Genomic DNA, 131,853 nt, shown 5'->3' on the forward strand with positions numbered 1-131,853 from the left:
CATGTAAAGCTTTTACTGGGCAGAAAGCCATCCTGGTTAAAAAATGAAATGAGGAAATGAGAAAATATAAAATCAGTTTGTAAAGACTCAGGTGAGAAAAAAAATAATAATGACAGGGATTAAAAGTAACAAGATAGAAAAAAAATAAGTTATTTGCTGGAATAGTAGTGGGCAACTGGATTAAATGCAGTAAAAGGACTATTTTAATTAGTATTAGGTGGAAAAGGAAAGAAATATCCTACATTAAGTATTCATGAAGTATGGTGAGTAAAGAGTATGAAAAATGAAAAGAAAAAAGTTCCATAGATTTCTGTTTGGTATTTGGAACAAAGAAATTATGTATCCACATGAGAAAGTGACAAATAGAACAAAAATCACCTGCAAGATAGCAAGCAGGGCAGGATCTGTTCAAACTAAATTTCAGCCTTTAATAGAGCTAGATGAGTACCTGTCTTCAGCCACTACCAATGTATTTCTTCAGGTCATGGGAAATTCCAAAGGAGTATTACGAAAACTTCCTCAGTTTCTGCAAGCTTGAAAGGACCTATTGAATAAATAACAGATGTCATTCATAGCCATAGCAAATAGATTGCTAATTTGTGATCTTATCCAAAAAAATTAGAGGCTAAAATATAATTAAGTCACCATGGCATCACAGAAGGTACGTCTTACTGAAGTTGTGTTGCTGGGGGCTGTCTGTGCTCCTTAGCTTGCTTTGAGAAGTTTATAATTCTGTGTGCTGAGGACAACTGTGTTCACATAATAGCATTGATTTCTTCAAAGCATTTCAGTCAATACCACAGTAACACTTTGATTTAAGAGAACATCCATTATATGCAATTAACATTGCATGGATTAAAAACTGACTCACTGGTAGATCTCCAGATGTCACTGCTAATGAAAAGACATAAACAAAGACAGTTATTGTGCTGAGTTTTTTTTACCCAGAGATTGATTTTTTCCCAATACTTTTATCAACGGTCTAGACGACATAAAATATTGTGATAAAGTTTGCAGATAACGGCAAATATTGAAGAGCATGTATTACTTTTGCCAATGGGGCTGAATCATCTGATTGAGAGTTACAGTCCAACAAAAGGCAAATTAAAGGGGACAAATACAATTTATTACACATAGGCTGTGACGATACTAGCCATATCTGTAGGGTAGGAGACTTGGAAAGGAATTTTACAATGCAAGGCTTGAGAAATGTGGTGCATGCAGCTTATCAGAGACTGAAGAGAATTAAACTGACTGGTAGGTATAGCAAAAAGGAAGTGGGAAATCTCAGTCCTGGCTGGCTTCCCGACATGGATGTCAGATGTATCACATTGTTTGGTGGCTGGAAGTTTGAAGAATAAAAGCAAGCTTAAAACGAGAGACATCCTGCTGCCAACAAGTGTAACTGTTGGAATAGGTTACTGGGGAAGGCAGAGGACCCATGCTTATTAGGTATGTGAAAACCTCATTGGAATTCTTCTCAACACACTCAACTTAGCCTTGTTTCAGAGTGGATGGTCATAGCACTGCCTGTTCCTTTTGGTTGAGGAGTTCATGAAGTTACGTGTATACAAGTAAACTGCACAGGGCAGTGGTTTGGGCTGAGCATTGACTGTTGGTGTTGGACCCCACTGTTCAATGATTACCTAGTACATGGTATAGTTACACAGCAACTAATGCTCTTTCAGACAACACTGAGCAAGTGAACAGGCAACACCATCCCCTAAGCTCAGGGAATAATGGCACACACAAGGCAGTACAGATGTGGCCAGATTTACTGGGCACAGAAGGTTTGGCAGTGTGCATGCAGTGCACACTGTGTCACTTGTCCATAGGATGCAAGTCAAGGCCTGTTGTATTTAGCAGTGTAAGGATGTCCCTTTGCAGAAGAATACCAGCACTGTGTTGTCCTGAACATGTTCATTACATTTGTAGCTCTTCATTAAGACAATGAATGTATTAAAATCTTGTATGTCTGGACTTCAGCTGGTTGGCTGCCATGGTAAAGGGAAGGCTCCTCTCTGTTGCACAATAGCCCAGTTGTATTTTGGAAGTTATCTCCTTTGCATTTTCTGTTAGGATCATCTGGAGATATGGCACCACTGCAGATTAAAGAAGAAGCCAGCCTCTGCCAGGCTCTTGGTCAACCCTAGTTTCTCCTTTTTTTTTTCAAGTGTAGCATGCAAAGCTCAATCTGCTGCAGGATAAGACAGTTTCTGCTGAGACTGTTGAAAATGAGTAACAAAGTCATTGGCCTGGCTCTCTGTGGTTGTGTCTAGATAAAATTTAACAGCACATGGCATATGGTGTCCATAATCTATTTGTGCTCTATGGGCTTAAGAGCTGAAATATTGAAGGTCTGCGAAACTTCCTAATAAATATATTGCCAGAGTATTTGAAGTATTATTTCCAAAAGCAATCCAAACAGATGGGGCAGATGGTCCAATTGTCATACGAACAAATTTAACGTCACATGCATGAGAAAAGGCACCACAAAACTTGTAAAGAAGAAATTTGCAGACATTCTTTCCTTGGATGATTGCTGTACACAAACTTTGGGTAAATTTTTTATGGAACTCTGATGCTCCAACATTAAGTAATAAGAAACTTAAGCTGTTAACTTGAATAAATTCATAGGTAATTTTCATGTGTTTTCTCATGAAGGAAAAAGAGCAAAGGAGAAAAGGGGAGAGAAAAGAAAGAAAGAGAAAGAGAAAGAGAGAGAGAGAGAGAGAGAGAGAAAGAGAGAGAGAGAGAGAGAGAGAGAGAGAGAGAGAGAGAGAGAGAGAGAGAAAGAAAGAAAGAAAGAAAGAAAGAAAGAAAGAAAGAAAGAAAGAAAGAAAGAAAGAAAGAAAGAAAGAAAGAAAGAGAGAGAAAGAAGTATAGCTATGCTTCTGTAAGTATGCTTCTGTATGTATATATAGGTGTCCACATACAGTAAAACTTCATACTGGGGTAATTTTTTTGTGTTCTTTACAAAAAAAGTGTGACAGAGCTGAACTCACTAGACTGCCTTTAAAGTATCCGTTTAATTTCAATTTGTATAGAGAGGAATAATTTCAGTGAAAGCATGCCAACTTTCCCTAGCTGCAGCATGTGAATATATAGATACTAAGAAGTTGTAATGTTTATTTAAACTGGTGGTCTTGGAAATCAATGAACAAGAGTTCATGCCTGAACTTACAAGTTTGCCAGAACAGGCTGTTGGATATTTATGGTTACCTACTGTATTTCAGCTAAAAGCATGGCTTATGTTAGTATAGGCTCAAGTTATTTCACTTCATACATCCTCCCTTGCATGAAATGCTTGAACTGTTTGGGGGCTCCAGAGAAAGGGGTTGCACAGCGTACAGACTGTGCACACCAGATTTCTAGTGTCACATAACATTTGAGCAAATTACTGGAATCCCAATGTTTGAAATTCATCCGTGAAGACACATGGGGGCACCACTGGCTGCTGGTGGAAAATTAATGTCTTCTGGCACCTTCTGGGGGCCGGCTGTTTTGCCCTCCTGGGCTCTGGGTGTGAGGCATCGTTGTCACTACAAGCACCAGATATGCCAGTGGTGCAGCAGGGCAGCATACGTAGGAGACCAAAAGAACTGCTCTGTTAAAAGAATTGAGAGATCTGTTTAAAGTGTACTCAAAATGTCTTGTTATGATTTTAGCATTCTGTAAAATATTAATGGCCCTACTCACATGCCTTGTTTGGTATGAGAGTCTTTGTGGTATGCCGTTAATAAAAAGCAATAAGGCAAATGAGATAAAAAAGCTGAAATAGTAAAGAGTTAATGGTATTTAAATTTGCCTTATTTTCTCATAAATTTTCTAGACCGAGTCTCTCAAAGTAAGATAATATTGACTAAGCCTCATTAAACTGATTCAGAGTTTTTTTTTAAGAAACATGCAAAATTAATGAACCATGTTCCAATATCAATAAGCCACTTAGAATGTACGTTGTTAAACTATTGCTACTAAAAGATACTCTCAATTGGTGGCAGGGATGATTCAAAATTAGCAAGATAAGGGCAAGCGCTAGGCAAGATGCTTAGAATGGCATGAAATTTATACAGGGAGTAGCTGGTCTGAGAAAGGCTGCTATTGATGCTCACCCTGTGCAGAAAGAGTCAACGTGAAGTTGTCATCACACAACGAAATGTCATTGAGGATTATTAGCAAATACACTGTTCGTAACACACAGGTAATTGTTCTACTTTTTTCATCACTGATGAGGCTCAGATGATCTACAACGTCTATTGTGGACATCATATCCAAGTGTCTTGAGGAGACCAAAAAGAATGATAAATATTTGCAAAACATGAACGTTTATTTTATCATACCTTTAGATGCTATATGCAAAACAGTGTTGTAAACAGATAATATCAGTTGTCCTCCACAAGATGAAGACAAAATTTAATTGGGTTAATTTGCAGAAAGAGAGGCTTAGGCAAAACAGTTAATGGCACAACAGGTTGCCTGAGATAATATGCTCTCAGTTGAGGTTTTTAAAAGCATGGCAAAATAAAACATGTTAGACCTGACCTGAAATATGTCTAATACTGCTTCACTCTGAGTAGATGCTTAATAGAAGGCCTCTTGAGATCCTGCATTTTATGATGTCAGCTGTGTACTAAAATGTTATTGATGGAACATCCTGTTGAGGCTTTTTGCATATTTAACAATGTCTTTCTCAGTTCTCTCTTCTCTCATGTAATGAAGATTAAGAAGAAGAAAAAAAAAAAAAAGTGCCATGAAAATGTTTTATAGCCTTGGTTATTTTCCTCTGCAGAAGTGCCATTCACCAAGGCCAAAATTGTTCAAATGGAGGTAAAAAATGGGTAGAAATGTTGCTGGTGCTGCTCCTGGGCACCTGGGGATGACAATCCTCAGTAGTGGGATGAGCTGGAGCAGCAGATTTTTTAAAAAATTATTTATTTTATTTTATTTATTTTATTTATTTTATTTTATTTTATTTTATTTTATTTTATTTTATTTATTATTTCTCCCCTTTACAAAGCCGTCTCTCCCTCCTACCAACTAGGGCAGGGTGCATGTTGTACTGGGTTCTTCCCGGTGGCATCCCCAGCTCTGGCTGACCTTTGTATTTATTCTATGCATTGTATTCCCTTTCAAAGCAGAATGATATTAACATACTTTTCCTAATTGGTTTTACTCAAACACCTTATTCACGGGGTCACCTTGAACAAACTGGTTAGAGCTGATCTCCAATTAGCCTTAAAATATTAATTCATCACTCTGCTCATTACTTTAAAAATAAATACAATCTTTTTATTCCTTTTTTCAGCCTCTGGAAAAAAAGGAGGTGATGAATCTAAAGGTTTACTGACTTTCTCAAATGTAACACATTGTGTAATGAACAGAAGCTCTGAAAGTTCAATAACCGATCCTTGCAAAAGAGCCCGGGGGTAGATTAAAGGAATTTAGTTGAAATGGAGTGCAGATGCTTCTGATTTTTATTTTTTTTTTCGTTGTGATGCTACAACAGTTTAAATTCATCTAGAGAGGGGCTCCTGGCGGTGTATGACTATCCCCTTCTTGTCTGACTTTCCTGAGAGCCTCCTCAGCGACTGTGTAGGAAGAGATCATGGGTCTCTTATGAAAGGCTCCCATCTGGAGCAGGGGGCAGTTGAGACAGCGGGGTAGTGCGTGGATCCTAAACACCATGCTGCCATGGGAGGCTGTGGGGTCTCCTCCTTGGGATCTGCAGACACCACCTAGAAACGGGCCTAGGCAGCCCTGCCGGAGCAGGGGTTAAGGGGTTGACCAGGCGGCCGCGGAGCCCACACAGCCCCGGTCACCCTGCCCGGGGCGGCCCGTCCGGAGCAACGGGTTGACCAGGCGGCCGGGGAGCCCGTTCCTTCCCCGCACCGCCCCGCACCGCCCCGCTCGGGCCCGGGGGGGAAGCGCTGGGGGCCGGGGGGCGGCGCGGGGCGGGCCGGGGCGGGCCGGGGCCGCCCCTCCGCCAGCAGCCGCCGCCGCCGCCGCGGCGGGAGAGGCGAGGAGAGGAGAGGAGAGGAGCGGAGCCGCTGCAAGGAGGCGCCGCCGCCCGGCTGGGAGAAGCGGCCGCTCCCCGGCCCCGCTCCGAGGTAAGGGCGGCCCCGCACCCCCGCGGGTTTTTCTCCCCTCTCCCCGGAGCCCCCTGCACCGGGGACGTCGCCGGTGTCCCCGGGAGCGCTCGGCTCGGCCGCTGTCCGGCCTCTCTCCTCCTTTTCCCTCCTCCTCCTCTTCCTCTCCTTCCCCTCCCACGCCCGCAGTTTCCCCCCCCTCGTGTTCCTCGTGGGACCTGGCGCTCGGCAGCAAGTTTGGGGGACTTTGCAAAGGAGGGGGCTCGGAGCAAACCTTCCCAGAGCGGCACCCACCGCACGCACACTCTCCCTTCCCTCTAGGGTGCTGGGGTACGCACCCCAAACCTCCCACGCACCCACTCGTGTCGGTGAAGGAGACAGGGCGAGAGGCCAGTGTGCCCCCCAAGGAGCTTGGCATGCATGCTGGATGTCCTCCCTGCAGCCAGCGACATGCAGAGAGCTCGCACACGCAAGGAACGGGCACGTATAGGCACACACGGGGCACCTATACGCGCACACGTATGTTTTCCGAGCAGTGACAACGTCGCCTACGGGCTTCTGTTTCCAGATGCTTTCCTTTCTGTTTCCCTCAGGCTGGTTTGCATTTCTGCTCAGAGGTGAGCCCGGCAGCAGAAATGCGGGCTTGAAACAGGAGCAAGGAGCAACTCGGTCGCCTTTAATGCCCCCACGGAGGACGGCCACGTGGGATTTGCGCGCTGTGAAGCGAGTGTGTCGTGCCGGTGTACCTTGTTCAGGCTTGTAGGTTTTTAAAGCAGTGTGGACTTGCAGGCAGGAGCGGAATTGCGATTAATTTTAAGCATGTGACTTGGCCCAGTGCTTATCATTTTAACGTGGCGTTCGTACCTTGGTAAATATGCATAGATTTAGCCATCTGTCCTGCCTTTTCCCTCCTTGCGTGCACATACCAGTGTGTGTGTGCACACAAGTGAAAAATGTGCCTGTAGTAGGCTTTAGGGCCAAATTCGTGCTTCCACTCTTCTGGGAAACACTCTGAAGTTACTGTGGAGGACTGATGGGAAGCTTCTTTGATACAGTCTTTCGACTGTGTGTTTGTTTTTATTTTAAAATTGCTTCAGCAATGCCAGTTTGTAACTTGCAATGCACTGGGTGTTAAGGCTGTTTGCATACACACCCTACAGCTGGTACTGCTGCTGGAAAGCATGCCGTTCTTCCCACTGTGGACAAGGCCCTTTTGTGTAGTGTCAGCTTAGTGGGCTCTTATAGGGTACGTGAAGCCAGGGAAGAGCCCTGTAGCCTCTCCCTTCTGTGATGAGGAGGTATGGGGGTGCCAACCATTGCTGCTCATCAGATGCTGGCTGGAGCCCCAAGTTGGGATGTGCCAGTCTTTGGATCTTGCCAGTGTTGCAGGCCTATGCTATGGCTCATGTATGTGCAGGTGAAATTCGGAATATGTTTCCCTATGTCACCAGAGGAGTGGTCCCTCTGCAGATACATAGGTGGGCCACATGGCTTGTGTCACCCCAACATGCTTTCCCTCTGAAACTTATCTCCGTTATCATTTATGGCCCTCTCTGAAGGAACGGCCTATTTTTAGACCTTGGTAGACCTGCCAAAATCTCAAATCTTTGGCATTGGTCTGTTTGGGATTGTGATGCTGAAATCTTCATTTGAGCATCATTTTCTTAAATTTGGCTTTTGCAGAATAACAGTTGTCATAAGAAGATTAAAAATAAAGTCTACTTGCTGTTAACACTTGGTGGGTGAAATTTTCATCTTGTCTACTACATCTGGTCTGTAGCTTCTCTGCTAGTTGCATAGTCTCTAGAATTGTAGTATGCAGTACCAAATAGGCTGCCTGTTCTTCTAGCCCAGGGATTCTCAAACCGTAGTACATGTACCGTAGCAAAAGTGGTGTGTGAGGTGGACCAGTGATGTGTGACTGCTCTGGGTTTGGGAGCCTTCCTGGTCTTGCTTTTTCTTAGCTTGAAAGCTCAATTACAAGGCAGTGGAAAAAATTCTGTTAACAATTTATGGCAGGAAGAAGGAAAAGCATACAAAATTGGTATTCCTTTTGCTGCGTGATGGTGTTGGATGTTTTTGCATCCTCTGGGTAGCTCTTGGAATCTCAGCAATGCTTTATGATTATTTTTACTCCTTACACTGATGAGTAAAATTATAGAGCCTAATTTATTTAGGCTGGGCATGTTCTTTCTGAAACTGATGCTATGCTAGGTGAATGAACAGTCTGCTTGTTTATACTACCTTCTATTTTTTTTTCCATTTTTAATAGGCCCCCATAGGTCTTACTGTGGTATTAGTAGAAGGTTTCAGAATTTGATTTAACCTGCCAACGAAAACAGAAACAAAGATCCACGAACCATATTAAACTTGTTATTGAATAAAGTATTTTAATACTGTCTGTTATCAGGGTAGAAACCTCACTTCAAATTGCTCCATCCAGTGCTACAATCACAGTTACTGCTCTTTTACATATTTTTGTTTTGTTTTGTTTTGGCCATTTATTCTTAGCTCTGTGGTGTTGGATTGAGTGCTCAAGACAGATGTGAACACACTACCTTCATCTTTGAAGAGTTGTAAAGTAACCTAACTGGATTCCAGATCTCAGTGTATTTTTCCTCATGCCCCTCTATCATATTTCAAACTCTTTCTGTCTAGTCATGACTCCTTTCCAGATGTCTTTTACTTATCAAATCTTTGCTGGGTCAGTTTTCTTCACATGAGTTACTATTCATTTTTTATAGGCATCCGATAAATTGAAATGCCTGATGAAATTTTCTTTCTTTTTTCTTTTTCTTTTATTTTTCTCTATTACCTTTCATCAGTACTCTCCCACGTTCATTTGTAACTTTATGTAAGTAGAGGTAGCTAGAAAGTGTTCATTAAAATGTCACTGAAGTGAAAGTCAGGAAAAGTGTTGATCAAAATACTTTTCATTTTCTAGTCACTCATTTCTTGTGAATAATCCTTTAAAAACAAAAATAATCTCCCTTTTAGACTATTGATATTTCCCCTGTGCTTTTTGCACAGTCTTGATCATTATGGATGGATTATTTGTGATAACTGGGTTTGACACCTTCAAAGCTTCAGAGAAACGTGATACTGAAACACAACTAAATTTGGAATAGAAACACGGTTGAGTATGGCTCAAACAAATACAGATACGAGGGAAGAGCAGGCATCTTCAAAGAGCTGCAAGTGGTGGATAATGCAACAGTTTATCCCTGCCTTGCAGTTGCAGATCAACATTTTTGGCTCATGCTCAGTGACTGAAGGAAATTATTGTCAGGGATTATTTTTCTGTGGAGCCCAAGGTAGCCCTTTTGCTGTCCGGGGCCTAGGCCACAGAGTGCTTGAAGACTACAAGGCTGTTTTTGATGCAGTTTGGAAGGTGGGAGGATGTGGTGGTCTGCAGCTGTATTCCTGAGGAAAGACACAGCATGTTCTGGAGTAATAAAATTTCCTAGAGTGGAAGGCTTCATGGCCTGCTACAGTGTATTGCAGGCACAGGTCACTCTTTGCCTAGATAGAGCTGAGACAGCAATGCTGTCGTTGAGTAATGTTTCAGTATGAAAGTATAATGTCAGTGTAAAGTCCAGAAATACTTCTGACCTATGACCAGTTGGGATCATGTATCTTAAAGCAACAAAACCAGAGCCTGTAGGTGGCTGCAGCCTCTCAAGTGTTTTCCTTTGCTCGCTGGTGAATTCCAGGTTTAGATTTAACTTCAATTCAATTTAACTTCAACCGCTCCTCAGCAGCAGGTCGTTTTGACAGTGCCGCAGCTGTTTGTGCTGAGGGATAAATAGGTCTTGTTGTCTCCATATTGGAAGAATTAGAGACTGTTTCTGACCTGTTCACTTGCTGGTTTGATGCTGATGATGGAAAGCAGCATGGAGAGAATTGAGCTTTGTAGGTCTCCACTGAGGAAGGCCGAAGGCTGGTGGAGCAGCTTCCCACTGCTACCGAATTATATTGCTGCTTGTTTTCAATTGCTCCTAGCTTACTTAGGAAGGACCCAAACTTTATCATATTTTGTGGGCTCTCATGAGGTGTCTCCCCTCCCTCTGGTGACAAATATTTCATGCCTGATGGAATCCAAAGGAGGTCTGGAAGGCTGAGTATATATGAACCTGTATCTCCTGTGATAGGAACTCATTAGATGTGCAGGAAGGTCCGTGCCCTCTCTTTAGTTTGGTGTCCCTGGTCCATAGCTTTAGGCTCAATTAGGTGAGCTGGTAGTTGGCTTTGTTACTGACCTTTCTCGGGAAAGGGAGATTTGGCACTAGCTAAGGAGAGTGGCAAGTTTTTTACATTTTCGAGGAGGAAGGGAACTTCTGAGTATTTTGTTAATGGTTTAAGTCTGGAAAGAGTGTGGGTTGAATTCACAGGTCTTGGAAGAAAACATGTTTTGAAGAAGAGGGATGTCAAAATGTACTCAGCTTGGTTTGTGAGTGAGCTGTTAGTGGGTATGGGTGAAGTGTGTTCTTGTTAGCTGAAAGGGATTTCAAAGCATGCACAAGGTTTTTATGAAGTAGGACATTTCCCTGCAGTGCTCTAAGTTTATATGGACATTATAGGCTCTGAGCATCAATGGCCTTAGCATAAACTTTGATGAATTGGTTACTTGGCCATTGTTTGCTGTCCTAAAATCTGGAACTTCCGTCCTATGTATGTAATTGATGAATAGCCTAAAAATATCAAGGCGGTTTTTGATTTCTGGGTGTGTTACTGCAGCAGTGGTTACTGAGTTTTGACTGTATTTATGATCAGTGCTAGTGGCACCAGTTAGCAGGTCCCTGAGCTCTCAGGCCCTTGCCATGCTTGCCTTCTGTGAACTGTACAAGATTTTGGAGTTTCCCAGCCTTTGCTCTACTATGGCTTTCTGTAGTTCCTGATTAACTGGGAATTCTTCCACTTGCTTGAACGTGGTGCTTTTTCCAAAATGGCAATAATGTTGTGACATCCTTAATCTTCAACTTCTCTGTCAGGTCTGCAATACAGCCAGCTCTGCAGGTTGGACCAGAGGTGACCTGTGAAGGTGCCAAGGGAACTATGAGGAAACTGGCTTTTCATACAAAACATGAAAAGATGAATATTGGAGTCTTAACATATTTAGCCTTGACAATATATTTGCTGAAATTCCCTAGATTTATTCTGGTACATTTTGCTACCTTCTATTACAAGGTATTAGCGTTAGCCTTCCTAAATCTGTTCTATTCCTTTAAGTGAATAAATGTTAACTTTAGCTTTCCAGGTTAGCGAAATATAATAAAAATGCCTTACTAGAAACACCTTAGATTTCATATTTGCAGAACAGGTGAGTAAAGTGCTTCCTGCCATCTGCTTGTGCCTGAGTCTTTGACTTAGTATCATGAGGGAGGAAGAAAAAGATGTAGGATTTAGATCTCCTGTAGACAGCTTTGGGTGATGCAATTCCGATCAGGTATTTCACTCCTGAGAATCTGTATTGCCTGTTGGCAGTTAGAGAGAGGTCTCATGTTACTCAATTCATTCACTTAATTTCATAATGTTTTATGCTCTTTGCTTCCTGTTTGTGGTGGACTGTATTTCTCATGCTACTTACAGCTTTTAGAAGATATCTGATTTCTCTGGCTCTTTTCCAAATTTCTTGAACTGTCTATTCCAGTTTATGCTTTGGTAGTCCATGGTAGTGGACTCTGTCACATGGATTGCTAGATGCCTCAGGAGAAGTATGGTTATCCCTGGTATTCCTTCTGGAGCTACAAGCTGTTGAATCTTGAACATGGTTAGACCTGGCAATGCATCCTGTGCAAGCAGTGGTGAGCATGGACGTGAAGGGTGAGGGCTTAATATCTGTGGTGGTATGATTTGGACACAATCCAGCAGAGCCGAGGTATTGTGAGTGGTTTCAGTCCGACATTTTCTTGACATAACCTGTCCTTACTGCCATGAATTAGAGGAAGAAAAATCAATATGCTTTCTGAGCTGTAAAGCAGCCTCTTGACTAATAGCGTGGCAATAACTGGAGGCCTGAGCTGGGTGGAGCTCAGTACTCCTCCCTTGTGAGGCAGCAGGGTGGTTTGGTAGTCTGAATTGTGGTGATGGCCCGAGGGCTGACAGGAGGATTAGCATGGCATTGTCCTCGCTTTCTAGAGAGCTTACCTCATGCTTCTTTAAAAATTTCAGAGATGATTGAAGCCCTTTTTCTTGCAGCGGTACCAGCGGTGCCAATCCTGCTAGGGCTGGTCCCTGCTGCTGCTGAGTCCCCAGTGGAGGAAGTCTGGAAACAAACTGGAAATGGGGATGATGTCAGTCTGTGGGATGCTGTGCACAAGGCTTTGGGGATTGAGACAACGAGCTTTCTGAACTGGAGGAATGATTAAAACTGCTGTAGTTTTGCTTTGTTTACATCAGCAGAATTTTGTCAAGGGGATGTAATTATTTGTTACTTTCCGCATAAAAGACTGAAAAAAGGAGTAGACTGAAAAAATGGGATATTCTAAAAGGATTTTTTTAGAGCTGTCAATACACTTCAGGTTGTGTTGCCTCAGAAAGAAATGTTTGGACATGGCCATTACTGGCAATGTCTGCGTCAAATCTTGGTTTCTGAAGGATGAATAAAGGATTCATCTAGAAAGTAAGCACTAATAACTTAATTTCTTTGTTGTTCAGTTGTCTTTCAATAGCTGGAAGGGTTTTGATGAGATAGTGTGGCTTCGTGATAGATATCTTTGTAAAATGGAAGTGCGCTCAATACTTAAAATATCTGAGAGGACAGAAATAGCAGGGCCCAAAATCCTGTGGACCTTTCTGTGCAGGATCTAGGGCTTTTAACCCATCCTTCTGCCAGCAGTTCAAAGAAGAATCAAAAGAAGCAAATGCAAAAAACATTTGAGTGGTATTCCCTTGTATATGCTGCCAAGAGTAAAGGGCCAGATGATCTTGAAGGTCTTTTCCAACCTTAATGATCCTATGAAAGAGATAAAGCTAACGTTTCTCTAGTTCACCCACTGGGAACTGAGCATACCTTCACTGCTTTTATCCAAGGTGCTATGTGCAGCTCAGATGAAGAGCTGTTGCCATGTCTAGATCCAGTATGTAGCTACCACTGTGAACAGGAGCCTGGGCTGAGGGAGCTGTGGGTTTGAGTCGGAGGACAAAGCTAAAGCACAACTCAGTAGTTGCTTACACCTACTCATGGATATGATTATAAAGATATTAAAGCCAAACTCTCCTAAGCAGTGCCTGATGGCAGCGATGGGCAATGGCAACACGTTTTAGCTTTGGAGATTCAGGCTGGACATGGGGAGGGTAGTGCAGCACTGTGGCAGGTCCTCCAGAGAGGCCAATACCTGTCCCCAGAGCTTCTCCAGACTCATTGAGACAGTGCAACAGCTGAACTGGTCTGCTGTTGGTGATGGTTTTGTTTCCAGTTGGAGGCTGGAGTAGGGAACCCCTGTCAACAGGCTTCTTTTTGTCTCACCCAGCCCAGATAGGAGGGTAGAAATCCTTGTGTGGTTAATACAGCCCTAACAGTCAAACCCCAAGTCATGGGCCTGCTAAAGCTGGCTTCACAGGATGAGGTGCCATCGTGATCACCGAGAGGGCAGGTGGACTGTGCTGAAACTGGCCTTAAGATCTTAAGTTCATAAGACTGTATACCGACTGCAGCAAAGGATCTACATAATCTTCATCCTGCACTTTTCCTCTGCAGTCCCCTTTGCTTAGTACTCCCTCTAAGCCAAAGGTAGCAGACAGGATACCTTCTAATCTTATTTTGCTTCTACTAATATGCATTAGTGCTAATATTTAATCGTTATTCGAGTTGGTACTAGGGGGAATAGCCAAATGAATGGCTCTGTCAATTTTTTTTTTATTTTATTTTATATGAGAGTGGAAGAAGAGAAGAGAGTCAGAGTAAAATACTGAAGCAGTAAAATACACAGTGTTAGAAAGCTGGATGCTATCCACTTACAGAGTTTTCCCTACAAATAAACTCTCCTTTCTGTTTGTGGACCTCTAGTGAATGACACAGTGTGTGCATTTTGATTTTGAGGCATTCTTTCTGCAATTTACTTCATTTTTGAGGTGGTGGGATTAAATCTGCAAGTATGCTGCTGGAGCCATACTGTCATCAGAGATTAGGCTTTTGGATGCCATTTTATCCCACACCTAGTGCTTCTGCTAGAGGACCTTGTTTCTCACCCTTCATTACTCCTTGTTTGCTTATTTTTCCTGAGTGAAAGCAATTCTTGTTTCTTCCTCTGTATACAGCTATTTATTTCCTTGGTTTCTGTTAGCCTAATGTGACATCAGAAAAAATGAAGGTCCATGATCATGTATATTTATATAGTGTTATGTGGCAGAATAACCAGGCAAAGAACCACATATGATGTTTTAAAACATTACACAAATGAAAGCGTTCTTGGTGCTTCACAGTAACCATACAGCAAGCTGAAACAAATCAACCTTTTTTTTGAGGTGAAAATTGAAATTTGGTGTAAAACTCATGACTGTTTGAACGCATGTAATTCTGATGTTTAAAGAAAAGCTTGCCTATGTGAACACAAACTCATAGCCTTCACAAAACAGAGCTGCCTGCTAACCAAAAGACTAGTTGCTTGCCAGCAGTTCGCTTGGCATAGCTTTCTCCTACCTGTCATCCGTACTTCACAGAAAGAAATAAAACCCTGTACTCCAGGCCTATCTTCCTTGCCAAAGTAATGCTTTGTTAATTACATGGAGTCCTCTACTCTTACGTGTGCGGGTCATTAATTGCTGTAAAAGGGTGAGGGATTCAATCCTGCTCTTACTGATTTTATAAAACAAAAATTATTCAATTGCTGCTCATTTTCTCTGAAGTCTCCCGGAGCTTATTTTCTCTGCTTACAGTGGAGATTGCTTGCTGATTTTGCTGCATGCCCCTGAGCATCTACCCTACGGGCTCATGCTGTTAAGTGGCAGCTTGTAGGGAAATGGCAGCTAGCGTCACCTGCTAAATAGCAATGGGATATTTTGCACCTACGTCTCAGCAGGGTGCAAAAACAATAGAATCATTTTAACCAATTAGAGTGAGTTGAATTATTTTTGTGCTAATTGAAGATGGGGATAATCAAAATGCAGCTTAGTTTCGGTGGCATCTTTTTCCCCTTGGGTTTATAATGGAGTAATAAAATAGAGCTCTTGGATTTAAGGGATAATTAAAGAGTCCTCATTACATCACCGGTCAGAAAATTTATCATTTGCAGCCACTGCTTGAATTATATGCAGGATCTGGGTTATGTTAGAGCCTGATAACTGAAGCTTCATAGGAGATTAAAAAATATTTGGTTTACCTGCAGAAAATGTAATCATAATATTTTTTTTTTTCAGGCAATTATATGAAATATTATTTGTGTTAATTAGGAACTTTTTAGAGGACAAGTCTTGTTCCTGTTTTAACAGCCTGGTAGGTTGGCTGTTACAGGAAGCCAGCAAATTCTAGCTTCTCAGGGTAAGAGGCAGAAGTTTAGTACGTGTGTCCTCCACCTATGCTCCCTGAAGCACAAGGGGTTTTTCCTATGCCCATGTGACTTTGGGATGAGGTTAGTAGGTTCTCTGACAAGGTGATTTATCAACTGGTTTCCTCCTGTTGTAGGGTTGAACGGGAGCTACTCCAAATCTGAGGCCAGAACAATAGCTGTGGAGGAAATTAGTCATGGAAGGATCTGAGGAGGAAGAGGCATGTTTTTATCAGCAATGGAAGAACTTCCCAATACCCAGTGGTCCCAGTAAAGATAATTTAGGTAGTACTGAACAGCGGCGGTTTACACCTTTGCATTGGTTCCAGCTGGATACTGAAGACTTACAGGAACAATGTTTTCCTTCTTCTTAACTAGATAATTTGCTAAGAGTTGGAAGGTTGTGTTCTGATGTGTATTGAGGATACTGCATACGTTTTTGGATGGGTTTAGATAGCTAAATATATGGCATCTAAAATGAGACAGGACCATTTTATATCTGAGATACCTGCATAGGGGTGGCAGGTACAACCCAGGCCACACCAATGGCTCAATCTTTCAGCAGTTGCCACTGCAACGGAAACTCCCTAGGAAGTCTAAGAAGGCACTAGATATCAGAGTTTGGGTGGCTACAATGTTGATGTTGCTGTTTTAATGCTTCTGTGATTTGGTGTTTTGGATAACTGCAAACAGCTTTTTTAGCTGTCATGAATGTTTCTGATGAAACTTTTGCATAATTCTGCATTCTAAGAGGTAGTTAATGAAGGTCATTAGACAGTTTATTTTACCTGATTTATTATTTTGCCAGTGTGTATTTCCTAGCTTATACAGACAAAGCCAGTAAGAAATCAGCTGTTTTACCAATCTTCCCTCTCCTGGAATCCTCCCCTGAAAACCAAAGAGAAAATCAGAAAGAAGAACCTAGTCCGACACCTCTTAGGTTAATTTGGTGTCAGTCCGTTGTTCAAAGGAAGAAAGCATGAGGGTGTTCAAGGACTGATATTCCGTCAGGGAAAAAAAAAAAAAAACATCCTGGAACATATTCAGCATAGCTTAGAGAACAAGCTTATGTAGCTTATATAGCAACATAACTGGAACATGCTTATAGCAAGCTGAGGATTTACACCAAAGCTGTAACTGTGCATTGTGAAAATATACATATACGTCGTCTTAAGCTATATGCTTATGTCTTTAGTTACTTTAAGTTAAAATGAAAAGTACTATCCAGCGATGTAACTAAAGAGACTAAATTTGTAAGTTCCTAATAAAGATTCTTCTATAATAAGATCTCATCTTTTATGTGTTTAACAACGGACTTAATAGAAGGGTGGCCATCTCAGGTAATCAATAGAAAGACATTTTTTTACGATATGGAAGAATCTCTTAGAATATCTACTTTGGGATAAGATGAATCACAGCCTACAAATGCCTATTTCTCTCCAGTGACTATAAGGAGAGAGGGGGAGTAGGGTGACTCATGGAGATGTGGTTGTTTATATTTGGCCACATATATTTCAAGCTAAGCACATAAGGCTACATCCAGAGGCAGCTCGGCTTTGCGGTGCACCCAGGATACATGTCTCAAATGTTCAGCTACAAAACCTGGTTGGAGTGTGCTGCAGCTTCTTCTGGCTGGCGTGTTTGTTACCCGTCCCAACTGCAACCACCGTGAGAAGGAAGGGTGCATGCATACTCAGTTTGCTTCCTGATGGGGGTGTGTTGTCATCCCAAAATAAAGTCAGGATGCAGGCAGGGTGCGAGCCTGAACCCATGCATTTGGATCTCATGATTTAAACATGGCTTAAATTCCCTGTGCAACCAGCGGGTGGAGAGAGGAGATTTAGAAGGCCTCCAGAAGCCACCTCAGGTTTGGTAAGGTGAATCCTAACTTCTGGCTTTGAATAAGTGCTTGCTTCTGTCTTTTTGTTTCATATTTCTCTCAGCATAGATGGTGAAACTAGAACAGGCTGTTTTCTTGTCTGTGTATGAATTTCAAGGTTTTCTAGGTTAGGAGGAAGTTGGGATGTCTAGGTACTAGAAAGTTAAAGCATTTGAAATCCTGGACTTACAGTTCTTATAAGCATATTTAAAAAGAAACAAATTGGATCTAGCAACAACCATTCAGAACATCATGCCTAATTCTGGTCAGTAACTTGAATTTTGGCAGTGCTGGAGATCTTATTTTTGTAACTTAAGACGATTTCTACCATCGCTTCAGCCCCATTATCTCAGAACTAGTGCGATATTTTGCAAAGGCTGGCATCAGTAGCACTGTGCATGAATAGGTCTAGGAGTCTAGATTTAAACTCTTGGCAGCTGCCTTGAATGTTCTTTCTGCTGTCATTCAGACCATAGCTACTGAGGTTGCATTTTGCCGGTAGTAGCAGCTGTGGGAAGTTACTAGGGGAAGAGTCTATCACTGACACGAGGAATAGTTCTGAAGTTCTTTTCCCCATTGCTGAACTTACCGAAATGTCACTGTTGCCATAGGTCATTTATGCAGGGCTGAAAATCATCTTTCTGCTGTACTCAATATCAAGTAAGTTGCTTGGCACTTTAAATGCTGTTGATATCTATAGTCCATACTTGTATAGCTCTGTTTAAATCAAGTTTTGTTGTTTCAGGGATTAGATCTAATAGCTATCATTCAAGAGTAAAGAAGGCAAAAAGAAAAATGTACATTTTGCTCATTCCAGTTTACTGCTACTTTATTACTTCCCAAATCATCCAATTTTCTCCAAAAGTTATATCTACAACCTTCAGAAAATTGTGTGTAAGAATCACCTTCAGCAGTGTTTTTACCTTGAATCATTAATTACAGGAAGCTCTCAAACAGAGCAGATGGCATTTCTGTGTTCAGAATGTACCTTTATTTGTTTTTCTTCTCTCAGTTTGACATCTGAGTTTCTCTGCGTCTGTAAGATTTTGTCATACTGCAATTAAATATATAATAGAATGCATAAGTAGGCCTGAAAAATGAAATCCTGTCCTTTTTTTTTTTTTTTTTTTAACTAATGTAAGAGATGCATGATTGGATGGGCACATCTCAACTTCAGATCAGTCACTCTGGAACTCCTTGCTCAATGTACAGAACAGGTATTTTTAAATATATTTTTTCCTTCAGTCTGTGAACTCATGCCTTACTTGCTGCATGCTACTCAAACACCTTTTTTTTTTTTTTTTTTTTTTTTTTCAGAAAGATTATATATTTTCTCTTGAGCTTTCTGATGGGGCTTAGCTGAGGGGCTGACACATCTGACCATTTATTTTCAGCACACCTTAGTGATTTGAGAGGATTCTGATAATTTGACAAGGGAGGAACTAAAATGTAATCATACATACGAGGAACTGGGTGAGAACATAGCTGCTAGTTTTGCTTACATAATTTAAGAGGATCGTCATAGATTGGTTTGGGTTGGAAAGGATCTTAAAGACCATCTAGTCCCAACCTCCCTGCCACGGGCAGGGACATCTCCCACCAGCCCAGGCTGCCCAAAGCCCCATCCAGCCTGGCCTTGAGCACCTCCAGGGGTGGGGCACCCACGGCTTCTCTGGGCAGCCTATACCAGGGCGTCACCACCCACACGGTGAAGAATTTCTTCTGAAATCTAATCTAAATCTACCCTCTTTCAGTTTAAAGCCGTTGCCCCTTGACCCATCACCAGACTTCCTGACGAAGAGTCCCTCCCCAGCTTTCCTGCAGGCCCCCTTTAGGTACCCAAGGCCACTATGAGGTCTCCCCAGAGCCTTCTCTTCTCCAGGCTGAACAACCCCAGCTCCCTCAGCCTGTCTCTTGCTCAGAGCTGTTGCTCAGTGTGGGCCTGGTTTGTTCCTACAATGCACCTGGAAGCTGTGGCACAGTCAACGTGTGCTGTGGAGCACTGCCACCAAAATAAAGCTGTGGAGGCAGTGGTGAATCCCAGTGCTTCTGGGCTTTGTGTGCATAACTTGTCTGGATTTAGTTATTTTTTTTAAATTTTTTTGAAGTAACTTGGAAATTTCCTTCTCAGAAGCAAACTAACGAACACTCTTGATGTGTGTTGCCATGTTGGTTCACTGACAAAGGGGGACCGTGGCTGTGTCCTGCTGCACAGGAGAGGTCAGGGGACAGGGTGCTGGCACCAAGCTGAGGGACACGGCTGGCCTGCCTTTCCACAGCACAGGGCTAGCCCCTCTATGGGCAGAATGCTGATGTCTGCGCTGCACATCCTCATCCTTGGACCCTGTGCAGTGCTGTGGGGCCATCGAGTTTCATCAGTCCTTTGTCCTTCCCTTGGTAACATCTCTCAGCTCCTGGCCATGCTGGACCCGGTGGATCCCTGTGCTGGCTGCTCTCTCCGGCTCCTCATCCAGTTGAAACACTCTCTGCTTCCTTGCTTTAACCTTTTGCTCAACCAGACCCAGGATTCCCAGATTCTGGCTCTTGCTTCTCTTCCTCCCCTTCCTCTAATTGCGACCTCTCCTCTCCTGCCCAGCTTCGTGCCATGTTTTGGTCCCCTTGACCTTTTCTTACACCCTGCTGTGATGCTGTATGAAGAGTCTGTCTCCTGCACATCCGTGGGGCATCAGCCGAAGGGTCACGAAAGCAACAGGCGAGGTTGTCTTCCTGCTGTCACTTCCAATGTCTGGTCTTTGGCAGATGGGAGCAGCAGTTACAGGGGAAATCCTGCTAATCTCCTGTAACTTGAGCCCATTACATGCTCAGTCGCACTGTGGGGTTGGTGCCTTTCCAGCCACATTCGGAGGAGGTGGTGGATGCTTGCTGCAGAACATTTTCCGTGATTTACGTTGCAGGGCTCAAAAAGAAAAATAGGGAGGTGTATCAGCTGGATTCTAGTAGGTGCTAGAGCTTTGTCTGACACACAGATGTTTTCATAAGCATAGCAAAAGGCATAGCCTTTAAAAATTAAAGTAAATAAATAATAAACTAAGGGATCAGCGCTGTGCCAAATTTCAAGCCTGCCCTGTCAAGGGCGAGCGGGGGGAGCAGAGTTCCCCAGTTGAGTCGGTTGTGAGAACGGCAGAGCAACGTGTTTTTGTCTAGCCTGTCTCAGAAATGGGCAAACTGCATTTTGGCAGACAAATAAATAAATCCTGCAGCAGATGTCCAGCATGGAAAATTTTAACACGGGCAGTTTGAGTTTGACAGAATCAGAGGAATGTGGAAAATACCAACGAGATGCGCCGGGCCACCTCGATAATAGATGGAGCAGGCCAGCCGTGTGACCCGTCTCTGGGGTTCTCCTGAGACTCTTCAGTACCAGTTATTTAGTTTTTTGTTGTTGTTGTTAAAAGCAGAGAATGGAGGGGGTGATTCAGCAGAGAGGGAGGGCTGCCTTGTAGGAGCCAGCAGAAACTTGAACTTGAAGGAGGGGGAGCTGCAAAGGGACGGAGGAGAGGAGTGCGTCATGGTCAGATGGTGGGGACACCGGTGGCAGTGGGCCAGAGGGCTGGTGGTGCCAAGGAGGGGGGGGAGACCTTAATAAATCAGATGGGAGATGATGAAGCCCGAAGGAGAGTGTTTGCTTGCAGGATGGCAGGGTGATGGGTTTTGGAAAGCGTCATTTCTAATATGCAAAACAGGCGATAGGAAACAATGGGGCCTTGGGACGGAACTGCCGGTTGAATGAGGGCTTTGTTTTCCTCTTGTCTATTCACATTTTTTAAGTTTCAGTGGAATTTAAATAGATTTTACACATTTTTATGTAATGGATTGAATTGCATAAACTGCTGTCTAAAGTAGTATTGCACTGCAATCTTTATCCCCTTCTGGATAAAGATTGACTTTCTGGTTAAGCTCATTTTTGTATTTTTTCTTAATTGCAACTCTTGTTCAATAATCCTTTGCTGCCTTGCTCTCTTATTTAAAACTCCAGCAAAAATTGTGAGCAAATTGACCGACACCAGACCTTGTGTAACGAATGTATCGATCTGCCCACGGTTTGGCTTGAAAATGGCAACTGGTTTCGTTGTCCTTACGCCTGAACCTCGATGCTAATGAAGATCAGTTGTGAGCATGTACCACAGTTTGGGGGCCGCTTACGTGTTTTTTTTCTGCCAAGGGTATTAAAACGTCATCAGATGGATCATGTCTTTGTCGAGGAGCATCCCGTACCTGTGGTGCATGACAATTGGTCTCAAATGTTATGAAAGTGATGGTGTATGTGTGGCTGTTAAATGCAAACACTGCACAGTAGGGTTGTGCAGTATTAAAATGAGAACATCAAGGTCTGACTCGGAGTGCGCGTTGGCTGCACGTTAAAATACGGGGCGGATTATTTGCCTTGAGATGCACGGCAAACCTTTACAAACAAAACAGCATCGCTGCAGTTCTACGATTTCACCAGTGCTGTTTGTGCACGCGTTTATGCCCAGCAAAAGCTCCTAAAACCCTTCTGCAAAAACATCGCCGAGCTGTCGCGGCGATGGAGGGGAAGGGAGTTGTTTGCGTTTGCCGCATGTGGGATTTCATGGAGGGGGGATCGCTTTGCCTCCTCGCCAGCAAAACTCCTTTCCTGGGCGAGGGAAATTCCCGGTTCATCAGTATGGACGCATTGTTTTTACACGTTGGAAGCGCTGTGTTGCTGTGTCAATCACCCCGATACAGTCGGTGCGAGAGCGGCAGGGCTGACGATGCGGGGTGTGATTGGCTGCCATATGCTGGGAGGGCTCTGGGAGAAGGAAGGGCTGCAGTCCTTCAGCAACAGAGTTTAGGCTGTGTCTTTGCTTCATCATCTGAGGGAAAAATCCCCCGATAAGGCACAGGGCTTCCCGAGCACCCAAAAAAAAAAAAAAAAAAAAAAGGAGGGGGACTGCTGATCGTTTTGGGTGACAATTATTCATCACAATGATGGAACGGGAAAGGTGCGGCTGTTTGTTGATAGCAGAGGTTTCTGTTCCCGCTGGAAACTTGCCGAATAGACAGAGCTGAACAAGGTAGGAGGATCATTGTCTTTTATTGAATGTTTAAAGAGTTTGCTGCAGTGTGCTGCATACCGTATGTGTTGCCTGGGGGAGTCGGGGAAACAAGATTTCTCCGGTGATTACCTGCTGTCGGGGCGCAGTATGCGGATTTTATGCTAACTTGTTTTTCTAGGGGAGTTCAGTCACAACATAAGCAGCTCTTTTCAGAAATAGACCGTGAGTATATGCACATTAAAAATAACGCGAGCAAAAATAAAGAAATAGGTCAGTGTGTTTCAGAAGTACGGCACCCTAATTGGATTTTTAGCTGGGCTGCCGCCTGGCAGTGCTTCCTAGCTCTAATAAAGAGAATGAGTCAACCTGGAAATCTGTGAAGTTTCTAGCAGATATGTCTGAAGATTTACGTGAATTAGAATGGCTCTTATAAATAATTCCCTATCGGAGGCTTTAACTAAAGCCAGGACGGTCTGCCTGGGGCTTGAAGGAGCTGCACGGTGAGATTACAGTATTTTACTCCATTACAAAAGTCTAGGCATTTTAGACTGCGCAGTGATTCCTTGTGTTCCCGAAGGCAAGCTGTTAGAGTTTTTCGTATTGTAGTTCAGTCGAGCATTTCCCCTGCCATTTCCAGGTCTTTGTCTCGGCAACAAAACAGGACCTTTACGTGAAAACAAGGATAACAAGGTTAATAATACGTACTGCAATTATCTGATCCTTCTGCATTTTTAATGAGAGAACACACAGCTAGCAGAATAATTTAATGAGCAGGCTGGCTTTTGCAGCAATGATTTCACTGCTGAGACGCATCAACTTTCTTGCCGAGGAGGAGCCTCGGGAAGCAATGGAGAAGATTTATGTTAAGTGCTCTGGAGAGAAGGAAAAGGATTATTTAGACAGAAGTCTGTAAAATTTTGGAGGGATAGAATTATTATTCATTATTATTACTTGTTAGGTGTTGGAAGCAAACTTTGCCATTGTATTGCTGGAAGGGTCTGAGGACATTGCCTCATCCTGTGACGTGCTAAAGCCTCTTCAACTTTCTCAGGCTGCCATATGCGCTGATGGTGCTCAGTACCAGTCAGGATCCCACCTAATTAGCTACCCAAATTACCATGCTGTCTTCAGCTGCATTGATAGTGATATCATCATAATACATAACAAAGTTTAAAAAATAAAATAAAAACTTCTTTATGAAGATTAACAGTTGGTGAAGCAATAATACCCTTGAACACTATGTATAAATATTTGTATTCAGATAAGATGTGTGTGGAAAAAAAATCAAGTGTGTGAGCTAAGGAGGACTGAAGATCAATGTCTCCAAGAAGGAATAAGGTAAACGAACCTTTTACTGACTAGAAGACTTTAAATGGTGTTAAAGAAAAAAGAAACCTTTCAATTTAAGCCAATTTAAAAGGGTTTCATTAAATAGGTCCTGCTAGACCAAGCGTCCCCCTTGTCCCACCCCATTCATCCCTCACCTTTTCAAGGAGAGGTACAGGACGTGGGCTCAAAACTTCTGATGTCATCACCCAGCTCCTCACAGCTGACCTTTTTCTGCGGAGGTTGATTCAAATTCCTCGTTACCTGGCTAAATGCTCGCTGAAGACCTGGAGCTGGGATGCTGACACATCTTCAGTTTATGAATCAGTAATTTACAAACACCGAGCTCTTCGAAGTTATAGCAACCTCATGTGTCTTCTGAGGATTTCAAGCTGCTAACAAGAGAAACATATGTCAGGATGTAGAACATTATTATTAATGGAGTATGAGTATGTACATTTTGCTGTTGCTGTTGATGTTCAAATGTAGTGTTTGTGTGCAAAGTATGCTAAGCATGTGCAGCAAAGATTGATAATTAGAAGTCAATCTTATTCATGTTATGAAGTGTGAGGTTTTTTTTTTTTACTTTTGCAAATAAAACTATTTCCATGCACAGCTTTTACACAGAAAAATTTTCAGCCTCGTTTTTCAAGACTGCCTTTTTCAGATGATTTAAGTGGCTGGTTGGTTGTTTTTTTTATCTTTGAGATGGCACTATAGAGAATTATCATTCTTATGTCTAACTGCCCAAGTGAAAACTGGCATTCATCACTCGATCAAATAGCTTGTAACAGCAGACCAGGTGGAATACACAATCAGTCAACAAAGGGATTTAAAGAAAAATCTTGCCTGCTCAAGGTACGCTTTTTTTATGGTGGGTTTTCATCTTGGAGGGCAGAGATAGTTACAAATACTCTGAATTATCTTTTTATGTAACTAGGTGGTAATAAAATTATTTGGGGCCAGATTCTGGTACCTCTTTTCATTTAATAATATCTTTCCTGCTTAATTTCTCTGTGGACTCTATCACAGCTATTTGTACAGTAATATCTTACTGTGTTCAGTCTGTCTTTTTTTCAGGGAATAAATTACTCCATATTGAATTAGTTTCTTTGTTTTCCTAAGGTAGTATTTACTAGTGAGTTACTAGTCCTGAAGTACAGTGTTGCGACTACAGATTGTTTATAAAGGGAGATCACGTTCTTCATTTGTAAGCATGTATTTTACAAAACTCTAAAATAACCATATACTAAAAATATATATATTTTTTTCTGAGTAAGAGAAGTAGCTACTAATATTATATAGGATTTCAGGCACTCAGGTCTGGTAAGTCATCTCAGCTGTGGATGAATGTTCTTCTCTGTTGCTCGCAAGTATGTCAGGAATAAGCTGCACTGTGTTTATTTGTAAAAAGCTCTGTAAAATGTTCACTTTTTATAGTATTGAGAGATGAGAAAAAGACTCAGTGTTCAAATGAAATTCCTCATTAGTAATTCCACATATGGTTTGATTTCTTAAATTGTTAGTGAGACACATTGCTAAGGTCTAAATTTCAAGTAACAGCTATTAATGATATCTTGCTCTCCAGAGTTACTGGAAATTTCTTTGACTTTAAGGACTCTTTTTATCTTTCAGAGAAGAAATGTTTTATTTTAAAGCTCAATGACTTTCTACTTTCTTTGTGAGTAAAAACACATAGCTCTTTACAAAAGAGAATATAATCTCTTGCTTTAGAATTTATTGGTATGTTTGCTTTTTAAAACCATTTTCCAGCCTTTGGTTGTGAAGCTAATTTGATATGTTGTGTTTAGCATAATGCGTTATGGTTAACTAGTGTGAACTAGTGCTACGTAACTTGTCTGTAAAGGCTGAAATTATAGCCTGAGGAAATTAAAACTCATTTTAAGAGGGTGTCAGTGGTGAAAACTCATCCAAATAATGGTAGTATTATCTGTTTGACTAATTAAACTAATCTTCTTACAGAAGATTCTTATATTCTTATAGATTATGCAGTGACAGTTGTTGGTTATTGATGTCTGGAGCCCAAAATCTTTTAAAAACAAACTTTTCAGCTCTGTTTGGGGCAGAAGATGCTTGAGGAGAAAGAAATGACGCATCATCTTCCTAGAATTTGCCAATGTCTTAATCTCCCCATGTATGAGTGTGTATCTATATCTATAATAATGTATATAAAATTTTTAGTTCAGTATTTTGGGCATGCTAAAAAAGGAAAGTTTGGGACTGTGAAAATTTAAGAGTGTACCCACCAGGAGATTAAATGTGAAAATCATTGTAACCAGTGCAAAGAAATACAAAGTAGGCAGAAGTACGCAGAGGGCTTTTTGTGCTAGTGCTTGTTTCTAACACTGTTGAGAGATGCCAGTGTTCAGCTGGCTGCTGTTACGGAACACCTGTAGGATTCCTGGAGGTGTAAGTCTGGCAAAGGGTCTGGTGGGCTTGTGATATCGTCAACCTGACAATTTAGAGCTCAGCTGTACTTCTGGTAAATTAAGGAGACACACACGCTTTTTTTCCTTTCCTCCTATTTGTATATGTAGATGTATGCAAACAAACGTGTAATACACATAAAATTATCATCTTCCATTGTTGTGATTTTTTGAAACACAAAGAAATACATAATGAGACAGGAGGGTTTTACTGGTGCGGTTCTTGGATGAAGAAATCAATCAAGTAGGAACAGCTGGCTTATATCAGAGTCTATTACTCTTTTATCTACGTTAGATCAATAATTTTTAGACATTTCTGAGTGGATGATGCATGCCATTTGAAGAATGTCTGGGTAGTGCACATTTTTGAACTTGTAAGCAGAGACATGAGCGGTAGCAAGGTTCATATGGTGGTAAAATCTTTCCTCCTGCAGAGAGTACAGCACTTTGAACAATAGGGAGAATTAGAGAATACAGGTAAGGAAAAATACGGACATGTTTTCCCTCTAGAGTTTTATGTAAGGAAGCTTGGACTTTGAAGTGCCTATTATTTTTTTTCCTCTTTCTGAGGATTCTGAGGGCAAATTTTCAATACTTTTTGGGTGTGATCACTTTTAAGAGATAGGCCTAGGAAATATTCTTTTCACCTCCATCTAAGATTCTCTCCTAGCCAGGCTGAATTATTTTTTTTTCTTCAGAAACAGAGGATTTTTATCCTTTTTCAATCTTCAGGTGTGTATACCAAAAGGCTTGAAATTTCACCCCCCCACACCCACTTCCTGAATCTGTAGTGATTTTTTTATTTTACGGCAAGTACTTTATAAGCATTTATTTTTGGGTAGTGTCTGGAACTTAGTCTAAAACTAACCTTAAATTGAAAAGTGGCAAGATAAGATTTCCACTTACTTTCAAGAGCTTGGAATATGATTTTCAATAAATGAATTGAAGTGTGTTGGTTTTCTGCTTTTAACGCATTCAGCTGGCAGCAATCAGTCGGAGACTCTGCTTGACATTGAGGTGGGGAAAGTGACTGCCCTGTAGAATATCAAAGCCTAGTTTTAGTCCATTTTTTGTTTCCTTATTCATTCTCCCCTTTTTTGGTGCCGTTATCAGCAGCTACATAAATATTTCACTCCTACAACTGCTCTGGTTTGTAAACAGACACCTATGGCTATCCTTCCTTTCCCACATGGGTAGCTGGCACATGTGTATGTGGGTGCCCAGTTAATGATTCAGGACTTCAGCAGAGCCTTGCGTTTTATTTATTTAAAAGGTTGCCATTACAATTATGGGAATTCCCCGGCAGCTGCATTCACTGGTAGCACATTTTCCCTGCCTCTTAGTGCTCTGCAAAGAGCAATATTGATTTTCCTACCTCACCTTCCTCCACCCACAGCCCAAAAGGAGGGGCTGGGGCTCCAAGGCAGGAGGTCCCCAAGCTGGTGAAGGTGGGCTGCTGGCCAGACACCATCGCAAAATAGGGACGAAGAAATGCTCTCTGCGGCCCGAGGAGCGAGGCGGGGAGCTGCAAGGCGAACAGGAGCTTGGCAGTGACGGTGGTATTGAGCAGACCTTTCTCTGTCGCGAGGTTTCTGTGCCAGAGGACACTTGTGTGTGGGCCGCTTGTGCTACCGCTTGCAGTGCTGCAGTCCTTATTGAGATGCTAAACATGCGCCGGCAGCACGGTGCGCCACTGTCCTGGAGCGGTAGAACATGCATTTAAAAACTTTTTTTTTTTCTTTTTTTTTTTTTTTTTTGCTTCACGGGCATTTTTTTCAGGTCCCTTGTGTATTTCAGTTCCTCTCTGCTAATTCTGGGTCATGCTTCCAGTCTGGATTGCTTTATTTCTATAATTTTGAAGGATAGGGAAATGCCAAAAAAAAAAAAAAAAAAGAAAAAAGATTTTCTTTGCCACAGCGAGCAAGGCATGAAAGCCTTTGAAAGTAGCTACACTGAAGTGTTTAGAAAGGCAGCATTTTTTCTTTTTACCTTGTTGTGGTTTTTTTTTGTTTTTTTTTTTAAAGACCTCATTTAATGCTCAGGACTTTGTGCGGTGAGGCCACTTTCAAAGGCTTTGCAATCCACAGCCGCAGCTCTTTGAAGTGGAAACGCCAGCAGGGGACACACCAGCAGCTTAATCCTCAGTATAAAACGTCCGAAGTGGTAAAAAGCCCCAGCATCCATCTCATGGGGGGAAGCTTCAGAGTGATACCTGGAATTAAATCCATCTCACAGACCTGGACTTCACCCATGCAGCTGGAAGTGGTTGGACTCTTGTAGACCATGAGGCATCCAGCCCCCATTCTCTCTCCCATTGTTTTTCCACTCTCTCTCTGTCCTCCCTTCTCTCCCTAGTCTCTTGAGGAGCAGGGCCGAACACCTGAAGGGTGAAGGAGCGTGGCCTGAGAACAAATGTCCACTTCTGCCAATTTTTTACCTTCCCGAGCTGCTAGATGCTTCCTATGCAGAGCAGAGCATGTGGCCCACGCTGCCATTCTCTGTGGAGATTTTTCTGCAAAGGATGGTCTGTAGCTTTGTGGTACCTCCAGGAGGTAAAGCCGTGCCTTTACGCTCCAAATCATTCTTTGGAGGTACCCACCTCTCCTTTGGCACCGAGGGTGACTAAGGATATTGCGTTTTTCAGTGAGCGGTGCCGCATTTATGTGCCTGAAGATAGGTGGCACGAGTCCACGGTCTCTGAAATCTGTGTTTGAAATAAGAGATGAGAGTGTTGACTTTCTCATGGGAGGGCTCAAGGATCAGCGTGTCCCCACGGGTCTGTTGCCAGCCCTACTTGCAGAACTAGGCTGCTTGTAAGGAGTTGCAGTCCCAAAGCAGAGAAGGCAAGGGGTGAGCTGAGGACAGGAATGTGTACCTTGACAGGCATGTGACTTCAGCTTTTAGTCACCGGGGGTTAGAGACTTTCTGAGGAGAAGTTTCCATCTGAGCCATTGTATTTAGTAGCCTCTTCATAATGCTGACGGTGCTATTGCTCTTGTCCCTCTCTTTCCCATCTCAGTTGTGGGCTCCCTCATCTCAGAGGGGTGACAATATCTTTCCTCTGTAGTAGTGTCTTGCTTGAACTTGATGTTATATGTGTGTTATTTATTACGTTTATTGTTGTTTTTCCCCTCATCCACATTATTTTGTCTGCTTTTATGTTAAATTCTTACGTCATTTTGTCATCCAGTGTACTCATTATCATGAGATCCTTTCGTAACTCCTCACAGTTAGCTCCAGGAATGATTTCACAGTATATAATGTTAATGGCAAACTCTCTTTCGATGTTTATGGATATATTGAACAGCAGAGGAGGACAACTGTTAATAAACTCCTTCATTGCAAAAATCGCAGCAGATAAGTAAAATTGTGCTGTTTAGCCATGTGAACTTGCTGAGTTTGGAGGCCTTTCATAGAGTTTATTGACCCAGAACTTCTGCTGACTTCAGTCTTCATGCCGTCTGCAAGTACTTTGCATTTTTAGCTACCTCTTTTAATTAAATTTTGTTTGACATCCATAACATTCATCAAAACATAACATCATCATAACATAATGTCATGAGAATTAGGTCCCACAAAAATCATCAGGTTACAAAGATGACGGATTCATTTGCTTTCATTTTGCTTAATTCCAAGCTTTTTAGGATTTGTTTCTTTAACTCTTACCCACAGCTGTCAGATTTGTACTTTTTATTAAAAACAGTTCTTGTAAACATGTTTGTAGGTGATAAGGCTTTATGAAACGCACTCAATGTTTTTAAGGCTTCCAGTAAAATGGGTGAGAGTTAGCTGTGATGCAGTAGGGTAGCATAGTAGATCCTTGAACTTGAGGATTCCTGTGAGAGGAATCAATATAAGTTATTTTCTTAAAGATAAATGAAATTAAAGCTGCCTAAGTAGCAATGGTCTGCTTCAGTAAAGACAGGTAGTTGTATCTCAGCCCTCTTGGCCTTCGGACACCAAAAAGCTAACATACTTGTCACTGGAGGGAAAGGTAAATCTGATGGTTTTCATCTTTAGAGTAATTTATCTGGAGGTAAAAATGATTGCCTGAAAGTTGAAACTTCAGAAACAGCAGACAAGTTTCTGCTCTTCTGATTTAAAAATACTAAACATTTATATTTGTGTGCCTTTAATTGACTCCAGTGCTTCACTTATGAAATTTAGATTCTTCAGATTTTTCATAGAGACCTTTCTCATCAAGTGAGTATGTGGCAATAATAAAGCCAGAAAAGGGAAGAAAAAGGGAAAAAAAGCCTTAAATTGTGGATTTCAATCTAACATTACAAGATTGTAATAAATTAAAAACAACAACAACAAAGAAAACATGTAACTCTGAAGATATATATTAAGTGGGCTTTGTTTCTAAAAAAAAATCCAACTACATGAAACTATAATACCATTATACCTTTAGTCTCTCCCTTTTCTTTCTTCTCAGAGTAGAATAGTGCTTATTTTTTAGTAGTGGACGGGCAATTCTGTTCAGTTCCTGTGAAGTGGTTCCATGGTTATTGCTATTTCAGATGATGGACAGAGGGATAAACCTGGAGAAGGACATTTCAAATAGTTTTTTCAGGATTTCTAAAGTCTATGTGTTGTAATAGAGTAGCTATCTCTGTAAAATCCAAATATTGGTAATGTATACTTTGCAGCACACAAAGTTGCACAGGATTACTTGAGGGCATACTTTTGACTGAGAGGGAGCTGGTTGACTTGTGTTGTTTTTTTTTTTCCCCAGTCTGGTTTGATTTTATGTCCTACTTGCTATGTCCTGGAAATGATGTATGAAATGAGAAGAACTCCTATCAAGTGTCACAGGCCTGTGTGTGTATACAGGCTGGAGGTTAGAAGAGATAAAATCTCTTCTTTACAAGCTAAGAAAACATTGCATAAAAATAAAGCGCATTCAAGAGAGAAATCTGTTAAGTCATTATTGCAAAGTTGTTTTCTGAGATAGAAATGTGTAAGCATAATCACAGCAGTCCATTTTTTATGTTTATAAATGGACAGCATTTTACCTCTGAGTGATGTTTTTGGTGTTGTTTAATTGACCAAATCCTGAATATTTTTGTGCTATTTGTTGACCTTGTCAAATAGAAAATATTCTTCAGGGAAAGAAATGCTAGGGAAAAAAAAATATATATATATACCTTTAAAAACAGTGCTGTCTATCAAAGTAATATTTATACAAGTTTAAAGGAAAATTTTTGCATTACAGTTTTAACGCAAAAATTATGCCAGGCAGTACAAAACATAGAGTGTAAAACAAAATGTTGATTTAAATAGCCATTTGTGACTAAGCTTGAAGTACAACAAATGAATTAAACCTTTGAAAAGGCCAAAACTGTTTAGACTTATTTTAAACAGTCCAAATCTTCTTCTGCAATTCAAGCAGAAAACATGCTCTTGCCAAAATCCAGTTGCTTGTACTTAGTGTCACAAGCACATCTATTCTTCGGAAATACTCAGGAACACCAAGCTGCGCTTAGCAGTCCCCAGCAGGAGAGAGAAATCTCTGCAGTTACAGGTAAGCAGAGATAGTAGGCAAAGGTCTGGAAAAGTGCTCCATCAAAACATTTCTGGGAAATGTATTCAGTGGAAATTTTCACTGAAAACATACTGCAGCTCCTTGTTTTGGTAGGATGAAAGAACTCTTATTCAACTTTCCTATCAAAACAGAATTTATGATGTGTTCCTGAGTAACTGTGTGCTTGTCCATGATAACATTTAAGTTACAATAAAGTGGTTCAGGCATATGAAAATAAAGTGCTCAGATGGAATTGTTTCAATATTGCTAAAAATACTTTTACTTTTCCCCCTGATATTTTCCCCTTTCAGTCTAAGGAAGCACTGAGATACTGAGATTTCCTTCAGGAAAGTTTTCAACAAATCCTAGTAAGAGTAGGAAGGACTTCTTCCTATTGCTCTATTTCCATAGAAAATAGCTGAGTTAAAATAGAGATGGATTTTCATTTCAATATTGATAAAAACTTGCAGTCTGATTTGAAGCAGGGTTTAGAAACTAAATAGCCTTGGACTGGCACTGTCTACCCAGTCAGTACTACTACCCGTATCCATGCCCATTTCAATTTGTAAGCCAGCAGAAATTAAAAGGAAGACTGTACATTTGAAGTTGATTTTACAACGAGCTTTGTTTCCGTTTGGAAATCTGAATGTTGTTTATCATAGAACAGTGTGGGTTGGAAGGCACCTTAAAGCCCACCCAATTCCAACCCCCCTACCATGAGCAGGGACACCTCCCACCAGACCAGGTTGCCCAAAGCCCCATCCAGCCTGGCCTTGAGCACCTCCAGGGATGGGGCACCCACAGCTTCTCTGGGCAGCCTGCGCCAGGGCCTTACCACCCTCACAGTGAGTGAAGGATTTCTTCTGAAATCTAATCTAAATCTGCCCTCTTTCAGTTTAAAGCCATTCTTCCATGTCCCATCACCACACTCCCTAACAAAGAGTCCCTTCGCGTCTTTTCTGAAGGCCAATATAAGGTCATCCCAGAGCCTTCTCTTCTCCAGGCTGAACAACCTCAGCTCCCTCAGATTGTCTTTGTAGGAGAGGTGCTCCAGCCCTTTGACCATCCTTGTGGCCCTCCTCTGGACTCGTTCTAATATGTCCATGTCCTTCTTGTGCTGGGGGCCCCAGAGCTGGATGCATCACTCGAGGCTGCAGTCTCACAAGAGCAGAGTAGAGGGGGAGAATCACCTCCCTCAGCCTGCTGGCCACACCTCTGATGTGCCTCAGAAATCCAACCATGTCCTGGGCTGCAAGTGCATGTTGCTGGCTTGTGTTGAGCTTCCCATGAACCAACACCCCCGAGTCCTTCTCAGGGCTGCTTTCAATCCATTCTCTGTCCACCTTGTATATGTGCTTGGGATTGCCCCAAATCAGGTGCCAGACCTTGCAGTTGTCCTTGTTGAAATTCATGAGGTTCACAGAGGCCCACCTCTCGAGCCTGTCCAGGTATCTCTGGATGGCATCCCTTCCCTCCAGCATGACATACCTCATGTCTTGGTGTCATTGGCAAACATGCTGAGAGTGCACTTGATCCCACTGTCCATGTTACCGACATAGATCAGAGAGGTTGTTGTTGCCCAGAGTGGTCGTGGATGCCCCATCTCTGGAGATGTTCAAGACCAGGTGGGATGAGACCCTGGGCAACCTGATCTAGTGGGTGATACCTCTGCCAATTTCACCACAGCTGACTGCCACAGCTTCTCGAGTATGATGGATAGTGGCATGGCAACTGAATCCGCCAGTTCCCTCAGGACCCTCAGATGCATCTCATCAAGTCCCATGGACTTGTGCACCTTTAGGTTCCTTAGGCAGCCTCAAACCTGATCTTCTCACACCGTGTCCCCCTTACCTGTTGTAGACAGTTAAACTATGCACGTGGCAGAAAACCTGAGTACAAATTTACCTGATGGCATTGTTATTGGCCAGTGAACTTCCTCAGCTTCCTCCTGTGTATCCTTCTTGTCCGTTGTTTTAAGTGCTTTATCTCCCGTTACTTATATAAATATATATATCTATGTTTGTTTGTTTATTTTTTTCCTACAATGAAGCTGGGTTAAAAAGTAACCATCTTCAAATGCCAACAGGTGATGAGATTTTTGGACCAAGATCAAAATGACCCATTTTTGTTGGGTCAGCACTTCCTAATCAGTGCTCAGGCAAAAACAAAGGTCAGTACTGCGTATCAACCCCCAAATTCATCATCCAAGAGATCAGAGGGAAAAAAATGACAAATGTTTACTATGGGAGGTGGTACCTGCAGACAGCTGATGCACAGTTCTTCCAGTTGTAACTCCTTCCTTTTGGTTCAGGATTAGAGGTTTTCAGGATTTCCTAGAAAACAGAAATTCACCAGAAACTTGCAAGTACTCTGAGAAAAGCTCTTTGTTTCTTTGCTAGCAGTTGCAAAACCAATTTTTGAGGAAGAGCATTCTCTCTTTAAACTCATGATGTACTGACAACAGAATAGTAATTCATAAATGCAAATTTATTTAAATATACATTTCTACTATGTATTGTCAAATACAACACAGGTAGCCTCTGATTATTTTTTAATGCGGACAAATAAATGACATGAATTTTGAAAAGAAAAAGTCTTTTACTGACATTTTCACATTGAGCATAATTAGATATTTCCTTTATTCATCTTAGAGGACCAAAGATAATCTTTATGCTAAAAACAAAAACAAAGCAAAAAAAAAAAAAAAAAAAGGAGGCTACTTTCAGAAGAGACTAATGAACTTATTTAATACTTTCTTACCCCATACTTTGGGCCCATGTGAAAAAAAAATCTTTTCTTTTTGACTAGGAGGGGTCTTTGAAAAATGGCTTTTAGTGAAAGGTTTCAGCTTAGATTATTCAAAACCTTTGCTGTCTGAATGTTGTCAAACATTCATTGTTTTAAGAAGATATAGTAGGATTGCTTTTGAAGGTACTTGATAACAGTCTGATACTCCATAGACATCAAGGTTAGGTCACTGTTTCATGTTTCTAGCTGCCATAAGATGTAAAGTATTTTGACATTCACATTTAATCCATCAATGCAGTTTGTCCCATGAAATATGTAAGAAGTAAAAATCTTGCATCTGTTCAGCCCTGTGATTTTTTATTATTATTTTTGGAAGTAAATAAAATTGGCTTTGTTTGTTACATGCATGCCACTAATGAAGAGAGAAAGGGGAATTGAATACTTGTGTTAAAATGGATGCTGACAAAGGATTGCCTGGGCAACCCTTTGAGAAGCAAAGACACTCTAGATGATACTTATTTTTCCTGCTGTAAGTACTTCCCTGTTGTGATGAGTTGCCTTCAAAATGTGTTTGAGATTGTTGTGAAATGTTTAGGGTTGGGCAGGGCACAATCAGCGAGTCAAACTTTGGGTCTTTTGGGCATGCTCTTGGGTTTTCCTTATTCTCTCCAATTCCCCATTGGATTGCTAACATAGCATTGCTTTTAGGCATATTCTTAGGTTATGGAGCTTGGGATGCAGAAGAAGGGATCTTGGTGTTTCTTCCTGTGCTGATGGGTTTTAAAGCACTTTTCTCAAAGCTCCAATTTGGGTGGAAGGAAGAGGGATGTCTTCTCTTCTTGTTTAACACATTCAGGGGTAGTAAAAAAGCCAGTAAAAAATACAGATTTAGTAAAATTTTTGTATGTTTTTTTTTTGTTTGTTTTTATTAGCCACCTTACCCCACAGCTACGTTTGCTGTTTTCAGATATTTTGACGTGTTTCCTTCCATATCCAGTCTCCTCTCCAGAGATGAAAGTCTTCTGTCAACAATTGAAAACCAGTCAGATTCCCTCCCACTTTTCATGCACGTGATGAAAGACACTGCTAACAAAGCAGCATCCAAAAAGGGAGTGGGCAAATCCATGGAAGAAGAATTGAACAAGACCTATTAAATACAAAGGCATCAGCCTTAGGATGCTGGAGGTGGGAGTATATTCCTGGCAATTGCCACACTCTTGCCTGCCCTGTTTTCATAATCTTCAGTAGATGTCTGGTATTTGGCTGTGGTTGGAGACAAGATATTGCGCTAGATGGATATTTCAACTGACCTGTAAAAGTCATCTTCATGTACTTTAGTGTCCTGTTCTCAGTTAAAATGGAAATGGAGAAAATGGCCCAGAGATGAAGGTATCTCAGGACAGTGGTGCTTCCCGGAGGTTGTGCAGGAATCTGTACATCATGATGGATTTACTGCTTAAGAGGCAGTCGTAGTTAATAGCATTAGGTAGTGCTCTTGCTACATTCTCCTCCAGAGCTTTGTTTGGATGTGCCGTACAGCTTTCCAGAGCAGGGTAATTTGCTGGAATATATTATTAATAATGCTATTGGCAGTCTTATATGTATTTTCAGCTTTCAAGTTCTAAATTTACATGGAGTTATTGATTCGTTCAGAGCTGTCCCTGTCTCTCACTGGAAAGGGATACTGTTTGTCACATAAATAAATACCTTCCTAAGTTCTGTCTTCTGGACTTAGTGTGAAACTGGAGTACAGAAAGTAGAGAACTCACAGAAGACAGAGCTCTTTTAAGTTGTGCTCCTTTGTAACAGCATGTTGTTGGTCCTGTGGCAGGTAAGAACAGTCACTTCATCATAGATTCCCTCCATGCCAGTCCAGGACTACAAAAAAAATCAGAGTATATGCACACACTCTTCTATAAATATTTTTACAGTCCTGAAAAACTATAATGCATGTCTGTAGCCATGTGTATGCAGGACCTCCTAATGTACTGGGGTACCCTTCCCTGGGGAATCAGGTTTGATTAATAGCTGCTACATGGTGCACTCTGCCAAAAGCAAAACACTGGTGTTCACAAGAGGCCAAGTGATAACGTCATTGCTGCCAGGGATGATTAATTCTGCTCACAGAAGCACAGAAACAGAAATTGCTTTAGCCCTCTTGTCAAGGTGGGAGCAGGATTTTATGTATGAAATTCATACGGCTAGAGGATGAAAACTTTTCATTGGGCTTAAAAACAAGAAACGTTTAAGTTACGGACTGTGAGAGAAGATGCAGACCAAGAAGGGAGGTGAAGGTTCAGTGGAGCAGGATGAAAATAATTGTAAAAACCAAAAAAAAAAGTTTGCGAGAAGAAGGGAAAACTGTTTTCTGCAATTGCATTTTAACTGAAGCATAATGAGCTTTAGTTTTATCAGCATGACTTCTAAACACTTTGATGTTAGAAAATACTCTTGTGGGTTCCAGTCACCTACAGGCTTGAACTTCAGCAGAAATATTTCATGGTCCATTACCAAAGTAGTGCAGGGGACCGCTGAAAAGGTCCTGAGCTGTGGCTGTTGTTTCACAGCTGGCAGCACACTTTCCTCACCTGTTTCCCAGAGGACAAAGGACATTAGTGTTATTTTATTGTAAAGCTAGCTTCAAAGCACACCGACAGGTTTTTATAAGAAGCTCGGCGCTCTACTGTAAATAGCATGGAGCACAGTGAAAACCTGAACCGCAGCACAGCAGAAGGATCAACACGGCACATTAGTGATCTTGGCGAGGAGATTGTGGCTCATTTAGCAAAACTGATATTTAGAGGTCATGCTCAGTTCAAATAAAGCAGACTGGCATTTTCTAACCTGTCCCTGGACTTCTGTCAGCTTAAGTAAAAGGGTTAGGATCGACTCTTGGCAGGCTTACCATTTGAATTACAGTTGGTGAGTGTTCATCTCTGGTTGTATAACAGACAAGGAGAGGTGTTGCAACAGTTATCTCCAAGTCAAGCAAATAACATAAATAATGGGTCTTTTGTAAGTCAGGGCACATTTGATTCAGTAAAGTTCAGGTCAAATTAATGCAGGAACTGGCATTGGAATTTTAGTGGGTTTGGCCCCCGGCCACCTGCTCAAGGTACTGGGCTACCTCCCTGACAGGACAGTTGTGATTTCTTCCTCGTTTGAGCAATAATGGTTTGTTCAAGGAAAAATGAAAGCTGCTCAACATCTTTAAAAAAAAAAAAAAAAAAAAAAGTGTGTGGGGGAACACTGCAAATGATTAAAGAAATGTTCAAAATAACATACGAAATTTGTTGAAGAAAATGTCTTAATCACTTTCTACTATAATTGAATGTTTTTTCTTAAAATGTTGTGGTGGCAGGAAGGTTTTCCATTCATGTTTTCCATCAAAGAACATATGATGTGTCATGGAAGTCTTTCTTTTTTTTTTTCTCTTGTTTCTTGAACATAGCGAATATTATTTTTGTGCCTTCACAGTAGTTCAGAAAAGAGCCAGTAGCCTGCTTCTGTTTCTAATACTTTAATTTTGCTGACCTATGCTAAGACATTACTCTATGATACGTTGTCCCGTCCTACTAGATACTCTAATATTAGGTTACGTATCAAAAATATGAATGAGGTGTTAGAAATTGGTTCGCAAGAAGAACACAAAACTGGCATTGTACTCACTGATGAATGATACCTCTGTGTTGAATATCACTTTCTAGTCCTCATTCCTAATCTGGTGGGCCGATGGAGTGAGAAAAGCTTATCTACCAAACAAAAATTTCTGGCGTGTCCTGTCTTTCAGAATGTGATTTATTGAAATGTGCTTAACAGGCATGCTGACTGACATATTGCTTGGCTGTAGGATAATTATCTTCAATGCACGGTAGCATCGTTTGAAATAGGATCTTCTGTTGGTTAACGGGGGATTTTGCATGGTGAGGTTTAAACCAGTGGGATGACTCGGTCGGCCTTGCTTTCCAAGGGCAGGGAAGCCCCTTCTGTCTGATATGGTGTTACAAATAAATACAGGACCTTGCAACTAAGAGCCAGACCTGCCAGAAAGGGCAGGTGGAATGTGGGGAAGGGAGCAGGGATGCAGCCCATGGTGCCAGGCCCATCAGGGCCCATCAGCACCGGCCCTGTCCCAGTTGTCCAACAGGTATGAGGCGTGGGCATGTTTCTATGGAGTTAGTCAGCATGGGTGATGCAAGGCTTCTGGCTGCTTTTTGCTGCTCTTTCAGCTCCATTCTTTGTCTAGGGAGGCAGATCGTAGCTGATCCAGCACGTAATGTGAAGTGGTATGAATGGACAGTTGGTGACTTATCAGAAAATCTGCTGGAACAAAGTCAGCTTTTGAAAGGCTATTAACAAACTTGGACTCGCTGAGAGAGTATACCAGGCCAGCATGCTGTTGTGTGGAGTTTTATGTCCAGTTTTAGCACAGCCTTGCTTTCTTGGGCCTCTCGATAGAGAGCCTGAGGGAAAACAAGAGAAAGCAGGTCGGGGTGGGTCAAGGAAACAGCAGGCAGGTGGCATTTAAATGATGCTGGAGTGGGCTCATGGGTTTGTGGCAGTCACTTGATATGCAGCTCCTACTCGGCTTGGAGGCCTTGAATGCTATTTAAAGCACAAATAATGGAAAAAATGACATTTAATAGAATGTAACAGTGAGGAGTAGGTGAAAAGCTGAAGTGCAGTCCCACCATCTTTTGGACTGAAGTGCCTGCCAGTGTCCCCTGGCTGTGTCCTGAGTGCTTTGAAAATGGAGCCCACATTGCAGCTCCACAAGGCTTCATGGCTTCATGGGGTTTGGATACCTTTTCCCAGCTTTAAGGGTAAGAGGTCATGTTTAGTGGCTGTCAGACTTTGAATATCTGTATTTCCATTATGAATATACAAGATATTCAACTCGATCTGGTTCTGCTTTATGCAGAAGATCCCTTACATGTTAGATTTACACATGGAGTCTTTCCATAGGTTTTGAGTCTTCGTGACTTATAGGCTTTTTGAGGGGGGAAAGAATATGTGTGTGTGTGTGTGTGTGTATGTGCATCCAGATTTCATTTTTTCTTCTCTTCAAATGGAATTTGAAGCTTTTCTGGTAGAACAGCACTTTGACGTTGGCAGGAGCAATTGACCATAGAAGCAGGTGCTGCTGGCCAGCAGCACCAGTGGCTTCATGTAGCAGAGACCTCTTGGCTTGTATTTGGATTTAATGGGAATGTCTTGGGATGTCAAGGTGTGGTTGTACTTTGTCCAATGTTGCCAGAGGGTGAAACCTCTGGCTTGAAACTAGTAAGTAAATTGAGGGCGTTATTTCTTATGGATTAGTTTATGTCCTGGACAAATACCTGGAACTGACTGAACGTCTTGGGAATCTGAGAGCAATACGTGGCTTAGATGTTGTTGCTAGTTTATGAACTTGCATTGTGGAGCGTGAAGCTAGTGATGGTTGTGGTTAACATTTAATTTTATGAGACAGCCTGTTCTCAGCTGCATACAACTGACAATCACCTGCAGAGGTAACTTTTTGAAGATGAGGACTTAGCTCGTTGCTACACGATATCAGCTGAAGCATGAAAATATCATGTCCAGGAAGCCTTAGCTTCTCCGTTACATGATACTACATAATCCATCACTACATAATCTGTCAGATAAGTAAAACCAGAGCAGCCCATATTTTGTGTCCAGCAAGAGCTCCTATTTTCCAGCTGAGCGATCCACTGGTTTATAACAGGGCAGGGTTTTGTGCTCGCTTGAAACTCCGAAAGCTGCTGGCTGCTTGGTGTGCAAGCTCAGAATTAAAACCTTCTTTGGGGGCTCCTAGCACCTGAATGTTTTGCCATTTCTGATACTTAAAGGGATTTTATTAGTATTATTTTATTATTTTACTGGGAAAGCTTCTTTGCCTACTTGGAAAAGCAGAAAGGATTTTGTGGTTTAAAACAGAAGTCTAAAAGACTCTTCCCTGCTATCTCAAAACATGAGATTGTCAGAAGCCTCCTACTCCTCTACGCCTTGATAGCTTTCTGCAAAAGGCATCTGAAAGGTGGTATCTAAAGCCAAGTAGCTTTTCCAAATAAATGTCCATGAATTTATTTAATTACTTAAGTAACTATTTAATAATTTATCATTATTTAATTATTTATTAACAAAAACAACACAACTAGATGAAACCCCTGAGCAAACCAAAAAAGCAAACCTATCTGCCGGGATAAGGGACACAGTTGCTGCTGAGTCTGTAGGCTGGTGAGGTCCCGTTACTTTTAGCAGGACAGCTGACTTTGCTGGTACTTTGGGATGCAAATCAAAGTTAGAAGGGGTGGAAAGAACAGCAGAGTTCACACTTGCTGGGGGCCTCCGTGTTCTCCATATGGATGGGCTCTGCAACACGCACGGTCAGACTGTGCTGTGATGTTAGTAATGGCTCATGACCTGAGAGGTATTTTACAGGGGCTTTATTACTATTATTATTTCATTGCAATTTCTTTCATAAATCATATGTTTCTTTCCCTCATTTACTTCCATTTGTTTACAAAAACCACTGGATTTTCCCCCATAACTGTATTCTCTTTTGCCTTCCATCTAAAATTCCTTCTCCCCCTTTCTCCCTCAATCTTTCATTCACACCCATCTCATTTTTTGGTCACTTCCCTTAAAGCTCCTCCCCCCTCTCTCTCCCTTTTCCATAACTATCCATTTTTCTTTCCTTCTTTCTATTCCCATATTTTCCTCCTCTTGAGCTCTTGCCTCACGTCTGGAACTCCTGCATTCCTTGGTTCCTCCTATAGTTTTTTTTTTTCTGCTTGTATATCCTCTCCCTTCTCCTTGTATCGCTTCCCTCTTCCCAAGCAGCACTTCATCGTTCATCCTCAGTGCTTCTTGAGAAGTCAGATAGTATCATTATTTTGACAAGGTACAGGTTTATGAGAAAAACTTCTCATGCTCCCCTTTCTTTAGAAATTTTCCATTAGGATGTTGATATATTAAGAAGATGGGAAGTATGATGAGGTTGTACTTCACTCCTCTTCTCCTCTCTACTCCCCCACCCCATACGCTTTGTGGTGTTAATTCTTGCTGCAGTCTCATGAATCTTGTATGGGATTTTGTTGTGCACATTTTTTTAAAAACCATGGCTACGGCCATTTATATAATGTAGGCTGTTTGCACTGCTACCATGCGTAAAGTCTGTTTTTCTTCAGCCTTCACACCTACTACGTGAGAAATGACTTTGTCATTTTTAGTAGTATGCAGTGCAGCAGAGTATTACTACTTGTGATTGTGAGCAGCGTGCAGTTTAACATTTACCCTTTTCCTAAAATTTCAGTCTGTCTCCCACATATATTACTGAAAACCATTACTGGCATTTCTGAATTAGAATGGGTGGCTCTAGAGAGAATATTTTCTCTTCTGCGTTTAGCCAGCTACATCATCAGCCCAACAAGCCATCAGCTCAACAGGCTTTTTTTGCAAAGGCTCTCCTTTTCTTTCCCCCTCTCTTTCCTTTTAATCTTTCATAAGCATTTTCTCACCATTTTGTACATTCTCAGCTTAACCTCACTCTTCGTTGATGCTGTGGGACAACATCAATAGAATATTTGATTAAATGAATATTTAATTCGTATCCTATACTGTGCTGCAGTTGTGTAACTTTTAAAATATACCACCTCTAAATGTACTAATTTAAAATGTGCTAATTCTAAGGCTACCTAAGGATCATCCAGACACATCTTATTACATGTTTGATTTGAAACTGAATTTTCAGGCAATTAGCATTGCTTTACCTGTATTAATGACAGTAGTAACAAATTCTGATGTAGGTATCAGTCACATAGTGAAATACTTTTTGGTAGTGTTACTAAGTAATAGAAGAGCCTTTTGATATGAAGACTTGGAAGTCAGAACTGGGATCTGTTCCTGAAACCGTGTGTGAGTAATTCTTACTCGCATTACTAGCAATCCCAACTCCAATTAAATAGGATGAATCCAAGCACAGAATGGTAATTATTCTGGCATGGGAAAGCTGTCAGTGTTTTTAGAGCTATTTTTATTGCTGCATTTTAAAACATCGCTTATTCCAGTCTTCCCTCTTTCTTTATTCTTCTTGCATAAAAATAATCCATCAACTGTTTCTGGCTGGTATCTGCAAAGGGAAGTTTGTGTGTTCCTTTGAAGCTGAACAGGAGGAAACATCATGACCATGGTTTCACCGTCTGCGTATAATATAGTCATTTATTAAAAATTGTTTAGAACACCTAACCCTTTGATTTTCAAATCTGTTTAGCTATAAAATGTCCTCGGTTTTTTTATAGTCATAAAATAGTTTAAGTTCTATATTTAAAAGCCTTTTATTTTGATGCTGAACCATGTATTTGTAAAGGTAAATGAAAGCCAATTTAATCAAAGAAAATTTCAGATAAAGGCTGCTTCATACTAGAAATAACTCATTAGAGGATGATGATTTAGAGTAGTGAGCCCTTTCATGAAGCCTTTGTGAAACAACCTTTAGCATAACAGGGAAACTCATGCTATTTGCTGGAAAAGTATTTGTTGTTTTTTTTTCCTGTAATTTTGGGATGATGGTTCTTTGGGATTCCTTTTTTGCAGAGAAACAGGGAGAGAAATGAGAAATATGAACACAATATTACCATCTTCATTTCTAAGGAAGAACAAATAAAAAGTAGTAGTTTCTAATATAATAATACAATCCGAAGGGCCAAATGATAAATTAATGGAAACTGGTTCTTGTATATTGTTTTGGAGACTAAGCACATTAGATTGAATTGTTTCACAACCAGCATGCCTAATTATTGTGTCTGCCACATTCATCTATTTAAATCATTCCCAACTTTTGGATTGCTGCCTAGAATATTACTGCAGTACGTGTTTCAACTGGCTATTCCCTTGTCATGCACTACTTCACGAAGGATGCTGATTTTCTCTGGGAAAAGAACTAGAAGCGAGTATTGGCAGTGTATGTATAATACCTGATCAGAAGTGATGATAGATCTCATAATGTTGATGTGAATGAGCTGAATGTGAACTGATATTGTATTTGTTTTGTCAGGTCAGTGATTTAAAAAGTGCCTTTGTGAAGTCACTTTTATGAGAGAGGACTGCTACGCCTGTGTTTTCAAAATACTGTCTTTGCCACCTAGACGTTGCCTTGACCTTACCCGTGGCAGAAGATACCTCAACTGTCTTGATTTGCCAATTAATTGATGGGAAACTGAACTCACCGTTAAAACAGGAAGAAGACTTATTATTAGTGGGACACGAACAAATGACTGCATTGCTTTTCTTGGGTAATCAATACCAGCAAGCGACCTGCAGCGAGCTAGTATTCCATCAAGGAGTGCCATTGCATTGAAGGACCTGTGCTTGAAACTGCTGCATCAGTGATACAATCAGCAGAGCCACATGTTTTACGGACAGAAATGCTACTGAGCATGGTCGTTTTCAGCCAAAAGTCTACAAGTGGGACTTAATGATTGATGAGTGACTGCTTGCTGATAAACTTTCTCTGTTTATTCCGTGTTGTGTGAGTCGGACATCATTAATCGTCCCCCACATTATTATTTTTTTAACTTTCTTTTCAATTGGAATTATTTTTTTTTTCTCCCCCTCCTTTCATCTGTAGTTTTGGAAATTCCTTTGGCATAATTCACTTGACAGCAGTTTACAAGTTCTAATTCAGCTTTTCATCATGGCTTTGAATGTTGCTCCTGTAAGAGATACAAAATGGCTAACGTTAGAAGTGTGCAGGCAGTTTCAGAGGGGAACTTGTTCACGCTCTGATGAAGAATGCAAATTTGCACATCCCCCTAAAAGTTGCCAGGTTGAAAATGGAAGAGTTATTGCCTGCTTTGATTCCTTAAAGGTAAGGAAGAAAATTGCATGTGTAGTGAAAATGCTAATATATTGTGTTGAAAGCAAAAAATGAAATTGAGTTACAGCTAATCAGAAAGTAATTTGTTCTTGGTAAGATGTGTATTAATACAAATGTTATTTGTCTTAACTTTTATTTATTGAACCTTTGAAAAGTTTTCTTTCTAAGGATTTTTCTTTCCCAGTGTCAATATGTTGTTTACAAAAATGTCATACAACTGGGGGATACAGGATTGCTTACAGCTGGTATGAGAACTGTAGTCACCCGAGTACATTTTATGAATTACCATTGTTCCACTGCAAATGAAGATACATGGTGGCAGAGTACTGGGCCATTATCAGTATGCTAATGAGACAAATGACATTAAAAAGAGGACATTTTCATGTAAATCAACAGAAGTAAGAAAAGCCTGTCCATCAGTTTAGACACAATAGATGGTTTGCCCGTGGTGTTGTGGACTCTGAGATAAACAAATAGCATTTTATATATATTGATAGTGCATATAGCCACATAAGTTCAGAACAAAGTAAGGGATTTCTCTCCCTTGGAGAAAAATTAGCAATTATGTTGATAGGCTGTCGACTTCTTCTGACTTGCTAATGACATCAAGCAAGCTTTAGAGAACTATTTTAAAAGTTTTCCAAAATTCTTTGTACTGTAGAAAGGACTTTTAAAAGCCCCATGGGATCTGGGGAGTACACAGTGTTTTCTGTGAAGAAATGTTTGTATTCTCATGTAAACAGAAAGAAAAATACTTTTTTTTTTTTACATGTAAATAATGCACAGAGAAAGTTTACCATTTGAGATTTTATTTTAAAAGTTTTACTAATTGCTTTGTCTTTTGGTCATGGGAGAATGTCTTGACCTGTTTTTCAAATTTGGCTCTGTAATTCAAAATTTAAATTACTCACCAAGAACTCTTACTATGGTTACATCAGTGTGAATGAGAAGAAAATTGTGCTGTTTAAAAACATTACTTTAGTTTCATTTTACATTCTTTTTCTCTGTGTGTGTGCGGAGTGCAAAACACTGTACTAAGCATCTGTTTTTTTCTGGGTTTTCTCATTTCTTCTCTTCTAAAGATTTAGAAGAAGGTAATTTTGTGGAAATATTTGTGAGGGGTTTACGTTCTGTATATCCTACAAGCCAGAACAGCACCTTTGGAGTCATCACAGTATGTCATCGAGTGCTATTAATGACCTTAATCCATGGATTACTGCACGATAAACTGTAACAGCTTCTTTGTAGATGTTCTAGTATATTGGTCGCTTGCCAATGGGATAATTTTTTTTTTCTTAAGCAGGCAGGCTAGCATCTGCAGCAAATGGGCAATAAGTAGCTTTTACAGAAAATAAGCAAGTCAGTACAATTTTTTCAGATGCAATTTTTTACCCTTTGTAGAGACTTGAGAAATACTTTATGGGGTGCCAGAGAGATTTAATTTTAAACCAAGGCTTTGTTTGTAAGTTTATAGAACTGTTAGATTTTGAATTGGTCAGACTGTGGCTTAATCCTTCATTTCTGACATCAAACTTCAATCACAGTACAAGAATTTGTGGTTCATCCCTATAGCCTTGGAAGCAAGGGATTACTGTAAGAGGAGAATCAGTCTTAGGCACTTCCGATTCCCCTACCAAAAGAGTTTTTAAACAACATAGAACTTGGCAGTGAGGCAAATCACTGCCAAGGCAAGTCTTAATTTCAAAGTCTAGAAGTACCACCACCCTAGTAGCCAAAAGTAGACAAAACAGAGCTGGAGAAAATCCCAGCGAACCTAAAACCCAGTGCTTTGAGTCTATGTCCCCTCCTTTTAGGGAGGAAGAAAGGGAGCCCGTTTTATGAAGCTGCCCTGCTCACATCAGGTTTTGCTGCAAGAAGAAGTCCCGTTGTGCTGCGTTGCCTCCTCTCCAGCTGCCCTTGCTGGGCAGGAGGCTGGACACGAGGTGAAGGGCTCAGTCCACCTTGGTAGTAGGGTTGGCCAAACGGCTGGTTTGCAGGGCAAGAGGCTGCTGCTGCATCTTCCTGGCCGAAGTAGAGGTGGCGAAGCGTGCCAGTGCTGCCTGACTCACCCCAGTGCCCATTGCCTCCCCTGACAGCACAGGATGTTTGTGGCTGAGGTGCCAGTTAGTCAAGCTGGAGGCTTTTGTGCCGGGATGATCACCACCCAAGAATCGAAACTCGTGTTGTAGTCAAAGCTAATAACGTGGCACAGAGAGATCCTGAGGGATCTCTGTGGGTAACTCACTGACAACCAGCATCATGGCTCAACGGGAGGAAGTCCAAAACAATTTTTAAAATGCAAAGTAAGCGAGGGTGCTTTGTTCTCGTGCAGTAGGTCACCAGCTCTGATGGCTTGGTGCTCTCAAACCTGGTGTTGGTGGCCAAAACCGAGCTGCCCTATCCTGCCCCAAGCAGCTGGCAGAAGGGAGCAGGTACCTGTGCCTCCTGTGCCGTGCTTCTCAGGTCCATTTAATGACATTGCAGGTAAAGATGAGATCAGACCAAGAAGCTGAATTGTGGCCTGAAGCCGCAGAGTTGGAGGCTCCGGTTTCCTTCCACTGACTGCTGCGGGCAAGATGGCAAGGTCTACTGAGCATCAGGCAGAGCTCTGCACCAGCATGTGCTGCCTGACCTCCTGTACGTGGAAAGCTTTCGGAAATTGTTCCAAGTGCAGGGCTCTGTCAGCTCGCATCCTCGCATCCATTATCTGTGTTATTCCGAAGGGTGTCTGGAAATTGGTGCATATACAGCAAGATTGGGTCCGGGCAGCTCGATTCATTTATGCTGCCGGTTGAGAGACTTGTGTCATTAGTCACATAAATCTGTCTGATGTGTGGCTTTCTGCAGTGCTGGTGTTAATCATACAGTTTCAGAATAAGGCTTTGGAATTCAACAGGCGGGATAGCAGTTATGTAAATAAACAAACAGTCTGGAGTTATAGATAAAATCAGAATTTAATTAAAAGAAAACAAGAACTGTTTTCCTTGCTGAACACTGAACCACACTTTAATGTGGACAATTATTTAGAGTTTATTTACATAATATTTAGAGCTTTGGAGATTTAGCGCTTTTACTGTCTTGGCTCAGTGTACCTGCTGTAAAAATGAATTAGTAAGTTGAGGGTCCTTGAATAAACATCTTATTACCCTGAGAAGGAGCAGATTTTTTTTAGTCTAATGTTGAGAGGTATGTATTACATTTATGTGGTGCCTAGTAGTTACAGCAGCTCCATCAGAAATCAGTCAAACACAAGATAGAGCACTCAGACCGGCTCGCCTTTAATCACATACCATGAGGGTTCCTGTTTGGGGAAGGGACGTGCACCCTTCAGCTCTGTTCTTCCTTCCTGGGACAGAAGAGGAGTTGTGGTGTCCTTATCTGCCAGAAGCACCTTTACTCTGACTTTGCCCTTAGCTTCATGGTTGGTCAAAGGTAGTAAAAGCTGGTGTTAAGAAAGGAAATAAGACGCTCACCTCAATGCCACACCACATCCTCCTTTGTGCTACCACCACCGTCTTGTGGCCGTGCAGTACGCCAGGCTGGGAAATTGATTGTGGTTAAAACTAAGTTGTTGGTGTTGTAGTTGCTGCTGACAGAGGGGAGAAGGGCTGTGTGGCAGCAGCAGCTACAGGAGACCAGCAGAGCACTGGGTTACTTCTGTCACTGATAGTGCTGTGGCCTTAGTCCCTGGCTTCAAGAGTGATGGGATTGCATCAGAATCGAAGCTTTCCTGTATTAAAGGAGTATATTTGTAGGTCTACTGGTTCCAAGTAAAAGGTCAACAAAATTTAATGAAGAGTGTTTGCTTTTAACTCAAAAGGGATTTTTGGCTCTGAATACCTGTCCTTGCAATACTTGACTTTAAACCCAGCGAAGTTGCAACAACAGCCCCTCAAACTGATTACAGTTTTGGAGGATCCAAAATGCTCACTGTTGAAGACTGCCTAGGCTCTGAATATCCTTCATCTGTACGGTGCTCCAGGCTAGACAGAAATAGCTAACAACTAATGAGTCTGGTTCAAATTCAGGCCAGAAACTTGCCAATGCCAGGTCCTGCCACATGGACCTCTGAGATAGGGCTCAGTGTTTGTTCTTCTGCTTGGTGAGAGACAGAGCCTGCCCTGGCTTAAAGAGGGCACTTTGGGGGGTTAGGAGTGTGCAGGGGATCATTCCTGGTAATCCTGTTGGTGCTGATACAGCAGCTGGCAGATAAGCACCCATTAACCCCTCAGCGTTGCCTCCAGCACCTGGACTCCCACCAACAGGAGCCCTGCACAGCTCTGCCAGCCGGTGCGACACCCGAAATTGAACCAGGCGAGTGGCTCCTGCTAACTTAATGGCAGGATGAAAGTGGCTCTCAGCTAATCCATTTGCCTGTGCCTGACACGGATTAAAGCATATTTACATGACGAAGCCCAGAGCATTGCCGGTGGACGGGAAAGCAGGGAGCTGGCGAGGAAGCACTGCTAGAGCCAGAGCCTCATCCGCTGCCTTAAACCTTCCTGAAGCCTTTCTGGGGCTGTTTGCTTCCCCTTACAAGTTCCCATTTGGATGCTGCAGTGGTTTTAGGTCTGCAAAGAGGCCTGTTTAAGGGCAAGTTTCAATTTCAGGAACTCCTCTGTTTATGTTTTCATACTTCTCTCTCAGTTCAAGTAGCATAATTCTTTAAAAGTGAAGAACCTGGATGTGTAACACTTCATATATCACACGCAGAGTCCTCCAAGTTCAACACTGTAAGCAAACCTGTTTTCAGGACTTTCTAGTTCTGCTAGTGGTAAAGAACAAAATCCTTTCAAAGGAATATTAATATATAATGTAATCTCTAGGGCCAAGAACATACAGAACTTTGCTGTATTTAAAAAACATATATATTAAAATGAATAATGATGTCTATGAGGGGGAGAAGGGAGCAGCTTGGCAGATAAAAAAAAATATGCTCATGTGCATTTCAGCAAGAGCTGATTCTCACTTTCTCAGGCTAGTCTAGCTTTTAAATTATGGTCTGATTTCTCTTCACTCAGATTTATACCCTTTCTGCTAGTCAGCTACTAGGAGGATGCATTGTCTAACCCAGTATAGACAACAGAGGAGGTATCTTAAAGATACTGTCATTGCAAATTTCATGGTGGTGACAAGAGAATGAAAGCATCTCTATGGCTAAAGATGGATTTTTCTGTATTTTTCTAATCTATTTACTAGTGTATAAATACATTGAACTGTTCTATTTATTGAGCCAGCAGACTAGTGTGAACTGTTCATTTGCATTTTCATGAAAGCCTTTTAAGAACATGCCTATCTGGTCTCATTTGGCACTACAGAATAAAAGGTAATTGAAAGCTGTACAGAGAGACCTGTTTACCAAGTTAAAAGGGTTCCAGGAAAAAAAAAGAAATTTTAGGAACATACACTTTGTTGAAATATCTGGAACTGAAAAGAATCTGTTTAAGATGGACACCAGTGTTATTTAGAATAAGGCGAGGAAAAAAGCCTTTGTAAACCGAGCACGCTGAGTGATCTTAGAGTTAGGATGCACTAGCCAGTCATTTGCATTTCTGCAGTTCTTTGGGGGATCTCTAAATGTTTTACAAATGTCAGAGAATCAGGATCATATCACACTGGGGGGTCAATGATACCTGCTCTCATTTTGCAGTTAAGGCAATCTGGACAGATTCTAGGTGTGCACCATAGGCAGAGGGGACTAGCTAGTTTTGTCTGTACCAGAAGACATTTAAATGAGTGTTCATAGTGCTTTAGCTGGCTGAATTTCTGCCTATCACACAGTTATGTGGTGTGACACTCTTTGAAGACAAGGTGAGTTCAAGGGTTCTGCCTATAGCTGGTGGGAATAGGGGAAGAGTGACTGAAATGGGCAAACACATTTCTTCTGAGCGACAGCATTGCTGCATCGCTTGTTCCTTCTGGGCCCATGAGTTTTGCTTGCTTTGCTGCATAGTGACCTAATTCCAGTTGGATAGGGTAGATTTAGGATCTGGGGAAGTGGAATTTGCAGCCCCAAACCGTTCAGGTGGAGGATTCCGAATCCAGGTCTCTTCATCCTGCTGATGGATGCATTATCCGTATAGAAGGCAGAGCAATGAGTTCAGTCATGTCACTTCTTGTTCACAAATGTTTTCACTCCTAAAAGCCCAAAAAGTTACGGGTAGCTGGGAACACCTGGCAGAAGCTTTCCTATCTCTCAATTGCAGAGAATTGTGGACATGAAGAGAAAATGTTGATCAAGGCCAGTTTTAGCATCCTGAGAATTAATTCTGTGGCTCCCTCTGTGGTCGGAATAGCTGTGACCACCCTGTGTCAGACCAAAGCCCCATTTAGCCTCGTGGCCCAGTAAGGGCCAGTAGTGCATATACAGGAGGAGGTAGGCAAGCATACGCAGGCTTTCTGCAGTGCTCTCCTAGTGCCCAGTGATCTGCTGCTCAGGGACTTTGACAGCCAGACATGATGTGGCTGTACCTGATAGCTTTCAGGGAACGTCTTTCCCTTGAGTTTTCCCTCTCATTTTTGAACCATGTGCACCTTCAGCACCCACAGCATGCTGCAGCAAGGGTTTCCACAACTTCCTTACGCAGTGTGGAAACCATCTTCTGCCATTTGTTTCAAACCTCCTGATTTCACTTGATAGCCCACAATTCTTGTACTGGAACAGCAGACGAGAACCTGCTGAGAATTATCCTCAGGATTAATCTGATTTATTTTTTTCCCCCTGACTTCCCTCTGAAGGGGCATGTTTCTCCCCAGTGAGCTCAAAGGAATGAGAGAAGACACGTTGTTTTAAATCTGCTTCCTGGGACGGGTATGCTTCATGAAGGCCCTGCTTTTTTGGCGGAATGGGAATTTCATGGCTTGGAATAAAGTGCAGGGGATTAAATATTGTGTGAAATTACGTTGCCATTTTTCCTGACGCTGTGGGCATGGCTTCATCTTATACCCAACCCATGCAGCTGTGAGGTGCTACATAGAGAGGTGGCTACATCCAGTCCTGTATCCTGTCACACCTAGCTCCATAGTTTTAATCTCTGTTCAAGTGGTCATGCAGCCACGCAACTTGTTTGAGCTGGTCCAAAGGAAAGGAGAAGAACTGCATTAAATGTAACGTGAAACTATGAATGTAGGCAGCAAAATCCACTGTAATTGAGGTACAATGGAGATTAAGAAAGGAAAATCTCTTTCTGGCGGTGCCCTTTATCTCTGAGTTCAGGGACTTGCAGTTATTTCCTGCCTTTGTCAATCATCTGTTCTTGTTTGTTTTCTGCAAAACCCTCTGTATTCCCTTTTTCTCCTGCAGTCCTCCCAGCATACACAAGCTCCTTAAACACTTTCTTTTTTTTTTTTTTTTTTTTACCTCTTTGCCTCCCTTCCCTGTGTTCACCTAGCCGTGTTTGTGCTAGCTGTGCTGGCTTAACTAAAGGCATGGATAAAGCCCAGCGAGCTGAAGCACTCTGCAGACACAATTAAAGATCCATGAACTTGGCTGACCATGAATTGGTGAGGAGAGACTCAAAAACAAGCCTTTACCTGAAGTGATATGGTGTTTAGCATTTCTTTTTAAAAAAAAAAAAAAAAAACACCTTGGACAATCATTCTCTTTGGAAGAGGCCCTCTCCTTAGCTAGACTTTGCCTCTCTCTCCCAGGAGAGAGAGAAAGGGGAAAGTTTCTCATCGGCTTCAGAGCAAAGTCCAGAGGCGTAGCTTGGCCCTGCGGCCTGCAAAAGCCCTGGCCTCTTGTGCAGGCCTGGGCTGAGGGGCAGCCATAGTACAACAGCGCAGGGCAGCAAGTCCTAGCCTGTCACCACTGCTTCTGCTGTGAAATGGCTGCCCCCAGACTGAGCTATGGGAAACAGGGAGATGTTGAACCTGTGCGCTGTGTAGCCAGCGTTTCTGTCCTGTAGAAAAATGGGGTGTCTCCCTCAGGCCTTTTGTTTGCTTGTTTGCTCTCCTAGTGGCAATACTGTGAGCGTGAAGCTATCCTGACCATCACTAGTACCCTCTGTAGCCACTAAAGCTGTCAAATTTTAAGTTCAGGCACTTTGCTCCAACCTGAAATCAGTTCTGCTCTCAAAGGAGAGCCAAGTCGGGTATTTGATAACTGAGCTACCCAGACCCTCCTTCCCTCTGAAGGTGCGGGGCCTCCTCTTCCCCATCAAGCCATTAAGTGTAGGGTCCTGCTGTGATCAGAGCAGAAGCCTTTTGCATTTGGGAGACCTGTCACAACACTTCACGCCTCCTTTGGCCCGTTAGGGCTGCCCAACGTGAGCGAGTGGGTGTTTACCAGCAGCTTTTTGCTGCGGTCGGTGTGGTAGAACGTGCTGAGCAGGTCCTCTGGCCCCTGGCCTGTGGAGGAGACTGAGCAATAAGAGCAGCAATGGTTGAAGATGAAAACATTTAAAGAACAGTAGCTGAAAGATGTAATACAAATGTATCTTCTTGTTCTCCGGATCGTGTTGTCCTGAGGGGCCTGTGTTACTCTTTTAGTAGTTCCTGGGCACTGACCACGCTGGGTGGAGTTAACTCCTGAAGCTTGCTGCCTCCAGAAGCCCCAGCAGAGACCCTCAAAGACCATTCCCAGGTAGTTCTGCTGCACCCCTTTATCTCAGATACAGCTGCCACTCAGTTATCAGTCTCAGTCTGCATGAAGAAGAGCAGCTAGGCAGGCTCGTTAGAGCTGCAGGAAACATTGTGTGGAAGGGCACAGTATTGGCAGATATTCTTCAGATTCTCATGCTCTCGAGGGTCCTTCATATGCCCACCGATTCTCTGTGTAGTTTTTGTTGCTGCACCAACCCATGCTCCCCTAAGCTTTATAATAACCAGTCTGTGGGTGTAGTGAAGGCAAAATTCAATCAGAGTCTCTGACTCATCCCATCACTAGGATTTTGAACACAAGAGCAATTGCTTGCTGCCCACTCCTCCCCCACGCTCCCTATTAACTCAGGTCACTGTTCCTACAGGCTTGCTCTCTCCAGGTCTTCCCACCTACTCCTTTATTTTTCTGGCAGGTGGTCCTGCTTTCTTTCCAGGCTCTTTTTTTATTCTCTTGGCCCTGTGTATGCAGCTTTCTCTCAGCTCAGGCATCAGCTGTTCTTCCCAAGCTGTTATACTTAGACTGCATCATGAATACAAAAGGCAGGGTTGTGTTCAGATGCAGGGACCTTCATGATGTAAAAGCCTAGCAGAGTCAAGACCCATGTTCCTATTAGTCAAAGTCATCCACAGGGCTGGAAAGACATTTTTAATAGCAAAAGCTCAGACAGGACTCGATTAGTTTACCTGCAAGTCCATTTGACAGCCATCCTGCTCTCCCAACTCACATCTTACACAGAGACTGGCACCTTGTTTCTGAGGAGGTGGATTGCACTGGAAACCCACTGCAAGAAAAAGAAAGCTGTTATGGTTTTGGAGATGTTGGAACACAGCACTGAAAGCCTGGTGTGAGGTACCAGTCCCAAAACTAAAATTCAAGAGGAAATCATTTGTGTCTGTTGTTTTCCACACTGATATGTTGTTTCTGGTGGGTGGCAGCATACTGTGCCATGCAGGATTAGATTCCTGCAAGGTCTTCACCAAGACAAGGAAAAAATAAATAATGGAGAAAAAAAGCAGTCTTCTCATCTCCTTTGTCTGGGAGCCACAGGGCAAGGTGTTGTGAACAATGTCCCAGAAGTCAGATGGCCCCAGTGCTTGGAAAGACAAATCATTGAGCTGTGAATAGAAAAAAGTAGATGATCAGTGGGAAACAGCATCACGCATGACAGAGGTAGCTGCATCCGTGAAGCACTGATGGCTCAACATGCCAACAGGGCCATCCTGCTTCCTGTAGGCAGCTGTGAACCTGCAAGCTCACACATTGCAGCACACTGCTGCCCTGCGTGGTGCCATGCTGCGAACTGAAAGATGGCTGAGTGCAGTCACCACAGTGTAAACATACCCTTTCTCACGAGGCATTACAAGTTCTCAGCCCTTGCTTCCTCACAGACTCCCGTGGCTTAAATGAGAGGGAATCCATGTGTACGCTGTCGTCGCAGCTGGCTGGATGGCTTGGGCTAACAACCAATCAGGTGTTCTGCGTCTACTTCACCTCCATGTGCCATAGACCAGACAGCTTTTGAACTTTGCAAAAAACAGATTTATTTACAGTTTTATTTGGTAAAAAAACAGATTTATTTATTTTGTTTGAAATTCAGCTGGGGCCTTGAGTTGAACTCTCTGCGGTGAAGATCCATCTCTGACTGGGTTCATGTACTGCATTTTATGTATTGTCTTACTGAGTGTCTGGTGGCATCTGTGAAGATACCTAATGGACAGAAGAACAGTTCAGCTATGACTGAGAAGCTAACTGAGCTGCTGCGATGTGCTCTGCTGGTTCACAGCAAGCCAAGAAAGAAAATCCAGCACATCAGGCACTAGAATAAGCCCCAGTGGCTGTTGTCAAACAGTTCTCCTGGCACCCACTCCCAGCCAAGTAAACAACTTCACAAAAGCTGACTTTCCTAGCTGGATGTGAAAGTCAAGAGATATTAATGCCTTTTTTTTTTTTTTTTTTTTAAGATCATTTTCTAGATTAGGTCATTATGTTAAAATTAACGCATATTTGTTTGCAGTGGATAGGACCCGAGTCTTTGGGCTTGATTTAGTTGCCCAAACAGGGGTATCTCGTGCCATTTACGATGCCCTAGAGTGTTCTTGGTGGCTTTCCAGTGACATGTCAGAGGAGTGTGTCATATCTGCTGGCACTGCGCACAAGTCCAGGATGTCCCAGGGTGCTCCAAATGGTCCTGCTGACTTCTCTATGGCAACTGACTGAAGCCCTTCTCAGGAGGCAGCATTAGCTGCTGTACTAACTGGGGACTGTGTTGCCAACTGCCTTGAGTAAAAAGGTGGACAATGTATTTGTCACAGCGATGACCTGGCTGAGAGGAAAATCAGCGTATAGGCTAAACCAGAAGAAAACGTCTTTTGTAGCAGAAGAATGCTGGCGTGGAGAGCAAGCAGGGGAGGAACGTTTTCAGCATGTACTTTATAGTTTGCTATTAGTAATGCTATCAGCTAATGTAAAGTCATTAACTTGAAATAAATGTAACCCATGTAACTAGGCTCATTTGCTATCTATGACAAGAAGGAAAATCTTTCTAGGCACAGGGATTTTATGACAGTGAACTTGAGCTTATTTAAAAATAAAAAGATGGGTAATCTTTTGCAAATTTAAATTGACTTCTTCTTAATGAAGATCTTAAAACTAGAAATTAACCAGGACATGGTCTATGCATTTGAAAAACCAAGAAAGTTTAAAAAAACAAGCCCTGCTCCCTGGAAGCATAGTTTTCCATCACTTCATGTTTGTCATAGACGTGGCCATGTGTCAAGTACCATCAGATGTAGCAACACATAGCCGGCTTCTAATCCAAAACAAGAACTATTTACTTTTCAAAGACCATCTTAATGATGATTTTCCTAAGGTAGGGGTTTTACATAATGTCATGAAAATGCAGACTCTTCCCTACAGGCATCTTGCCCTACCTACCTCTGTGCTTCGTGGTGCTAGTCATACAATGTACGTCAGCGTTACTAAAAGTGAAGGCATGGGATTTGCGTGTGCACAGATGGGGGTACGTGGATATGGGTATGGAGTTACGGCATCTTTGCATTTGTAAATTACAGAGCTTGTGTAAAGGTGATTTTGTGCTGCGTGCTAAACATGTTTATGCTGTTGAAGTTCCTCCCTTCAACAGGCCTCAGTATAAATCAATATGAATATTAATTTGCTGCAAAACTCTCATTACTTCAGTGAGAGCAGCGTTGGCTGATTAGTATGCATGAACCAGTCTGTGTTAGAAGTGCGGGGAAAGTCTACGGTTCTCTTTCTTTAATTGAACCTTCTGGCTATAATTGTTTGTAGCCTGGATTCTTGAGGAAATGAGGCTTATGCAATCAGACTGCCTCTCTTTCCCTCCTCCCCCACTCACTTTTGAACCCAGTGGCCAAATTCAGCCAAGTTTGACAAAGAGATCGTAGTCTCAAGGATAATTAAGTTCCTACAAGTTCTGTGAAAATAGGGAGTCAAATAGAGGGAGGGGGGACAAAGAAGGAGAGACCAGTAAACCATCCCAAACAGAAGAAAAGGGGTTAGTGGGAGCTTCCTTAAAGTCCCCAAAGAGTACAGGAGATTCTTGAAACTCAGTTAACTGCAACTGAGTCAGATTTGGGGATTTACAATCAAAGGTGTAAAACTCCTGCCGTCATTTGTCCTAGGACTCATAGAACTACCTGTTTAATGATGCTAGCAGCCTTTTTACTGAGAAGCAGCTGTTGTAGAGGACTGTTTGCAGTTGTTCCCTCTAAACTTTAGCCTCTGCATACTTTTAAAGCGTGGTTTTCATGGTATTTTCCTTTTTTGACCTTTTCAAATACCAGATTTATCTTATTGAGTCATTGGTACTTACCGTTACTTCTTTTTCTTCTGCAAGAAGGAAATTTCCATTAGGAAGGCAGGCGTAGGTCTTATTTTAGATGGTTGTTCAAGGCAACGAAAGGATCCCATATGGTAGGTGGGGAAGGTCAGCATTAACGCACCTCGCTGAAGCTGGCTATTGTGTAGGAAGCACGAATTTATAAAAGACAGCAAGAGAAAGCAAGAGAAGGTGTAGCTCTATAGATTTAGTGATTAGAGCTCCTTTGGAAGGAGGGAGTTTGTGGTGGCCATCTCTACTGGTAGGTTTCTTTGTGCAGTTTTACTTTGGGCAGACAATTGGTTAAATAATAAAAATTAATATATATATATAATAAAGAAAGAAAGAAAGGGAGGAAGAAAGGAAGAAAAGTGTCCTGGGAGCACTGGGAGAAGGGCTGGCAATACTTTTATATAAGAACCATATGCCATTTTGTCCTGAGCTCTTAGCATCTCACTTTGTTTTAAGTGCAGCAGTCCCAAAGGCTTTTCCTGTGTCCTCGTGCATGCGTAAGCTGGTCTTTGACATTACTCAGGACTGGCCTAAGAGATGTTTGTGTAACTTCTTTCTTCCCCCAAACTTGACATTTCTGCAGTGCAGCTAAAGTCCTTCCACGCATAGATGGTCTTTTAAACAAGCACTATTATAAAAAATACATGTAGCCAGCTTTCCCTAAAGCATCAACAATACTGCACGCAAGTTTTCCTTTACGGGATATTTCAGCACACCAGCTGTTACAGTGTATGTAATGTGTTTAATGAGCACAGGAATTTATTATTAGGTATTTGAATATGGCTGTTCTTTCTAGTTTGTTATTTGCCTTTAAATCCTAGATGTTGCGAGAAGATCTCCTGTGATCTCTGTCAATTGTATCATGGTGTGCATTGATTTGCTATAAAGCATCTGTTTACCTCGGCGGTGCACACAGAAATTGGAGGTGTAAAAATAGCCAGCCAGTTTCTTATGTGAAACGAGAAACGGTATTGCTGGCTAATTAGGTAGCAAGTGAAGGTCAGTAAATTCATAAAATATTCCTATACACGGCCAACTTCTATTTAGTGTGTTTGCTTACTGATACAGGCTTGGAAATATCAAATGGAAAGGTGGTGCAAGAAGTTAATAAATATGTTGCTTCTTTAGAGGCCATAGAGAAATGATGGCAAATTGATATTTAGCTCAGTTCAACAGAAGTTAATTAACTGATATACCTAGCAGATTTTGTTGATCCCAGCATGCTTGTGGTTGTAGACAGCTTTATGGCTTGAGATGAGATTTGAGGAGAGCAACCCAAAGGAGGAGAATGGCATGTCCGAGGTGGCACATGTGCTGAGCAGCTGACCCTAGTGTGCTGCATCGCTGCGGACACCACGAGACCACAGAGAGGACAACACTTTGTGGAAAACACTACTGATTTTTCAGTGGCATTTGTAAGAATGTAAGAATTTGTAAACATGTAGAAAGGGGAAAGCCGTGGGTAGAACTGTGTGCTGTTGTTGCACAAAGCATGGAAGAATCTTCCCCCAGACTGATTGTTTTCTGGAACAAGGGTAAAAACTAGTAGGCACGGAGAGCACAGGAATGCCAAAATTGTTAAGAGGATGTTCAGACGCTATCATGTGTTCTCTGGCTTGGGTGCTTAATTCAGAGTGACTGGGAGAACAGCATTATCATGCAGAATAAAAAATTGCCGTACAGCTGTAGACAAAGGAAAATAGTAAAAGACTTTAAATGATTTGAAGGCAGGGCTGAAGCTTTCTGATATGGCACCTGTAGGATCACTATAAAAATGCATTAGTTTGATATGTTTTTGACTTTGCATTTTTATGCACATACTGAATGCATTTAAACCCTGGTTTAAATAGATATCCATAACTTATCAATATAAATGCAGTAACTTAAGTATTTTATTTAATTGTAATTTCCTAAAGTGATGTGTTTTTTTCTGTGACCTTTACAAGGCAGCATTTGTCTGATGATGCATGGCAGACCTCTGTTAATATCTCTGTACAATTTACAATATTTGAAAACCTTTTCATAGTTGCAGATCTACTACAGGTATTACCATCTTTTACACTGACCTTACAATTAGTGAGTGGTGAATCAGAATCTTTTCAAGATATCAATCTTTATATGTATATTTAGGCACACTAGTATGTATCAAATATTTGTGTCTGCCTGTCCTGAGCTGAAATAATGACAGTCTTGGGGCTAAAAGTCACAGTAACCACTTGCTTCATAGCAGATCTCTGCTGGATAACAAATAGATAACCTTGGATATTACAAGATGTTTATTTAAATGGCGGCATAGGACTTCATGTGCTATTTAACACAAATTGTTTAACACATTTGTGCCATTGTTTTCCCCTTTGTGAAAGGGATGCAACTCTTGGTTTTATTTATTTATTTATTACTTCTCTCTTTGTTTTTTAGGAGAAATGAATAAGCTGTTCAAGGTTAGAAGAGAGAGATAATAACAACTAACAGCTGGAAAAAAAAAAAAAAAACACAAACATGTTCACACAAGAGGTGTTATAAATATTGAGTCATATTTATAAAAAAATATAAAGTGTCTTGGAAATACAGATCATATCTGTCATTCTCACTGGTCAAAAAAAAATAATGTTTAAAAATAACTGGGAGAGGTTGTGTCTGTAGTGCAACTTACTGTTCCCATAGGAATCTGTGAATACATAGATCACCTATATACATATGTGTGTTTATATATATATATATACACACACACGCAGAATATTTAGCACTAGTGTTGGTGGATCCAGAATGCACTGGGCATCAAATAGCAATTTACCTGTGGGTTCCTGACACCCAAAAAATGGTTAGACTAGTTTGAAGTGGTAGAATTAAGAGGGATTAAGAGCTCTGTTGATTTCTTTTGCAGCTCAGGGAAGAGATTTATACCCAAATTTACGGAGGAGGGATCTTTGTTTACCTCCAGGAGCTTGGTGGTTGAAGTGTAAATTAAGATACCAACACCCGGGGGAAGATGCATCATTTATTTAGGTCCTCTAGATCTAGTACCTAAGGATAAATCTCTCCCTTTTGGCCTGTTGGTTCTGGTGCTCAAATTCGGGCTCTCCAAAATGGAGGTAGGTTGTGCAAGAGACATTGCCCAGAGCCTCCAGCCACACCGGCAGCCATGTGCTATGTCCAAGGGCTTTGCAAGGAGTGGGCAAGACACCGCAAGAGACTAATGCCTGCTCCCATAAGGAATGGGACTTTGTTTCCAGCTTTTTTAAAAGCACAGCACTCCAGAGATTCTCAAAACCTGTAAAGCACACAGCATTTTTGTTTTCACATTAGGGTATCTGCTGAAGCTTGATGTGATCTTCTCTTAAGTTTGGAGTGGAGAAGTGTACTCCTTTGATGAGGCTTTCTCTAGCTATAAAGGTGTCATTTGACAGGCATGAAGTACCATAGAATAGTAGAATATCCTGAGTTGGAAGGGATCTGCAAGGGATCTGAAGGCTCCACACAGGACCACCCAAAAATCCAACTATATGTCTGAAAGCATTTTCCAAATGCTTCTTGAACTCTGACAAGCTTGTTGCCGTGACCACTGCCCTGGGAAACCTGTCCCAGTGCCTGACCACCCTCTGGGTGCAGACCCTTTCCCTAACCCCCAGCCTGACCCTTCCCGGGTCCCAGCTCCATGCTGTTCCCTCGGGTCCTGTGGCTGTCCCCAGAGAGCAGAGCTCAGCGCCTGCCCCTCCGCTCCCCTCGTGAGGGAGCTGCAGGCCGCCATGAGGCCTCCCCTCAGCCTGCTCTGCTCGGGGCTGAACAAACCAAGGGGCCTCAGCTGCTCCTCATACATCTCACACTCCAGAACCTTCATCATTTTTGTAGCCCTCCTTTGGACACTCTCAAATTGTTTTATGTCTGTATATCATGGCACCCAAAACTGCACACAGAACTCGAGGTGAGGCTGCAGTGTTTTATGACCAGTGCTTTGAGACAGTCATATCCCTCCTCAGCCTTTGTTTTGCTAAGCCAAAAAAACACCATGCTCTATTTCTCTGCTTGTAAGACAGGCTTTTATTTCCTTGAATCACATTGGCAGCCCTTACCCATGCCTGCTCCAGACCAGATCCATCTTTCTTGAACTCTGGTGACCAGAAGCACGCACAGCATTGCAAGTAGGCATTCACCATGAGAAAAAAAAAAAAAAAAAGCTTTTACCACAGAAGCTTGCTGCCTTTCCTAGGCTGTCCTTGTTTAATACTTCCTTGGGGCTGTGTTTGCCTTTTTCACAGTTTTGTCACACTGGTATCTCCACCGTCAGCCAGTGGTTGATCAAAGCATCCGTGTTGTTCTCCTCAGGCATGGCCAGCTCCATCCCCAGGTAATAGCTGGACAACTGCCTATTTGTGTCTGAACTGATGTTCAGAGTTCATGCTGATGGTTGGAAATAATTTGTTCTTTCATCCTGTTTCTTATTATCCAGATTTCAAGGTCATCATCTTCTGCCATACCCTGATTCTTCTATCTTCCTATTGCCAGCAGAGTTTGAGTCATCAGCACATTTCGCTAGCTTATTTGGAGCTTCTGAAAAACACAGATCTGGTATCCCGGAGATATGAAGCTTAACAGTGTAATCAAAGTGGTTGGTTTCTGCATCTGTGACTTCATAGCCCCTCCAGCCTATGCCCTCACAGATGACTTCTCCTGGAACTGATACTGTGTCCTACTAAGCCTGTAATAAACCTCTAATTGATTTCATGGGGCATTTCACTGTCCCCAGATTTTCTGCACCTTTCTAATTTTTGCCTGTTTCCAGTATGCTGATTTAATGGTTGTTCCACTGTCTGGGGAATTAAGTGGAACAGGCTTTCCCTCCATCTGATGCATCTACTTTTTGAAGCTTTTTTTTTTTCATCCATTGATTTAAATATTCTGGAAACTCTCAGCTGTGATATCGTGACATAAATACCTGGCTGTATGTTTCCATGAGGACCATTTTGCAAGAGAAAAGACTTTAACACTCATAGTCAAGGGTTCTTAAAAATTATCTGGTCAGCAACGTGCATCAGTATGCACTTACACTGTTTTTGTGCACAGCAAGGGAGATTTTGGCTTTGCCTGCTCCTGTGGGCAATTTTTCTAAAAAAAAAAAAAAAAGAGAGAGAGAAATCATAAGATTTATCTTCCCCTTAATTCTCTTTTAGGAATGTTTCATGCTTTTGCAAAGGGTATGTGTGTTGGACTCTTTGTTTTCTTTTGCTTTTTGTTCCCCCTTTCTGTCAAAATTCCATCTCTGTTTTCCATCAAGGATATGTGAAAAATATTTTCAATATATATCATTAAATGGTTTCCTTGTTCTTATACTACTCCCTAGGCATCTGCTGCTGACTGCTTTTGGAAACAGGATACTGGGCTGGATGGCCCTTGGTTTAACACAGTACAGCTGTTTTTATTTTCTTAAATGCTGAATCATTTGTCAGAAAAAGTGATTTTTATTTATTTACTTCTATGCAGCTGCAGTGGCTCTCGAGAAGTGGAGTCTGCGGTTTGCTCTTGAGAATATAAAGACAAATTCAGAGGTGTACAACAGCTCATCTAAGTAATTGCAGAAGTGTTCCTAATTGTAACCTTCTGCAGAGTGCAGTCAGTCGTCATGTGTTGCAATGAAGTTTGCAACTTGCAGAAAGTCTGCATATTTGAGGAGAAGAATAGCCAGAGGACTCCAACAGCAGGCAAAGAAGGAAACTGTCCCAGCTTGCACTGTGGAGGGAAGAAAAGGGTGCCAGATGGGAAAAAAATCTGCCCAAGACTTGGTAGCTGTTGTTGCCACTGCTCTGGAAAGGAAATAGGGAAGAACTGGAGAGTTTTCCAAATTCCATAATATCGTATCAAAACTGTAGATGCTAAATTTAAGAGACTTACTACAACTTTGCATACATTATTTTTGAAATCTCTATATTTTATCAGTAATTCATTTTGATCCAAAGGAATATTTTATTCCTTTGAATACATAGCATAATAAAAAGTTATTTTTTTGTTTTTAAATCAGTTGCCTCACTGTGCTTGTTTCTTTAGTGCTTCATGTGCCACTGAAGTCAGTAACAGTGTTGTGGCATGCTTCAGGGAGCCCAGACTTGGCAGGGAATCATAGAAATACTGTTATTAATGACAGTGGACTAATGATGATAGGCTTACAAGGTTCACCTCATACTGAGGTCTTCAAAGATTCCTGGGCATTAATTAATTCTACCTGCTTACATGGCCATATGTAAAGGTGAAAGCTTTCCTGTTTTCTTAGTATTGGGATTTGAATTCACAGTATTTTCAACCAAATTCTGCATTTGGACATCAAAGGTAGACTTTTAATTTACTTTTACTGTGCTTTTGCCCACTTAGTAAATTGATCATCAGAACTGATTTTATAATTAAATGTGCTGTAATCTGATTTAATTATTTACCCTGGGGTTACTGTTTCACTTTTTTTTTTTTTTTTTTTTTTTTCCATTTGATGCATTCACCTTCTAACTGTACACTCTTTTTAAGTTTTTAAAGGGATCTAGAAAGTTTGAGAACCTTGACCCATATTTTTAAATTTTAAATTGGCAGAGCATTTACAGCTACTGGGCTTTGTTGACTTGTTGCTCAGGAGTTAGTTAAAGCTGGCTGAATATCTGTCCTAAATATGTCCTAGCAGTATTTAGGTATACTTGGAACACCAGTTTTCCCTTCTCCAGCAATGGTGAACTAGCCAACAAGCAATATATTTTTATCTGACTCCACTCTCCTTGAAGGACTTTGATCTTAAGGAATGCCAGCATGTTTGTTTTAGCTTTAAACAAAGAAAAATTTAAACTTCTGGAACATGCATTTATTTAGGGCAGCTAGAGAGATGTACAAATACTAGTGTTAGCCCCTAAACTATTAGTGAACATGAGCAAAAATAATAATAAATAAATAAATAAATAATATGCAGTTTATTTTGTATATGTTACTTTTCCAAATGGAAGATGATATTTATCTGAAGACCATTAAATTGGGTTGGGTTGGGTTCTCTGCTGTCTTTTCTGTTGGGACCTCAGCAATGGGCACTGGCCTTTAGGCAGCACCAGCAATCCCACATCTCATGGCACAGCTACTCACAGCCAACCCAGTCCGATTGGGAAAAGGGAATGGAAACTGGGGGCGCTGAATATTGCTATGGAGCGTGGTGTGGTAGCCATCAGCTCAGGCACTCACACAGCCTCTGTAGGCAGCTCCCTGCTTGGATCAACAAGCCATGGTGTCGGCTTGGGCCATTCCCAGGCAGGCAAGTGCTCATTTACCCTTACTCCCCTAGCAATGTTAAGGATTTTTAGACTGTTGGAGAGCAGTGACAACCATCACGTTTCCATCAGAGCGAGGCTATAGTTGCCCTCTTAGCTGCAGTCAGAGAGATCAGAAGAACACTTCATTAGAAATCTAGGGTCTTGTAGTGTTTGTGTGAGTTTGTTTTTAATAGCAGTCATAAAAGGTAGATTTAGAGCGTTAGAGCCATGTTTTTAGAGGCCTTCATAGTGTTATCAGCTCTTTGTGTGTCTACAAGTGGTACATGATAAATTGGCAGACAGCTGTTTGATGATATATAACATGTTGTCTGGTACTCAAGTAGCTTAACATTTCCCGACTGCAATCCAGCACGGTTTGTTTAGGATTCTGGTCTACTTTCACTCACTTGCTCACAGCAAGTTGAATATATTAAAATCTATCTGAAATTGTTCGGCTTTACTCTGAGACACCTTCAGTTTCTCATTAATTCTAATATTTCATGAGTAGTTAACAACTCTCAAAGACTTTGTGTTTCTGAAGCGCCATATTTAATTACCTCATGATTGGTCTTTATGCTGGGGTTTTGTTTGGTAAATGCTGAGAAAAATCCTTTGTATAACGTGCCTGAGTTTTTGCATTGTTTCCCTGTAGTCTCCAAACTGGTCATTCCACTTGTTAAACTGGGTTGGCTTTTGCAATCTCTTTTGTTGTGGGATTTTCCTTTGCTTTCCCCAGTACATTCCAGAAATTGTTTGCTTGCAGGCAACTCTATTTATAAGTTTGTTTCATTTCTGTTTGATGCTTGAGAAGGTTTTTCGTAGCTCTTACCTTTTCTTCGGTTTTGCTATGATATGCTAATCAAATGTCCCTTAACTAGTTAAAACTGAACACTTATTTGTTAAATACAACCAGCCAAGGAAATCCTTCAGGCGTGCATCCCCATTTTTTTGCTGTTTCTGGTTCATTGTTCTCAGGATTACAGCATGGGAAAACTAATAAAGTGTGGTCTACAGTATGGTGAGTGGCTGCGCATACGATGAACCTTCTATGGAGGCCTCAATAACTTTAAAATTCACCACATTTCTTCTTCTCAAACCAGAGTTGACATTTACAGCTCATTTGGAATTCTCTATTCACTGAAACTTCGAGTCTGGGACTAACATTGCTGAGAACTCCGATAAATACTTACTGATGAAACACTGGAGTTTCAGTGTGGGATGGTAAAGTGAAATACATAAAAAGCCTCGTGACGTCTACTGGAGGAGACAATTTTCTTTAAAAATGTTAACAGCATTGGTGTATTCTTAGTGTCTATTTAAAATTCATTAAAAGACATTTTCTGCATTGGCAGTTTGTTCCTTTCTGATGACATTATTTGCCAAGGGAGATGGAGATTATTTACTATATTCCACTTGACCTGCTGTAGGAAAGCAAGATATTTCTAATCAGTCTGAAATAAGGAGTCTAAAAATCTACAAAAACAGATCGAATTAAATAATTATAAAGCTATTGATGACATTCATATTCAACTCATCCTCAAAGCAATCTCTGTTTCAAAGCCCATGTCTTTAAAGGTATGGAGGCACCCTTATAAAAACCTTACATTCTGTATGGAGTTGCTCTGCCTATACACAATCCACATATCCTGTACTATATGGCCTGCCTACAGATAAGGGAAGATGAGTGCAGTCCTTCCAACCACCTGCACCTTTTCCCTGTGTGCTTGTTATCTGTCTGACTTTTGGTTGGGGACAGAGCTTTGCCTTTGGTTGCCTTCTGAGTCTTAGGTCTTCCAGCGGATTTGTAATGATTTTTAAGTTTCCATACTGTATGTATGGATATCCTGCCACTTAGCCCTATAAATCTATTTATGCCCCATTACAACTGGCTTAAAGAAGCAAAAATATATGTGAAAGTCAACTTTTCCTTTTGCTTTCATTGTTTTATTTATTTGCTAAGTAGTATAATGTAGGGATTGAATAGTCTGAAGAGTGACATTTTGTAGTCTGCCTTGTGAATGACTGGTAGGAGGTAAATGACTGCTTGTATCAGGAGCTATATCTTTTGGGCATAGTTTTGTTTTACATTTGCCAAAGAAAGCCTGACTATAGTCTTTGCCTTCCTAACATGGCAAAAAAGTTCTCAGTGCTACATATGCCAACCATCACAGAGTCACTATTTTTTGAGAGAGTTGTCTCTATTCTGCTGTGGGAAACTACAATAGATGTGGCTGGGTGCTACAGACTGGTTAAAGCCTTTTTTTTTTTTAATATGCTAGTGTTAAATTCATTGAGTTGTCCAAACTCCCTCACTCCTTCTTTCCATCCAGACATTGAATCCCCAGTGATTAAACAAAGGAGTTGGTTAAACCCTGTCTAGCTGCTGGTTAGTGATCTCATATTTTGGCTATTTCTCCTGATGAATGGTACTCATCCATCACAATTTTTCTTCACCGGAAAGCAGCAGGGTGGGAAAAAACACTGATTTAGCCATCTAAATACTTCTTTTCCAGACTGTTTGCAATTACAAAGGCTTTGTGAAAAATCTGAATCGTGATTGTTGCAATTATGATTAACATTTCATACCATACTACATTTTAACTGGGGTGCCCTTCAGATCTAATTTGAAGTGCTATAGCAATTTTAATCACTTTATGCGTATCAGACAAATAAAAATAGAAAACAGAAACAAGTACTTCATGGTTCCTGGCTTTGAAAGAACAACTCTTGTGAAAAGCATGAGATCACTATGTATTTTTTCCACCATAAAACTTTGTTTTGGTTTGTGGAGTTTTAGTTTAATGTGTTCTTCAGCCTTTCAACATTTATAAGGAGTATTTAAGCTGCAGTCCTTTCTGACCACAATGTAGCTGTGATGAATGATTCTCCAGCAAATGAGAAAAACATGGGTTGGCCATGCCATAAGGCCAGGTGGTGGGATGGACAACTTGTTAAGCTCTGTGTGCAGTTTTAGGTCCTTGACTGTTGTCTTCTCCTTCCTGATCCAGAGGGGAAAGTTCTTGGTACTTCTGATCTCTTCACTCCTGCCCAAGAGCAGAAGGGGGAGAAGGCCGGTCAATGACAGGCAGTATAATCTTCACCTGGAGTTTCTCATTTGGTCATTATTACCACTTTGACATAAAGAACAGTGACAGAAGCCTTGGCTGCCCCTCCTGTTTTGGACTGCATCCTGTCTCTTCCTCCTTGGCACCCAAAGGGGAACATTTTGACAAAAAGATGTTTGATGGGAGTCTTTGCCTTGTGACTGCTGCTCAGATACAGTGCAGACAGTGGAAACACTTTACTCACAAAGGAAATTCATAAATTATGTGGTCTTCTGATTTCCTCTTTGGAAAACAGTATTTCAGATCCTATGGTAGTTTCTACCAAGAAGCAGATGAGAGTGGAGCAAAACTGTGAGGGCTTCCACGAAGAAGACACTGAAAGCTGTCAGTTTGCCACCTTCACATGGAGAACCTGCTTGTCTCCTATAGAAACATTAAGGGGAAGGAAGAGCAAGTCACCAAGGTGGTTCATTTATCCAAGTGGGTTTGCGCATTTCCTGGCAGATCTCCTAATACAGCCTGTCGATACTTGTTGAACTGTGTTTATGTGTTGAGAGTTAGGGTGTGAAGGTGCCATCTACAAAATGTTGAAGAAAATTCAGAAAAGTCCTTGTTTAAGTCAAATGGTCATGAAGTTCTTGCTGCATAGATCATTTGCTTTCACACTGGGAAGACTTTATACACCAGTACGTGATAAATTTAGATGGAACTTAAAATATATCAGAAAGTTTGCACTGGAATGGTGCTTACATGCTTAAAGGCATTATATTCTTCAAAACACTGGTTGGCAACTCATTATTCTGTCAATGCAATGCATTAGCTGAGATGTCTAATGGCTACTTGCATTAAAGCATTTCTAGACAAACGGTCCTTTTAAACTTTTTAAACGTTACCAAATGTTTTGTTTACAGTCACGTTTAAATAATTTTATTTCTCAGAAGTGCTTGGAGCGCGTGCAATCATTAGCCTTCGGTTGGGTGTGTTAATGAAGCACGTATGAGTGTTTTATTACCAACGCTGTGCCGTTGTCATCACCTGGATTTAATCTTACCCACCACTTTCCATATAATATCCTCCCGAGGATATAATATCCTCCTTTTCTGAGGATTGCAAGTCAGAATGCAATCACCTGGGCTGAAACATTAGCTGACTCAGTGTTTATTTACAGTTTTGGTGAAACACTTCAACCATTTTTGAGAAACAGCTGAGAGGTAAATACCTTGTTTTTCCTTTTTAAGTGTTTCTTAAAACTAGTTCAATAATAAAATTGATTTCCCATTGCTTACAGCTGAAACATGAGATCTCTCAGCAGAAGGGTTGTTCTGATACCAGTAATTTGCCTTATGCTATTTTTGTGAAATTTCACCCAAATCTGGTTATTTTGCAAGTGTGAAAACTCGCTTTTTATGTATGCCTAGCAGAGGCTTTGTACGGGTTGGTATCCAGATCAGACAGACTCTGAGCGTGCTTCAAGTACAACTGTCTCTGTGTTTGCTCTGTCTCTTCTCGGTGTTCCCCGTGTTTGCCCTCCTTGTGTAGAGCAAAGGAAAAGCACGGACATAAGAAACACAAGCACATGAGACAGGAAAGAAGCAAGGCCAGAGGAGGCCAGTGGTGAGGAAAGATGTTCACCGCTCCTCTGGAGGATGGGGAGTGACACCCCAAAAGTGGGGTTGGACTCCAAAAATTGGGGTAAGACTCCAAAAAATCAAGAGCCATAGGAGTCTGCTGAAGCCACCTGTACGTGCCAAGTGGGCCCAACTGCAAAGTGAAAGGAGGACAGACATCCGCAGCCAAAAACCGCAGACATTTCTCAGCGTTTTAACCATATTTGGTCTCAGTTTGTTCTGTGTAGAGTGGGAGTAATGCTGTCTAATCTCACAAGGAGACCGAGAAACCCATTAATAATTTTAACAGAGCCATTCATAAAGCGATCCTCTAGGGCCAGCCCTATGGGTAGGCCCAAAAGGAAGTGGATATATTGCATTCAGGACAAGGGAGAGATGAATGTGAATCATATATAAACATTATTTGACTCCCTATTCACTGTATGGGAAAGAAGGCTGTGTAAAAAAGATGTGATCATGTAATTGAGGTTGGTATTGCCACATCTGCTCGTGACACTGATGAAGTAACTCGCCGTCAACATCAGTGTACACTGGCAATGTAGTTGCAGCACAATAATTGGTACATAGTGTGTACGTTCCTCTAAGAGCCATGGATATATGCTTTGGAAAACCTACAGGCAATATTTTAATTTGAGATTAACCTAGAATTTTATTTAGTTGTCGCTGAATCTGTCTTAAGGAAAAGAGTAATTATCTGCTCCTTCAACAGAGCATTGAGGAGTTATAAGCACTCTCAAGACCACAATCACATATTCTGGTACTTAGATGAATATAGCATTCAAATAAGGTAATAAGACATCCTAATATGTCTTATCTTTTCTCATAACCATGATTTAGCTCCTAATTCTGTAAGCTACCATTTGAGATAAATGCAACTGCTTTCTACTTCTCGCTAGGCTTTGTTAGGTCTTCTGGAAGGTTCCTAATACAGAGTGGAGAGGACAAAGAGCCCTGTAACAAAAATAAAAGATTTGTTGTTGTTTCAGTTACCGGGATGTCAGGGGTTCATTCTTGCCTCTTGCTTGAGTTTCTAGACCTCCTGCTACCCTCTTCCCCTGATATTTAAGCTGGTCTGGAGTGTTGATTCTCTGGGTAATTCACATTAATAACGCTCGCGCCCTGCTGCTTCAGGGGAAGGGATCTTATTACCCTTCCTGCTAGTAGTGCTGGTTTCTCCATTCCCTAAACAAGGAAATCTGATGTGTGCCAAACTTCAAGAGAAGCTAGAAATTTATCGCTGATGTTAAGAAAGCCAGCTCCCAGAAGAAAAGGATTATAGACTGGGTATGGCAAAGGCTAGGAAAGGTGCCTGCTTACCTTCTGCTATTCAGGTCAGGCACACTTGGTGGAAGTTGTTCTCTACAAGCGGTCCTACAGAGTACAGTGGCTTTTAATCTCACCTTGATTATTTGTTTGTGGCTTTTCATGTGGTGATGGATAGTATGAGGGATTTTGTGTGTGATTCTTTTTTGGAAATGCAAGTATATTTCCCTTTCAATTTAAGAGTTTTTTTTTTTTCTCTTCTCCTTAATCTGTGCTTTTTAATACAAATACGTGGTGTTTCTAAAACACCAAGAAATTTCAGTGTGTTTTCAGCAGCTTTCCAATGCACTGGGAACTTGTGTCAGTTTCCAGCCTCGCTGGTGCATCCCAGAAGCGAAGCCTATGATTTATTAATAACACAGCTGTGGTTCCTGCACTGTCATTAAGGGCTGGTAAACACTCTGCCTTCTGCACAGGGACAAGATAGTGTACTTTTCACCTCTGCGATTATGTAATGTGTCCTAGGCTATCTGTATATTTAACCAGGCCGTAGGTTTTTCCTTTTGTTTGTAGAGCGATCAGCCAAGAAAGCATGAAAAGGGAAGAGAAGCTTTGTGTGTTGTGTCTTCACAGAAGCTTTGTGTGTTGTGGTCACCCACCTAGCAGCTTGCTTTATGGTCCCATGGAGTCATTTGGTTTGAGAGCTGGGGGCTGTGAAACCTTTGTGGCCGAGGTTGTTGCCTGCTCCATATACAATGGGCCCATCCTTCAGCAGACTCCCTTGGTACGTAGGAGCCAAATCACACTGATGTGCCTTTTCCAAACCTCTGTGATTCACTGCAACTGCCAAGTGAAACATCTTCCCAAGGTTCCCTTGGACAGGTGACTCACTGTACGTGACTAAGGTGGTTGGTTTTACAGCGCTCTCCCCCCATTTTGGTGTGGTCTGGTCACAGATCGCTCCTCATTGCTGACGTACGTCTCCTGCTCCTTTCAAATGCCATATAGTTGCCTTTTTGGCTTTTTCTGAGGCATGTTAAGATCCTTACTATGTTGTTGAGGCTTGCAGACATCCCGACGGCAAAGCCCTGTTCTCGCTACTGACAGCTCGCTCTTTCTTTTCTAACCTGGTTATGGCAAAAGACATATATAAATATTGAAGACAACTTGTCTTTCCTCCACAGGCCACTGAGAGAAAAATAAGGTGTCTCAGGGCAATAGCTGTCAGTACTGCAGTTACCTTTGCCTGCATTTTCACTGCCAAATGGTGTTTCCACACCAAGGTAAAGCACAGCTTGGAGTTTAAACTCACTCCTGTTCATATGAGCAGAGTTGTGTTAAAGTAAGCATACGTCTGTTTGAAAGCTTTTATGCGGATTGTAAAGGAGGTGAGGAAGGAGGTCTGTCAGGGAGCGGCGCCATGCCGTGCTCATTTTCTTGCTTGGTCAGAACATGCTATATGCTCATCTTCTCTACGCCTCTATTGCCTTTTCTCTTGCCTGATGTCTGCAGTCAAAAAACTTGTCTTTCTTTACTGGCTTTACTTCTGCAACAGCTATTTGTTTCTGCTCTGGAGATAGTGAGAAAAGTTGAAGAAAATCACCTCTTCCTGAGATTTTCAGTTATCTTCTTTTTCAATTCAGTCAAGTTGAACTTAATAGTGGAGCACGTCGTTTGCCAGCAAAAAAATCCACGTCACCCTGAATTGCCATGCGGTCCCACCCAGGATTTATACAGTTCTTTTCTGTCTGAAAAACAGTCGATCTTTGTAATGAGTGGGTGCACTAGAACTGCCCAGTCATCAGTTACGTGCGTGTAATGCTCTCTGCTCAGCAGATACCGAGGCTCTGTAAAGGTTTAGGGCCTTCGAAAAGAGCCCCACACAAGGTGGCTTTGTATCCTGTGAAGAGCCTTACCACCGATATAATAAAAGCAATACATCAGGGGAATTTTAACTAAACAAAGTTACACTTCCATCTGCTTCTTTGATGTTGGTTCAGTAGTTTTCCCTGTACTGCACATTGGCTTGTCTTTATTCCGTGGACATTGCCTACGTGCATTAGAGTGAAGATGAATTTCAAGGCTTGTCCACAGTTGCCTGTGATATATTCATCAGTGCTGGTAGCCAAGCATGAAGCTGAGGTAAAAATAACTGGTTTAGATTTTGAGTGCCAATGAAGGGGGGAAATCAAGGAGGGGAAAAAAAAAAAAAAAAAAGAAAAGAAAAGAAAAAGAAGAGTCTATGTAATTGGGGAAGAAATAATCTTTATTTCCTTATTATTCTTAATTCATGTTTGAGTCAGTAAACACAGAAATAGAATATTATTCATGTAAACTGTTGTTTCTTTGTCTGAATTTTCTTTGTCTTATTTGTTAATCTCAAGGATGTTTGTCAAGCGACTTACAATTTCATACGCGTCTGAGCAATTTAATATTGAGTACAATTCCCTTGATATTGCAAGGCAAATTATTAAACCATTCTCTGTAGCCATCCTTCTCAACATGTGTTTGAAAGAGCATCTTGAGAGACTCAGAGCTCTTTGTGCATTGCAAATGTGCTCTCCAGTAGAACATTTTGTCTTTTTCCATTTAAATAAATATCTCCTATTAAGTCTTCAGTGTTAGGACTCTTACATCATTTAGACATTCCATCTTTTTATAAGACCTCAATTTTTCTTCAATATTTTTTTTTTTTTTTTAATGTCAGTTACAGGCAGTTCTAGCTCTTTATGAATAAAATGATCATTTTTATTCTACCCGCTTTTAGTTTCATACAAATAATTGAAATAATTAGAAGAGTAGCTAATGGGTTTTCTTTGCTTGTTGGAAAATGAATCAAGCTAAAGTCACCTGAGATTTTTTTTTACATTCATTCCTTTTCTACTTTCAAGTCAGAAGCTGAATTTGCCTTCTACTTTTTCTTAAAGTGGATATGTGTAGGTGCATATAAATATGTATGCACACTCACTAACTTTGGTGGGTGGACTTGCAAGGTAGCTTTAGAAATAAGGAATTAATTTCTCTTCAAAATTTTGATTTTTTTTTGGGGGGGGGGCAGATCAAACAGCTGTGATATTTTAGGTGTGATATATGAGATGCTTTTCTGTTGTTGTTGTTTAGTTTTGTTTCTTTTGAAATAAATTTTATCCTTGTCCTAAGGTGTATTGGCAACAAGTAAATTTTCAGGTGTTTGAACTCCCCATCAAAAGCTTCATTCGACTGTTATTAGTACAGTTTGGCCTTTTTAATTTTTTTTCTTTCTCTCAGATAGTTCACTTATGTCTCATTTTCAAAATACAAGATTTTATGCCGATTTCCACCTTCTGTAGAAAATTAGATACAATTCTACTTAGGCTATAGGAATCATGTTTTCATAAGCAGGTATATTTGCAAGTCAACATGCTTTCAATATGAAATGCAAAAATCAAAAATCATTTGAAGCTTTTTTATATACATTAATGAATAAATAAAATGCTAAGTTATATCTTTAAAAATCAATGACTAGTCACTCCCAAGGCTTAACTAAATCCCCTAAGTCCTTGCACACAGGCTTAACTCTGCAGGCATGTATAGTCCTATAGATTGCGTGAGGTGGTATGTATTCACAGCAGATAAAAAGGGAATTCTTTAATGAGGTGTCTGCTTTTTTTAATTTCTGTGAGAACTTGGAAGCAGCTAGAGCTGCACAGGAGAATTGAATCCCAACAATGTGGTGCTGGATGGAAAATAGTTTTTAACTCAGCCCAAACTGAAGTCTAGGATTTTGACTTGATCTTGAGTGTTGAATGAGCTGTTGGTATTTGAGCTCTCATGTAGAAATCATATAAGGGGAAATAAGGAACTGCAAGTCCAAGAGAACAAGAGGAATCATCCTTCTCTGCATACCTCAATGAATATACAGTCCTCACTTTTGTTTTGCTTTTTTTTGTTGTTTTATTTTTGTTGTTGTTGTTGTTGTTGTTTGTTTGTTGGTTTGTTTTTTAATTTGTATTCCTTTTTGGTATTTCTGCATTTGAAAAATAGCATTCGAACTGAATGTTTTGGGATGGTAGAGATAGTGTCACTGTCTGTGGACAGGAGCATAAGCCCCTGTATTTTGGTCATCTAAAAATACCCTGCCCTCGTATTTACCGGGTCTGTTTTTTGGCCCTACAGAGCCCAAGATCATTTAAATGACAACTTCCTTATTTATGCAATGGTGAAATTGTTAAATTTATTGGGTGAGGACATACTCATTCTCAACCAGAATTTGCCAAGGGGCTGCTGAAGAAGAATCCCAAAGGAAAAGAAGAAGAGTTGTCACCAGAAACTCTTCCAGAGAAGTATTTATGGCATAGGTACCTCCACAGCTGCTGACATTGCTGTCTCTGTGGCTATTCTTGCCGTGTGCTGCCACCATCCCAGACAGGGGCCAGTGATAGCTCTTACTCAGCCAAGCTCTGAACAGCATGTAATATCTTCAGGTATCTAATATCAATATCAAGAGCAGGTGATGTCTCATTGACTGGCATGCCCACAGTTGCAAATGTATTAGAGTTTGATCTGGTCTTTACAAGCATGTGGAAAGTTTGCTGAAGCTGTATGATACAGAATTACAGATTTATTTATTTATTTCTGTTGGAGAGCTGATTGTAGCATCAGGAGATTTTTTTTGGTTGGTTGATTTTGTTGATTTTGTGTGTGTGTGTGTGTTGTTTTTCTAACGCCAGGAAATGTTGGGATCGATAAGTGTCTAGCTGGAAACCAGAAATTTTTTTGACCTTTGTAGAACCAGTTGCTCAAATATCTTCTAAAACCATTCATCTTGAATGTCATAAACATTTTTTTTTTCTTAAAGTTGCATATTGAATCCTCGGAGATCACACAATTCCATCTGCATTTGTTAGTTTGAACTCATTTTCTTAAGGAAGCAGATTTGGCATAACTGCACTCTCTGTATTTTTGTCAGCGTCAGCTTTCCACCCCAATAACTTTTGAACACCTTGGCCAATTTCAGGCCACTTTACTAGATGCAGACGTCTCAAAGACGTATCACTTGATGTGAAAGAGTTCTCACAAAAATCTGTGTCTGAGTGGAAAACAGAGATCCAAATTACTGCCCCGCTAAGGAAAAGGCTACAGCATAAATTGAGCTGCCGCTCACGAGTGCGGCCTGCCAGCCACATGCACATTTTGGCTGGCTGTTTAGGACATGCGCAGCTGGAGCAAGTTATATTTATTGCGTGACCTGTGTGCCAGTCTGCAGCCAGGAGAGGTGGGAGGGTGCTGTGGGAAGGGAGGAGAAAGGGAGGGATGGACGTGGGGTACAGAAGGAATCTGGGAGCTTAGGGAGAGCTGATGTGGGGGTAACTGGACATACCTTGGGGAGAGGGATGGGAACAAGGGATCTGCAAGAAAGCAGGCCTCCCCGTTTCTGCTCCTCATCAGGTAGTCTGTCTTCTAAATATATTGAATGTGTAATGATGCTCCTCCTGGTACAGCAGCCTTCATGATCACCAAGGGGGTGTCCGGAAGGTGCAGCCCAGCTCCTTACAGCCGTGCAGGACACTCAACGTAAGCCAAAACACATCAAGTTCAGGCTGAAAGTAAGAAGAAACTTCCTCATCTTGAGGAATTTGAGTGGGATGCTCAGAGGGGTTGTGCAGGCTCCATCCATGGATTTTCAAGACCTAACTGGTCTGACCTCAGGGCTGACCCTGCTCTGAGCAGCTTCAACTGGGGGCCTCTCAAAGTTCATTCCAACCTGAATTAGCCCCTACTTTAGAAAGAAAAAAATATGCTGGAGAAAAGTACATCACAGGAGTTTGGATTGACTACACAGAGTGGGGCTGTTCCATTCACTACTGAGCTTTTATGCTAAGCATGCTAAGAATATGCATTGACCCCTGCCTTACAAGCAGCCTTTGGTAGGTGAGCAAAGTGCTTGTGGATGCATTAGTTGACTCTCAGCTTAAAAGATAAGCAACACATTATTTTGTTTATATATATATATAATAAAATTCAAGCATCTTATTTTTATGAGAGATAAAGGTAATTTTAGTAGGTAAAAACTAACTCATTATTATGCATAGGCAATTCCCAGCCCGGGCCTGGATGAATTATTATTATTGTTGTTACCATTAAAGCAATGGTAAAATACTGAAAAACGCTGTGGATTTATAAAATATTAAATAAAGAGATGTGGCTATACAATCTGCAGTCAGGAAATGGGTTCTCGGTATTTTAATATGCACGGTTAAGGTGGTTTACTTCTGCACTCACTTCTTTTTGCTTATTTTGAAATTATAATTCCTGGCTTTTTAATATACTCCAGTCTCTGGACTGTTTTGTGCCACTGGTTTTCGGCAAACTACCTATTGGTCTTTTTAGGGAAATCTATTGATTTCAGAAGAAGTCAGTGGTGTGCCACAGCTCATTAAGGGACGTGGGTTTGGGACCAAGCCAGGCAGGTAGCTGCTCTCCAGAACATTGACCCTATGGAAGCAGAGTCACCCCTTGCTGCACCAGGGCCCTTTGAGCCCTGTTGTGTTCCCAGCTCCCCGTGTGCATCCCTTCTGCCTCCCACTTCCTTACGGGAACAAACCTCTGGCACACCCCAGCCACAAGCCACAGCATGTCCTCAGTCTGCATAATTAGCAGTAGGAAAGTAGTGTTTCTGCTGAAACTTTCCATTACCTGCCTGAAGTGTCATGTACAGCTAGGCTAGCTGTAGAGAGCCAAGCAAGAAAAATGAGAGGTCAGAGGTAGGTGCCATGCTTCCCGGATGAGGGGAGGGAGCAACAGAGCACTGGGAACTTAATCTGAGATCCATTCATCGTTACTATCAATTACAGGTAGGGAGACAGCTCACTGCGAGTGAGCTTTTCAAGGGAATTTGTATGGGAACTGAGCAACTGCTTGTGATGTGCATGTTGATAACCTTCACTTCATGGGTGAAAGCAGTTTCTAGGGCACAAGTTTCAAACCAATCTGTCTGCACACCCTGTTTCAGAACTCTGACTCATATGTGGGAGTGGGTTAAAAGTTGTATGAAGCAATGATTTTCCCTGCTGCCTGCCTGCCTCATCCTTCAAACGCAGTTAGTGCTGCTGTTCACCAGGCAGTCTGTGGAGCAGCTCCTGAGCTACTGCGATGGACCAAGCCTCACTCCAGAGGCTTGATATTCACACACCCTAAAATCAAACCACTTGGTTTTGCCTCTGTATTTGTTTTGAGGTGGCCTGCTACCGCAGTAATTTTTCTACAAGAATCCAAAGTAGGCCTTTATTGTAGCACTCCAGCACTTCGTGCACAGTGCTTTGTTCTGCTGTTGGGTTGGTGTGTTGCTATCGTCTCAGTTGGACTTTGGTTTTGACATTTCAATAAACAAAAAATCCAGGGTCACATTTGACTGAGGTGATACCACAAGTTCGAATTTTCATTCTTGCATTGATCAGTTGTTGGGAATCAGCCCAGTTCTGCTCTGAAACTGTTCCCATCAGCAGTTCATAGGGGCACGGAGCATTTCTCACCAAAGAAATGAAAAGTCGCTTCCAGGCATTTTCCCCCAACCACTGAAGGTCCAAAAAGTGAAACTGGGTCTCAGAATTTATTTTGTTTTGGTAGCTAGGACGGGATTCATCTGCTCACTATTTTCAGTGCTCATTCCATTGCCATTTATTTTGGGTCATTTCATTTTAACAAGGCTTGATCTGTTTACAGTGCGTCTGTAGCAGCGTGACGGGGCTACACAAGTTCATTGCTAACCAAGAGCTCGAAAAAACTAGTCAATGAAGCACAAACATGAATAGCTTCAGAGAATGGAGTAACTTTTTATGTGCTTGGATTATTTTGGAAAATTTTCTGAAATAACCAGTCTTTTGTGCTCTGTGGGTTGCTTTGCAGAGCTTGAAGCGATGGTGTATGCTAGCCATGTGCTTTGGGAGGTGGCAGTGGAGTGCTCACTGTAGGCTTACTTCAAAGTTGAGGTACTTCAAAAGCCATGGTAGTTGAAAGTTACTCCCTAATTGAGGATCACTTTCATTTGCATTGGTAGATATTTCCATCAGATAGATTTACGTGATTTTATTTTGCTGTTTTCGTTTTCACATTTGCTGTATGAACCATTTACATACAAATTAGATTAAGGTTACATACAAATTAGATTAAGGTTAAATAGGTCTCAGTTAAAAATGTCTTAATCAGGAAATCCTCATCAGCCAACATAAAAGCACACGCTCGTTGCCGCGCTCACGGGTAAGCATGTTCCCATTTAACATTGTAAAGGCGACGGCCTTATTACCCCATGAATGGCAGAGCCTGCCTCTTGCTTTGTCCAAGGCAAATCGTGACGACTTCTGGTTCTCCTTATGCCAGCTGACAAAGTGACTTTCCTTTTGGGTGCATAATTAAAACCCTCAGAATTAGTGACTCGTGGAAATAAGGAGGAAGAGCCAAAAATGGCTGCACCTATACCAGCACGTCTAAAGAGCACTAAGTAATGTTCCTGGGCACTGAGGCGTAGCTGTCTATAGACTGAAATTTTTAGCTTTCCTGAACTCCTTCTGGCCTCTGCCATTCAGTACAGTATCCAGGGGCTGTTCAGGTGCTAGCAGCAGCTAAGGGCTGTTCTCCGTGGTTTAATGGCGTGGAAATAGCTGTCTGCATTCCCCTTGGCCTCGGTGCTGGAGAGCACTCCTAGACGTGTTTAATGTTCTCCTGCACAGGTAGCTATTAAGTCCTTATCGCAGATTAGAGCTGGAACCAGGAGCATTTCAGTGTGTGAGTAAAAAGTGTGACATTAATACTGCCATTCTGGGACATCCAAAGCATACCGAGGGTTTTGGAGGAAAAAGTGTGTGTGCGTGTACACATACGCGGCATACGAGTACGTGTGTGCTGTGTGATGTTCTCTCACAGGGATCTTAATGTTCTCGAGGCTATAGGAGGATATTCCTGTCTGGCAGAGCATTACGAAGTGCTCATACCAGAGAATGGAAAGTTTAAGAAGCACTTCTAAAAAAGGTCTCAATTTGGAAACTTGTTTCTGCAAGTTGAGTGTGTCACTTCAAGTTTGACTAATGCCCTAGGTCCTCCGGTCACAGTTCTCAAAACTTCGTGACAATTTATGAGCCGTGTTGTCAAAGAGCCGATCTCACCAAGTCCAGCCCTGCGGCTGCAGAGGCAGATACACGACCTGCTAGTGCACCCTACAGTTTCCTTTTCTGGGGGAAAATGCATCTACTTCTCACACTGCTCTGCCGACCTTTTGGCCAACATGTATTCAGTTGTTGTAGAGGTGTGCTCCACTCCCATTACCTCCAACACAAATCACCTCAAGGATGGCTGCCCACCACCATCAACTTTCCAAAATAATCCAGCTTCTGGTGTCTGTACTATCTCATAGCTATCTAAAACCCCTGTCTTCAGGCTGTCTCCTTTTGCTGTGCACCTTCAGATTTAGCCCCATGCACTTCTACTGAATTTAGGCTCCAAAAATACCGACACAAATTCTGTTATTTTATACCTGAATGGAAAGAGTTCAAAGTTTTACCCGATGCAATAAAAACAGGAGGCAAAGTTTTATATGATGTAATAAAAACAGGAGGCCAGAAGGCAGTGGACTGTAATAAGCATGAACGTACAAGAGAACACAAGCAGAGAGTTGCCACACGGTTATTTTTTAATATAATGTACTTACAAGAAGTATTTCTCTTAAAGGAGGCTTACATTTATCATTCATAATGTAATGTAATTCATAAAAACATTTATGGTATGGTTACACTGGGTACCCAAGCCAAGATACCATGAGAGGCAATTCAGGCAGCCTGGATAATACTCAGCCTATTAATTGTACGGCAGTGATCTGTACTTAACAATGAAAGTGCCATCAACAATTTTCAAAGCCTTTCTCCTTGTCCGTGGCTAATACCCTTAACAACCAGTCAGAGGTAGTGGGCTGAGGCAGAGCTCAAGGCCATCAGCTCCTCCCAGCCTGCTACACGGTTCCCAGGAAACACCCTGCATTTCATTACTGCTCGCTTAGCTTGTGGTGTAATATTGTGCTGCGGGGCATTAAGCTATCATCAAAAGCAATAGACCAATTAGTGTGACTTCTTTTTCCAGGGTCGTTGTACGAGGGAGAACTGCAAGTACCTTCATCCACCAACACATTTAAAAACTCAACTGGAAATCAATGGCAGGAACAACTTAATCCAACAAAAAACTGCAGCAGCAATGCTTGCCCAGCAAATGCAGTTTATGTTTCCAGGAACACCACTACAGCCAGTGGTAAGTTTATTTCTCTGGTGGTGTTATCGGTAAGTAAGTTAAGGTAGAAGAATATATTGACCCACAAAAGCTCTCTAAAGTGGTACCAATAAAAATAATCACCATCTGTTGATTTAGGGAACTGCTGAGATGCTAGAAATATTTTCATTTATATTTGCATTTGAAGAAATGAAGGAGTGTTGCTGGAGATTTGATACCTTTTTTATCCTAGACTCACTTGCTTTTTTTCTACCTTTTTTTTTTTTTTTTTCTTCCCTTCATTCAGTTCCTGTTAGGTTTTGTCTAGATTTGCAAGGATTTTACCTATAATATCTCTGGAGGTGTAAAGTTGTATAATAATAATTTGTTAGTAAGTTATTTGAGTAGGATTGCAAAGTTCCCCTCTCAGAAGCCTGTGAATTTGAGTGGCTTCAAGCAGTATTTAATCCCAATACCTGGAAAAAAGGGTAATGTCATTCAGGGTAATGATTTCTCTCTCTCTTCTGATCTGAAGTGTCCCAGAATAAGAAATGATACGTCCACCTACAAACTCTGTGATTTATTTTAAGGTAATTCACATGGTACCTGGAACACTTCAAATCCAGTAGGTGACATAAAAATAGTGTCCTGCAGCAACTTTGGGCTGTACATGAAAAATATCAGTTGCTGTGGACTGCCTTTGCAGTTCAGCTCTTCATTGCACCAGACTTCCAGAGACACGTAATCTGAACAAGACTTTTCACATGATATTTTCTCAATTCGAATGCCCACTGTAAGGCACTGGAGTGAGATTTCTTTCTCTAACTTGAGGCTTATACAGCATTGGCATCAAATTTTATGCTGGGCTTCCTAAATCCTTTGATAGTTTATCAAAAGAAATAGGCACTTCTAATTACCATTCACCTGGCTTGTTTCAGAAATCTGCATTCAGATTATATGGTTTGGTTTCTTTTAAGTGCCTTTGTCTTTCCATGAACTGTCAAAGGAGGTAAGTATAAGCATCTCAGGTTAGGACATCTGTATTTGGCTACATTAACTGCCCCCAGATGCCTGGTTTTACACTTGAAACATCTGCCGTGAGGTGGAAGGCATGAGCAAAAAATGGGTGTCAGAAGTCCCTGAGTTTCAGGTACATGTTTATAAGCTTTCAGTACGTATGGAAGATGTATCTTGATACATTGTCACGACGTGTTTTGGTATTTCCTGATTTTCTACTGCTTAAGTTTTCACCAAAAAAAGTTTTCATGGAATAATAAAATGATTCCACTTCTTGGTATTATGAATAAAAATTGGAAATGGCAAAATCACGCTTTTTACTACTCACTCATTTTATCATTTGAACTTTACAATTTCATTGAAGTAATGCCTTCTGTGCTGATGGCTGTGATAAAAGTGGAGAGTTTTATTTCTCTGTCATGCATAAATTGCCTGATTAAGATGACTCAGCCTTGACCAAATGGATAAAATGTAGAAGAAAATTCCATAGAAGTCATTTGACGTGTAGATTTATTCTTAAAATTGTATCTGATACAAAGATGGTATTTATATTTTACATAACACATACTGTCCCTAAAATAGTTGAACCATTGTTTCATATAAATCTTCATTATTATGCTCGAAATAATTTAGCTCACACTTGGCATATAAACCATGCTAGTTGATATCGAGCAGTTTTGATCTCTGATAAAAACAGAGCATTATTCACTTCTAACGCTCTAGGGCAAATAGATGCCATTTCTGTACAGTTGGCTATCTTGGCTAATGTGCTGCTCTCAGCATCTTCTTGGTACTAACTGAAACTCAGTTATAATTTAGTAAAAAAACAACAAACGAACAAACAAACAAACAAAAACTAGAAGTAAACCTTCTAGCTTGTGTGCTTTCTCTTGCATATTTTCTGTATAATTTGTGTGTTGGCTTCCCTTCTGGAACCAAGGGTATGCAGGCCATCTTGATGAGAAAGACTTTCTTCTTTCATTAAGTGTTTTTAAGTCTTCCTAAGTCTATCTCTAGTGTTCAGCTATTCCATGGTTCATTTCTAGCTGCCAGCTTACTCAGGGACTTAATTTGTGACAAAGCTAATGTCAGATTTGTACTGTTTCTGCAGAGTTTTGCATTTATAATCATAATTATTTACCATTATAGCTTCACTCTCTGGAGTAAACATCTGCTCTGCAGAGCTAAATCACTTTCCAGTCATGACCGTGGTCTGACCATGGTGATGTTCTGCTTCTACCCCCCTTGGAGCTGGTGGTGACAAACCCGCTATTCTGCCTTGGTAGAGCTGGGTTTTAGAGTTACACAAGTGCTCTTTCTTCTGGTTGTGACTTCACTGACTTGCTCTAAGGAGGCACGAAACAGATTTTTAGACCCTTATCTTTCCTTCCAATCAACCTTTTTTTTTTTTTTTTTTTGTAAGATGAACTCAATCTAAGGCTGAGTAATCACTTTCTAAATATTGTGTCCAGCTGAGATTATAATATTTATTCTGCTTGCCACTGGTGACAGCTGAGCACACAAACATTTGCAAAGGTGAGACTTTTTGATGTGTGAGCCATAGCAACTCCTCCAATTGCAGGAGCTGGCTGAATATAGCATGCAAAGAGATGGAAGTTACATGCCAAAGAGTTCATTATTTGTAGTCTTACTAGAAATATGGATTTAATATAGGTAATAATGCTTCACCTGTGAAATCTGGTACTTTGAAAGAATAGCCTGTTTTCCAAAGGAAAGCAGGTATTGAGAAAAAGCAATAAAGTTCTGTTATTTCAATTTTTTGATGTGTAAATAAGCCTGCAATATAAGCTGGACCTCCATAGAGATTCAGGTTCACAGTGGGACTTCCTTTGCAGTGGCAGCCTCTTTTCCAATAGCAGAGCTACAATGTGCAGTTCCTAGTATGCAGCTGGAATGTGTTACGTGATTAAAAGAAGAGAATATGCTGTGTGTTTTGCCAGCTGCTTGAAATTCTTTGATTAAGAAAATGAATCGGCGCCAGGGAGAACATGCAAAAGACAACTAATAAGCTCTTGATTAAGGGTTTTTTCATCTTGGTCTGTGTTTTCATTTTGCAGCCCACATTTCCAGTGGGTCCCACAATAGGAACGAACACGGCTATTAGCTTTGCTCCTTACCTAACGCCAGTAACACCGGGAGTTGGCTTAGTCCCGACCGAGATCCTACCCACGCCGCCTGTCATTGTTCCTGGAAGTCCACCGGTTTCAGTCCCTGGTTCAACTGCTACTCAGAAACTCCTCAGGACTGATAAACTGGAGGTATTGTGGGCACCACCATGACTAGAAATGCGATTCTCTGTCAGGCTATAGGGAAGATTGTGGAGGAGAAAAAGCATTATTTTGGGAACTATGCTGAAATGTAGTTGCTCGAAGTGTAGACATCATAACTGGACAGATTTCCTACACTTGCAGCCAGTGGTAATTAAATACATTTATAAGGTAGTGCATTTGCTCAAATTTAATACACAGAAAACAACATGAAGATTCATCTTTCTTAAACTTCATCTCTTCAAATAAACCTCAAGTTTGCATGCCTGTAAAGGTATGCTTTGGTGAAATACCTAGCAAACACATTGTCACTGCAGTATTATTATATTATTATATTATTATATTATTATATTATTATTATATTATTATATTATATTATATTCTTATTATATTATTACATTCTCCTTAGAAAAATCAGCTTGTCCATTCTGTTAATTTAATTATTTTTAAGGAGGCTGTCCGCTTTGTTTGTAGACTCTCTACCTCATGTATCAGCAAGAGGAACTGCATCCATAGCAGTGGAGTTGCAAGAATATAAACTACAGTTAGAAAGGGACTGAACATTTTGTGAGTCTCAGCTAGTTTAGCAGGGCCAGTTTCTTCAGCAAGAATCCTTCCCAGCTGTTTTCTAAGCATGAAAAGAAGAGACATTTGGGAATGTTTCTGTTCCATGTCCATTTAGCCACATACCACAAAGCTACCTGAGGTGCCCAATGCGCAAGGGTAAAATAGACGCATTTCCCGCTCCCAGAAGAACATAATGGGTTTATTAAATCGGATTCAGTGATCTCACCGGGGAAGGGGATGGTCCTTTCTGGGGGGACATGGGCTCTCCCTGCCGTTTCGGGTTGCAACCAGTGTTGTTTTGCACGTAGGTGTGCAGGGAGTTCCAGCGGGGCAACTGTGCGCGTGGAGAGACTGATTGCCGCTTTGCACATCCGGCAGACAGCACAATGATTGACACAAACGACAACACCGTAACCGTGTGTATGGATTACATAAAAGGTCGTTGCATGAGGGAGAAATGCAAGTATTTTCACCCTCCTGCACATTTGCAGGCCAAAATCAAAGCGGCGCAACACCAAGCCAACCAGGCTGCGGTGGCAGCCCAGGCAGCTGCGGCAGCTGCGACTGTGATGGTAAGTGCTGGCATATATGGCTGCTTTTCTTGACAGAAGCTCTTTGATGCCTATTTTGCTTCAATTTAATGCTGTTTGCTTATACTTTCTTTTTCCCTTTTGCTTTTTTTTTTTTTTTTGTTGGTAAAAAGATAAGAATTGATAAAATTGCTAGTATTGCTTGATGGGAGGAAGCGCTCTTTTTCTTCATTCCCGTATTTGAATGCTGTATTTCTATTCAAGACAGTGAAGCAAATGACACTCTATACCACTTCTGTTCTCTGCCTTGATTATATGTTAAATTTGCCCCTCGTATTTCCAAACAGAAATAAAATCGTTCAATGTCCATTGGAAAACAGGCGTCGATATGCTGGTTTAGCTCTGAAAACTCTGAAATATATAGATGTGGAAATTTGGAAGAAAAGGAAGAAAAGCAAAGAGACGTTTTTTGCTTCAGAGGTTGGTAGTAGAAGAGAGACCTGCATTAAGATGTCATTCAGTTAGATAACCTGAGCCTAACCCAGACACCTTGGTGGCACCTCAGAGGCGGTGGAGAAAAACCTGCATATTCATCCACGCTGTTCATTTGTTCATCACTGAAGGAAGAGGAAGAATTGTCCTCTGTAGATCTTTCCCCACTGCCTAAGAAGTGTTGACTATATCTTTTTGAACTTTGGTTAGGGGAGATGAGTCTCATGCTAAGAGACCTTTCTTACCTCTCCCACTGACAAGGCAAGTTACTTGAATCTCTCCATGATGCCTTTCTATTTTCTATTAGAATAATGGTGTTAAAAATCAGGTAACTAAAATGGAAATAGTTCAGAAATAGAAGAATAGTTCAGAAATAGTTCAGAAAAAGCAGAGTGAATGTAGTCAGAAAAAAAAAAGAGATTGAGGACTTTCTATTTTCAGAAATTTTAAACTCTTACTGAAAGCTGTTCAGACAAGTCAGCCCATCCTTTTACCAGTATTGGTTATCTCTTATGGTTGCTACCAGGAAAGTTGTTAAATTTAAGTAAAGTGGTATTGATAAAGTTAAATAAATCGAGCATGCAGGATTTGTCTTGGGAGACAAAATTGCTGGCAGTAAATCAAAGAATCGTTGTCCTCATTGCTGGCACTGGAGGAATAATTAAGCAGATGTGGTTTGTGGACTTGTGGGCAGTGCATACAATAGTAACAGACAATACAGTTATTCTCTGGGTAAGGAGCCTACCAGAAACACAATACAGTACAGTATATAACTACCCCAAGCTATTGTATTTAGCAAATGAGCAAAGACCAGACTTTTTGAGGAACAAAGGATAAGTTATGCAAGAAAGTAAACCTACAAACAGAAGAAAAATTTTAAAGTTGTAAATTCTTTCTCATATAGTTTCCCAGTGACTGTTTTACACATGATGATTTTTAGTTAAACTTTCCTGTGCTTGCGGAAATTGAATACCATCTGGAAATTAAAGCAGAGGAGATTGTATTTTTATTCTAATTAGCTTCTATTGTGCAATATTTATTGACCATTTAGAGAATGTAATATTTCTAGACAGAATACTAAAGAAGAAAGGAGAGAGATGAGGGGATTCATTTTTTTTGCGCTTCAGTAATCGTTGGATAGATATCCTGTGATTTTAAATAAGCCATAATTGGAGTTGCATCAGCCTCAAAGCAAGATGAAGCATCTTTGGAAAGACAGAACTGAAATGTTAGCATTCTAATGTCATGGAGGAAGAAGACTGGGACCTGTAATTCAGGGTAACTTTTTGCAGAAAAATATATACAGAATATTTTCATGGAATATGTAGACTATCAAACAGAAAAGACTCTTTTCAATCCAACTGTTTTTTTTTTTATTTAATGTAGACTTGAAACAATCAGATACAATGAATGAAAAATCACCAGAATGACAACAAAAAAAGTGGTAGAAAAGACATGCCTCCAAGGCTACCCAAGAATGAACAAGAATACTTAATTGGATCTAGAGAGAAAAAAAATAAGGCAGAAATATGAATGTTTAACTATAGGACTCACTTGGAGGTTGCTCCCAGGATGACCTGTGTCTAAGAGCTTTTCCTTCCTGGGGGAATTGTCTGCATTGCTCTGGTCCAGAGGGTATTCTTGTAGGTGAGCTTTGTGGATGGGGTTACAGTACTGGAGGCAGAACTTGTAAGAACGTTGAAGGTCAATGAAGTTTGCAGTCTGGTACCAGAAAATACCCTGCCTGTACTTCTGTACACTAAAGTTAAGGAAATTTTTCTCAGATGTCTTAGGTGACCCTCATAATATGAACTAAAAAGAAAGGAGAAAGACACTGTGACAGAGGCTATAAACCACATGCAGCGTAAATCCGAAGCTCATTAGGAGATAGTCATCCATCATTATACTCAGGGAGCTGCAGGTATTCATGTGGAGCATCAGAGAGCATGGAAAGTCACAGAATAATGTACAGCCTAAATTAAAATGTGAATTGATAGCTGGGGTTGGAAGGGTCCTGTGGAGACTGTCTAGTCCACCCTCCCTGCTCTAATAGGATGAGCTAGAGCAGACTGCCCAGGATCATGCCTAGTTGGCTTTTGAATGTCTCCAAGATTGGAGACTCCAAAACTTCTTTTGACAACATACTGCATGATTAAATCATGCTTACAGTAATTTGTTTAAGTTATATTTAAAAAATTAAATAATTTAAATATATTTAAATAAAATCTCCTGTATTTCAGTTGGTTCTCATTGCCTCTTCTCTTGTCACTGGGTACCACTGAAAGTAGCCTGGCTCCGTCTTTACTCCCCTGTTTTATTATACACACTGTTGAAATTCCCCTGCATCTTTTCTTCTCCAGACTGAACAATCTAAGGTCTCTCAACCTTTCTTCATATGAGAGATGCTTCATTCCTTCCAGTGCCTTTGTGGCTCTCTATGGGACTATTTCTAGTATGTCCATTTCTTTCTTGCACTGGGAGCCCAGACCTGGACATAGCAAGGCATATGCAGCCTCACCAGAGGTGGGTAGAGGGGAAGGATAACCTCCTTCAACCTGATCGTGATGCTCTTCCCAGTGCATCCCAGGACACAGCAGCCCAGGATGCTGTTGGCTGCCTTTGCTGCAAAGGCACAGTGCAGACTCATGTTCATCTTGGTGTCCACCAGGATCCCAGAGACCTTTTCTGTTAAGTTGCTTTCCAGCTGGGTGGCCCCCAGCACATACTGCTGGCTGTGGATGTTCCTCACCAGGTGCTTGATATGTTATTTCCCTTTACTGAACATGAGTTTCCTCCATGCCCATTTCTCCAACCTGTCTAGGTCCCTCTGAATGGCAACACAGCTGTCTAATATATAAATCACTCCTCCCAGTTTTATACCACTGTTGACTGGACTCAAGCTGGACTTTATGTTGCTGATCACAACTCTTTGATCCTGGCAGTTGAGACAATTTTCAATCCACCTCACCCTTTCCACTTATTTAGCCTGTACTAAATGAGTTTGTGAAAGTGAAATGGGAGACAGTGTAGAAAACCTTCCTGAAGTCAAGAGAAACAACATTGATTGCTCTCCCCTCATCTACCAAGCCAGTCTCGTAGAAGGCTATCAGGTTGGTTAAGCACAATTTCCACTCCATAAATCTGTGCTGGCTAGTCCCCATCAATTTCTTGGCTCTCCTGTGTCTGGAGATGGTTTTCGGGAGGATTTGCTTCATCACCTTCCCAGACATCGAGGTAAGGCTGACTGACCTGTCGTTCCCTTCTTTCCCTTTTTGAAGATAGGGGTGTCATTTACTTTCTTTCAGTTTTCAGAACTTGCCTCAGTCATAACGACCTTGCAAAGATTGGTAAGAGTGGCCTCTGATTGTATGACATTGCCCAGCTCCTTCAGCACCCATTGATGCATCTTATGAGGTCCTGTAAACATCCAGTTTGTTTAAATGTTCCCTAACCTGATCCTCTTCCACTAAGGATGCTGAGGCCATGCCCCTATAGGTCATCTCTCCACTTCTTGTGTGCTTCTCTTCTTTACGTTTAAGTTTAGTCAGGAGCTCCTTGCTCATCCATGCAGTCGTGTGTATCTTGCTCATATTCCAGGATGCATTATAGCATACAGATGTGGCATATGGCAGAAAAATATTATGCCTCAGATTGTTTGACAATTTTTAGTATTATCTTTATTTGCTTTCCATAGCATTTTCCTATCTAATCTGTAACTGTTTATTATTGGTTGGTAGTTATGGAGGAGCTTAAATGTTGAAGAGTTTAGCTGATGGAACAGAAAGAATCAAAAGCTTTTACCATTGGGACAAAATGAAACATAAAGGTAGGAGGGAGGAGTGGATAGGCAGTCTAAAAGCTTGTAAAGAGGGGAAGACCACATGGAAACAAGGTTGAAGGTCTAGACAGTGATCAATTTAAAGCTTTCGGGTGGAACTTGGTATGGAAGATGAGATGAAAGCCAGCAAAATTTTTCAAAGTAGGGAGATAAGGGGCAGAAGAGCATGGAGAAAAGGTGGAGAAAGGCAATCAGAAATACAGAGATAGTGAGAAAACAAGCGAGATAACACCTGTAGGTAATTAACTGAAATGCTCTACTCTTACTGATGTTGGTTTGAATTTATGGGCTTCGCCATCACATAATGCTAAATTCAGTTGTGATACTTCACCTCCAGGTAGACTTCCATCAGTAGTGGATGCAGAGTGGGTCTGAGGCTGTGTTAGCTTACCGGAGCGATGTCCCCCGTGGTGGGTACCACATGTCAGCTGCACAGCACCATGCTTAGATGCAAGAAGGCTATCCACATCCTCACTTGGCATCAGGTGTTTCTTGTTATATCCAGGTCTTGACCCAGACAGATGAGCAGATCCTGTAGATTAGGTATATAAAATCCAGAAATGTGCTGCAGGAGAGTTGAGGAGGGAGCCAAGGGAAGCTTCATGCAATGTAGCTGCAACAGAGCTGTGAATGAGGAAAGCAAGGGCTATCCTGCAAAATAACCTGTTGGCACTAGCTAATACCATGACCATAAGCTATTTGTAGGTGTTTTGTGCCTTGTCCTCTTTTTTATACTTTTGTTCCACATTTCCACATACTGATGTCAAGATGGACATAATTGGCGTATCCTAAAAAAAGCTAAATATCAGCATGTGCCTGTAAAAAAAAAGAAAAAATCTGATTTATAAGTAAATTGTCCTTTCTTTCTGAAGGTTTGTAAACATTATTTGCACTACAAAACTCAGAAGTAATATTTTCTATGAAAAAACTTCAAAGAATGTCATCGTATCAGCCATAGGTTTAATCTTACAATGAAAATATACATAAATTTATATGTCTATGTACTATGCCTACATATTTTCTTTAAAAAAAAAATAATAATGTTGAACGAGTATTGTAAATCATACTTTAATGTTCACTTTTAAGCTGGGAGCGGTGTTTTCACTCCCTGCTCCCCAAGCTGGTACTGAAGGTTGTAGTGAAATTTAGAAAATATGCTTTAAATTCTGAAAGGCTGTTTTTTTTCCTCTCAATGTAATGTGGTAAGTCACAAGGAAAAAAAAAATCTACAACAATGACCCACTTGTAGGGAAAAAAATAAGGAATTAATGATAAGTTAGTGTAAGACATATTGTGTAGTCTGTATTGGAAGAGGGCAACCTCTCGTTTTGAATCCCAAACTTATTGAATTTCGTGGTTTCATTACCTAAGACCTTCACCTTGCAAACTCAAGCATCGGTAGCATTTGTAATGCATTACAACTTTCCCTAGTGCTTTGGATTTGAAAATCCAGCGTTCGAAATTGATTTTGTTGGCAAATTTGACTCAACTAACTTATCAGAAATTCTTGTAGGAGTATCCTTAAAACTCTCTGCATCTCTGTGAAGTGTTTATAAAATGCTTAATAGTGTCTGCAAGCTGCTGTTTTACTCAACTTTCCTGAATTTCAAACATCTATATTTTACTCTCTTATATGCTTTTAACTAAGGTATAGTAGATGCGTTTTTGCTTCAGTACTAATTCGAAAGTGTAATATTCATTTCTTTAGAAGACATTTTTGTTGTTGTGCATGCCTAGTGTTTTTTGTATGTTGTATATTGCATTCAGAATATTTTTTTCCTTCTCACCTATCCACAATGCAATGCCGTTCCCATGACGCACCTCTGCTTGCTGTTTACCTGTATGTTAATTCGCTTGACTCCCATTGGCCCACTGCCATCATGTGCTCGCTGCCTGTTATTAAAAGACTCAGTCGACTGCCAAAGCAATGAAGCGACCTCTCGAAGCAACTGTAGACCTGGTACTTTGACCTTTCACCTTTTGCTTTGCATGTAGCTTTTTTTATTTATTTTATTTATATATATTTTTTTTTTCGGAGAAGCAACTAATGAAATTCGTACCGCTTTCTTTTGAACATCAACCGGAAATGATTTCACATACTCTTAATTTACCGGCAACTCGGTACCGTATTTATCCATCTCATTCTCATACGTAATAAACGCAGAACGATTTCGTTTGGTTCCTAACATGGTTTCATTTTTAAATACCTCCTCATAAAAAGTCGAATTGAGATAAAACTGCTTTTGTAATTGAAAACGCTTAACATAATCCATTAATCTATATAATAATAGGAAACAATACTTAAATTAAAAGAACATACTTGGCAATGAAACACAAGTGGTTTTTTCTCCCTATAATATTTGAAAGCCTATGTAAAGGAAATGCCATTTTCGTTGCTTTAAAGGCCTTTCTTTTCAGTAGTTGTGCTGCTACAGTTTTAGGTTAATAGTACCACGCTTTTGCTATCAATAACAAAATTTCACTCATTTTACATTGCTGTGCTTTGAGTTAATATGCATGGCAAGGCATCTTTAGCCGCTTTAAAAATAATAAGTTTTTGTACTTTTGTATATGTTGCAGACAACGCCTTGGAAATTACGCCGTTTTAACTAACTTTCTTATTTACAGGCCTTTCCTCCCGGTGTTCTTCACCCTTTACCAAAGAGACAAGCACTTGAAAAAAGCAATGGTGCCAGTGCCGTTTTCAATCCCAGTGTCTTGCACTACCAACAGGCTCTTGCCAATGCTCAGTTGCAGCAACATGCAGCGTTTATCCCGACAGGTATGTTGCACCCGCACTGACCCCAGGTTGTGTAGGGTAGCCTCTACCTCAGCCAGTTGCGCTTAAGGAAAGGTTTTATTATGCTCCCCGCCCTGCTTGAGATGAGGCCTGCATAGTTATTTCCACGCTGGTTTAATTCCTTCTGCAAAGTGTGAGGGTTCAAGCTGAAATCCCGGCACGCCGTTAGGCTGCTTTCCATTTTCATAGCCTCCTTCATCATCGCCCACAGTTCGCCCTTTTTTCCTACATCGATTTGGCTGTATTTTGACATCACCTGCTAGAGCTTTCCCAGGGAACGAGAGGGCAAAACACTGCTGGGAAAATGCTGGGAAAAGCATAGGGCTTTGAAGATGCCACGGGTGTCCCTCCATGGCCCCTCTGTTGCTGCTCTGCAGCAGGTTGAGAACGGGTGCCCCAGCACGAGCCTTCTGCTCATACCCACACAGGAGCATCCTCAAAACAAATTGCTCCCCGCCTCGGCACTAAAGGGGCTTGGAGGCATCAGGTTTGTTCTCTTGGCTTTCCTTTTGTCACGCTACCAGTACTTTTCCTAGCATTTGCAGCTAATAGCTGAGGTTGTAGTTCTCGTCCGGGCGAGCCAAAGGTGAGAGGACGCGCTTTGCATGTCAGTGCGCAGAAGCCTGTGAGGTCCAGAGGCTTGAGCTGCACCACGGTGCTGGTGCTCCTCCTCAACACCACAAAAGAAGGAATGCACTTGGTATTTGCATAAACAGTGACACCAGAATCCCTTAAATTATGTCAGTTGCCCCTACTCTGAACTTTCTGCAGTTGAACATCCTCTCTAAGGACCGATGTGATGTGGTCTGCGGTTGACAAATAGCATGTTCTGGTATCAGAACGTGATCATGGAGAGCAGTCAGAACCCTTTATAACAACGTGTTTGCAAACGCACTTAACATTTCAGCAATATTATTTTAGTTTATAGGAATAACGCTGGTTTAAACAGGGAATGAAACACAACACGCAAGGATTGCCCAATCTATCAGCATCCCCGTATGTCTCTGAGGATGAAAACAAACACAGATGGCATTGACTTCATGAGATTTTGCTATAAGGCCTGAGTAACAACCTTGGAGCCTGCCCCTGTGTTGATAATAGCAAGTTATAGAATGCTGTATTTTTAGCACACTCGTACACCAGAATATCTGTGGCAGAAAACATGCAGACATTTATGGGAGTATTTAAAAAAAATGGTGAGACTGCCTATTTGGACATGAATGGAAGACTGCCCTGTGCTTAACGATGTAGAAATTTATTGTATATCATAACCCTAACAATTTGTACTGATATGCATTACTCCTGCTCTTAAGCGCTCCCTTTCAGGGCTTATCACTGTTGTAAGGAACTGCCATAGAACTTAAATTAACTATGCAAAATAAAGTAGTTTAAACTTTTTTTTCAGTGAAATAGCGTTTGGATATTTTCCATATTTTTTGAGTGCTCGTGCTTCTTTAAGTAGCTCATTCTTTGTGCCATTTATTGTCCATCCCTCTTTCTGGCTAATGGCTGTAATGACAGTAGTACCTTATAAATTTCTCATGGTAGAAAGGGTGGATCTTGGAACCAAACCTTAAGGGCCGGATTATTGACAAGCCCAAAACAAGAGCTCAAAAAGGAAGAGGGAGGGATAACAAAGCAGACGGAGCCCAGGCCCAGAGTGAAAAGCCTTTCTTAAGATGTTGAACCTCCTGCTCTTTGTGAACACCATCAGGGCATTAGAGAGAGGAGAGAGGTGTGAGAGGAAGCTAGAAAGAGGGAACCCGCTCTATATGAGTGGGTGCAACATGCTTTTTGTTAAAGATGCTTTATCCAATATTCCCATGTTTCCTGGGAAGTCCAAGAGAAGGTTGGATTTGGTGGGTGCGAGGCCTGTCATGTCACCTGGCCCTAAGGAGCAATGCATGACGTTATCTGTTGGGTTTTAAATGATGATGTGATATTTTCTGAACTGGTATAATTTTCAAATGTGTTCCTTGTGTGTGTGTGTTCGTGTGTGTTAAAAAAAGTTAACTTTTAAGACAAGTTTTGCTGCTGGAATATATATAAAACGTAATTGTTTTATATAACCTCTCTGCTTTCTTAACCACTTGCTCCCCTAATAAAACGTGTGGGGCTTCACTGTGCATGGCTTAACTCCAAATTTTTGCATTTCCCATGTTTTACATCAGTTTGATTGCTTCATCGCCTCTCCTTCTTGTCTGGTGAATGATCTCAAAACCAACAGATCCTCTCTCTCCTCCCATCGCTGTTCGTTAGCGTTTTTATGGCCGCTAGACTAGGAACTGTGTGTGTTCTCTGGGGGTTGTTCTTCGGTAAGGTCATTCATAGTTATGCTGCTGCTGCTGTGATGGGCGGGGAAGAGGCTGCTGTAATAATTAAACAGGAACACAGGAAGCATATTTGATTTTATATCAAATATGTGTGTACGTGGCGGTAGTCTCCTTGCCTCCTCACCTTCACCAGCTTGCTATATGCCCTGTACTGAAAACACGTTGTTGTTTTTTGTTTGTTTGTTTGATTGATTTTTTATTTTTCTTTTTGTTTGGTCTTTTTAGAAAGGCTAAAGGTGGACTCAGCACCAAAGCCTATGGAACCTTTTGCTGCAAGGGTACATACACACTTACACATGCTTAGCTTGGGAACTGTCCCAGTAGTGTTTTCACTGGTCAGAAACACCTCTCTGCTCCAAGCCTTGCATTAAGAACACGTATGTCAACATAAAACATAAATTAGACAAAGCTTCTGCAGAGTGATATTGGGTACTTCCATTTTAACTTTTTCCTCTGCTGCAGAAAAAGTTGATGAATCTGTGCAGCATTAAGCTCACTGAATTATGCAGTGAGTTCTAAAATTGCCAAATAATGTGATATTTAATCATAGATGTTTCTGTAAACAAAAAACCTGTTGCTGCAGTAGTACTAAATGAAAGGGTAAAAGTACTGAAGGAAAGAGCTTATGAAGTATCTTGTGTGCACACAGAAACATGCCAAAAGTCATACAATATACCCAAGTAGGAATTTAGTATGAACATAATCACATTTTTATGTTAAAGCAAAACTATGAATGACCTTAAACTTTCATTTAACTAACTTACTTATCTGTGGTTATGCTTGAATCTCACTTTGAATGTTAACTCTAAACAGCTAACCTGTTTCTTCCCTTTATCCACTTTTTTCACCTATCATTGCATGACACGCAGGGTCAGTTTTGTGCATGACACCCGCTACCAGTATTGGTAGGTTCCAAATTTCTTTATTGATCTCTTTTATAATGTATATGATGTATATTCACTTGTTTCAAAAATCCTAGGCGAGATTTAGCCAATGACTAGAATTAAAGGTTCACTTGTCCTTCTGGTTGACTTTGTGCAGTATTTAGATTTGTAGAAGAAGCTGCAGTTTAGATGTGATATCACCTGCTATAACAACTACACTGCAAAAGCATAATATCATGAATTCCAGTCTGCTTTTCAGTTTTCAAAGTTTTATTTCTCTTTATATTTTATATTGTCTAGTACTATAAAATCATAAAATACTGGAAAAGCCAGCAAGTTTCATCAGTGTTTTAAAGTTTCATAGTGGTGTGCCTATTTCTCCTTTTTGCTGTGTGTTAGAAAGTTTTATCAGCGTTTCCCAGAAATGCATGCTTTGATCCACAAAGGGTCTGTTGAAACCCATGATCTAAATCTTACTCTTCCTTGAAATACATTTGGAATGAACATTTGGGGCATGCAAAATTGAAGTCCAGTGCAACAGACTTCAAGATGGAAAAGTAATCTTCCTTCTATTCTGTAGCCCCATCCCAGTGATTTTTTTTTTTGTGGGACTACTCAGATAAGCAGTTAAAGCATTGAGCCTTTAAAACATGAAGTTAGTATTCTCTCATGAAGATGCTGATGAAAATTTGTTCTTAAAATGAGTAAAAGCAGCAACTTTCACAAAATTGACCTTGCTTTTTTAGATCAAAATAGTATTTAAATCAGGAAAATGATTATTATCCTTCTGATTTTTGCCTCAAAGCAGATGGCAATTTAGCTCTGGTAAAGTCTAGCAGTTTTGCAGTGCTAGTAGAAAAAAAATGCATAAATTGGATTATAAAGGAAGACAGCGAGTATCTGGCTTACTTAAAAATGAAGATGCATGAAAATAATTTGGTTTTAATTCTGTTTAAAAATTAAGATAAACAGTTACAATTTTCCTTCCCAGTTCCAAACACTCGTTTTTTAGCAGACTTTTATTTTGGAGTGCTTTATGGCAACACTGGGGAGAAAAAAAAATCGTCCCTGTGACAGTTCTCAGGTACCAGGCTATTTTGGCAGAGGCCTTACGTATTACATAAGTTATCCCATTCTTTGAGATAACATCTGCATTTTCAATGTTCCTTGCTCTTTTTTTTTTTTTTCTGGGAATCGCCGATTGTGTTGACAACCTTCCTTTAATTGTACTTGTAATAAGCTATTTTCCCTTTTTTTTATTTCTCCGCCACGCTTTCTCGCTTTGCACTGTGATTGCATGCCATCTGCCGGTTTAACCCATGACGATGGCTTGCCGCTCTTGATATTCACCATGCCAAAAATACCACTTCTCTTACCATAATGCTGCACCCTCCTGTTCATTGCTTCCATGGTTCCCCTCCTGAAAGTACCCATGATGCACAACGCTACGGCCGCCACTGTCTCTGCAGCAACAACTCCTGCAACAAGTGTTCCCTTCGCCGCAACAGCCACAGCAAATCAGGTTTGCTCCTTTTAAAGCTTTCTTTCACAAGATCCCGAACTCTAAATGAGTGCTGAGATTTTTATTTACTTTTATTTTTTTAACAAAAAAAATTCTCCCGGAGAATTTTTTTTTTCTCTGTGTTTACCCCATCAAATTTTTACTTTTATTTTTAAGTCGTTTATAGCAAGTGTTTGTGGGACAGGTTGCACTTATTTAGAGTTAACATTTGTTGCAAATAATGATGTAGCTGTGTTTTGTGTTGCGATGTTTGTACCTAATTATTGTGTAATTAACCCAGCTGAAGTTAGAATCACCATAGTACTGGACTGCTTACAATAGTCTGTTATTAACTCCTTAAGTTCAAATGAAGACCATCACAGATTCCAAATATTCAGGTGTGTTAATGTAACCTTCTCCATGCAGTGTGTGGAAGTCACTAATTCGTAAGCATGGAAGCTGTCTGAAATAACAAGCAGAACAAGGCAGCTAAAAAAAAAATGAGAGAAACAAAACTGAATGTTTTCTGTAAATGCTAGTGATCAAAACAGTCCTCGAGGTATTTATGACTGTGTCTGCTTTATGTTCGAAAGAGTATCTTTGACCTGGAAAGAGTATTTCCCTAAGGAAGGACATTATTTCAGCAATTCCCCAGGATTATTGGCGGAGACAGACTAGGCAAGATGATAACTTTCTCCTTTTCTTCTGTGGTTTGTTATGTTAATGGCAGTTTTCGTTCTGCTAGGGTCTCCCCCTCCTCCAGTAGGACCTGGTCCATAGGGAGGTGTGTCTATTGCAGCTTCTTCCCTTCACTCCACTGAGGCTCAGCCCTGGCTTTTTCCTGGCTTTGTGACCACACTCGGGCACTTCCATGGATGAGCTGGGGTGCCCCGTTTTCCCTCGGGACTGGAGAGGTCAAGCTGCAAAGAGAGCAAGAAGCCAAAAGAAAGAGAAGGGCTGTGTCCCAAGCATGTCTCCCCTTGTTTGCTCCCGGCCAGACCAACATGCTGCTGCAGACCTAGCAGAAATGCACACCCGTTGAATGATTCCCTCCACCTGCCAAAGAATTATGAGGAAATTCGTGAAAATGTTTTGCTTAATAATGTTATACTAGAAGTTTTATTTCTTTTTTCTTTTTTTCTTTTTTTTTTTTTTTGGAAGTCCCAAAATGGGTTAAATATCTCGCAGATATTTAAAACAGATTTTTGCTGTAAGAATTTACAATAAACTAGGAAAAATATACTACCTCTGAAATACACCCAACTTTCTGAAAGAAACACAAACTAGTCCATTTTCTCTTCATTTTTTTGAAAAGCTTGTTTACCAAGACTGTGATGTTTGTGCTTCTAGCGTTTTCATCAAGAGAGGGTTGTCATTTTGTGCGCTCCTTTCTGAGGGCTGGCGTGTTTTAGTGAAGAAAACACTCGAGGAGGACGAGGAGGAAGGTGTAGCAGGCACATGATGAATTTAACCATCCTTCCCTCCTGCTTTTTAGGGTGTGGTAACGTAGCAGGCAGTATGGTAATGTAGCAGGCCAATGCTCTGGCTGTGTAGGCCGAAGAGCCTGTGGGTGCATGGGGTCACAGGTTCTTGGTTCACAATGTCTGCTTGGTGGTACCCAGGGCAGTGATGTGATCCCAAAGTGGCACTTGAGAATGGTAGATGTTAAAATTGGGCTGTTTTGTGGGAGGGGGTCACCATGCACTGCTGTGGAGATGCCCAGGAAGGGTGGTGGGAAGGCAGCCATGGCCTCCTGCACCCTCTGAGCACCAGAGGTGCTGGCTGTGACCGAGGTCGAACAAAGGTATAGGCACCTACAGCAAGAGCAGTAAGCAGTCAGAGGTCTTTTTACAGGGAATACTTTCACACAAGTAACTTGTGCTGCTTGGGAGTCTGAGGTGTGCTCCGACGCATTTTCTGACCTAGCAGGACAGCAGACAGAGCCCCTCCTTTCCCAATGCAGATTTTGTTTGCGTTGGTGGATTAGACCATTTTAAGTACAACAGTAGTTGTAAAAGTGTCTGTATTTATTTAGTTGCATGCATGTCTCTTTCTCTCTCTGTATACATATAATTCCATGCTGAAATTAAAGGATGGTTTAACACAGGGATGGGTTTCCACTTGGACTTCAGCCACTTGGAAGCTCAACATCCAGTTCATCTGCTTTTCTAGAAGTCCTTGTTGGAGCAAGATAAGTTGCCCTGGAGGGTCCTGCCTCTTTCTGTTGGCTGTGGAAGGAGGTTAGATGAGCAACTGAAGCTCTGCACCACCACAGTTAGAGGGGATGAGTCCCACCCCAGCAGGTTTTCTCATTGGCTTCTGCAGTGTGTGCCATCACTGTCTTCTTCTCACTCCTGCCTTTGTTTTAGCCACTGTAAACCTTTAAAAGCTACTTTAAAAAAATGTGAAAGCAGGGAAAGGAGGAGTAGTTACTTCTTTATAAGAGGCAAGGCTCAACCTTTGCTGTTTATTTACACCTTCCTAAGGGTTGAAGACCACACTACACCAAGAGAGGCCATATAGTAACTCTTATGTTCCTGATACTTGGTGTTTCCCTAGCCCAAGAAACACAGAAGCAGCGGGTAATTAACTTGAGTTCACCTGTTAAGATTTAGCTCATGGTCATCATGTCCTCCTTGTGTCCTCCTGTGTGGGTTTAAATTCTGTTGTATATTTCAGAAAAGGACATCTTTATTCCCATCTAGATAAAATTTCCTTTTCTGGTCTGTGCCACACTGCAGCCTCTTTACTTCTCTGTGGGATACAGCTTCCTCCTCCCAGTGTATCTACAGCACTTTTTTAATCAACCTGCAGCCTTCACACCGTTCCTTTTCTGCTCCCGTGGCTTCTCCTCACAATGCCAGGCATGAAAGGAGAGTCACAGCAGTGGTGAATCATTTCACTCAATACCTTTCGGCTTAATATTCGAACCTAGAGAAACATTACTGTACTTCCTTGTGTTGAGTCTGATGATCCAGGTGTCCTAGAAGCACCAGTGGGAGGAAACATCAACATCCCAAAAGCCATGGAGCTGCTCAGGTGACAGCTGAAAAGAACTAACAACTCTGTAGGGTCCAGAAAATTATATAGCACATGCTGTCGGTTTGTACTTTGAAAGGAAATGAGCTGTGTCTCATGTCTTCTACAGATTGTTCTTCTCTAAAAATAACATTAGTGACAGGGTGCAAAACGGGCCTGCGTTGACCCATTCACAGTCATTCACTTTCGGCCAGCAGCTCTCTGTGTTTTGTGATCAGTATGAGTGTGGATAAGGCACAAGAGAAGACTGTGTAGGGTTAAAAGCTATATCATAACGCATACATGCAGGGAGACCCAGCTAAGAATATACAGAAAAATTGGGAGTCTCTTGTGTTTCCTGATTACAGAAATTATGTTTAAACATGTTTTTTATTTTAGTGTACTTCAGAGGGGAGGAGAATTTCTGGATCAGTTCTGATAAAAAAACTGACTCAGTTCATACAAGATCTGTCAGTGTCACCACTCACTGCATGGGGGCATCTTGTGAGGGGAACCCCACCACTTACTGTAGCTGCCAGGACTGATGAGAAGGGAGCGAGCAGGGACATCTGCCCTGCTTGGGTTTTCAGAGAAAGGCAGGTGGGCTTTGAGAGCAATGTGAGGAGTCTGGAAGCATGAGCAGCAAGAGAGTAAAGCCCTCAGTAACAAACCCCTTCCCCTTTTCCTCTTCCCCTGTTCACAACTGCTCCAGCAATTCCCACCAGAATGGTGCTGGAGGCTGCAGCTGCTTCACCTTACTTCAGGCTTAAGGAATTTAGGTGTTTTGGGATGTTGACAGCATTGTCTTGCAGGATGGAACCAAAAAAGTCCCAAAAACTATGGAGTAACTGAACAAGATCAGGGAACATCAATGTAGGGTTCGGTACTAGCTCCCTCTAGTGCACGTCTGTGGTCAGAGAAATGTAAGCAACTTATTTAAAACACTAGTGCAGTAATTCTGTATAAATATACACTTCAGATATTTTTAACACAACTTTTAATTATTACTCATGTAGATAGTGGGATCAGACAGTGGACCAGACAGTACCTGAGCAAGCAGATCAACTGCTCCCCACTCAGCTTCACTCGCAGGTGGCAAGGAGACTCCAAAGAGGACAATCTGTCCTGATATTACCTGAGAGAAATGTTATACTGAATCCCAATTTTGAATAATTCCAGCATACTTACAGCTGGTTTTGTTGTTGTTGTTTGGTTGTTTTGTTTTCTTTCAGTTTGATTTGTTGTTTTCTGTTTGTTTTGCTTTAGTTTCTAAGTAGAAAGCCTTGCTACTGCTTCATTTACATTACAAACACACATTGCTGAGTCCTACAAGGATTAAAGGTTAGGACTGAGTCTGAAATAAGGGCACCTAGGAGTTGGTATCTGAGTATACGTGTCTACATGCAAGCTGGAAGTGTAAGTGCCTGTAGCAGGCAGTGAAGATTAACAGCCTGGTCTGGAGAACAGCCTGGCTCACCCTCCTGAAGGTGCACAGGCCTTGATTTGCTTGCCTAAACATGTGCCTACTGACATTTAAGATTGTCCTAAGATAACCTTGAATGTCTAGGTTATCCAAGACGGGCTTGTCAGATACCGTACAGGACCTACAGGCAAATCTGCCCACTTCTGAATATGCAGCTGGACCACAGGGAGGAGGCCTTAGCCCAAAGTAGTCAAAGCCTGATGAGCAAATGCACTGATGGGAGTTCAGACACCAGCATTATGTTTTCATGTGTCCTCCAGCTTACTGAGTGCTTATTCAGTTGTTGGTTACTGCAGGACGATTACCAATTTCCAGATTGCTTTAAATAAGATAGTTTCACTCACATCACTTTGGTACAGAACAGAACAAGCCTGTATTTCCTACAGCAATGAAAATGGGCCAAAGACTGACCATATAAAAAGAGAATTACAGAGAATACTGGATAGAGATACTACTTAGTCACAATTCTGCTGGTTACGTGACTTTTCACCAAAGAAGATAAATTAAAAGGTGTATCTAGTAGAAAAAAACAAAATGCTTATAAGCCATGTCTGAAAAGAATTATAAGATCAACAGGCTGTCTCATGCTAAGGCTTGTGATTATCTAGCACAGCTGTTTTAAATTATGCATCAGTGTTCACACTAAATTAGGTGGCAATTATGCAAATATTAATTATGAAATCGTTCGGTAGCCTTCAGTTTTGTGAAAATCTGTAAAAATACAAAGAAGCGAAAATAAAAATGGTTATGTTACATTCAAGTACCACAAACAAGAGAACAATTAAAATGTTTGCTCAGATTCAAAAAGTCATTAACGCTGTGCTAATGTGCCAAATATTTTGTGGGGATTTGAGGAGCCCTGAGCGGCAGCTCTCTTGGGCATGAGGGGAGCAGGGAAGTACAGCATGAAAACACCTCTCTTGGCCAGGATCGGTGTGGGACTGCCCAAAAAGGCAGATTGCCATTAGACCAAAATATCCTGTGGCACCTACTCAGCCCCATGCAAGCAAATTTCTTCGTCTGCATAGAGCAAAGCATGGAGTGACAGCTGCTCTTGCAAATAGAGCCCTGTGTCCCCAAAAAGGGTGTTTTCTCCAGGCTGTGCATTTCACCCCAAGAAGCCGCCTGCTGGGGCAGATGGCTGTTGTCAGAGCTGCTGAGGAGTGAAAAGGCTTTTTCTGTCTTTTTCTGTCTCCTGCTCCCTTTGCTCCTTGTGGAAACCTGCTGAACATGTAAACAAGGAGAAGAGCAACAATATGGTGGGGAAGTGAGTTGGAAATCTGGAAACGTCCTTGTTTGGATTTTTAAAAACAAACTTTAAGAAAGGAAGATGGGAAGGGGAAACAGATTTTATTTGCATCTTTTAGTGCCAGGATATAACATTACAAATGAGAGTCACTATGAAGTAGTGGTATCTAGAATTTTTTTGGCTTTTTTTTTTTTTGGCTGAAAGTTTTGGTCTAAAAATTCCAGAAAGTCCCAAGTTAAATGTTCCCATAAGAAATTCTGCTCTAACAGCATAAAGGGTCATTTGGGCATGAAAAAGTCCAAAAAAAAAAAAAAAAAACCAAAGGCAGAAGAGCAGGTTCTTTTCTCAGCACATTATCAGAAGGGATGCTTGCAGAGAGTGAGCCCTGGGCAGAATAGAGCTGGGCTTCTGGTGAGCCTAGGTGGAGGTACCAGCAAGCTTTGCCATCTGGGATGCAGGATGAACATCTCACCTGGCTGCATGTGAAAGGGCACTGAGTGCCAACACCAGGCTGGCAAAATGAGCCTCCAGAAAGTGTGAAGGTGGTTCCCAAATGCTGCTCCAAGCACTCAGCTTTGAAATTTAACTGGGCAACACCTGAGCATGTTGCACTCTGAGTATCTGCTGAAATCACGCTCTTCAAGGCTGACCGATTAACTTGGTTGGGTTGGCTGTGTCCGGAGTGGCTCGGGAACAAGTCCTGATCCCTAACACATTTGGGGGGAACGGTTAAAAATTTCCATTTCTTTCCTTTCTGATGTGTAGCAGCAACAGGTGCATTTACTGGTTTGCAGGGAGATTTGTTTTTTCCTAAACTGTCATTGAACATGAATATATTGAAGAGTAATTTCTCCAGGGAAGGTATTGGAATAGGAATATCTTGTCACAGTATGAAAGTCAAATTGAAACTGCTGCTGCCTATTTCAAGCTAGACACTCAAAAATCACAAGCCTCAATTCGATCAAGTTATAATGTTTGAAGACAGCAAGTTACATGTAAGTAGCTGTAACCTTCAGAATGAACAGTTTTCAGTCTCAAGAAGTGAGAGTTTTCAATCTTAAAACCCACAACAAATCTCAAGCAGTGTCAAGAAAAGACCCTTTGAATTGCCTTGAAACAACTGACATTATAAAATATATGGCAAAACTTTGTTTTCTTAAACTGCAAGTCAGCAAAGAAGCAAACGCAAAAATTTACCTTGGAAAATTTGAAGGAACTCTATTTTAAATCTCATGCAAAGTTTAACTAAGTCTTCATTTTACTTTTAATATTTCACTTTTTTTATCTCTTCAGTTTGGATAGACTGCTGTTCAGTGTAGATAATGAAGACTTCTGTCAGTCTTACTTGCAGAGTTTCATATTACATGCTCATACACAAGAAACAAGTGGGAAGAAATGAAAAATCGATTTACTTTTTTCAGTAATTCTGTCCCATCCCTTTAGAGACTGAAGCCTGGCTTCCCCTGGTAGCCTGCTAGATGGCAGTATCACATAACCTGAGCATTAAGCTAGGGGGAACATTTCTTTTATATAACAAAAATCTAGACATAGTTCCCTTTCCTGTTACAGACTGTTTTAACTTTCATAGTATTGCCATTAATACAATGGAGTTATATTTGAGATAACTTTCCTTTGTGCTCTTTCTTTCAATTATTCAACAAATGATACTTTGACAAGTTGAGTAAAAGTCTTTTGGGGCATCTATTTATTATTTAAACATAGGAAAAAAATTCTGAGGTCAAGCGATTTTGTAGGCATTTGGGGAAAAAATGAGTTAGTCTCATTGTTCTTAGTATGTATGCACAGCTCTTGTGAGTCCGTTGTTTTCCATCATAAAATTTTAACAAGACAGTGCAGTGCAGAGCTCCAGATGTACTACTTGCCTGGGATTCTGCTCTTTGAAATAATTGTGTCTGTACATCTACAGCTGCTGCAGCTATTTGCCTTTGAAATAAACTAATATCATATTTTTATCTTAGTGTGCAGTTTGTTGGATTAGCATTTTGCACACCAGAAATGTCATTCTTTTGGCTTTGAGTGTGCAGGAGGCTGCCCACGTAACTGCAGCGGAAACATTGCTTGACTTTATTTATTTATTTACTTACTTAGGTACTTACTTATTTATTGTACTTGCCATGTCTTTTGGCTTCAGGCAGAGGTCTGTTAACTTTGACAGCCTTCACTTTTGGCGTAATATTATGTGCAGTGCCACACAAGAATATGCAGGTATGTTTGTGTGGAATCGTAGAATGGTTTGCGTTGGAAGGAACCTCTAAAGATCATCTAGTTCCCACCTCCCTGCCATGGACAGGGAAATATGAAAGGATTCAGATAAGAAAAAAAAATTAAGGAAGCACTAAGTAGGTAAAGTCAGGAGCATTAAATTTGCCTCAGAGATAACTATAGTGAGTTTTATAAAACCAACAAAAAGTTCAGTAACTGAAATAAATATATCCTATTATAAGTGTCATGTCTCGTCAGGAACCTTGATGAAGAAAATGTGAATTTGATGCCTTTCTGTGTTCAAGAGAAGTTCTGGATGTAGCAGTGGAGCATCTCTTGCTTTGAAGGGAATCTGAATTGAAGAAAACACAGGTTTGAAGAAGGGTGCCCATATTCCTACAAGAGGATTGTGCACATCCCATAGTGCAGATTTTGAATAGCTTTGTTTGGTCTTTCGCTCCTTTGTGCTCTCAGTTCCTCTGTGCAAGCCCATTATGACAGTTTCTAAAGATCAAGAAGGTAAGGACAATGAACTAAAAATAGGAAGTGAAAAACACAGATGATTGCAGTAGCTCAGGTCTGCTGAAAGGTAGCATTGAGTGGCCATTCAAAACAGTCACTGTATGGGGGCTCCTAAAATATTACAGCAGTAATTTTCTCATTTTCTAGGTAGTCTGTCTGTTGCCTGCATGATTAGTTAAAATAGATTTTGGTGGAATGTGTTAAGAGTATTTTAGGATCAATTTCAAGTACTGCATTATTAATTATTTTAAAGAAGAATAAATAAAACCAGATTGCTTTCATTTTAAAAGCAACTAGTCCTATTTGACTGAAGTGAGTAAACACCTATTATGTTGTACTTAAATATTATAGAATATTATTTGAGTAAATACCTATCGAAGCTCATAAGCATGCTAAGAAGTTGGCAGCACCAGTGGGTTTGGACTCTCTTTTGGGACTGTGTGAGTATTAAATGAGATGAATAATGTTGAACCCATGAGCCCTTTGGGATCCCATAGGTGCCTTGATCTTTTCTTTAGATCATCATGAAAAGCTAAGTTCAGACAAAGTTTTTGCCAGCTTTGTAACACCCTGATGACCAACAGCTTGTGCCTAGAGTATGCTAGCAGTGTTCATCTCAGCATGGACATCTGACCCTCTGTTTTTTCCAAAGATCTATTAGCAACTATGAGCGTAAGAGTTCAAGTTTTGTGCCCAAAGTGCATAAATCAGGCATAAAAGAGCAAAAACCTGTAATCTAGTTTTAATGATAAATTAATCTTTACTATTTATAAGAGGCGACTCCTGTTTTTCCTTATAAAAGGAACTAAATATGCTAAGTATGCAGATTTGAGGAGATCATAAGATGTTCTCCTTACTCCTTCTGCAGCCCTAAGAACAAAGCTACTGTTTGTTGCTATATCTGACCCTTTGAATTCACACTGAAAAAGCATTGCTATAGGATCTTACCCAAAGAAACCGGACAGAATTGGCTTGCAGGGGTGTGTGGTCTGCATGTTTCTTTCTGGCTGTGACAACGTGCAGTTTTCTGTGCATTTGGCTGGTGAATATCCCATCAGGTAAAACACATAGACTTGGAAATGGACAGGTCAGTGAGGTAAGCCTGAGGTTGGACGGATGCATCAACACGGAGATAGATGTATTTGGTCGAGACAAGGAACAGAGGCTCTCGTGACAGTGACAAGAGCTTTGACATCCAGTCAGCAAGTCGGGAAGAGACTTCCCACGGGGAATTACAGCCCATGGAGAGCATTGGTGGGAGTCCTGGAGGAGTCCTGGAGGGGGGCATTGAATGACTCCATTTGGTGCTCCCTGGAGGTGCTGCTGCTGCAGCCATGGAGAAATAAGAGGTAAAAAAAAAAAAAATCCATCTACAAGGCTACATAAAAATTATACATGACCAAGCATAACTGATACGACGGGGATTGCTCTCAGTAAATGTCTGTATCTTTTCAGCCATTCAGGCTGAAACTCCTCCATTTCCACTTTTGATTGAGGAAAAAAAGAGACATTCATTTGGAAGACAAAGAACAAGGCACATACCACAAAAGAGCATCCTAAGAGAAAATGAAAACTAAAGAGATGGCGGCACCTCCCAAAGGCACGGAGAAATATAAATAGTCTTGGGTTTCATGTCAAAGGGAAGAAATACTAGGTGTTAGTTTTATTTTTAGAAAGTGAGAGAACTTATAAGACAGCCTGATATGAGCAGGCTGTCTGAAAATATGTGTCGTTTTTAATGTATACCCTACTTATATCTGACCATTCTGCTACTGGTGTGAAAAACATGAAAATAGAAAATGTCACTGTGGTGGGAGTCCTCTGCCCTGACGCAGGTGTCTACGAGTTAAATACCTCAGTGTGAACTGCTTGCCACAGACTCTTAACATTGGGTGGAGGACAAGAAGCATCATGAGTTTATAATTTGTCTCATGCTAAGATAAGTTGCCTGAGGTAGGCTAGCAAGATGTAAAACAGGGTGACCAGCTGAGGCTTGCCGTGTCTGAAATCATCTGAGATGAGTCTTGTCTGCAAAGAACTCCTCATACTGCATTGCTCTAAAAACGAAAGGCGGAGTAGTCTAAAAATGTTACTACATTGCAAGTTCATTTTTAGAAGGATAAACACTTTTTAATGAGGAGGTCAAGTATGATCTTAAATCCCACCATAGAAAGTATTAACGCTTACAGAGCAAAGTGTAACTTGGAGAAATTGCTTCAAAACTTCTTAGAAATCTTGGAGCCAGATGCAAAGTCTTGTTTTCCAGCTGATCCACCGTGACAGGTCTCTAAATTGAACAAGATTCTTGTGCTCTGAAATCGCACAGAAAGGTAAATTTTCTGTATTCGTCATTTTATGAGAAATCCAGAGCTGGAAACAAGTCAACATGTCAAGGAGTTTCATGAGTTGTATGCATGAAATCAGTAGTACCCAGTGGTAATTCTAGGGAATTCAGGTGATTATGTGAGCCATGCCAAGTGAGCCAGTGCACAAAATAAACTAGGGGTCAGAAAAGAGTTCACAAAGGTGGAATTGCCGCCTTAATTTAAAACAAATTCTCAGTTTTACCCTGTAAATCTTGAAACAATAACCCATCACAGCCTTCTTTGCGGGGTCCTGAGGGAACTGCCGGCTGACATGGAGCCATTCCCCTGGACCACATGGCAGGAATGTGTCACCCCTGGGAATCACCAGGGTTATCCTGGCTGAATTTGTGGATGCTCTGTATTGCACAGTGGGCTCAATGAGCACTGTGGCCATTCAGAGCTCCCGAAGGGCTGTCAACTTTTAAAAGAGCCGTGCTCAGATAGAAAAGAGAGAAAGTCTTGACATTTCGGAGGTGAAAAAGGTGCTTTTTACAGCTGGCAAATTTGGAAAAGCAAACCCTTCCTGGCAGTCAGAAAGCAGAAATTTAGCTTCACTCTATGTATATACTCATTTCAGTGATGTCTAGTAGCTAACAGTGGTGCTGTGTTAGTGATTTTATTCTACAGAGAGGCAATCTTTCTGGCACTTCAAGCAGGTACTAAGTGAGAAGGCAATGGAGAGAGTACTCTATGTCTGCAATTGCCTCAGAAAAAAAATGCCCTTTGCTATTATTAAATCTTCTGTGCATTACTATTCCAGATTGTAAGTGCCGGGCCATTCTGCTTCTGCTAGAAATAGTGTTCCTATTAGCTCTGTTACTGCGGTCACACAAAGTCTGTTTTCTGGCATGTCTGTACCCAATCCTGCAGACATTGATATGTCTTATCCATGAGAATTTGCTTTCCCATGCTTGGCTTGTCGACCTTTGTGCATGGAGCGTGGCACACACACACACAAACACGCTCATTGTGTAGCCTTATTTTTCAGGGTTTTTGTTGTTGTTTACACTTACTATGGCCAGACGCGCTATATCACATTGCTGTGAAGTTTAATGAAAATAATAGTATCACAGCCAATGTAATGAGTCATGTGGATGTGCACATGAGACGTAATCCTTCAAACAGAGAGCATGAAGGCTGCTGGGCCTCTTTGCAAGTAATGAGGGAGTAGAGACTGTAATAAGTGTTTGCAGGGATGTCCTTTGGTTGGTGTGGTCTGTGCAATTCCTTCTTTTTCAGCGTGCAATTAGCATGGAGCAATTAGCAGTGATGCAGACTTAGATAGCTTACATGTTCCATCACAGTTTATTACTTCGTTTGTAGATTAAACGGGAGAGGTTCACAGTGTATTTTCCATGTAAAGTAGCTTAGCATTTTATGTTTCTCCGTCAGACACAGTGAAAAAAAAAAAGAAAAAGGAAGAATAAAAAAACAGTTGCAGAAGCTGCTACACGTGTATGTAGCTGTGGTGGAGTTGTGATATCTTTGGAGAAATAGGGTGTGAAGATATAATTAAAGACTATGGGATGCATTTTACACTTTGTGGCTGAGGTTAAAAAAGAAATGTAGCTCCTCTGTTCTGCCTCCCTGGGCTGGAGAAGCTTCTTCTGAAGGAGAGACTTGAGGTTTTTTCCTAGGAGGACTCCTACGTGCACTAGAAATAGCCAAGGTGCAACATGCCCTAGTTACATCCCCTGCGTGCGTGGCGGGGCAGCGAGGAAGATGTGGTGGGAACGGGCTGCAGAGGAGCGCGGTGGGGAGGGCTCCAGCTGCCGTCTGCTCCTCCTGCACCCACCACCACATCAGCAGGCCACAAAAGGAAAGTGCCCGCCTCATCTTTGCTGTTTCCTGAGTGTTGAGAGACGGGGAGAAATGGCAGGAGTAGGGAGGCAATGGTGGAAGCCCTCACCTGGTCTCTGCCGCTCGCCTGAGCGGTGCAGGGAAGGGGTCCCTGCTCTTTCATGCTGCTGAGAGCCCCCTGTGAATTGCACCCAGGTCAGTGTCAGGGACAGCCCAGCTCTTCTCCCAAATTATAGCCCCCTGCCTCTTCTGTCCCATATTTTGGAGGAGCTGGGAGCATCAGGCTTGTTTGACCTTTCAGGACATCTCGCTACAAACCGCAATGATCTCTCTATATCCTTTCTCTGAGTATTTCTGAAACAAGGAGAAAAAAGTTATAGAAAAATGCAAGTCCTATCCCCTCAAAAATTATCAGGAGAGGTAGGCAGCTGCATTATCTGAAATCTTTTTTTTTTTTTTTCTTAACTGAGTAGATTTCAGGTTATGTTCCATTAAAACTGACATTAGGATCCCTTAAACACATTTGTGTGATTATGGCTAACCCAGTATAGATAAAGCTGCTTTATTAATTACATTGACATGTTGGGCTGTAACATGCTAAAAATACCAGTGCTGATAATGTTGGTCACCTCTTATTTCCAGCACAGCTCTGTTCTTTGTACTCCCTGCCAAATCGCAGTGCTGTAGATGGACCAGGATTATCACAGGCAGGGCTTTATTATTTCAGCAAAGGTATTTCTTTGTTATTACAAAAGGAAACAGAAGATAGACGATAAGCCAACAAACCCACAATGAGTGGAAGTCATTAAAAATATATGTCCTTGTTGTATGAATGGTGTATTTAGATGTTCCGCCCCTTGGAGCCGGCAGGTGTTCGTACAGGATCATTACAATGGGGCTTCAAGTGTCACCAGATTATCAGTGGCAATCAAAGATTACTTTTAGGCATGCCAGCAAGTCATATGGGGTCAGGGAGCTGAGTACAGAGAGCACGTAGTGATGGAGGGGGCTAGGGCTTTAGGTGCTCTACCTCAAGTGAAGCCCTCATTGCTGGTGCAGGGGTTGTGAGGCGCATTCGAGGTGGTCTCGGGAGTGCCTACAGCAAGTGCTTTCCAGGCAGCACTGAGCGTGTTTCTTTTCTGTATGTCAGAGGTAGTATGTTGCTGAAGTTATTTTCAAAACATCTCCTTTTTATTTTTTTCTTTTCCTTTTAAAATAAATATTGCATTGAGCAGCGGTCTGTCTGCATAATACACAAGTAGGTCAAAGTGCTGTCATGCCTGCCTTGCGTACTACCTACAAATACAGCTCAGAAATGTGTCAAGTGCCAAATTAAACAGGAAGAGCAAGCGATGCACTCCAATTCCTTGACTTGCACTTAGGCCTGGAGTACAGATTAGCAACGGCACGGTAAAACATCACACCCCTTGTCTCTGACATCCCTTCCACCGATAGCCATTTATATGGCAGGTGATGGAAATCCAGGTCATTTCCCAAAACAGCCAGCTGGCTGAGTCAGCTGCCTTCACATTTTGGAAGAGTGCTGGGCACATCCTGCATTCAGCCACCGCAGCACTGGAAGCAAGAGAGCTTGCAGCTGCAAAATGGTTGCCTCACCCTTAGTTTCAGGCACAGTGGAGGCAAATCAGGGAGGTTAGTGACCAGCTGGGCGCGCAGAGGTGCCATGACGACCATCCCCCTGGACCTCCTGCTGTGAGGAAGCATGAAGAAGCTCTCGGCTCACTGACCCGAAGATAACTTGTTAGGAAATTAGCAGTCGCTAAAAACACATTAAAAAGGCACTTTAGCTTGTAGAAAACATCCAGCCCAGTACACACATAAATATTTATATTATTTTATATATTTTTTTTTGCTTGATAGCGGTGAGTGGCCCTGCCTCCACCTCTGCCCCTTGCTGTTCCTGCCTGGGGATGGGGGCTGCCGAAGGGCAGCAGGCCCCGATGCCCTCCCCAGCCTCCTCACGAGGCACCGAGCCGGGGAGGCAGGGGCACCTCGCAGGGTGCCCTCCGGCTGGCGTGGCCCCCCTCTGACATTTTGATACCTAAAACGTCCCCTTCATGTGTCCTCACACACTGGAGGACGTGACGAAGAGGTTTGCAAAGCGCACAGGCCTCCCGCCCAGCGGTAAGGATACGGGAGGCCGTCTCGTATGAGGTGGATTTAGTCAGACCAGTGCCACCCGTGCCGGTGACCCGCTCTTTGAAGTGCCACCTGGAAGCCCCATCACACTTTCCTTTCTCTCCACAGATAATCCTGAAGTAATCAGCAGGAATGGGACGGAGTGTCAAGAAGCCTCCCTGCGGATGGCCAAGCACGGCTACTGTACATACTATCCTGTCTCCTCCTCTCTAGAATTGCCACAAACTGCATGCTAAGTAAAGAATTTGTTCTTACGGACAAATCACAAACTCTAAGAAGCTAGTGCTGCTATGTCATATATGAATATTAAATATGGTATGCTTACTATACTCCGACCTAAAATAGTTAACTACCTGATACCAGCTGTGATGTTTCAAGACATAAAGGGTAACATTTAGTTTTGAAGATTTTTAAAAACATAGTTTAATTCTTGCAAATATTGTCTTTTCTCCATAACTATACCTAATGGAAATGGTCCAATTAAGTTAGTCTTGAGAGATTCAGCGGTCATGAATCTTTCAAGCTCAGCAATAATTAATTTGTATTGGCTAAAAACTTATGCCAGTTGCAGGTTTAATTTTAACCCAAATTACGATTGGGGTTTTTCTTCTTGGTTAAAAAATCTTGGTTTTGCTCCCGCAGCAAGTTAACTCCAAGACAAAGGAAGTGAAACAAAGCCCAGTATCCTGCACATCACCCTGCCAGTCTAAAATTTTTAGCCAGAAATCCAAAGTAAAGCACAAATTCTTTAGATGCACATAGTTGGTGTTTGACTTGTATGGAGAAGTTGCATTTGAGTCATAGCAGAATAGCAGAAAAAAAAAAAAAAAAAGTTAAAAATTTTGCACAGTATGAACTTCATACCCCTTTCAATCCCCAAAAGAACAAAGTCTTGAAAATATTATTTTACGAGTATATTTATAATGTTTTTAAAAGAAACTTTGCAGAAGTGCCTAAATTTTGTCACATCAGACTTGATGAAAGTAAGCCTGATGCCAACAGTCAATCTTACCGGAAGCGAATAATCTCTCAAACTCATAGTCACATTACCAAAAAGATCCAAGCTCTTAAGAAGTAACTTCTATAAATGTAAAAAAAATCAAATGAAAAGACCAAACTAACAAAGGAAAAGGAGAAGAAGAAGGATGTAGGTGAAGAGATTTGTATGATACTCTAATTTAATTAAAATTCAGTTTAGTCACTGAGACTTCATAAGTGACTTTAATCTAGGTTATTAACTGAACACTAAGAATGTAGAATGAGATTCAGTTTAATAAATCATTACTGTATTTGCATTTTTTTAATTGGATTATAAGATTGTAACCAGATTAGAATGGAGAAAAATAGTTCTTTTAATTGTTTTTCTTTAAAAACATATTTTATGTCACAAAAGTATGAAGATATCTTTAATACAATTATATACATATTATATATACATACATACATATATATGGATGAAGCAGATTTTAATGTTGTTTACTTTTTTAAATACTTTGTTGATTTACAAGGTAATTATATATGTATAATTAAAATTTCATTTGTTTGATTTGAGATTTGTTTCAAGCACTATTGTACCAAATATTTCATATTTCACATTTTATATGTTGCACATGTATCACAGAAATTACATAGTTTTTAAATTATTGTTTAAAAAACAAGACAGCTGTTATAAGTGGATATTATGTATAATTGTTTGCAGCATAAGTTTTCTATGTGGACATTATTAGTGATTGCAGTATTTTAACTTAACCTCTTCAGATTGATTGTAAACTATTTTAAACTTTGGCAGCACTGCCTGTTCTGAACGACTGAAGGCACTAACCATATAATTATTTGTCTTGGAAATTATTTTCCAGGCTAAATCTTGTTTGTCCAATGTCTAATTACTATCTATTTATATATAAAGCTGGAGATTTGATCATCCGACAGAAAAAAATAATCACAATTCGATTGTAAAATTAACATAGTGCTTGTAACGTTGCGTTAGTTTTAATTTGTGGAAAAATAATGTATCTTAACTTGTTATTTAGCAGTTAAGGTATCACCATTATATACTATTAAAACACTAATATTTGTAGACTTTCTCAGTCATTATAACTAGGTAGTTGACACTGCAACTTGCCTATATCTGTCAAAGTTGTTTTTATTTTTTTATAATAGTTAATTTAGGCATTTGGGTAGCTTATTGTACAATACTAAATGGTAAATTATCCATGTTGTTTAAATATTTTATGTAGATAACTCTTCAAGACATTGTTTTGTGTGAACTTTTTATGTTTCAAAATAACTGTTATTCTATGTTTTTTACAATTAATCCAATACTACTATTTTTTGCCCATGGATGACGAAGCTTCAGATACATCAGGTCTTTCATCCAGATAAACTGACAGACAAAAAGAGAAAATGTATTTTTAATAAGAGATCCACTTTCCGACTTTATGACTTTGTAATATTCCTAAAAACTGTACAAGTACAAACCTATGCTAACAGTAAGGAGGCAATTACAGAGATGTGCAAATACGTGTACAACAGATTCTGCATTTTATTTATTTATAAAGTAATTTTATAGACTATTTCAAAATTTGGGAAGATCTAAAACTATTTTTCTGTATAAATATTATTTGCCAAAACTTTGTTTATATTTTAAAAAAAGTCTAATGAAAATGGTTAAATTTTAAATGCTTTGTTTAATTAAAAAAAAAATAAAAAACACACAAAAAACACACAAATAAACCCCCCCCCAAAAGAACCATGAGATGGGCCAACATAGAGACAGTGAATACTGTAGCTGAGGCGTAGTTTCAAGTTACTTGAGATGCCTCAGTGTTTATTTTCTTCAAACGATACAGCACCTCACCAAAATACCTTTTTGTTTGCCTCTCTCATACAGTATAATTGACAACGCTTACAATGAATACTTCGGTAACCGTTCGAGAAACCCCTCCATTTGCTCTTTTCCAGCATATAACTACTAGTGGTCTGTTAAATAGCCATTCTATTTCTGTTGTGACGTTAAATTCATTCACCCAATGTACAACCACTGAAATAAAAAGAAGCATTTTAAAGTGAGAGACGAGTCGGGCCTTTCCTTTCGTGGGACATGACTCTGACAAGATGGGGCAACAAAAATGGCCAAAAGAAAGTGGAGGTAGTCTTTTAAAAGCTTGTAATTTATTATTATTTTATTTTATTTTTTTACTTAATTGAATGTTCAAGAAACTACCTGTTAAGTACAATTCCCTGGTTCATGACACACACAGACATTTGGTGAGGGAGCCTGTGCTCTTCTCCTGCTGCAGGCCGCGTACCCACTGACCAGTGGGTACCACCGACCGCAGTACCAATATCCATGCCCACTGCATGCACCCTGCTCAGAGCAGAGGTTTGGGCATGGATTTTAGCCCCAGACAGTCATTTCATGCCCTTTCTGCCTACACAGGCCTGCCAGGGTGGCTCACAGATGGGTAACCACCAGGGAGGACTGTGAGCGCATTATGCCCCGTCCTCTTGTTGTGCCCACATCTCGGAGGGTTTCGTATTGACAGGTCATCCCTGTTAGGTACTTGTTCCTCCCGGGAGAGCAGCACTGCAGAGGAGTTACGTGCCCAGGAGATCACACAGCAAGCTTAGAGGCAGAGAAGGGATAAAACCCGCTGGTTTGCAGCTCCATGGTTTCTTGACACGATCTTCTCTGATCCATTTTTCAAATGCTTGAAAGAAAAGAAATAGCGATTCCCGCTCCCTTAGAAGCATGCCGAATCACGAAGGATTTGTGTCACAAGGTTGCATACATTGCATCAGCACGGGGCTGGCTTGAAAGGAGTCCAAGGTCGCAAGTGATGTGGAAAACCACCAGGTCAACCAGTCAGTTTGGATGTATCACAAAGGTACTGAGCCAGAAGCCTGCTGAGAGCAAGCATGTGGGATGGAGAACAGACACGGTGATGCCTGGCAGAGCTAGAGGATTGGAGAGTTAGAGGGCATTGTGGAGCAGCAGCAGCAAACAATTCAAATTCACCTCCTAAAGGTTGAAGAGCGGAAACCCTGTCTGTTTACACTGCCTTGTGCTAAACCTCAACCTGCAGTGACTTTCTGGACAGCTGTCAGCAGCCAGGGAGGGTCAGGACGTGCTGATTTTCTTGTGTAAAAATTGCTCTGTTTCTTGGCAACTTGGGCACTTGCAAAGCACTGGAGAAGCTCTTGTGGGAGGCACAAGCTTTGGGGCGCCCCACCAAACCAGTGGGTTTGTACTTCTCTGCGTGCAGTGTCCCTCCTTCAGATAATTTTTAGGGCCTCCAGAATGAACCGAGAGACTTTAGAGCCCTTTGGTATTCTCCACAAGGCAGCTGGCCGCGGGTTGTGTCTCAGCAGCCCGGCATGCCCACACGCACAGACCAGGGCCACCGCTTTGGTGCCAAACGCTGCCTCCCCTGCAGAGAGCAGTCCCCTTGCCCCAGGGGCATCGCGCTGCTTAACATCAGCCTTCTCCAGAGCAGCCTGGCCAGGTCCACGCTCACTGCGTTTGGCTGTGCATCTCCTCCGGCCTCACACGGTGCTGCCATGGCCACAAGGCATAATTATTATTTTCAGTATGGTTTTGTTTGTTTTTCAGTTCAAAGGTCTAAAGCAATCTGAGCCTTTTTTCTTCTTCTTCTTTTCTTCTTTTTTTTTTTTTTTTTTCTTTTCTTGGCCCACTGGAATTAATAGCATGAAACAAAAGGGTATGTGACATTTGAGGGGTCAGAGCCTGCTGGGATAGTTCTGCATGTTTGTATACAGTGGAGGAAGCCAAAACTGGTTCAGCCTTGTCCATGCTGCATTTTGGGAGTGTCTGTTGAGCAAGTTACCAAAGCAGCAGCTGGGGTTTGTTTCAGAAAGAGCTGTTTCGCTCCAGAAGAAAGCCCAGGAACAACACGACATTTTCTGTATTGTGGATGATGAAGGAAAAGGGACTTGTGAGCATGGTTGTTTGACAGCATGAACGTAGTCCGTACTGAGTCTTCTGCTAGAGGCATTTATTGCATGAATTCGTGGGACCCAAAAATATGCCTTGAATTGCTGAAAACCTTCCTTGGCATCTGATCACATGCATACCATGCTCTTTATGCCTGCAATCATTTCTCTAGCCAAGCCCTTTTTCGAGTAACCTCCCTTTTTAATGTCATATAATTGACAGTTCTGAGGGCTTTTCAGATGGATCACGATGATTTTTATTGCTCTTGTGCGGGGCGGGGAAGGGAAAGGGGGGGGAATACCATCTCAGCTGCTGCATCAAAGCAGTTACTATTTCTGGAACGGAGTGGATTTGAGCAAATTGTGATAGGTACAGGCTACATAGTCAAATTATCTGTGAATGAATAAATTACAGAAATGCCTTCTAAATTCTTATTCGCCTAGTTCAGTAATTACAGAACCCACAGAAACAGCAGAAAATAAATTACATGTTGTTTTATGAAAATACCTTCTGCTACGGGAGGAAAAAAAAAAAAAAAAAAAAAACACTCAGATATTTGAAAGGGAGAAATTGGTGTGAACCGCTTATGCAATGTAAGTACACGTGGCTTTATGATCTAGGAAAGCCACTGCACGAAGGATGCCCTGCCCCTCTCCTCTGCAAGGAGCTGAATTTGGATACTACTTGTAAGGAAAACAAATTCTGGTGAGTGCCCTCCTTATTCCAATTGTCCAAGTCACAAAACCACTCAGGGTGGTGCCTGCCTGGTAGGTCACTCCTTTGAGGGTCACAGGACCAACCAGGCGCTGGCCTGTGGTGGTGGCAAGGGTGACTGAGCACTGTGTTTACATTTTCCTTGAACGCCTCTCCTTTTCCTGGGGGTATAGAAGGGGAAGTCCTTTTAATTCCTTTATTTTTTGTGCTGACAGTCACCGCACTGAATGGCAGTGGAGCGTACTCAGAGATGCTGAAGTTGGTAGCTAACAGCACTGCTCGGGACTGTGAGCAAGCAAGTTTTTCTCACTCGGAAAGCTGTTGGGGTGGGATTCTGCTTCTTATCGGAAGCTGTCTAGTATCATTTCAGACATTGCAGGGTACCGACTTGGCCTAAAGCCACTGCTCTGGAGGAGCACAGATCTGGATAGATATCTTAACTCGAGTCTGCCAGCCCCTGCAGATGTCTCATACACTCCACAACACCTCAGATGGGTTTAAGCAATGAATTCCACTTGTTTTCACAAGGGACTGTCAATTGTAACAATGGCTTTGATGGATTTCCAAACAGGATCAAGCACAAGCCATCAAAAAATCACGAGATTGGCTTCAATGGTCTGATGGTTACAAATCCTGTTCTTGTTTGTAGGTGTTTGGAGTACTTTCAGCTTGCATATTAAAGCTTTTTGTTTTCTTCTTCTTTTTTTCTCTTACCTTGATGCCTAGAAATACTTTTTCTGTTAACTAAGATGCCCACATACTCATGGAGGTAAAGAGCAGCTCATAATGTTTTTGAGAAAGTCATGAAAATCGACAACATGAATTTTACAGGTTTGGTGACTTGGAGTTATTCTTATCTCTTACCAAGTTATAGGGAGTAATTGAGAAATATTGCACCCCTTTGGCGTGTAGTATCATCTTTTTAGGCTTAGTTTTCACATGGGCTATATTTCATTATTATTACGGTGTCAATAGAGATGTGATTTTATCTGTATCATTTAGTATGAATGCGCTTGCGATGGGATATACTATTCTTGTATGAAAATAAATCATTCTATTCCAAATGTTTCAGGTGGGGCCATTGTACCCTACTTTGTCTGATCTAGTCATGTTGCTTTAATTTCTCTGTCTGTAAGGCCAGATAATGAACTGTCCTTTGGCAGGTGTTTGGTAGATCCTGCACATTCTTTTCCAGGTTTAAGATAAATGGTGAAAGGCAAGGGTCCTGCTTTGAGTCCTTCCTCAAGCCAAATGTGACTGAAAGAAAAGCTACATGAGCAAACATGGGACTTAATGTGGGGTAAGATTATCAGATTTCAGCAGGCTTTCTAACAACAAGATGTGAAAGAAAGCATTTTTCCTTTTTTCTTGATCTTAAAAGTGATTACTTTATACCAGTTCCAGGGGAACAAAAAAGATGTTGAATTCTTCTAAAAAAGAATCAGTTCCCTCCTCTGTGAGGGGGACATTTCTGATCCAGACCAACCACTTGAGAAATCCCTGGGCTGCTGGCACTGCCCCTTCTTCAGCCTCAATCTTGGAGCCCATGGCATGTGTTCATGGGCAGCAGTGGAAACTCTGCAGCTCTCCCTGCAGTTTATGGGCTTTTCAGTTAATTTCCTCTTAATTGTTTGATGGGAGAGGCTGAACTTCAACTCCCTGTTTTATTTGGAGCTGCAGGTATGTACAGGAACTTCTGTTTGGTTGTTGGTTTTCTCCCCAACTTATTTGAATGTTAGACTGATTGCACATCCTTTGTAGCTTTTAAGGGCCAGGCTACTTATATTTCAGATTTGCTTTAGTCCTCTTTCAATGCACATTTCAGATGTGCTCATTTGTCTTCTAGATCAATTCTTCTTATTCTCCACAGACCTGATTCTTCAGCAAGGTATTTCAAATATTCTGCTTTATGAAGCACAATCTGAAAAATAATTTACAACAGCATACAGAGAGCCTATAAGGCAAATGCAACTGAATTAATTATATCAGATTGTCAGCTAACTTTGTACTTGCAACCATTCTATTTGCCAGATGTAGCACAGTATTTATACAGATTGCCCAAATTGCAGCACTGTTTTTCTAGTGGGCATCTTTTTGTCTATACGGGCCCACTGAAGTCAGGTGGGAGACGAATTAGAGTAATAGCAGAAGTTTATTTTTACCCCACAAAATGTAGGTCTTTTGCATTCAGCCCCAGACTTCCTGTGTAGGCAAACGGAGAGAGAAAGGCTTCGCCAGGGGCCCAGTCAGAGCAGCAACATCCAGCTTCTGCACAGCATTGCCTCTTTTGGAGCCTGCCCAGCCCAGCTGCCTGCAGAGATGCCCAAGGTGACTGCCCTACTGAGTCATATTGGGGCACACAGTGACATGCTGTGCATCCCCGCTCCTGCACCCAGGCAGCCAGATCCTCCTTGCTCTGACTTTCACCCCAGCTTCGCTTCTGAGCATATGTGCACCGTGGGAACCCCGTGCTGCCAGCCAGCTTCTGCTCCTTTATTTTTCTCTGAGTTGTTTTTTTAGAACATCTTGTTCTCCTTTCTTTCTAGAAATGACACAGGTTGTTTTGTTTTTGTGGTGTTTATTTATTTTTTTTAACCACTGTGTGGCAGAGGTGCATATTTTGGTCCTTGCTCTAATGCAGCTCTCTAACAGGTCGTTTTTGCCCATTAGTTGAAATGAATTGATTTCTCTTGCCAGCACAGGTTGAGCAGGCTGCCTGAAAGGTGAGGATCTGACTTGTGAGCAAGTGACCTCTCCTGCAATAATCAAAGACCTTTCCCCACCACTACCTATGCATATTAACATAAATCCCTTACTATCTAGAGAAACTTTAAGGGAAACATGACCTCTTGCTACTTATGGAAAGTATTAGCTGATCCTGGTTTAGTTTGTATGCAGAGGCATTTATTTTCATCCCCTTGATTCTGCTGGCCTTCTTTAGAAGACCTTTTGCTCCAAATTAGGAGCCATACTGCACTTTACCACATGCAGAAGCTTCCTATGAAAGTCTTATGAAAACTTATGTGAGAGTCATTTCCAGTAAAACTGACCGGACAGTTTTCATTTTCATAACTAAAGCAGGAAACCACGGTGGCCTGAGTATTCAAAGCATTGTTTAATTACAGATTTGCTTTGCATTGAAGGTAGAGTGGTCAGGACCTTCCCGGAGAGGATCCAACTTCCTCGCAGGCAGTGACGCGCCCGCTCCATGCAATGTTTTGAGATCAGAGACGAGATGGAGAGGGCAGGCTTCATTCCAGGCTGGCTGTAAATAAACCTACTTTCAGAATTGAAAGCAGCTCTCCCCATGAAATTATTGGGTGAGAGAAATTTGCCGGTCTTTCAAGAGGAATGCTATCCACAGGACAGGTTTTGATGAGAGCTACCATGTATTGTGGAAACCCTCAGAAAGGCAGAAGGTGTAGAGCAGTGAAAGGACATCCTCCAGCAAGAATTCAGCAGGGATGCTTGAAAAAGAACCAAAGTACGACATAGTTATTCTCTTATTTGCCTCTCACATCTGCCTATGTCAGATGTTCATGCTAAAGAGCCATTTTGCCACTCCTTGGTGAAATGAACCTTTTTTTGTGTGTGTTTATTTATTTATTTATTTATTTATTCATGGACCTGGCTTTTGGGAATCTACGTCCTTTCTTACGTGACTCTTTCCTCTCCCTTTGCTTTAATTTTAGCCCAAATGCAGATGACCCTCTGTGACACGAGCTTCAAGCTTTGGTGAACGCGGCAGATGTATTCCTCTTCAGGAGTAATTATCAGAGGAACTGTTCTCAAATCCAAGTTTCCTGTACAACGAAATTATTCCTGTTTAAATAAAGGACTCCGGCGGTGCTACTCAGCAGCACCTCTATACAAAGCCAGAGTTGTTTCCTCGTAGCACAGCTTTCTTTCTGCTCTTCTCAGAAAATGACTCAGTTAGACTCAAACATTAGTCAGTCAAAGTGCCTAAAATCAATGATCGTTTCATATTCAATTGAATATTTACTTTTTTAAAAACATCACAGTGAAAGCACTCCATTTGACTTTCCTTTATTATTGCTATTATTACCTCACAAATACTTTCACAGAGACAGCTGTCTCTCCTTTATTCTTCAGCTCCTTTCTAAGACATAGCTGGATGCAGCTCCAAGCTCCAGGAGTCTATACACTTGAGCCAATTTGCAATAAAACTGATGAAGAAAGTGGCCTTGATGAGCTCTGGTTTCTGTAGCACTGGGATTTAGCCCTCTCGGAGATGGAAATGTGTCCCAACATGGGTTTTATCCCATGCATGGCGGTGTTGGGTCAGAGTTAGCGGCTGCCTCCTCAGCAGCGAGATCTGCAGTGGCGGGGATTAGAAATTTACTTCTGCCTCTGGATGGGCAGCTGAAAGGAGAAATCATGGGGCTGAGTTACTCAAGCAGGGTGTTGTGAGGGATTATAAACTCATTGGTGTCCAAAGATGAAAGCAGCAACACCCAGAAGGATGGGCTTTTGGTCGAGGAGAAGCGCAGAGCTGCTGAAGGCCGCGCTCTCCCCTCAGCTGCTTCGCGCCACACTGCTTAAACCAAGGAGCGACACGTAAGCATGGAACCAGGACTGGACCAAACACATTATTTATTTCCACGTTGGCAGGTTGAAAGCTCTGATATTTATACAGTAGTCCCACAAATCCCTGAGGTCTCCTCCTTGGGTCACATAAACCAATGCAGCATCAAGATACTGGAGTTTCTGCCAATTTATAGCAGCTGAGACTCTAGCTGAAGGTTTTCAAGGCCATGAAAAATACTGCAACTAAGACTGGTCCTGCTCTTTAATTTCCTTTATGTGTTTTTAAATAGATGTTTCATCCTCAAATCAAACGGCATTGTATAACAATATATCAGCTTCAGTGACAATCTATTTCATAGGCACTAGCTAAAATACGAAAACAAAAGAAATAAGAAAGGGCAAAGAAAGTTGTAAATAGTCTGGTTTAACCAAAGCATACTGCTTAATCTTTTCTTTGTATATAGATTGGAGGGGAAGGGAGCTTAACTATATTATCATCATTTTCATCTGGACATCTACCTGATTTAGAACATGAAACAATATTATTTCCTGATGAAACAGGTTTAGATAAAAACTCAGTGGTGTTTGAGCCTGTGCAAACAAACACAGGAACACAGAGAGAGAATACACATGCATGTATACACAGGCACAGAAACTTAAATAATATTTGCAAATTGAGCTATCGCTCTTTAAAATACAACACAGTTGTGTGTGTTTGTTGGTTTGTTTTCCCAGCACATTTTTATAAGTTCAAAAATTGGCTTGTAAGAGTACTTTTTGGAAAGTTAGACCTTAAGTAGATATGTGGTGGCTGATCTGTTGTGATTCACAGAACAGGGCCACAGTGACCAGTAACTCTTCCTGCTCCTATCTCCCTCTGTGTACAGAAGAATAAGATAAGGTTATCTGACAGAAGGGTATTTTTTCTAAAGCAGGCACAGCAGTTACATACCTAACTGCAGCTAGCAGGCATGCACATCCACCTTTCCATTAGATTAGGTACAGATCCAGTCCCCACAGAGCAAGGGGTTGCACATTTATCCATCCAGGCATGCATCCCTACGGACCCCAGATCAAGGGGATCAGCCCTGCTGTGAGCTTCAGACATCCCTTCAGCACAGCAGAGGATCTGTCACCTGGATCTGTCACCTCCTGACAGGCAGCACATTTACTCATGGTTGATTTGGAGTTACTGCTGCCTTGGTTCCTCTTCCTCCCATGTGAAACTGCAGCTAGTTGTTCTTGTAAAGAATTGTTTTGGAGATCTAAATGGTTATTTTCCGGGTTTTGTTCCAAACAACTTTTCAATTTGTTGAGGGACACAATTTGCCTGCCACATTAAACTAGAGACTGTAGCCAAAAATATACAGGATCACACCTTTCAAACACCTGGATGACCTGGGGGCTCACCAACCCCTTCACATCTGGCTTAGGCCCTGAAGGCCACAAGCCACCAAGATGGTACTTCAGGAGATCCCCATCAAGGCTGTGTGAAAAGAAATGGCTCTTGGCCTGTGCTAAAACGTGATTTCCCAGTTCGATTTTGTATCGATTTTCTGCCAGCTCCCATCCAAGCAGCAGGTCTAATCTGCTGCATGCTACATGTGTGACAACATCTCTCTGGACTACCACTTTCTGCAATTCCTCCCTGGATACTTACATGCTGTCTAGGTTATCTAATGTGTTCTCTGCTGAAACTAATGAGAATGACCAATTAAAACATTTTTTTTTTTAACTTAAAGAAACTTCTATGCTTGATTTTTAAACTTTCAGCAGCTTTGACAAAGGAATCCACTTAATTACACCATGATGCACATTTTTAGGAAGCAAGAGTAAGTACAATAAAGTTATATAGCCATGTGTATTATTCAGTAGACTTTTTTATTAAACAATTAGATTTCCCTAGCAGCTCCTTGGCATGAGATGTGGAGAGAGTTATGTCTCAGCCCATGGAAAAGCTGAGCCATCACTAGTTTTACCTGAGCAGTATTTTTTTTTGGTGTGAGCATGATCAGTGGTGCAGCTATATCTAAAGACAGCAAGTTTTTGCAGATAGGAGCTCCTCGGGGGAAGAACAAAACAAAACCCCACTACCTAGAGAATCAGATGATCAGATAGAAAAGTGCAAAGTATGTTACTAATTACTGTTTCAGGTTAAGTGAGTATTTATATGCTATCTAGGCTAGCTAGCTCAGGTCTCTGCTCTCTGCACTGCTGTCACTGTTGTGGTTACAGAGCTGCATCCAATGCACATCGCTTCTGTACTCGCTCAAATCTAGTTTCTTATGTAATAAGAGTAAAGATAATGAATACTTATTTTATTAGGGCACTATCCAGCAACTAGTCACTTATCAGGGCACTACATGGAAAAGACGATGCTTATTAGATTGGAGGACGATACCAAGCTGAGAAGGGCCTGCAAGTGTGTTGGGAGACAAAACAGAACCTCATAAACTGGGGAAAAAAAAAAAAAAAAAAAAAAAAAAAAAAACAAGAAAAAGAAAAACAGCACAAGATCTGCAAGACTGCTTGAGATCTTTCAGAAACAGTTGTGCAGATGTCCATCAGGGCTGACCCCAATGTGCTCAGACTGCCCCACTGCAGAGCGTGAGCCTTGCCAACTCCTAAAATTCACTCTTCAGCCTATTTTGTGGCTGTACATTCCTCTATGTTTTAGTTGCAGGTGCTTGTGGCAGCAATCTTGACATCTCTAAGCAAGATCTTCAATGCTGTCCCTCTTTAGAGATCATAGCAACACCCTTCACAGCTAATTTTGGAAACTGAGAGCTACACCAAGAGGTGAATGTTTATAGAGACGGGACTTTTTTGGTTTGGTGGTTGTTTGAGTTTTGTTTTGTTTTGTTTTGTTTTTTGGTTGGTTAGTTGGTTGTTTTTTGACTGAAAGAGGAGAAGCAATGCTGTGTTGGAGCTCTGTGCTAACTGGATAAAAAAGCACTACGAGTTGATCTGGTGAGCAGCTAAGTGGAAGAGGAGGAATTCTGTAATCTGGTTTCTTGGCCAGAGCTAAATACCATGAAAACATAGCCTTGGGGAAGACTTGTTGTGAGGACACTACATTAAAAAGGAAAGAAGCTAAGACATCCCATAAGGAAGAGAAGTTTGCACCAAAATGTAATACCAGCAAATATGACAGCATTTAAAATAAAATAAAATAAAATAAAATAAAATAAAATAAAATAAAATAAAATAAAATAAAATAAAATAAAATAAAATAAAATAAAATAAAATAAAATAAAATAAAATAAAATAATGACAGAACCCCCTTGCTGTACTGCTACATCAAACTCTTAGGTAAGTACACAAAGAGTTATGTATTTTTTTCCTCCACTGCTGAGAAGCTGGACAAGATATTCAAGCATCAGTAAAGCATTGACTTGGAAGGTGAGAGGAGAACCAGGAAGATGGGAGGAACTAGCAGACACCGCTTTGAGAAACTGTCAAGGGGCAGTTCCAGCAGGTTCATCACTCATCTGCTATGCCCACTACATTCATCCCCAGCCTGCTAGGAAATCATCATGCATTCTGCCCAAAAAAGTCTGATAAAGCTCAGCTGTGTGCAATGAGACCAGATCTGTACCAACAAAAATAAAAATAAAAAAATAATGATTTCGGAAAATCTAGTCTTCAGGATTTATTTGGTGTATTCTAAGTTGCTCCCCCATTATTTTGCAATAATTTACCTTCAGCTGTAGCAGTTCTCACTGAAGTCTTGAGAGAAAATGCAGAGAGAGGCTGGAGCTAATTCTTTGCATTATTTTCGCCAAGGAAATGAACTGTGGTTCCTCACTAAAGTAGCGTACGTGTATCCTGCTTGTAAAACAGGCCTCCCAGTATAACACAGCTCTGAAAACGTGCTAGAAAGTAGTCACAGGGTTGTATTCCTGTACAGCATTGAGGACTTAAAGAAGAAGATGAGATCTTTGTACACCTCACAAACTCAGTTTCTTTTTTTTTTTTTTTTTTTTTCTTTGAATGAATCTTTTCCTCAGGCTCAAAATAATAACTAAGCTATTTTTATCTTGTCAATAGTGCCTGTTGCCAAAACTTCCAATTTTATCACTAATTTACGACATTCAGTCTTCTTAAAGCACCAGCCACTTGAATCAAGAACAGGCGACTTCTGTTTCAAAATAAATAAATAAATAAAGTGTACAAGTAGTGAAAAGCAATAATATCTAAAGACTAAAAGGCAAATCCAATGGTGACAAAAGACATCCGAGCCCTCATGATTTTCAGGCCTTTAATGCTCATCTTTGTGGCAACTGCTGTGTTGATTACATCTGAAACTCATGGTTTCGAAGCACTTAGTTAGGAATTCCTGCTCCACTAATCAGAGGTTTGGCTCAACAGGCTCCCAGAAGCAGGGACCTTTGGGAAGACCTTCAGCTAGGAAGAGAGAAGTTACCCTACAGGCAAGTCTGGCCTCCCCACATCCTTATCCCAAGCTACATCCTACCTCCATACACGCACGTATCGAGGGAGGGAGGGTCTGCACAATGCAGACAAATTGGCTGCTGAGTATTTTTTGGAAAGACACGATCTCATTTTCCCCCAGTCCCCTCAGTCTGCCCTTAAAATCTGCCCCTCTTTAGGGGCCTGTCACCCACTGTGTGCTTTGGGTACCCTGTAGAGCAATCCACTTCCCTGCCCAGAGCAGACGATGCAAATCCAAACATCCAGAGCAAATGTGTCTACTCGGACATGCACCAAAATTACTAAACAAGTTTTAGGACATAGACTGAAATGATCTAAATGATTTGATCACACTTGATATAATTAAATACTACTCTGCTTAAGGAAACGTGCTTTTAAGAAATAAATACAAGAAAAGTGGATTGGAAAGTTTATTTTAACTTACAGTGTAACTCACAACAATTAAGGCATCTTAAAATTTCATTCAGTTCTGCATATTTTGCTCAAAACAACCACATAATAAGAAAATATTATTTTAACTGTAATATTATTTTTTATTGATATGTACAAAATCTAATGCTTGTGAAATACAAGGCCCTGATGCCCACACTCTGGTTATTACAAAGGAGGGGTTAAACATTTGCTTCCAAGACTGACTCAGAAAGATATGCCTGCATGGCTTGTGATAGACATTCCAAGACTTTTGTACCTTCATAAAAACAGACTATCATTATCTTCATTTTCTCTTAAATCTTGTGATTGAATTATTTTTGAACATCATAAGGAGAAAGAAGGAGTCAAATAGAATAATAAATTAGCTGTTTTTAGCTTATTTCACTGTGTTGTGTTTTTTTTGTTGTTGTTGTTGGTTGTTTTTTTTATATCCTGAAGTTGACTTCCCCTGTTTTGAAACTATATGTGAACAACAGCTATTTAACTTCAATTCATTGGCAGATGAGTATTTCTTGGGAAACTTAGATATGCAGTGGAACACTTTTCGTTAAAATTAATACCACCACCACGGTTTCTTGTTTGCTTCTATGGTGAGCAAAGAAAACGTTGTTGTGAAACATCACGAGACATCAGCAGAAGTCCACCAAATCTCCACTAAAAACAATAAAAATCAGGTCACAAGCTAAAACAGAGTATTTTCATTTAGATTTCTTGGTGCTTTGGGAATGAATGGTCCAATCAGATTTTCACTCCTAATAAAAAGAGGGACCAGGAGCAATTATTCTTTTCAAATTTAACCACCATTCTCAATTAAACATAATGACCTTATTACGTGACAGGGATGGATATCTGGCTGCACGAAGTAGTTAAAAAAACATCAGCCCTGCCCCTCGGTGAGCGATCCCCTTCCTCTGAATAGTTAATCTGCAATGCCAGGAATGAGCATTAATTGGATGATAACAACAGAAAGCTGTCCCCATTTGCAGAGCTACTAAACTGGTCATCCTCTGAAATAAGCCCACAGGACTGAAGCCTGAATGCTCCTTTCTGATTAGAAAATTAAATTATGACTGAGGGAAGACTTTGGTATGCCTACTGCTATTGTCTCCGAGTCTTTCAAATTGTTAAAAGGAAAAAAAAAAATCCCCAGGGACAGGAGCACACAATTGGAAGTGACAGCTACAGCAACTTAATGAGTATCTCCTGGCGGAGCCACAGTAATTGTGTTCACACTTGTTGTCCTCTCCAGTTGTAAGGTAAAATGCATTAATTCAATCTAGTTCTGCTGTAACGCAATCTAGTTTGTTTTAATTCACCAAACAAAAAGTCTTGTGGGAAGCAATAGGTGTGGGTTTAAATGTTTCGAGATGAGGATGGAGTTAACTCTGTTCCTCTGTCATGGCTGAGTCCGGGGCAGCTAACAATGATAAAACAGTTTGTATTTCTACTTTGGATTAGCTTCTTACAGATTCAGTGGGCTGCAGTGGCTCAGCACAGGGCACCAGCAGTGGTGTCACAGGGACGAAGGCAGCATGGGCTCGGGAGGAGCAGGGAGATGCATGGCAGGGTCTGCTTACACCCTATGGAGCTACATGAAATGTTAGCACTACTACAGATTTTGGATTCCCAACGCCAAAAATGCTTAAATGTAGACTATGTGCAACTTAACCAAAGGAGAAAGCTGCCCACACATCATTTCTGATGAGCTGGTTTACAGTCTCCCTTGCTCAGCATGCTTGGTCTGCTGGGAACACAGTCCAAGCGCTCAGTCCTCAGTTTTGCCAAGAATTTCCTAGTGCTTACCTCAGCTTCGTGAAGTGCCTTCCCCAAACCAGGTTCCAGGCTCTCTGTTAGTCTGGCTCTTGTGCCGTGGCCAAGCACGATGGCAGAGGACTCGGGTCCAACCTCCTTACCCTGTGTGAGCACCCAGAGGTTGCACCTGCTCTCCTCTAGCCAGCTGCTGTTTTCGTGAACAAGGATGTCAAACAACCATGATTTTGCAATCTGTAAAACAAAACAAAACAAAACAAAACAAAACAAAACAAAACAAAAAAACAAAAAACAAAAAACAAAAAAAAAAAAAAAAAAAAAAAAGGATAAGGTCACTGCAGGGATGGAATGGAAATTTCCAAAAAAAATAGAAAAAAAAAGTGCGACCATCTAAAAATGCTAAGGATAGGGTGAGAGTCAGCCACCTTTCGCCCCACTTAGATGTATCTTGAGTTTGATAACAACTTGACGGGCAGACAATTAATCAGACAATTAATTGGGCAAGAAGTATCAGATGAAAGACTGAACATAATCTCATCCTTAACACTTGATGCTGGCTACACTTCCTAAAATACTCTAATTACACATGGCTAGGAGGGATCCATGTGATGCCAGAACTGCTCTGCCAGCCTGAACAGAAAAATACGGCAGTGAGCACGGATGGGACGTCACTGTTGTTCTACTGACCTGCACTTGGAAAAGCCACAGAAAGCAAATATATTCAACAGAACAGTTTGTAGAGTACACAGGCTCTATTTTATCCTCTCTCTCATGCTTAAATGTCAGGAGACAGTCACCAGCACTCAGATTTCCCTATTTTCCATCTTGCCAATGGCACTGTTACTACTGAAAAATCAGCAAGCCTTAGCTGTGGCATAAAAATAGATGTTCGAGGCCTCGTCCCTCTTTCGTACCCATCCTATAATGTGCAGTCAGAGGCTACAATAGCTAGCATGAAACTTATGCAACGGCATGTTGTTTTCTGCATAAAATAAAAAATATTTATAGAGAGACTCCAGCCTATCATAAGACAGTGTGGTTAGCCACAGGCTGCTGAAATCTGAAATATGATAGTTCCATATAAGACATAAAAGACTTGCAAAGTGAGCAATAAAACTGTCTGAAGTTCCTAAATCCTGGGAAGCCAGCGCAAGCCAGACGCACAGCACAGAGGGACTAGATAACTCCTGGAGGTCGTGCTGGGAAAGGAGACCGTCTGTCTGCTGGTCAGATGTGGGATGAGATATTTGCAGGGACGAGCCCTGCCCCATTCAGTCTTCAGTGGCAGGATGTTTCTCTTTCTCCAAAACATCCTTCTCCCACCCCCCACCTTCTCTGGTAGGGAATAACAGAAGTATGAGCAGTGTGCATAAAAGAAAAGCAGGCAGCCCCATGCCCTCCACCTCACGGTAACTAACTCCACACCACTGATACCCGCATTGCTTTTTAGGGCAGAGGCTCCAGCACTGACCAGCTGAATTTTCAGTGTTGCCATCTTCGAACAAGGGTGAAAGCTAGAAAAACAGGGCAATGACAAGGCTTTTAGCCTTACCAAATCCTTGGGAACAGTCATCCATTCCAGGCAGCCAGCACCTCCTCCAGTTGACCATCCTGCTCTTTTCCATCCTCCATGCCATATTTACATTTAATTTCCCTTATATTTCATTTTTTAAGTGTTTCTTTAGTCCCTGCACACATCACCCCACTATCACTATGTGAAATAATGCTTTGCTGCCCATGAAACTCGGCCACCTATGAGACTGACCGCCTGGTGTAAACCTGTCGGACATGCACGCTCCTTGTGTCTCTTTCTGAACCATTGCATCCTCATCCCGAGGACCTGAATCACCAGTCAACAGCTTCTCGCTGAGAAATACCCAGCTCCAGGAGCATGCTCTAATCCCAGGATGCGTTAGGGAGGGCCCCGTCTCCTCCCTTCAACACAGATAATTGCATCTATTTTTTATGATTGCACATCAGCCTCCTATTCTGAAGCACAATGCGTTTTAAAGCCTGTTAGGCTCATTCATCTGCCACTGTTCTTAACGGAAGGCCAGATCCTCCGTCCTCTGAGATCTCTCTTTTCCACATAGACTTACAACCAGCTCAGATCCGTGCTCTTCTGTGGTGTTTGCTCGCTAAAATGCCCACGCTTTCATTCTGCCCCAGCTTATTTGTTACTAGCAGCCGTGTGCCTCCTCCACATTTGCTTCTGCTGGTTTACCCAGGCAAATATTCCAAGTGTACTCTTGTAGATAAGCTCTGTTCTTTCCCAGTAACCCTCCCGGGTGTATTTCTGTACACGTCCCTCTTTCTTGGACATGGTTCGTCAGAACTGGGTGCACTGATGTCTCACTAACCTCACCGAGAGGCTTGACCTTGTGGATGTCACAGTCATGTTTGCTTTTTCCTAACGGCATTAAATCTCTAGCTTCCTTTCATCATTGCCTAATAAACCCAGGTATTTTCCCAGTCCTGTGCTCGAGAGTGCCCTGATTTATAGCGCAAACACTCATTAGCCCGTTCGTGCAGTATCTTGCATGCTCTGCTGCTACATGTTCATGTAGGCTCACCTCTGTTACTCGAAGGTCTCAAGTCAAGAAACAAACAGAAATGAGATTATTCATTGAAAACGTTAGTCACTTCTGACTAGACTCGCCAGGCTCTGTAACATTTACAAACGGACTCTGACAATCCCGTAAAAATCCTGTGTGTCGTGGTTACTTAATGTATTTACACCACATGGATGTGCGTGGTTTGGTTTCGCTTTGGTGGTTTTATACCGCATGGGCATTGCTAGAAGCCAGCAAATAACCTTCTTCCTTCCAGACGGGCTAAAGCTACGGGCATCCTGCTAAGATAAATTTGTTTTGAAGCTTTGTGGATCGAGAAGAAACGCACAGAAGACAGGCTATGACAGTGGAAGGCCAGAAAGGTGGAAGCTCTGCATATGGCAAGCATGTAACCAAAAGACTCAGCGAAGGGATGATGTTCAGCAAAGCCTCAGAAATACATTTGCTGCCACCAAAAACTCCACGTTAAGCTTGGAAATAGGTCAGAAATAGGAAGTAGAACCGAACTCACCTGGAAAGCAGGCACCTTACCCAAGATGAAGGGCTGATAAAGCAAAGGGGAGAACAGCACAGTGAGGAGCCTAACATGGGAGAGAGCTGCTTTGCTGGCAGCTTTCAGGAACTACCTGACTGGCTCTGGCTCCAAAGGGGCATAAGCCTTGAAGGGAAACAAAGTCTTTTCTCTGTATATTCAATTGTTTTGGCCAGTGACTATGAGAACAAAAATCAAGGGTTAAGGAGGCGCACGCTGCAAAGACACGCATAGAGACGCATCTCTATGAACTGACACTGCATCCCACGAGAAGTTATGTCTCCTCATCACGCATTTTCCTTTCAGATATTAATTTGTAATTATTCCCCTCAGGCTGCCCCCCAGCCCCCGCCGGGGGTGTGACACACACCCCCATGCCAGCCCACACCACCACCACCACCACCAGGAAGGGCACTCAAGCAGGACCGTTTCAATGCACTTTTTATTAATCGTATTTTACATCAGA

General features: G+C 41.3%; 1 protein-coding gene and 1 long non-coding RNA gene across 10 annotated transcripts; one reads left to right on the forward strand and one right to left on the reverse strand.

Moving 5' to 3' along the window:
* Positions 1-5,946: 5,946 nt before the first annotated feature.
* MBNL2 (muscleblind like splicing regulator 2) lies at positions 5,947-114,478 on the forward strand. 9 transcript variants are annotated; one of them, XM_068677244.1, is made up of 10 exons: positions 5,947-6,107; positions 43,593-44,405; positions 80,216-80,380; positions 83,434-83,634; positions 84,519-84,782; positions 90,977-91,030; positions 91,699-91,852; positions 95,073-95,108; positions 96,515-96,609; positions 111,518-114,478. In XM_068677244.1, exons 2-10 carry the CDS (start codon positions 44,232-44,234, stop codon positions 111,530-111,532), a joined length of 1,158 nt encoding a protein of 385 aa, XP_068533345.1. In that variant the 5' UTR covers positions 5,947-6,107; positions 43,593-44,231; the 3' UTR covers positions 111,533-114,478. The 9 variants fall into 9 exon arrangements, with proteins under 9 accessions (XP_068533345.1, XP_068533369.1, XP_068533377.1 ...); XM_068677248.1 differs by lacking the exon at positions 5,947-6,107 and adding an exon at positions 22,252-22,507; XM_068677268.1 differs by lacking the exon at positions 95,073-95,108.
* LOC137854198 (uncharacterized) lies at positions 28,264-35,676 on the reverse strand. The gene is made up of 3 exons (XR_011095010.1): positions 33,641-35,676; positions 30,671-30,806; positions 28,264-30,098 (listed from the first exon to the last, which is right to left on the reverse strand). It is a non-coding gene; the product is annotated as an uncharacterized lncRNA (long non-coding RNA).
* Positions 114,479-131,853: the final 17,375 nt, after the last annotated feature.

The sequence above is a fragment of the Anas acuta genome, chromosome 1, assembly GCF_963932015.1.
Source record: "Anas acuta chromosome 1, bAnaAcu1.1, whole genome shotgun sequence".
NCBI lineage: Eukaryota > Metazoa > Chordata > Aves > Anseriformes > Anatidae > Anas > Anas acuta.

What these genes read in the sequence shown, in the direction of transcription:
- MBNL2 (XM_068677244.1), top strand. Translation starts at nt 44,232, where the DNA reads ATGGCTTTGAATGTTGCTCCTGTAAGAGATACAAAATGGCTAACGTTA. An exon ending in CCTGCTTTGATTCCTTAAAG is followed by an intron (nt 44,406 to 80,215) that starts GTAAGGAAGAAA and finishes TTCTTTTTCCAG; the next exon opens with GGTCGTTGTACGAGGGAGAA. An exon ending in CGGCAGCTGCGACTGTGATG is followed by an intron (nt 84,783 to 90,976) that starts GTAAGTGCTGGC and finishes TGTTATTAAAAG; the next exon opens with ACTCAGTCGACTGCCAAAGC.